This window comes from Lepidochelys kempii, chromosome 1 (assembly GCF_965140285.1).
Source record: "Lepidochelys kempii isolate rLepKem1 chromosome 1, rLepKem1.hap1, whole genome shotgun sequence".
NCBI lineage: Eukaryota > Metazoa > Chordata > Testudines > Cheloniidae > Lepidochelys > Lepidochelys kempii.
The window spans coordinates 309,582,053-309,726,231 of NC_136380.1; positions in this window are offsets into that span (position 1 = coordinate 309,582,053).

Here is a 144,179-nt window from a genome sequence, read left to right on the forward strand (position 1 = left end):
CAGTAAAATGTGGCTTTGTTTTTCTCACATAAGAAAAGGCATTGGTGGCTTGACCATAGCAACATGCTGGGACTTGAAATTAGTAGGTTGTTTAAAATAGAATTTTTCTTGTAGTGAGTTTAGTGCTTGTTACAAGAGCTGGCCTGTTTGACTCCCATGCAGGTGGGTAAAGTCCCCAGTGAATGAGCCTCATCTACAAAAATATGGGGGGGACTACATGAATAACCTTATTACAGGGGACAAAAAATGAGGGGTGGAAGGAGGAATTGAAAGTGAAGGAATTGAAGTGAAGCTATAAGGATAAAATTAACCAGTCAGAAAGGGCCACCAAGCAGAGAACCTCAGACAACCTGCACCACTCCAAGAAGATATGAAGGTACCCAAAGAAATTCTGCTTGGATGGGTGATCATAAAAGTGTGAGGAAATAGGCCCCACAGTCACAGGAAAAGCCAGCTCCCCTATCTTCCTAACTTCTCCCTCCTGATAGATGAATGACCATGTTAGCGAGTTCCAAGAGAAGGTTGACAAGGAGGTCTATGGGCTTTGGGGAGGCTCACATAGGATATGCAAAAAAATAAAAATAAAAAAAATAAAGTGTAGAGAGAAGAACAGCCACAAATATAATAATGAGTTATGGAGAAGCCAGAAAAGGGGCTGCAATTTGGGTATACCCAGGAGTCTCCCTCTTGCTAAATCTTGGTTGTATTAACAAACTGTGCCAACCCCACACCCATGCTCACACATCCATGTAAGAGCTGCCAGTTTACATGCTTGGGAAGCCTTGGAACCCTTGTCAAAGGAGTTGGATTGACATCCCTAGAATGGCCATTTACTCACAGGATGGATATCAGCACTGCAAGACTCTCCACACTGTGCTGTTATCATAGAATCATAGAAGATTAGGGTTGGAAGAGACCTCAGGAGATCATCTAGTCCAACCCCCTGTTCCAAGCAGGACCAACACCAACTAAATCATCTGAGCCAGGGCTTTGTCAAGCTAGGCCTTAAAAACCCCTAAGGATAGAGATTCCACCACCTCCCTAGGTAACCCATTCCAGAGTTTCACCACCCTCCTAGTGAAATAGTGTTTCCTAATATCCAACCTAGACCTCCCCCGCTGCAACTTGAGACCATTGCTCCTTGTTCTGTCATCTGCCATCACTGAGAACAGCTGAACTCCATCCTCTTTGGAACCCCCCTTCAGGTCATTGAAGGCTGCTATCAAATCCCCCCTCACTTCTGTTCTGCAGACTAAACAAGCCAGTTCCCTCAGCCTCTCCTCGTAAGTCATGTGCCGCAGCTCCCTGATCATTTTCGTTGCCCTCTGCTGGACTCTCTCTCCAATTTGTCCTCATCCTTTCTGTAGTGGGGGGTCCAAAACTGGGTGCAATACTCCAGATGTGGCTCACCAGTGCCGAATAGAGGGGAATAATCACTTCCCTCGATCTGCTGGCAATGCTCCTACTAATGCAGCCCAATATGCCGTTAGCCTTCTTGGCAACAAGGGCACACTGTTGACTCATATCCTGCTTCTCGTCCACTGTAATCCCCAGGTCCTTTTCTGCAGAACTGCTGCTTAGCCAGTCAGTCCCCAGCCTGTAGCGGTGCATGGGATTCTTCCATCCTAAGTGCAGGACTCTGAACTTTTCCTTGTTGAACCTCATCAGATTTCTTTTGGCCCAAACTTCCAATTTGTATAGGTCACTCTGGATCCTATCCCTACCTTCCAGCATATCTACCTCTCCCCCTAGTTTAGTGTCATCTGCAAACTTGCTGAGGGTGCAATCCATCCCATTATCTAGATCATTAATAAAGATGTTGAACATAACCAGCCCCAGGACCGACCCCTGGGGTACTCCGCTTGATACCGGCTGTGTCATAAATATAAAGGAAAGGGTAAACACCTTTAAAATTCCTCCTGGCCAGAGGAAAAATCCTTTCACCTGTAAAGGGTTAAGAAGCTAGGATAACCTCACTGGCACCTGACCAAAATGACCAATGAGGAGACGATACTTTCAAAAGCTGGGAGGAGGGAGAAAAACAAAGGGTCTGTGTGATGCTTTTGCCGGGGACAGAACAGGAATGGAGTCTTAGAATTTAGTAAGTAATCTAGCTAGATATGCGTTAGATTATGATTTCTTTAAATGGCTGAGAAATTAAGCTGTGCTGAATAGAATGGATATTTCTGTCTGTGTGTCTTTTTGTAACTTAAGGTTTTGCCTAGAGGGATTCTCTATGTTTTGAATCTAATTACCCTGTAAGGTATTTACCATCCTGATTTTACAGAGGTGATTCTTTTTGACTTTTTACTTCTATTAAAATCAGAAACTGAATGCTTTTTCATTGTTCTTAAGATCCAATGGTTTGGGTCTGTGGTCACCTATGCAAATTGGTGAGGATTTTTACCAAACCTTCCCCAGGAAGTGGGGTGCAGGAGTTGGGAGGATTTTGGGGGGAAAGATGTTTCCAAACAACGCTTTCCTAATAAATAAACCCAGATAAACGTTTGGTGGTGGCAGTGGAAGTCCGAGGGCAAAGGGTAAAATAATTTGTACCTTGGGGAAGTTTTAACCTAAGCTGATAAAAGTAAGCTTAGGAGGTTTTCATGCAGATCCCCACATCTGTACCCTAGAGTTCAGAGTGGGGAAGGTACCTTGACAGGCTGCCAACTAGAAATCAAACAGTTGATCACTACCCTACAATATAGCCAGCTTTCTATCCACCTTATAGTCCATTCATCCAATCCATACTTTTTTAACTTGCTGGCAAGAATACTGTGGGAGGCTGTATCAAAAGCTTTGCAAAAGTCAAGATACATCACATCCACTGCTTTCCCCATATCCACAGAGCCAGTTATCTCATCATCATAGAAGGCAATCGGGTTGGTCAGGCATGACCTGCCCTTGGTGAATCCATGTTGACTGTTCCTGATCACCTTCCTTTCCTCCAAGTGCTTCAGAATGGTTTTCTTGAGGACCTGCTCCATGATTTTAATGTGTTTCAATTGCTTGTGCGCTGGATGAGTTAAGATTGAAGATACTACTAGATCTGGAAGAAGTGTTGCTTCTTCTACGCTGCTTCTGAATTTGCCATTCATAAAGCTCTTTCCCTTCTTGTCAACTCCTGTGCCTCAATTGTACCACAACATGCTAGGAGTGAAAGGGTAATTCACTTTCCATTCCAATTCAACCTTTAGGCTTCTCTGTTAAAACTGCAAACAAGGGGGCATCTGTGATAGAAGTTTTGTGATGTCAACATCTTTCCTTTGGGAACTGAATGAGACTGCAAACTCATTTCATATAAACCATTAGCTAGCTTTCAGATTAACTTTTGGTCACTGCTAAACTGGGCTTTCTTTCAACAAAAAGATGGAGCCGAGAAGCTCCATATGCCACTAACTATCTCCATATCCCTTGAGCCATCCAGACCCCAGCAAAATTGTATTCACAAAGAGACAGCTTTGTAAAAACCTTCAGTACAGGGCAATATCAATTTTGTCTTCATGACTATTCACATGTGAAGAATGACATATTCATTAATCTAGTTAAAGATAATACCCCACACTTTCTTCTAGTTAAACTTTTTTTTGCAATAAATCTGTCAAAAACTACCTCTTTTTCCTGGAAAATTTGAGCTAAAAATGAAAAATGTATTCTGAAATATATATTATATTGTTTTGCATGTGTAGTGGGATAGCCCCTCCTTCCCACACAATTCTGTCAGGCCCAGAATAAAGAATTAATGGACTTAGCTTGCATTCATCTTTAATATACAGAGCTAAAGAAGCAATTTAAGTACCTCAAATACAGTTTGTGAACATCCATCTGGATTCTGAATACTGTTCAGTTCCACCATGTCTAATGTCCCCCTCTCCAACCCAATAAACATTTGGGAGATAGCCATATAAGGCAGCAGAAATGGTGTTATCACAGTGATGAGAGTCTAATCTTAAGAAAACTGGTTAAAAATGGTTTCCTAAGTCTGGGGGAATAGCCAGTACCTGAGGTTTTGAAAGAAGGTACAAGAGCCCATGGACAGTTATGGCGTAGTACACTTACAGGAGAAGTTTCTTCCTGACCTCCAGAAGTCAGTGCTTGGCTCATGTCCTAAATCATAGTGAGTGATATTCCTTACACATGCTTATTCTCTCTAGGAAAATTACAGACTCTCTTATTCATATAAATTAGGGGGAGGGGAGAAAGATAGACATGTCTGCAGTTCATGCTTTCAGGAGCAGAACTGGGTATTGCAGAATAGAAATAATTGTTTATAGCATTATAGCTAACATACATAGATATATAAATAAGTATTATACATCTGATCCAAAGCCCAAGTAAATAAGAATATTTTCAGTGGCTGCTGTGAGCTTCGTATTAGCTGTATATAATAAACATTCTTTCTCTCTCTTACCACACACACTAAAATAATACTTAAACTGTAGCCTTTTAGATAAATCTTTTTTTTAAGTGCAGTTTTAATAGCTATTAATCCTTAAAGTTATGTTAACTGGATTAGATTTAAAACAAGAATGAAATCGAACAATTACAACATGTATAATCAATATATAATATACAGATTCTAGACATTAGCTGAAATATTAGTGTCCTTTAGTAAAAGCAGCAAGAAAAATGTGATTATTAGTCTTCCATGATTAAACTGGGATATTCATATTTGTGGAGAATGAGATGACATAGCAAGTTTCTAACAGACATGATGAATTTTAAAGAGAATGAGTGGAAATGGAGGTAGAAGGTAATCCAGTTTGGGAAAACCTAAATGCTCAGACATTTTATGTTTTTGTTGTACTTTTAAAAAAAAAAATCCTTAATTTGGGCTTTGTTATGAAACTGATACTTTGAATTTTAGGACAAACTATTAATGATGTGAGAACGGTTCCCACAAAGAGAAAGGGTGTTGTGTGACAAAGCATTCCCAGTGGAAATTTTAAGAATCAACAAGATGTTCATATGGTCATATTTTCCACTCACGCCAGGCAGAGTTTATGTCGGCAAATATGTAATATAACAAAAAGCCTGGTGATGGAGCCCCCCAAGCCTTGTTCAAGAGTTGCACAATGTACGTTCCAGTTTGATTACATCAAATTATATGAGCATAAGCTTTCGTGAGCTACAGCTCACTTCATGCTCAGATAAATTGGTTAGTCTCTAAGGTGCCACAAGTACTCCTTTTCTTTTTGCGAATACAGATTAACACGGCTGCTACTCTGAAACCTATCAAATTATATATGGCCAAAGCTACTGTTTTAAAACTGCACCTACTTTGGGAGATAAGAAATGTATATGAAGGAATACAGTACTTATCTTCAGGGGTTACATTCACTGTTGATTATATCTATATGTGTAGATTAACAGGTTTACCAAGGATCCTATTCTGCAACCCGCTGACCACCTTTGCAAAATGCCGAATACCCTCAACTCCCACTGAAGTCACTGCTGTGGAGTTGACATGTTCCATGGTTACGGGGCAAGCTGTGTGTTGGACCCCTTTTTAGTCCCTCTTGAGTGCACCCCTCTAGTGATAGGTTTCTCTACCTTCACCCTGTCTCAAGTCCTACCACTCTGAGACTGGGGCATGGGAGCCCTTCCCAGTTTCTCAATCATGTTAACCTAACAGGCCCATCTCTGCTTGGCATCTGTTACTTGAGAGAGACTTGAGACAGGTATTAGTGCCTGGTGGTGTAGGCCCCTTTGTGAGGGCCTGAAGCACCAATTGCACCTCTGTCTCTCTCCACTGTGGAATGTCAGAGCTAATTTTGGGTCTATTAAGAGTTTTGTTACAGGTACTATGCTGAATTCACTTCAGCCTTATGGTGCACCAGCACTAAGGCTCCCACTACTATGAGCTGAAATCACTGAGCACTGTGTCAAGTAGTGGGGAGGCGGAAGATCTAGTATGCAGCGGAGCTATTTGTGAGATGGCGGGGTGAGCGGAGCCGGTCGCGAGACAGCGGTGTGTTCGCGAGACGGCGAGCTGAGCGGAGCCGGTCGCGAGACGGCGGTGTGTTCGCGAGACGGCGAGCTGAGCGGAGCCGGTCGCGAGACGGCGGTGTGTTCGCGAGACGGCGAGCTGAGCGGAGCCGGTCGCGAGACGGCGGTGTGTTCGCGAGACGGCGAGCTGAGCGGAGCCGGTCGCGAGACGGCGGTGTGTTCGTGAGACGGCGAGCTGAGCGGAGCCGGTCGCGAGACGGCGGTGTGTTCGTGAGACAGCGGTGTGTTCGTGAGACGGCGAGCTGAGCGGAGCCGGTCGTGAGACGGCGGTGTGTTCGCGAGACGGCGAGCTGAGCGGAGCCGGTCGTGAGACGGCGGTGTGTTCGCGAGACGGCGAGCTGAGCGGAGCCGGTCGCGAGACGGCGGTGTGTTCGTGAGACGGCGAGCTGAGCGGAGCCGGTCGCGAGACGGCGGTGTGTTCGTGAGACGGCGAGCTGAGCGGAGCCGGTCGTGAGACGGTGGTGTGTTCGTGAGACGGCGAGCTGAGCGGAGCCGGTCGCGAGACGGCGGTGTGTTCGTGAGACGGCGAGCTGAGCGGAGCCGGTCGTGAGATGGCGAGCTGTGCAGAGCGGAGCTGGTCGTGGTGGAGCGGAGCAGAGCCCTGTGGGGCAGTCAGCTTCAGGACACGTAAGGTGCCCCTTACCTCTTTCCCCCCACACCCAGGCACATTTTAGCCAGACTGGAGAGTAACACTCTGCAGATGAACTTTTGAACTCCGGGGCTGGACTATTTTTGGACTTTGGGTGATTTGTGGATTGCCGGACTCAAGAGCCTAAGGGAAAGGATGTGGCCCAATTTTTCTGGGGTGGGTTCATGGTTTGGTTAATGAACACTAGTTGTGGTGTTTCCCCAATTTAATGCTGATGTTGTTTACCTCATGTTATTAAAGATTCTCTACTACACCAAGACTCTGTGCTTGCGAGAGGGGAAGTATTGCCTCCTTGAGGCGCCCAGGGGGTGTGTAAGATTTTCCCAGGTCACTGGGTGGGGGCTCGAGCCAGTTTTGCATTTGCTTTAATGAGAGGGAACCCCTGTGTACTGAACCCGGCCCTTGCTGCTATCAACTTGGCCTGGCAGAAGGGTTATACTATAATAAAGATCTGCTGAGGTCCTCACATTAACAATCCCCCTGTGTAATTGTGATCGGGATGAGATTCAGATCTCAGTTACACCAATTTTACACTGGTGTAATCCTACTGTTTTCAATAGAGTTACTCCTGATTTAGAGCTGTCTAAGTGGGAGAAGAACAGAGCACCGTCCATTTTAGTGAGGGGTTCTAGCTGATGAAATGTTTACCTCCCCCAAGTTCATTCGAGTCCAGATCTGCTGACGATCTTGGGGGTCACATAGCAAGACTCGTTAGGTGCTTCCAATTAGAAGAGAGTTTTATGAAATTTGAGAGAGTTGTGCGTATTATATTGGTCCACACTGGTCCTAGGTGTTTCTGAAAATTTTACATTTACAGGCTTTACAAGGAACGAACACATGCCTGAGGCTTTGTTTTAACTTAGACAGACTTTAAAAAAAAAACCCAGTGACAGTTTGTAATAAAGGCAACCACTCCTTAGATAGAAATTACTTATACAAATCCTTAAAACATTATGCAGAACCTTGGGAGAAACGGAAAAAGCAAAATAAAACTCCAGAAACCTATTTTTACTGAAAACGTACAGTTAACATCTGTTAAAAGCTGTGGTCCAACTGAGTTTAGGTTCAGACCAAAAGGCACAAGTCTGTGGTCGGTACGAAACACAGCATGTTCCAGATTCCCTGGAAGAAATACTTTGCAAGATCAGTAAGCAAACAATCTAAAACCAAAATCCAAAGCTTCTACCCTTATGTGCTGTTCAGACTTGGGCACTGTAGGTATAGATCTCCACAGCATATTCCTCCCTCGAACCATGGATTCCTTTAACTCAAACATACTCTTTAAAACAATTAGTTCATTAATGAGCCCTCTCTGTCAGCCCCTCCCTCTAGCTCATCACTCTCTTCGAAGTGGGACAGGTATTTCCCCTCCCCTTTAGGGAAGCCCAGTAACCCCTTCCTTCCCTTGCTAGCATGTATACCCTGTCACAGTTTCTACATCATTGTCCATTCTCACCTTGTCAGAGCTGTCCGAAAAATTAAAGAAAAATGATTTTTAGCCTTTTTCTCTGAAGAGATCTAAAATGTTTCTGCTAACTTTGTCCCGTGTCGCTAGGATTTTGAAAATATTTAAAGTACGAATACAAAGACTTTGGAACTGGCTTCTGATCTGAATCAGTGTTCTGATGCAGGCTCATTATAGAAAAAGATGAGCTGTGATGTTTGGATCTGGATCCAGGTTTCCCCAAGCTTCTTGGAAGTGTGGGGGAGTTTTTGACCTTGAGTTCCAGTTTGAGCTCATTTCTGTGCTAAAATTCTTTGTTAATCATAGAAATGTAGGGCTGGAAGGGACTCCATGAGGTCATGAAGTCCAGCCCCCCTGCTCTGAGGCAGGACCAAGTAAATCTAGACCAGCGCTGACAGGTGTTTGTCCAACCTGTTCTTAAAAACATCCAGTGCTGGGGATTCTACAATTTTCCTTAAAAGCCTATTCCAGTGCTTAACTACCCTTTAGTTAGGTTAGTAGTAGGAAACAATTTCTAACGCTATGTCTGTGTCACAGTTTGGGTGATGGGGGTGTGAATTGCAGTGTGCACCAAAGTGCCATGCTGTAACTGTGCCATGTGGCTGCTGCAGGTGTGAACTAAAAACTTCCTAGTTCCTGTTAACAGTCTTCTTCAAACAAGCCCTAAAGCTCCCTTGCTTCAGATTTAGTCAACTGTTTGTTGTCCTACCTTCAGTGGCCACAGAGAATAATTGATCCCCCTCCTCTTTATAACAGCCTTTAACATATCTGAAGACTGTTATTATGTCCCCCGCTTAGTCTTGAGTAAACATGCCCAGCTTTTTTTAACTTTTCCTCAAAGGTCAGGTTTTCTACACCTTTTATCATTTTTGATGCTCTCCTCTGGAGACTCTCCAATTTAGCCACATCTTTTCCAAAGTGTGGCAACCAGAACTGAACACACGACTCCTGCTGAGGCCTCACCTGTGTCATAGAATCATAGAATATCAGGGTTGGAAGAGACCTCAGGAGGTCATCTAGTCCAACCCCCTGCTCAAAGCAGGACCAATCCCCAACTAAATCATCCCAGCCAGGGCTTTGTCAAGCCGGGCCTTAAAAACCTCTAAGGATGGAGATTCCACCACCTCCCTAGGTAACCCATTCCAGTGCTTCACCACCCTCCTAGTGAAATAGTGTTTCCTAATATCCAACCTAGAGCTCCCCCACTGCAACTTGAGACCCCCACACTGCTCCTTGTTCTGTCATCTGCCACCACTGAGAACAGCCTAGCTCCATCATAGGCGCCAACTCCGTGGGTGCTCCAGGGCCGGAGTACCCAGGGAGAAAAACTAGCGGGTGCTTAGCACCCACTGGCAGCCAAGCTCCCCCTCTCTTCCCTTGGCCCCCAGAGCCTCTCCCCTACTGGCAGCCCCACTGATCACTCCTCCCCCTCCCTCCCAGCACCTTCCGCTCTCCGCGAACAGCTGTTTCATGGCATGCAGGTTGGCTCCAGGAGGGAGGGAGAGGGGAGCAGGGATGGGGCGTGCTTGGGGGAAGGGGCAGAAAGAGGTGGGGAAGAGGTGGGGTGGGGGCAGAACAGGAGCAGGAAGAGGCGGGGTGAGGGCTTGGGGGAAGGGGTGGAGTGGGGGTGGAGCCTCGAGTGGAGGGGGTTTGAGCATCCCCCTGGATTGAGGGGAAGTTGGCACCTATAAGCTCCATCCTCTTTGGAACCCCGCTTCAGGTAGTTGAAGGCTGCTATCAAATCCCCCCTCACTCTTCTCTTCTGCAGACTAAATAACCCCAGTTCCCTCAGCCTCTCCTTGTAAATCAGGTGCCCCAGCCCTCTAATCATTTTCGTTGCCCTCTGCTGGACTCTCTCCAATTTGTCCACATCCCTTCTGTAGTGGGGGGACCAAAACCGGACACAATACTGCAGGCGTGGCCTCACCAGTGCCTAATAGAGGGGAATAATCACTTCCCTCGATCTGCTGGCAATGCTCCTACTAATGCAGCCCAATATGCCGTTGGCCTTCCTGGCAACGAGCAGAGTGAGACAATTACCTTCATGTCTTACATATCACATTTCTGTTAATATACCCTCGAAGGATATTAGCCTCTTTGGAAACTGCATCACATTGTTGACTCATTCATTTCATGACCCATTGTCCTTTTCAGCAGTACTACCACCAAGCCAGTTATTCCCCATTTTGTAGTTGTGGATTTGATTTTTCCTTCCTAAGTGAAGTCTTTACACTTGTCTTTGTTGAATTTCATCTTATTGATTTCAGAGCAATTCTCTAATTTGTCAAGGTCATTTTGAACTCTAATCCTGTCCTCCAAAGTGCTTGCAACCCTTCCCAGCTTGGAATCTTCTGCAAATTTTGTAAGCATACTCTCCACTTCATTATCCAAGTCATTAATAAAAATCTTGATTAATACCTGACCCAAGACTGAAGCCTACAGGACCCCACTAGATACGCCCTCCCACTTTGACAGAGAACCATAGATAACTGCTCCTTAGTCAACTTATCAGAATACTGTATACCAGCATTTCCACTGGAATACAGCCGTGAGCTACTCAGGAACAGAACCCAGAGAGAGGCTTTTGAAACCACCGCAGGTTTTTAATACTTGGAAAGATATTACATTTCCTTGGGATGTCAGCCTGATTTGTTTACGTTATTGATGTTTAAGTAAATTGGAGCCCAGTATCCATCAGAAATGCACATGTGACATAACATGAAAAATGAACGTTCAAAACTGCTTTACTTTCTGCAAAGAATTCTTATAAATCTTAATGAAATATTGACACAATGAAACCTCAGCCCTTTAGTTTAATTACAGTGCCATGAGGTATTGCTGGTGCTCTTAGTGCCATCTAGTGAGTTTTGTGGGAAACAGTAGTGATGGATTTGGCCTGCATAATTTATACAGTCTCTTCTTGAAGTGGTATTCTGTCAAAAACAGCCCTAACGGGTGAGCTACACTATCAGTTTGATTTGTTTTCATGGAAATATTCCCTTGTAAGGTCCTTGAAGTGCCTTTGCTTATGGAAAATATCAATAATACTGTACATTTATATGGCACCTTTAATTCCAGATTTTGCATTTACTGAGCTCTGAAATTCTGGCATAATGGGAAACAAGTCAGCTTTTCTGTACAAGCAGCACTACAGAAGTGTTTTCAGGAAACAGTGAGAAAAATATGTTCCGTTTAAATTAGAAGCAGAAGTCAGGTGATAACTGCCTGACCTGAACTACCAGGAATTTGATAAGGACCACAGCCCTAATCTTGCAAAAGTGCTATGGGATTTTATTAACGATCGGACTACCCTTATTTTGACATAGGAATCTATAGCATTTATGTAGTGCTTTACATTTGCAAAGAGCTGCATAAATATTAATTAATTAATATTACCCCCTCAGGAGGTAAGTAAATGTTATTTTGTAGAGTGAGAAGCTGTGACACAAAGTAGCGAGGTGATTTGCCTAAGGACACTCGGTGGTAGAGGCAGACCTAGAACTCAGGTGTTCTTGGTATCTAGACCTGTGCCCATGGTACCTCATGCGTGAAAGAAGTCGCAGCTCACCTGAAAGATGGCATCACCAGCAGCACAGTGGCCACAAGTGGCATGCTGAGCAGTGCAATACTAAAGAAGTAAAACATGGTCTGCTTGTGTTGTGCTCTGCACCATCTCTTAGAGCACTTGCATTTCCCTCAAAAGTCATCTAGCTCTCTGATGTACTAGCCAGACATTTATCTCCATGGTGTCTAATGCACATGTCCATTTCTACTGAAAAGTTCACAGCCCATGCTGAGATGATTGCAAAATGCTCTGTTAAGGTCTCTTCTTATCTGCATGGACCACGATTATATTGGTAACTCCCATTAGTAAAAGAAAGCTGAATTATCTTATTTTTCAGTAGATTTTATTGCTATCAGTGGGCTTTCAAACAAAAAACAGAGTTGAGAGACCTGCATCTGTTTGGTGTTGTTATTACATTAATTGTATTGCAGTAACATACACAGTCGCAATTAGATCTGTGCTGGGTTGTCAAGGTTCCTTCCCCACTCTGAACTCTAGGGTACAGATGTGGGGACCTGCATGAAAGACCCCCCCAAGCTTATTCTTACCAATTTAGGTTAAAACTTCCCCAAGGTACAAACTTTGCCTTGTCCTTGAACCGTATGCTGCCACCACCAAGCGTTTTAAACAAAGACCAGGGAAAGAGCCCACTTGGAAACGTCTTCCCCCAAAATATCCCCCCAAGCTCTACACCCCCTTTCCTGGGGAAGGCTTGATAAGAATCCTCACCAATTTGTACAGGTGAACACAGACCCAAACCCTTGGATCCTAAGAACAATGAAAAATCAATCAGGTTCTTAAAAGAAGAATTTTAATTAAAGAAAAGGTAAAAGAATCACCTCTGTAAAATCAGGATGGTAAATACCTTACAGGGTAATCAGATTCAAAACACAGAGAATCCCTCTAGGCAAAACCTTAAGTTACAAAAAGACACAAAAACAGGAATATACATTCCATCCAGCCATTCTTTTACCAGCCATTAAACAAAAGGAAATCTAACGCATTTCTAGCTAGATTACTTACTAACTTAACAGGAGTTGTAAGGCTGCATTCCTGATCTGATCCCGGCAAAAGCATCACACAGACAGACCAATCCTTTGTTCCACCCACTCCAGATTTGAAAGTATCTTGTCCTCTCATTGGTCATTTTGGGTCAGGTGCCAGCTGGGTTACCTTAGCTTCTTAACCCTTTTCTGGTGAAAGGGTTTTGCCTCTGGCCAGGAGGGATTTTATAGCACTGTATACAGAAAGGGGGTTACCCTTTCCTTTATATTTATGACATGGATATTGTACAAACACAGAGCAATTCCAGCTCCAAAGTGCTTACAATCAAAGGTAAAACATGATGGAGCAAGTGAGTGTAACAAACAAATGGAAGGAATGGTGTTGGATCATATTAAAGAAGTTCTGTATTCAAATCACAAATGAGTTTGATTCCCCATAGTTTAAATTCCAGGGTATTACTAATTAAGTGGTCTCTTGGTTTTAGGTACTGTTTCTCTCCCTCTATGTGTGAAACTTGCAAGCTGCTAATTGTGTTAGTACATTCTAAGACAGAGTCTGTTCTCAAAGCAATTCTTTGTAACAACAACTATTTACACAGAGAGAGACTCAAAGCAATACTCTGTAACAACAGAAACAGCACCCAGAGACTCCCCACCCTTTTGTTGTATTCATCTCGCTTTGTTAACAATTGTGATTAACATAGAGATAGAGGATGTATGTGGATGGATGCTTGGTGTGGATAATAACTGAATGATCAGGGAGGTGCCAGCCCAAGAATCCAGTGTCCATCAGCTGAAGAAGGCGTCAAGTGGAAATAACCAGAGGACCCCTGGAGGGCAGACTGGAATCCACCCAACAGCCTCAAGAATGGGAGAACCAAAGAACAAGATAACATCTGGCAGCATGGAGCCTTCAGGAATGTGCCATCTGCTGATTGATTCAGCAACAGCATGATGAAACAATTCTCATAGACTGGCATAGGAAGAAATTCCTATAAAAATGGACTCTAGAAAGTGAGAACTTTGGGGTCTGATTCTGCAAACCAACTTCCAGGAGCATCAGATGAGCATCTGACAAGGCCCTGCTCCCTCCTCATGTCCAGGCCACCTGGCAAGTGGCTTGGCATGAGCAACTCTAAGGCTGGTAACTATGATAACAACCTTGCAGAACCTGTGTGTGTGTGTATGAATGAATGTGTGAATAAATATGAAATTGAATGGAATGTTATAGCTATAACTAACTGCTTACTATGATTCTTTCTGTATTCACAATAAATGTGGCATTTTGCCTTTTCCCCTTTAATAAGATCCTGCTGGTTTTGATTTTATTGGTATAACAATGGGAGTAGGAGGACATGCGTACAGTGATAGTAAAACATGGCAATATAAATTTTGTCTGGGCAAACCTCAGGTCTGAAGTAGAACTGTTTGGAACAATTTTGACTAAAAGACATTTAATCAAAGCTGAAACATTTTGTTGGGAAGGTTTTTTTTTTTGTGAGCGAAAGCAAATTAGAGAGACCCTGCAAGCTGGTGATAAGGGCATGGGTTGGAAATGTGTAAGAAGCAAGTTCAAGTCCATACTCTAAATGAGGTAGAGCGATTTAGTATGAAGATCTCTATCTTAACTTAGGCTGAGTAGTAACTTCAATGTGTGTCTCCCATGTCCCAGACCAGTGCCCTAGCCCCCCTATTCAAAAAGCACAGGTTTTGGTCTGAATCCGGACATTCTGACACCATTCTGTTTTCACAAAACCATTGAAAAGGTTTTGGTTTTGTTCCAAATCGGAACAAAAACAAATGTCAAAACTGAATTGTCATCCTCAGTCCAGTTCTAGTTTGGATCTTTGAAAAAATAAAATTAAAATTAAAAACAAGCAGGGGATATTAATGATATCAATAATTCTTCTGGCCACCTCATGTTCAAAGCATTGAAGGGACTTGCTTCAAAAATGAGCAATATTTGGTTTTAAACATGAACTATTACTTCCGCTGCCCTCTTGAGACTATCTTTCAGCTAGCTGAGTAAGTGTAACGATGAGGAGGATGTTCACGTCATAAATTTTCCATGAGATTCTGTGCTGATTACACAAGAAAAAATGTGCTGGAAGTTTAGAAGACACCACCAATTCCCTCTGAGTTCAGTCAGATGGCAGTGATGGGTCAGGGTCACAGCACTAGTGATAGCAAGCTGTGGAATAGAAGGAAATTTCCTGATGCTCATGAATCTTCCACTTGCTTCCATCTACCAGATCAAGTTATGAGGGAAGTAGAGTCTTGACCTGAATTTATGTTGAACATTAGCAGAAAGTAAGCTTGGGGCATTTTTTTGTTTGTTAAAATGTGTGCCAAATGGTGAACACCATGATACCATTGATCACACCGTGTTTTTAGAAAGACCTCTTTTGGCAGTGATAATTTTTTTTTAAATTTGGAGCAACAGCTAGTCATATTGCAGATGTGATTTACATTCAGAGCATTTTCTGCATTGTGAATACTTGAATATTAGATATACTGGGGCTAGAATATGCTCTAAGAGTTCAGAAACAGATGGAAGTGGAGTTTCAGATAGCTTGGTAAATCTCTGTAAGGTTTAGTCAATAGAATTAAATACTGTAGGTCTATTATAATTTTCTAGTTAATAAACAAATGCAAACGCTAAGAGCAGAGGACTAGGTTTGTGCAGGCTTGGATTCATTGCTGCTGCTAGCCTTCCATCTAACAGCCATGACCAGAAATCGCTTCTTGTAGCTTCGGCATGCAGTAGATTGCACCTTTTTCCTCTCACATGTGGTCCTAATCATGTTGAAGTATGCTTTGATGACCTCCAGGCTGGATTACTGAAATATGTTGTGGCCTTTGGCTGATAATGAAGGTCATCAGGAAACTGAAATGAGAATTAGTGTCCCACCCCCTGAATGAGACAGCCTTGAGACAGCATATTATACCTGTACTTTGTGCTCTAGACTGGCTCCAATTCCAAATCTGTCTCAGGGGTGCTGGTCCTGATCTTTAAAGCCCTCAGAGGGTTACACCAAGCTGTCAGAGAGACTGCCTCCACGTCCCCGTGACGCAACTGCATGGTAAATGATTCTGGGGGAGTGCGATCCCCTCTTCCTCTGAAAACCAGCAAATGATCAGCAACAAGGGCTACTGCAAGTGCACTTTGTCTGTCGTCACGGGTGCAGCAAAGTGGGCTCTATAGTACATCCCCACCAGCTAGCTGGGAGGAATCTTGGCAGAATTCTTGTAGGATAGGATGCACCATGTAGTGTGTCTGCTGCCTCTCACTGTGACAGTCAGGCTATAATTTGTCTTTGTGAGAAAGTATGATATCTTTTACGTCAGCTGCCTGATGAAACAGAGTATACTTGGGTGACACATGGAAATTTTAGCAGCATTAACATCTGGTAGAATTCAGAAACCTATTAAAAGCCATTAAACTCTCTCATTGGCTGCAACAGGTTAAAAGTTAATCAAATCCGCAAAGGGGAACCCAATATCACTTGGGTGTTGTGGATTTTCTTGGATGGCTCACAAGAAAGACAACATTTAAGAAATCATTCCCTTGGTCAGCAAACTCATTAAGCTCAGCCATTTGGAGTTTGATCACTGAGAAATTATTTACTTGCCTATTATGCAACACCATTGTGATTTCTTGCTCTCTCATAAATTAAATTCTAAACTCCTTCTCTAATAATTTCTGACACACACCATAGACATCTGAGAGGTTTCCAATCTGCGTCTCCAAGCCACAAATATTAATAAATTAGGATCAAAACTACAATCTCTGGTGTTCATGGCAAGACTGGGAAGCCTTCTGTTCAAGGACAGCAGAACATTAGGAAGGAAGGAAGTAAATCAGCTGAGGTTCTTGGGATCCCTTCTTTATGACCTATATTCTGGGTCTGATTCTGCAAGTACTCTTGATGTAGACCTCTCACTTAATTCAAAGGGATTCCATATGTGGAGGGGTTGTGGGATCAGATGTTTCCCTATAGAAAAGCCGTATAGACATTAACAGAAAGTGATTACTTTCAATAGAGACAAGGTGGGAGAAGTAATATCTTTTATTGGACCAAAGTTTTGCTGGTGAAAGAGAAGCTTTCGAGCTACACAGCTTGTCTCTCTCACCAACAGAAGTTGGTCCAATAAAAGATATTACCTCACCCACCTTGTTTCTCTAATATCCTGAGACCAACATGGCTACCACAACATTGCAAACAACAATGGAAGATACATTTCTATAGGTTGTTTGAAGCATACTATAGAAATTAATAGAATTACTACTTATAATTTATAGAATTCTACCAGTCTCTTCCTGGTGGGGGGTCTGAGGTGGGCTAGACAGAAACGTGGGAGGGCTGTGCCATTCGGTCAGCAGCTGCCGCTCTCTGGCCACCCAGCTCTGAAGGCAGTGCTGCCGCCAGCAGCAGCACAGAACTAAGGGTGGCGATACTATACAATCCCACCCTTCTGTGCTGCCTACTGGCAATGGCGCTGCCTTCAGAGCTTGGTGCCCAGACAGCAGCAGCTGCTCTCCAGCCGCCCAGCTCTGAAGGCAGTGGCTGTAGTCCCCAACCCCAGGAGAACCCCAGTTCCATTCATACCCACCCACACCTCAGCATTCCTCAGAAGAATTCCAGTGCCCCTCACACCCCATATGCCTCCTTCAACCCATTCACTCCCTGACCCCTTCCCTCTGTTCCCTAAAAGAACACCACACATCTGCAGCCCATCATATAACTCAGAATCCTAGGCCCCCATAGGTGCCCAGCCTACAGCCCCTACACACGCATCCTGCCCATAGCCAGACCCCCCTGACTCACACAGCTTATACACCCCCTTGAGCCCTCCATAACTTACCCTCCCCCCCAGCACCTGTCAAGGTGGGTACCTTTAGCCATGCCCCTGAAAGCAGAGCCAAACCCAGGTCAAAGATGTCCTGGCAGGAAGTGGGGAACCCCTCCGACAACCTTCACAGAGACTCAGTGTAGCCATCTGCTCCAAAAAGATACACGGAGCCTTTCTCCGCCGCCTGATTGCACTCCCACTTGCCCATCACACTTCCCCGGTCTCTGACTGGTGCACAAGTGACTGTCCCACCTCCCTCTATTGCACTTGAGCCATCCAAGTCAGTGCATCTTCCTTCCAGGAAGAGAGTTTAAATGTGTGTCTCTTGGTCTCTGATTGGCCCAGGAGAAGAGCAACTGAGCTGAGATTGGAGGCCAGATCAGGAGCTCCCCCTCCTTTCCTAGGCTACACCACATGGGTGAGAGTACTGGATCTCTTGCCGTATCCTCATGTACTCCCCAACCACTGTGTATGAGGTTCAGGTAGGCTGTATGTACCAGCCCCTATAGACACCGCCAGCAGCAGCGAACAAGTAAGGATGGCAACCCTTACTTCTGCACTGCTGCTGGCCGTGGCACTGCCTTCAGAGCTGGGCACCCGGCCAGCAACCACCATTCTCCTGCTGCCCAGCTCTGAAGGCAGCGCTGCCGCCAGCAGCAGCTGAGAAATAAGGGTGGCGATACCATACCATGGCAAACTTACTCCTGCGTAACGTTTGACCTTTGCCCTGGGAGGGGGTGTTATGGGGAGGACTAAGGCAAATTTTGGAGTGGCTATCGCCCCTGCAAGCTCTTCCACCCCTCCCCCTCCCCCGGCATCATCACTGGAATTCTGTAGGATAGTTCTAAACACTCAGAAAATCGATCATTCTCTTATTTAGGAACACTTTCAACTTAAAATAAATCCATAAATCCTGTTTTTAAATGTTTTTAAAATATTTCCCATATCTTTTACTTCTGAAAGACCCACACAAACAGGGGAAACTGACTAGCCTACTATACAAGGAAACAGTGACAGTGACTATGCACAAAGTGCTTTCAAATACACAAAATAAACACATTGAAAAACAGAACTGTTTTCCTCTTAGGTATGGTAAACTCATGCGTTACTTAAAACAATAGCAGAGGTGAAAAATAAACAGAGGTATGATTTTCAAGTTGACAATGCTCCTTTCATTTTTTCGGTTAATTTCTATAAGAGTCCATTACAGGGATTATTTTGAGGAAGTTCCATGGCCTGTATTACGAAGGATGTCAGACTAGATGATCACAGTGGTTCCTTCTGGCTTTGGAATCTATGAATCTTATTAAATTCCTATACTAACTTATTGGCTTAATCCCTTTTACATTCAACAAAGCTTTCCCATAAGGATTTAGTGGAGAATTTAGAGATGATTTTGTGAGGTTTTTATGTGTTTCCCACTTTTAATCAATAGAAATCAACAAAAGTCTGCTGCAGAATAGTTCATTAATTACAACTGGCAATACGGACCAATTGGCCTTATGGATTGAATTACAAAATAAACTTCAGCTACTGTTCCTGAAACAGAATTCTGGCATTAACTCCACCTTGTGCACTGTAATGTAAACAGCACCAAAATCTATTCTGGGGTCACTGTCCTGCAAGCTGCACTGACTTCTCTGGGACACCACCCATTCACAAGGATCTATCTGCACAGGGCTGGCTCCAGCCGCCCCAAGCAGCAAAACCAAAACCAAAAAACCCAATTGAGCTGCTGCCGAAGTGCCACCGAAGTGGAAGGGAGGGAATGAAGGACTTGCCGCCGAATTGCCACCGAAGACCCGGATGTGCCGCCCCAATAACTGACGGAGTGCCGCCCCCTTCTATTGGCCGCCCCAGGCACCTGCTTCCTTTGCTGGTGCCTGGAGCCGGCCCTGCACCTTCATGGAACAGCTTGAAGGATAAAGGCCTACAATGTGCTTCCTTTGGCATCTGATATATGGATTATGCCAGGTGGATTCAGACACAGGAAAGCAGCCTTTTACATGTTGATCTCCTCCTCTCCATGTGTAAAGAGGGAGTACCAATTCTCTCATGTCATCTTCTGCCCTGACCTGGCACAGGTGCCCCTGTGATGGAGCAACTTGGACTTCAAGGGATTTGGGTATAAAGAGGTACTTTACATAAAAATCCAGGAGCTCAGATCTATCTAGCTTGGAGCTGTATTTCCTTCTTTCCAGAGGCCTCCTGAAGGACACCCACCCAGGGGTGGAAGAGATCCAGCCAGTGCCATGTTGCCAGAGGGGAGAGCAGCCAGCAGAGCAGCACTCTTCCATGCAATGGCTCCCATCTCAGCCCAGGAGATAGTTGTCTTTGCCTGGTCACTGAGAGCTGTGGAGTTAGCAGGGGGCATGGCCTCTAGAATCTGTAGCCCCTCCCACCTTCCTCCATCTCCTGTGTTTTTCCTGCAGGCTGGAGTGATTTGGCTTGTTTAGACTGTAAAGCCTGCTTAGACTGTGAATGCCTAGGGGCAGGCGCTGCCTTGTACATTACTGAGTACACTGCTAACATTTAACGAATAGATACTTTATTAACAATGTGGCTCTAGATAAGATTATATAATTTAATTAAGATGGAAAAAATATTAGATAATATTTTTAATGGAGGAAGCATTATCCATTTTTGTTTCTATGGCCTGATTATATCTGTGGGCACTAAAGAAGGAAATGGTTGAGAAATCTAAGATCTGTGAGAAGCAGCTTGGTAAAGTTATGCCTTTCAAAGACTACTAATTAATATGAGCAGTTTGGACAACCTCTCTGAAGGATGGCTTAATAAAATATAAGATCACGCAAAAGATGCATCTCATGCCAAATCTTTAGAAGAAAATAAATAGCTTATTCTTTGCAATTTTTCCTTCTGCGTTGCTTTTGCATACAAATTCATGGATTTTTGAGGTCAGAAAGGACCACTGTGATCATCTAGTCTGATCTGCATAACACAGGCCATGGACTCCCATCTTTTAATTTATGACTTGGGTAAATTCTGTTGTACAGCCCCAATTGAATTTAAGTGGCAGAAAGAGAAAGAGCCCTTTTGATTAAGATGTTCATATACTAGATTTTTTTTCGTGAATTGGACCCACTGATTCTATAGTCTCTGAAGGCCTGGAGCCTGATCCAATGCCCACTGGAGTCAATAGAAAGACTCCCATTGACTTTAATGACAGGTTTCAGAGTAACAGCCGTGTTAGTCTGTATTCGCAAAAAGAAAAGGAGTACTTGTGGCACCTTAGAGACTAACCAATTTATTTGAGCATGAGCTTTCGTGAGCTAGCTCACGAAAGCTCATGCTCAAATAAATTGGTTAGTCTCTAAGGTGCCACAAGTACTCATTGACTTTAATGTGCTTTGGATCAGGCCCTAGTGAGGACTTTGGGTTGCAGAGTCTCTTTTGAATGGTTTGATGTGCTGAGACTGTTGCCTATGCAACTATGGCTGGTTGTGTCTCTGGTTCCCCTGAAAATTTGTAGTATATATTACCCTTGACCCACAAGGTAGTCTCTAGGAATTGTTTTGCATCACCCAGAAGCCACCATACAAGCTGTAATCTCTGCTCAGAGAGATACAGCAGATACTACGTAGTTAGATAGATGTGATGAGTGAGATACATAGTTGAGCAGGTTATGCCCAGCTCTGGACAATGCAATCAGTTTTTTATGAGAAATAAAAGTTACTTATTATAGATGTAATCTTGCTTCTGCAGCTGGATGCACTGTGGAGAGAGCACCTGACATAGGGACTCACCCAAAGCCCATTAACATTAGTTGCAAGACTCCCATTGACTATGGGCGTTGATTTAGACCTGGAGTTCTTTAGCAACTCCTGTTGGCCAACACTCAAGGCAGCAATTTGCTATCTTGGGGCTGTTGCAGGTAGTGGCAAGCAAAAAAAGAAAGGATGCACCTTACCACCACCAGAAATTAATGTCTTCATAAATACTTGGTGGGCAGCAAGCAGTGTTTATGTTCTTATTTGCAAAAGAAAGTGTGGCAGGTATTCTCCTCCTGGCAAATCTGGTCATTAGTCAGAGCATATAGGTGAAGCAGCCCTTGCACTATACTTCAGCCAAGCTTATGACCCTGGGAACTGATTTAATAACATTTTCTTTGGCAACGTTCCTGCTGCAGAGCAATTCATTTTATATTTTAATAAAGAATAATACAAGCTACACAATAGAATATCAGAGTATAATTCAATCTAGGGAGTTCCTGCTGATCTATTTAAGCAGGGAATTCAGCTTGAGTAGTTTGTGAATGACAGCAAGCTCCTGGTATTAAATTACAGGATAGCATAAGTATTCAGTCATGCATCCTTTACTGTTACTTATAGCAAGGAAAGGAAATCTGTAACACAGACAGTATTATAAAATGTGAATCCTGCCACGTAGTAAATGGCAGTGGAAATATCAGAACAGACAAACCCACTGCAGTTTCATTAAAATGAAAATCAAGGCTAAACGGGATTTCATTTTAGTCCCTTGATCTGTCCCATTTGAAGGGTTTTTTGTAATGGATATCTATCACAGACACCGAAGATTTACTATACATTACATCTGAAAGAAGGTTTCTTCATCTCAGAGGAGATGGGGGCTGAGACTATGCCTTGGCAGCAGCTGTGTTTTGGTATCTGATGTGGAAGTAGGATTATATTTGATAGAGTAAAAAAGAAGGATTTACAGTGCATCTGACAGAGGAGGGGGTTTACAGGAAAATTATTTGCCAGGGATTACAGGGGACATAATCCTTTAATATGCACAGTAAATGTTGATTTTGGAGGAAAGATAAATAAAACATCTATTAACAAATTGCAACCTTTTAGGGTGCAACCTTTTGTGCATGTAAGTTTTCATAACAGCTTACATGATTTCTATTTAGTCTTTTTTTAAAAGAAACAATGTGCTGTTCAAAATACTCATTGTAGGGAGTGTGTGGCACAAGTATAAAAATCTCAGTTGCACTTAACAGACATGGAAACAATGGAGAATGTTAAAGCTCTGTATCTAGCATATTAGTGATATAGACTCCATGCCAGGAAGTCATAGTTGTAAAATCATTTCCTTCACTTCTGCCAGCAAAGAAGAGATTGTTCAGAGAGTTTGAATTCCAGATTCCACAATAATCAGATGCATGTGCTAGATTTTTGTATGAAATTACTTGACAATATGTCATTGATTAGATATTGATCTACTTCATGTCTTTTATTTATTAATTAAAAATTAATACAAAAGCTCATAAAAATAACAAACAATGTTGCCCTCTCCTGCTTCCCAATAACGTCTGGCCTTTAAAGCCTGTCAGAAGTTTGTGTAGTAGGAATACAAAATGTTACGGACCAAATTCAGTCTTGGAGTAAGAAATTGCAAATCCCACTGAAATCCTACAGCTTCCCTCCAACAAACCATGTTTCCCCCCATATACAGCAACTGCCGTGGTGCCTTGGCAGATATGATGTGGAAGTCTGTCTACTGTGGCAAATTGATGGCACTACTTCCATGGGTCTTGCACTTTCTCTTCTTGGGGAGGGTTCAGGGCACCATTTCTCGCCCCTGAACTGGGGTATTAACTGCCCCACTAGTGTCCTAGAGGAGGGGAGTGGAGAGGGAGGGACCCAGGCCTGCCCTCTACTCCGGGTCCCAGCCCAGGGGCCCTAGGGATAGCGGTAAACCTCTTGAACTACCGGTTCCTTCCCCTGGTCTACTTCTCTCTCCTGCCCTTCAGCTTGTGGGGCTTCCTGCCCTCCCTCTGCACAAACCAGGTGTCCCTTTACCTAGGGTCTTGGTCTTCTTAGCCCACCGCAGCACTTCTCCAAACTCTCCTCTGCTTCCCTCCAAACTGCTCTCTGCTCCAACACCAATCCACTCTGCTTCAACTCCTTCCCTTGTCTGATTGAAGCAGGGGGGTTTTATCAGGTGCTCTAATTGGCTTCAGGTGCTTTAATTGGCTTCAGGTGCTTTAATTAATCTATAGCAAACTTTCTTCCCTCTACAGGGAATAAAGCTCCCTTCTAACACTCTCCTGCTGCCCTGGGCTACTTGGGATGAGAGGCAGTGCTGTCGTGACAGGCCATCAGCGTTGCCGTGTTGGCTTCTGGCGCTATGCTGTACCCGGAAATGGAAGGGCTGCAGGGATAGGAACCACCTAGTCACTCTTGCGTTCTTCTCCTTGTTTCTGTGCATCCACTGGAGTGGGGCATGGTGTGTCACGAGGGTAAACTGCTGCCCCAGTAGGTAGTAGCGGAGAGTCTCCATAGCCCATTTTACCACCAGACATTCCTTTTCAACGACGGCATACTTTTGTTCCCTGGGGAGGAGTTTCCAGCTGAGGTACAAGATCGGGTGTTCCTCCTCCCCTACCATCTGCAAAAGGACAGCTCTGAGCCGTACCTCCGAGGCTTCTGTTTGTAGGATGAATTCCTTCTCCAAGTCTGGGGCTATGAGTACTGGATGGCAGCAAAGGGCTGTCCTTAAATCTGCAAATGCTCCTTCTGCCACATCAGTCTACTTTACTATCTAGGGGCCTTGAGCCTTTATCAAATCCGTCAATGGCCCTGCTCTTGTGGCGAAATGAGGGACGAATCTCCGATAGTATCCTACTATCCCTAGAAATGCTCTGACCTGCTTTTTGCGGACTGGTTGAGGCCAAATTGTATTGCCTCCACTTTGTTCCATTGGGGTTTCACCAAACCTCTCCCTACTACATACCCAAGGTATCTGGCCTCAGCTAGTCCTATCACGCATTTGAGAGGGTTGACAGTGAGGCCGGCCTTGTGCAGGGCGCCTAGCACCGCTTCTACTTTTCCGAGGGGCGTTTCCCAGTCAGGGCTATGGATGACTATGTCATCTACATAGGCGGTAGCATACTTGGCATGGGGTCGCAGCAATTTGTCCATAAGATGTTGGAATGTTGCAGGGGCCCCATGGAGTCCGAAAGGGAGGACTGTGTATTGGAACAGGCCATCAGGTGTACAGAAGACAGTCTTTTCCTTGGGATTCTCAGCCGGTGAATTTGCCAATATCCTTTGTTTGGTCAGGTCTAGAGTGGTTAGGTATCGGGCCGTGCCTAACTGATTAACTAGCTCATCAATGCGTGGTATCGGATAGGCATCGAATTGGGACACTTCATTCAACTTCCGGAAGTCGTTGCAAAACCTCAGGGTGCTGTCAGGCTTGGGGACTAGGATGATAGGGCTGGACCACTGGCTGTGAGATTCTTCAATAACCCCGAGTTCCAGCATCTTCTTCACTTCTGTCCTAATTTCTTCCCTTTTAGCTTCCGGTATTCGGTACAGTCTTATCATCACCCTCACTCCGGGACTAGTGACAATATGATGTTGGACCAGTGTCATATGGCCCAGCTGTGTACAGAACATGTCCTGGTTCTGTTGGATCATACCAATGACCTCTGTTCATTGTTCTGGAATTAACTCAGAAGATATCTTCACCTGCCCCTGTGGGTCGTCTGTCTGGGGTGGAGCTCCCCGAATGACCAGGCATATCTCTTGGTCACGCCAGGGCTTCAGTAAGTTGATGTGGTAGATTTGCTCTGGCCTTTGGCAGTCTGGTTGTCTGACCTTATAGTCCACCTCCTCAATGGCTTCCACTATCTCATATGGTCCATGCCAGCTAGCTAGGAGTTTGCTTTCTGCTGTTGGTACTAGCACCATTACCCTTTCCCCTGGCTGAAATCTCCGTACTTTCGCTCGACGGTTGTAATATGTCCGCTGGGCCTCTTGTGCTTTTTCCAAATGTTCCAAATGTAACTATAGGGGTTACTTGAGTTATTTGCTCTCTCATCTGTATCATGTGCTCAATGACATTCTTTCCTGAGTTGGGTTTTTTTCCTAATATTCCTTGGCAATATCTAATATTCTGTGTGGGTGGAGTCTGTATAGTAGTCCAAAGGGAGAGAAACCAGTGGACGCCTGGGGGACTTCCCGTATAGCAAACATTAGATACTGTAGAAGGGTATCCCGGTCTTTTCCGTCCTGTACTACCACCTTCCGGATCATATTTTAAGGGTACAGTTAAACCTCTTGACCAGTCCATCTGTTTGTGGATGGTAGACTGAGGTCCATATGGCCTGGATGTGGAGTAGGGTACATAAGTCTTTCATTAATTTTGACATGAACGGGGTTCCTTGGTCTGTCAGGATCTCCTTAGGGATGCCCACTCTGGCAAAAACCTGGAGTAGTTCTTTTGCTATTGCCTTGTATGTGGGATTTCTTAAAGGAATGGCTTCTGGATACCGCGTGGCATAGTCAAGGATGACTAGTACGTTTTGGTGGCCCTGTGCCAATCTTTCCAGTGGGCCCACTATGTCCATTGCTATCGTCTTGAAAGGGACTTCAATAATAGACAAAGGTACTAATGGGGCCCGCAAGTGAGGTCGGGGGCTATGCAACTGGCATTCAGGGCAGGAGGCACAATAGCGCTGGACCTCTGCATGTATTCCTCAGTTTGAAAAGCTACACTGGTGAAGAAATGGCAAATCAAGTACTGCATTATCTGTGCCAAGTTTGGAAAACTTGGTCAGTCTTATCACAACGTTGCCAACATTTCAGGGCGTTATCAAGGAATGCAGAAGCAGCTTTTAGAACAGAACAAATATGCCATATTCATACCATTTGCTGCACACCTCTCTCAATGTTGTTGGCCGCAGCGCTGTTGATTGTTGTCCGGTGGCAGTAAGTTTTTTCCTCAACAGTCCAGTTACTTTATACATTTTTCTCTGCCTCAACACACCGATGGGCAGTTCTTAAAACATATTTGGGCAATGATCGTGTGTTGAAATCTCTTTCTAATACTTGCTGGGAGGCACATGCCATGCAGTGGCAACAAGTGCAGTTCTGGAGTCCTACTCAAAGATTGTGGATGCATTAGAAAGTATAGCTGAAGACCAATCACAAAAGGGAGAAACTATATGAGAGGCAGAAAACATTGCAAACAAGATGCAAGAACTAGAGTTTGTATTCATGTTGACCATGTGGAATGAAATTTTACAACACTTTTACCACACAAGTCAAGCTCTCCAAGAAAAAGAATTGGATTTGAAAACATGTGCAGACCTCCGTCAATCATTAGCAGACACTTTGAGGAATGATTTTGAAAGATTTGAAGGCATATCAAAAGATATCTTGCCTGATACTAATCACAAAGAAGCCCAGTCCCGCAAGCGAATCAGGAAAAAACAAGCAAATGATAGCAGTGCAACAGAAACAGCATTGAATCCTAGAGACAAATTTCGCGTATCTACTTACTATGCTATAACTGATACACTGGAAGCTCATATGAAGAGGAGAGGTGAATTGTACAAAGAAGTATCAAGTAGATTTTCTTTTCTAAATGATATGGACTTATCTGATGAACAATATTCACAAGGTTCCCAAAAGCTAGTTGACTCAGACCCTGTTGACTTGTACATGAATCTCTGTGGAGAAGTACGGCAGTTCCACTGTTATATGCGCGCAAAGTTTAATGAAACAGGAAAAATGAAATTCAGTCACATTGATCTTCATGACACAATATTGAAAGACAGAATACAGTGTTCCAGAGGAACAGCCGTGTTAGTCTGTATTCGCAAAAAGAAAAGGAGGACTTGTGGCACCTTAGAGACTAACCAATTTATTTGAGCATGAGCTTTCGTGAGCTACAGCTCACTACATCTGATGAAGTGAGCTGTAGCTCACGAAAGCTCATGCTCAAATAAATTGGTTAGTCTCTAAGGTGCCACAAGTCCTCCTTTTCTTTTTGAGAATACAGTGTGTATTTCCAACTGTATTTCCAAATTTTCTATGTATTTTTCTAACACTGATGATGACTAATTGCTCCACAGAACGTTCTTTTTCTCAGCTGAAAAGAATAAAAAACCCTCAGAGAACAACGTGTCAGGACAGACTTGATTCACTTTCCCTATTGTGTATGGAAGCGGTCATGCTTCATTGAGTCAGCTTCAATGAATTTATCCAGAATTTTGCAATCAGATTTTGCAATCAGAAAATCTAGAAAGAAGCTATTTTAACTTCAGCATACATGTAAGTTTTGTGTCATTTCGAAAAATAAAATTTTATTTTACGGTATAGTACTGTTTTTATTTGAATTACATATGGGGGGGCACCATAATCTTTTCAGTGTTTAGGGCCTCTAAAGGTCTTAATCCAGCCCTGAATGGGGCCAAGATTTCACCCTGTCATTTCTGCTGTAAGAGAGTAATTATGCACAGTGGAATGCTAAGGAAAATGTTTGAGATTTGACTCTAGGGTGTATTATTACAACTCAAAAAATTACCAAAGAGAAGAAAGATCTCTACCGGAACTATGGCAGTTGTATCAGGAAACAAGAATGGAAAAGATCTTTTAGTCTATCAGATATAGCTGAGCTATAGCCTGTATTTACACAATACTGAAATCCCATAGTTTACCCAATAGAACAGTTTTCTCCTTTTATTTTTCAGGAGAAAGCACTGCTTATGAAAGGGAGGGACTAACAGTTCTGACTAGATACAGGCAGGGCATGGACAGGCCTGTGCAAGCTTCCACACAAGCCTGTTCAGTCTGGAACTGCAGTGTTCCCCAGGCTACTCCACTTGTTGGCCAGCATAAGCAGAAATTGTCAATCATGTTACATTTTCTGGGGGGTTCATTTTGTGGGAAAATGTCGCCTGCAGAATTGTATGAGACCTTTAAACGTATTATGGACCTGATCATGTGACGTCCTGAGTATTTCCTGTGAAGGGCATTGTGTCCTCAATTCCCAATGAAGTTAATGAAAGTTGAGGACATGCAGCCTCCTTCAGGATCTGACCTCTCCAGTTGAACCTTGGTCTCTGTGGGTATGTCTACACAGCAATTGAACACCTGGGGCTGGCCAGGTCAGCTGACTCAGGCTCACGGGGCTCAGGCTGCGGGGCTGTAAAATTGCCATGTAGATGTTCAGGCTTAGGCTGGAGCCTGAGCTCTGGGATCCTGCAAAGGCAGAGGATCACAGAGCCTGGGCTCCAGCCCAAGCTGAACATCTACATGGCAATTTTTAGCCCTGTGGCCTGAGTCAGCTTACCCAGGCCAGCCACGGGTCTTTTATTCCATTGTAAACCTACCCTGTGGGTATATCTACATGGGAAAAAACCCCAAACCCTGCAGCAGTGTTTCTGAGCCCAGGTCTATAGACCCAAGGTCATGTGATGGTGCTAAAAATAGCTGTGTGGACGTTCAAGCTTGGGCTGGAGCTCGGGCTCTGAAACCCACCCTCCTCCCTGCTTGGACATCTCCACAGCTATTTTTAGCACTTTTACTCGAGCCCAAATCCGTAGATCTGGGCTCTGAGACTCGCTGCCTTGGTTGAGTTTTTTTTTTTGCTCTGTAGACATACCCTATTGCTCTCTTTCACTTCCACCGCAGTCAGCAGCAAAATTCCTATCAGCTTCAATAGGAGCAGAACAGGATTAATTCATTTTGCCCTATTTAGCAGTGTTTAGTATTAGTTTTCAGTAGTGAACAGCCTAAGGGAAGCTACAGCACATGTGGGATTGGTTGTCAGTGCTACTATTTAAAGTTTTCCATCTGATCAATTTTAATTTTAGCTTTGACATACATTACCACAGTGAATTAATCTCACAAACAAAAAGGTCTTCAGATCAATACATTCACCTTAAAGGTGTTTCTGTGGATATTTAAAATGTATACAGACAAATAATTAAAAATGATCTTAAATTTTTAATGCAAAATTTCATCCCGGAGTGAATTTTTCCAACAGTGGTTAGAAGTTACAAGAATCTGAGTTTATAGTGGATCCAACTCTAACAATAGAAACACGAGTGGCATTGTGTTTCACTATGTTTGATAGTGTGAGTATAAATACATTTGATTTGTAAATAGAAGTTACATATTTGTTTTCCTCTAGCAAAAAATATCCCGGTGCTATTGCATAAGATGTAGTGGGGGGTCTGGACCAGGCTGGTAAAATGAAAAGTTCATGAAAAGTTTCAGCTTAATATATTACAGTGAAACAGTTTTTCTTGGTGAGCTAGACTCAGAGAACCTTTCTCCATGTGCACTGAGCCACATGTCTTCTGAAGTATGCAGAGTTTCCACTGTAATCAGGGGGAAACATCTTCATGTGTCCAAGGGCAGATTTTTGCCCTTGGCATGTAGCTAGCTGAAAGAATTTGTAAGTAGAAATTCATCTGAATTAATGAACTGTTGGAATAGCTAAAAAGTCAAGACACTGTGACTAACCTTATAGTCTAATGAGAATCTTGCACTATAATTTTGGTTCATGATTTAAACGTGTACTAAACCCTTTCTCCAGAGAATGAGGCCTGGTCTACACTACAAAGTTAGGCCAGTGTAAGCCCTCTTGTGCCAAGCTAGTGTGCATGTGGCTACACTTAAATTTGCATCCCACCCATGTAAGCTCTCCATTACACCAACATAGTAGCACTATCTCCCAAGCAGCGTTGAGCCATGGTTGATGTACTGAGGTTAATGCAGCCTGAGTGTAGGTATTGTGTTACTTATGTCAACTCGAATATCAGTCCTCCAGGAGCTGTCCCACAATGCCCAACACTCATCGCTATGGTTACAACTGTAATTATGAACTCAACTTCCCAGGAGTCATGGAGACTGCCCCTTTAAAGCCCTGCAAACATCTGAAATGCCTTTTCCTGACTGTCCAGCTTGGCAAGCACAAGCACCACTCCATTGTTGTGTCCAGCTGACCATGCCGGCTACACACTCTAGAGCAGTGGTTCTCAAAGCTGGTCCTCTGCTTGTTCAGGGAAAGCCCCTGGCGGGCCGGACCGATTTGTTTACCTGCCATGTCCGCAGGTTTGGCTGATCACAGCTCCCACTGGCTGTGGTTTGCCGCTCCAGACCAATGGGGACTGTGGGAAGCAGCGCGGGCCAAGGGACATGCTGGCCACCTTTCCCGCAGCCCCCATTGGCCTGGAGCGGCGAACCGCAGCCACTGGGAGCCGCGATCGGCCAAACCTGCGGACGTGGCAGGTAAACAAACCGGTCCAGCTCACCAGGGGCTTTCCCTGAACCAGCAGCAGACTGGCTTTGAGAACCACTGCTCTAGATGCACTCTGGCTCTGGCCTTTACTAGAAAGGAGATATTGGAACTCTTGAGTCTGTGGGGAGAAGAGGCTGGACAAGCACTGCTATGAACCAGTCACAGTAATGCGGACATCTATGAGTAGATTGCTTAGGGGATGCATGAGAAGGGGTATGGCAGGGATCAGCAGCAGTGCCAAGTGAAAGGCAAGGTAGTGCCGCAGGCATACCAGAAGGCCAGGGAGACCAGCAGTCAATCCGGTGCCGAGCTGCAGACCTGCCGCTTTTACAAAGAGCTGCATGCCATACTTGGCGGAGACCCCACCACCATCCCGCAGACCCTCATGGATACCTCCAAGGAGCCCAAGTCACAGGCCCCTGGTGTGAACAGTGAGGATGAGGAGGAGGTGGACAATAAAGAGCGGGAGGATGAGGGACATGTGACCAGGGGGTCCAGCTATGCTGAGCTAGGACCTTTTGAGACTCCACCACAGTCCAGTCAGTGCTGGTAGTTAAGCACGAACAAGCCCAATACAGGGGAAGGAACCTCAGGTAAGTGTATACGTTTATTTCCTATTACAGGGATGGCACCCCCAAATTAGCAGGACACCACTACTGACTTTTCATTAGTTTATTCTTACTAGAAGAGGTAGCGGTACAACAAAGAGAGGTAGAGTTATCTGCTTTTCAGTCCCCTGTAGAGTTAGCTGGGTGTGGTGGTGATGTGGAGCAGTTTGTTTACGTGCACAGGGATGTCCCTTGAATCCTCTTGAGAGAACGCGATGAAACTTTCATGGAGGTGCTCTGCTAGGTTTCTAGGAATGGCAGCCTTATTTCTTCTTTTGTGGTAGGACACTTTCCCATGCCAGTCCATGATACCTTCAACCAGCACCATTGCAGCAAGCAGGCTAGCAGCATACAGGCCTGAGTGCTTCAGGACACCAGCAGCAGCTGTGCTCTCTCTGCCTTTGTTACCCTCAACCATGAGATATCAGCTAAAATCACAACCGCCTGTGGCAAATGGTGCCAGTTTTCAGTGCCATAGCCCTATACTCATCGTTTCATTCAACTGAACAATTCCCTCCTCATTTCCCTCTCTGCTGGCAGGCCAAAGTCAGCATGGCTGGTGCTGTGAGTGGTGCCATGCACAGGCACTCCCAAGCAGAAGTGTCAATAAGCATGTCTTGTTTGAAACTGAAGGGGAGCCAGGAAGGGAGTCCTGAATCTTAACTTTTGCTTTCTGTTGTGACTACACTGAGAATGGTACCTCTGGGTGTTTTGTCTGTAGCTGTGGCCATTGCAGTCTTGAGGGGTTCCCCCATCTACAGAGAGCCTGAGCCAGTTAAGGAGGAGAAAGAAGAAGATTTGGGATGACATTTTCAGTGAGATTATGCAAGCCAGACAGCGTGGTGGGTGAACATTGCAGACTGTATGGAAAAGGACAAAGCAGACAGAAGCGAGGCATGGGAAAAGGAGAGGGAGATGCACCAGGACATAATGGGGCTTCTGTGTCACAAAGGCAGATGCTGCAGACTCTTGTGGGTCTACAGGTTCAACAGTCACAGGCTCGCCTCCCTTTGCAGTCCATGGAGAACTCTTTCAGAAGCTCTTTCAAAGCCTCCCTGAGCCATATAGCTCTGCGTTGAGCTCTTCTAATAGCCTTGTGTCTGGCTGTTCAAACTCAGCAGACAGCCACTTCACCTCCACCCCGGTGTCAACTTTTACCTCTTTGCTTCACAGATATTACATAAGCCAAAGCAGGAAGCTATAACCATTGGGATTTTTTTCACTAAGATCCAGTCTGGTGACTAAACAACACCATTGTCCCTTCAATCTCCCCAAAGCACATTCAACTATCATTCTGCATCTGTTGAGCCAGTAGCTGAATCTTTACTTGGTGCTGTTTTTGTGGTTGGTGTACAGCTTTGTGTAAGTCTACAATTTAGTCACAGAGGCCACGTCAGTCACAAATTCCATTATTTTACCGGACCTCCATGACTTCTTCGGCTTCAGCTGTCAGCGGCTGAAGCCAGGGCTGGAGGCAGGACTGTGCACCCCTGCCCCATGGCTTGTGGTTGGGGCTACAGCCGGGGCCATGCACTCCTGGCCAGGGCTGCAATGGGTGCTGTGCACCCCCCTCACAGCCTCAAGGCCGTGAGCCCCCCCGTTCTCCCACTGCAGCCGGCACTGAGCACCTGTGGCTGGGTTTGGAGCCAGGCCCTGTCCTGCAACTGCAGCCAGTTCTGGAGTGGGGGCTGTGTACCCCGGTTGTACCCCACTGTGGCTACGACTGCGGGAGCCGAGGCTGTGCCCTCTCCCCATGGCAGGGAGGCTCAGCCTGTCATCCCCCAGCCTGGGATTCCAGCTGTCATTCCTCCCCCTGACCTAGCCCTGCCCCCCGGTTAATTTTTAGTAAAGTCACAGACTCCCGTGAATTTTTGTTTATTGCCCATGACCTGTCCGTGACTTTTACTAAAAAATAATGTAACAAAATCTCAACCTTATTCATGAGCCAGAGGAGGGAGGGGTAGGCTGGGTGCTCTGGGATCACTTTTGGCATTTCAACAGCCCCAGTGGTAATCCACTAGTTGGGAAAGAAAGTCCCTGCTTGCAGCTTTCTGAACAATTCTGTGTTGTTAAAGATTCTAGCGTCATGCATCTTCCCTGACCATCCAACAATGACTTCAGTGAAGTGTCCCCAGTGATCCACCAACACTTGCATAACCATAGGAAAGTAGCCCTTTCTGTTGATGTACTCTGTAGCAAAGTGGCCTGGTGCTAAAATAGAGATGTGCATGCCATCTATCACTTCACTGCAGTTCGGAAAACCCATTGTTGCAAATCCATCCCCAATATCCTGCACATTGCCCAGAGGCACAGTCCTGCATGGCAGGAGATGATTAATGGTTCTGCACACTTGCATGGCAACGACCCCCTCTATGGATTTTCCAACTTCAAACTTATTTTCCACTGATCAGTAGCAATTTGATGTTGCAAGTTTCAATCACACTTTCTTCGCCACTGTCAGGGCAGCTCTCATTCTGGTGTCCTGCACTGAAGGGCTGGAGTGAGCTTGTCACACAGGTCCAGGAATGTGGCCTTGCACATCCAAAAGTTCTGCAACCGGTACTCATTACCCCCAACCTGCATTACGCTGTGATATCACCAGTCAGTGCTCCTTTCTCAGGCCCAGAAATGGCACTCCTCTGTTTGCAGCTGCGCCGTGAATGCTAACAACAACCTTAAATTCTTTCTTGCTAGGTCCCACAACAATCTGTCTTCCATGAAATTGTCATGTTCCCCGCCGATCTGGTTCTTCTTACTGCTGCAAATACCGGAGGATCATGCATCCTGTGCTTGCTACGCTTACAACAATAGTGCAGAGCGGTACAGGCTCCATGCTTCTGTCAGAGGTGGCAGACAGTGAGGAGAACTGCATGGGTTGGTGGGATTTTTAAAAAAAGTACAAAAAATTATGGGATATGGATGACATTATGGGATGGAGACAGTTGTACACTGGAAAACAGATCCCTTGCTCCAAGTCATCCCTGCACGACATGTTTCTGCCCCAGCATGCATTGCCAAAAACTTCTCAAAAGGCAGTGCGCTGGATTATGGCGGATTGCACACTGGAACATCTACCCAGGGTGCACTGCATTGTGCATTGACACAAGTACTCCTGGTGAATGCATGCAGTGCAGATGCAGGAAGCCAAGTATGAATGCGTACAAGTGATATACTAACTGTGGCAGCTTAGCTGAGGTTTTCCCTTTTGCACTGATATCCTCTGCATGGACACACATTGCTATTTGTGAAAAATCTGGGATCAATTTATGAGTACCATTAGTTTCCCCACAAGACGGGGATATCAGGCCCATAGTTCTTATTAACTTGGCTAATACAGGGAGCCTTTTGTTTACCCTGTTAAGTTACTAAGAACCACAAACATCCAGCTTTAAATCTCAGTCATAAGGATGTGTAGAATGTGTATCCACCAGCTGGAGCAGCTCTGCTAATTCAGCAAGGCATATTCACTCCGTTACTGTTTTGTCTCCTGTTCGAGGGACTTTGCTACGTTCAATATGAAAAAATGTAGTCAGTTCATTTGCTGATGTTTATCTAGTTTGCAGTGGACATGGGATTAAAGGAAATTGTGTGTGGGATTTCTATAAAGCTGGTTTTGATTCTAATTGCTGCTTATATGTAATTTTTAGCTCTAATGGTGTTTTACCGTTAGGAATCATGATACCCAGGAATCATTTGCACTGGTCGTTTTTGTAGATAAGGGGCCAAAAGAAGCCCTGGATTAATCAGGGGAACTCCATAGAGCCTGGGAGTTGCAGGTCAAGCCCCTGAGCTTATTAGGTAGGTCTGATCTATGTGCACTTGGCACTGCAGTAGAGAGGCTGGCTACCATAATATCAGCCTATGGCTTGGTGTCATTGGTGTCAGCAATTTTCCCGGCTATGAGTGTGACCGTGGTTCAGCAGCAATATCCAAACTATTGCTGTCTTTATTAGTGCAAACACAGAAGTGAGCAATTTGATCTCCCAGAGGAGAAGAAGCTGGTCTAATTTACCCCCTTCCTGTGTTCTGTAAAGTGTCTCCACCGCATGTGATGAAGAAACAGCGAGAGCTATCAGCCACCCCCAGTGTTTATGTGAGGGATGGAGTAAGCAAAGTGGCTCGAGTGATAAGATGGGAGAAAAAGCTGCCAGATGTCCTGACTGTGACGAGTTGAATGCATTCTGCATTCTAACGCACCATGCCTTTATTTTTAGTTAAATTAAATTGCAGGCTCAGTCTGCCTTTCACAGACTTGTGATTACCTGAAATTTTTACCACCCTACGTGGGATTCTAAATAGCCAGCTAAAACAAAAAGTTTACCGAGATCAGCACTGGAGGATATGCCTGAAATCAGATGGTCAGGGGAAAATGGCTACATTAGAAGCCATAAAGGATGGGAAGAGAAATGAAACCACACTTTGAAAAATAGAGAAATCACAGAGTAAGTGACATAAAATTGCTGCCTTATATTCTTATTTAAAGCTCCAGGCAAATCAAGATTAACATTATTGAGGTCAATAAACCAGCCTCCCTCTCAAAAAGAAATTACTTAATTTAGCTTTGCAGTGAGACAGAACCATCTGCAAGCCCACCCATTGCTAGAGAGTGGTGCTATAAATAAATGCCATGGCTACACTAAAACAGCAGAGGATTATAGCTTGTGGAAGGTTTCTTTGTGGAGACAGAATACGAAGGTGTTTGCTTATTCATTCCAGAAGTGTCACTAGTACGTTAATGCTATCTGAGCAAATGACCACCACACAAGCCTTTACAATGCTTGTGTCATAAATATAAAGGGAAGGGCAAACACCTTTAAATCCCTCCTGGCCAGAGGAAAAACCCTTTCACCTGTAAAGGGTTAAGAAGCTAGGATAACCTCGCTGGCACCTGACCAAAATGACCAATGAGGAGACAACATACTTTCAAAGCTGGAGAGGGGAGAAACAAAGGTTCTCTCTGTCTGTGTGGAGCAGGAATGCAGGTCAGAACTCCTGTAATGGGTTAATAAGCAATCTAGTTAGATATGCGTTAGATTCTGTTTTGTTTAAATGGCTGATAAAATAAGCGGTGCTGAATGGAATGTATATTCCAGTTTTTGTGTTTTTTTGTAACTTAAGGTTTTGCCTAGAGGGATTCTCTATGTTTTGAATCTGATTACCTTGTAAGGTATTTACCATCCTGATTTTACAGAGGTGATTCTTATACTTTTTCTTCAGTTAAAATTCTTCTTTTAAGAACCTGATTGCTTTTTCCTTGTTCTTAAGATCCAAGGGTTTGGGTCTGTGTTCACCTATGCAAATTGGTGAGGATTTTTATCAAGCCTTCCCCAGGAAAGGGGGTGTACGGTTTGCGAGGATTTTTGGGGGAAAGACGTTTACAAGCAGGCTACTTCCCTGCTATATATTTGTTAGACGCTTGGTGGTGGCAGCAATAAAGTCCAGGGGCAAAAGGTAAAATAGTTTGTACCTTGGGGAAGTTTTAACCTAAACTGGTAAAAATAAGCTTAGGGGGTTTTTCATGCAGGTCCCCACATCTGTACCCTAGAGTTCAGAGTGGGGAAGGAACCTTGACAGCTTACATGCAAGTAAACACATACACCCACACATCTACATGAACCTGATATTTTAAAATAGGGAATTCAGATGAAGTCTTCCTAGAAATATTACAGGAGAAATGGTGCATTTGGAAAGTAAATTAGTCACTGGACAAGATGCAGCTGGATTGCCAACAGGCAGATGGGACAGCTAGACTAACCATTTTTAGAAACCATCTCCACTTGCCCCTCATTTCTCTTCCATGCAAATGCTGATTGTATAGGTCCCTAATCACTTAATGAACACATTAAGTAAGTTCTGTTTCAGATATGGTTCATTCAATATGTATATATTTTATTTTGCATCCTAATGGTAACTTCATATGAAGCTCATTAATTTAACATACCTAAAGCACACACTCCTGCAGTAGTGGAGTTGGTTTTGAATCTTCGTGGATGATTTTCTCACCCTTTAATTGAAGGAACATTACAAATCACAAAGGATATGCAGCAAGGAATGTATTTTATATTCCAATGAGATCAATGAAGACCAAGAGAGAAACACAGAGAAAAGAGAACTAAGGACCAAATGAGTCCAACTGTTGGACACAGTTTTGTATTTGTTGCTGCCTACACATCTCACTCATATCAGGTTATGAGACAATTGCTGAAAACCAGAATTTTAATACAGTGTTTGAGAGTGGTATTAAAGTGAGCTTTGTGGCAGTTCTTCCTGGGATCTGTGAGTCAAAGGAATGGAAATAGTGAGCCACCTTTCTTTGTCATGGCTTGCCAGGGGCATCTCTCTAGCTATGCTTTCTGTTGCACTCATCTCCATTGTGTCTGAGTGCCTCTGTTAACTATTTTAGGTTTATGTGACAAATGTGGGTGCTCTCTAGGGATTAACATGGTGCCTGGATCTGTCACTACCATCCACTAAATGCCGTAGGAGTCTAACTGGGTAGGAGAGCCTGCCCACCTAGAGAAAGACAGAGGATGCCATTACCAATAGTCACTTAACACTTACACTAATGGGTCATTAAGGGACAATGCCAGAGCAAGTAGTCTTAATGGCTCCAGCCCTCTCTCCTAGGCAGCACCCAAAAATCAAGTTTGAATACAGTAGCTGAGAGAGAACCAGATTAAGATCAGGTCTACAACAGGAACTTTTCTTGGCATAACAGAGTTGGTTAGGGATGTGATTTTTTTTTTTGAAGCACTTCTATGTCAGCCAAAGTTCCAGTGTAAAAAGAGTTATCACAGAGTCACCGAAATGTAGGGCTGGAAGGGACCTTGAGAAGTCATCAAGTCCAGCCTCTTCACTGAGGCAAGACCAAGTAAACCTAGGTCATCCCTCGCTCTCGACTGGGAAGATGGACAAGAACACAACTTACAATACCCACCCCTTCAGTGTTGCTCCCAGAGCCCTGTAGCCACTGCTGATCTGCCCCTGTGGATGAGAAACATGGGGTAGTGGTCAGAGATAAGGATGAGCCTCGGCAACCTTTCTGTAATGTCTCGGGCCTGGGCTCCAGGCAGGCAGGACACCTTCTGGGACACCTCTGTCCCCCTCAGAAGGGAGTCCCCAACCACCAGCACCCTACATCTCCTCCTCTTGGGTGTGGCAGCCGTGAGCCTCCCAACTGTGCCTACACTAAGAAGGTTTTGCCGATATAACTATAATTTCAAAACTTCTAAGTATAAATTAGACTAGATTGACCCTTAGACACATGGGAGGATCTGGGGTTGTTAGGAGAATGTAAATTGGGTCTGTTTTGTTCTTGTAACTTAAGAGGAAAGTCAATCTACCATTAGCTTGTAGTGAAGCATAAGATTAGATGAGACTAAATGTGCCGGTAGGCTGTTGGTTGTTTTTTAAAATGTTTTTTCCCCCTAATGCTTTGTTCCAGATACTAAATAAAAAATAAGAATGCTAAAGGTCATTGTATCACTGGCTACAGGTTCCCAAAGGGAAGATGCCCAAAATGCAGGTGCCCAAAACCCAGTCAGGTCTGCAGGGTGTTAAGTGATTGGTATCCACAGGGTAGTGTACTGGGCTCACCGTCTAAGAGTGGAAGAATCACAAGATTTCATCCTGTGACGCACTGTACCTCAAAGTAGCACCCTGTAACTCCCGAATTCATCATTTGTTACATATGGTTGTGATATTTCATACAAAGCATGCCTTGTAAGGTACCATATGAAAGGCCATGATCTGCTGAAACTCATTGTTCTCTCAAAATATGTGTGTCATTGTATATGGAATTATGACATTCTGCTATATGGTTGTTATTGAAATATGTTGTGTGTCTGGGAGATGCCCACAGCTAGCTCTCTAGTGGCAACAAAGTAGGTGAAGTGCACCCAAATGGACATTAAGTGACCATCATGGACCATTGACCAGCAGGGGAATTGTAAATAAAAGATTTACAATTCAGTAAGAGACAGTTGTGCAAGCACTACACAATGGGGATTGCTTAACTCTGTGACTCAGCAAGGCCCACCAGGACATGTCTGGGCCAGTATTTTTCCTGGGACATGAATTGAGAGTATAAAATAAGGGACGGGGCATCATGAGACCACCTCTCTCCTCCCCCACCTACACTGAAGACAATGAGAAGCTATGAAGAAAAAGACTTTGAACTGAGGAGACTGGTCCCAGACAGAGAAGAGAATTCAGTCTGTGTATTAAGAACTGTAACCTGCCTGTGACATTCAGAGGGGTGAGAAAAGCTGTTTGATTCAAATCTTGCTTAGTCTGAAAGTTTAGGATTCAGATTCAGAATGTGTGTTTACTTTTTATTTACTTAGGTAACTATCTCTGACCTTTATGCCTACCACTCATAATCACTTAAAATCTATCTTTCTGTAGTTAATAAACTTATTTTAATGTTTTATCTTACCAGCGAGTTTGTCTAAAGTGCTTAGAGAACCTGCTCAGACTACAAAGGCTGGTGCATGTCCACTATCTTTTGACTAAGTGGCAAACCAATTAATGAGCTTGCATTGCTCAAGAGACGGTCTTGAGCAGTGTAAGACCATACATTTCTGGGGTGCAAGGCTGGTGCCGGGGGGATTTCCTGGTGTCTCTCTCTGAATACTTCATGTGTGGTTTGGAGAGCATTCATGCAATCTGACTGGATGTGTCTCTGTATGTTGGTGGCTGAGTGATCACAGCACCTGGAGGGGTTTGCTGCTTGTCACTAGTAAAGCGTCATGACAGACAGCCCAGGCTGGAAAGTTAAGGGGGCACAGTCATACCGCAGTTCCAGGTTGTACCCTGGGGATTCCGTCACACACCCCGAGACAGGTAAGTGTGTGAGATCTAACACCTGATGTGGTGCAGTTAGAGAGCCCAGAGCGGGCAATGGAGCAGCTATTTCCACAACCGTGGCCATCACTTTTACTGGTCCATCTGGCAATGAAAATGTCTATCTTGTTTTGTGGGAAGACTACACCAGCCTTTCACCTGGCAAAATAGGTATCTGTTTCCTTCCAGTGCCTTTACATAAGGACTTAGTGTGTATCTACACTGCAATTAAACAACTGTGGCTGGCCTTTGTCAGCTGACTAGGGTTCGGGCTGCAGGACTGTAAAATTACAGTGTAGACATTGGGGTTTAGGTTGGAACCTGGGCCTGGGGCCGTCCTCCCCCCATTCCTCTTACATGCCCATTTCTGGCTATATTCCTTCCCTCCTCCTTCCCTTATTCTGTTTCTCCTTCTGATATTTTCCCTCTCCTTTGCCATCTCCTTTCTCTCCCATCCCCCATCACTAAAATGTTTTCATTTATTTTTCAATCCTCTTACTGTAATGATTCCTCCTGCCTATTGCCCTCTGGCTTCTCAACATCGTACCACCCACTGCTACAGAACACTTTGGGAAGCTGCACTTCATGCCAATGATTGACAGAATGTGCTTCTGTCAGCAATAATTCAGCACAGTTGGGATCAAAGGATTTCTTTAAAAAATGTTATTGGGAGGCATTGAGATATCACATTAAAGAGGCTGGAAGGGTGTATTAAAAATGACTTCATTTAAAAAAAAAGAGAGCTTGAAAGTAGAAATGACTGGGAAAAACACAAAATACTCCTGTGGAAATTATGGAGTTCCTGTTGAGGTGAATCTCTACGGCACAGTTCTTACCATTCAGTTACTAGAACCAGGGTTCTGCCTAGCTCCTGGTCCTTCAGCAGGACCTGAGTTCTACCAAGAGCAGATCCCTCTGCTGTTAATCCAGCCTTTATTCTAAGAAATAACCCCCAAACCTCATTACACACCAAAGTGTTTAAACTGTTCCTGTTACTTATGGGTAATGCACATTGATTGCAACTTTGTCAACTTCAATGAAGTTGCACTTGCTTACATCAGGGCTGAATTTGGACCATAGCGATTCTAGATTACTGGTTGCACAGTTACATTAAATCAGTGGTTCTCAATCTGTTTATCATTGTGGGCCACATATGCAGCCCACAATGTGTTACCTGGGTCACAAGTTGAGAATCACAGCGCCTCTCCTCAAGACCACCCACAGTCCCCTATGCCCAGCAACCCCGCCCAGAACAGGACCCTGGCCGCAGGCTGGGTGGCCGGGTCCCGGACCCGCCACTCAGGGCCGGGCAGCAGCTGGATCCGGACTCCGAATGCTGCGATGCTGCGATGGGCAGCTGGGACCCGAGTGCCACAGTGCACGGATGGGCAGCCGGGACCCCCAGCACTGGGCGAGGAGCAGAGCGCCCGGCATGGGCTAACAGAAACCGAGAAGGGAGGCCAGAAACGGAGCTGCACCTAACACCTAGGGGTGCTGCAGCCCCCCAGCAAACCCCTAGTTCACGGTGCCCCCCACTCCCTCACTGCCCAGAGCTCCCCCCTACAAACCTACCCACAGACCAACTCTCCCACCCCCTGCTACCTGCAGCACTCACCCGCCCCCTGCTGGCAGCAGCACTGGTGCAGGCTGCAAAATGCTGTCTCCCCCTTAACCGGCCCCACGCCCTGCTAGACCAGAGCAGCAAATTTTGAATTTTTTTAGCACACAGCTGGACTGCAGATGTGTGCTAATTGGGATGCATGTGGCCCATGGGCCACGGGTTGAGAACCACTACATTAAATACAAAAGTAAACATTTAAATAATTTAACTAGCATATTTAGATTTTTATCTTTCGCCTCTCCAGAGTTTAAAGCACACACACAAATCAATTCAATGAAAAGCCAGAAGCACACATTTCTAATCAACCCAATGGCACAATTAACAGTCTTTCCTAATCTCTTCCTTCAATCCACCCATCCACACAGATACGTTCTCAGTGCTTCCTGGTTGTGCATTCTTGCTGTCTCATAAGAAAACCCGGGAAGACACACGGGCCTTTGCAGCATGGCTTGAAAGTTAACAAACTAGAACTCTTAGAGATACAGTGGGTGAGGTAATAACTTTTATTGGACCAACTTCTGTTGGCGAGAGAGACAAGCTTTTGAGCCACACAGAGCTCTTCCTTAGGTAGAACTAGGACTTTGTCAGGCCATTCAGGGAAGTCATTGATTGTAATCACCTCACTTTTAAAGCTTGAAGATGCAGCGGCCCTCAATTCCAGCAGGATCTCACAGTGAAAGAGGAGGCTTCTAAGGTAACTAGGACTCACACCCTTTAAGGCTTTACTGATCAAAACTAACACACTGAATTGCACATGGAAATTAATTGGAAATCTGGTGTAGATAATACCCAATCTGTGAAGTGTAGATGAGTTAAGATTGTTATAAAAACATTGAATTTTGTAATTCCTGACAACTGAGAGTATGTCTACACTGAAATAAAACACCCACGGCTGGCCTGGCTCAGCTGACTCAGGCTCACGGGGCTCAGGCTGAGGAGCTATAAAACTGCAGTGTAGATATTCAGGCTTGGGCTGGATCTTGGGATCTGGAACCTGGGATCCAGCCTGAGCATGAACATCTACACTGAATTTTATAGCCTCTCCGCCAAGGCCAATTGTGGGTATTTTATTGCAGTGTAAACGTACCCTGAGTGTTTAAAGCTGTAACCTGAAGACAAGTGTTTGCCATCTGATGGATGATTACAAGCAATGTGCCTGGAAGGCATTATAAATAAACTGTACTGTAGCATTAATGAAGTTGTCTGAGGACTTTTTGAAACAATTAACTTGATTTTTGACAGAGGTATTTAGCTGCTCTGCATTCACTGATTTTGCAAGTTGACATCAATTTATTTAGTCTCTGTCTAAAACCACTTGGTCATTGTTTACCATTTGCCATAGTACACGCAGAACACTGAAAATATCCTGTGCTTACTCAGTGCTGGATCCCATTCATATGGTGGTTAAGTTAGAAATGTTTGTTCCAGGAAATCTAGAACTCAAAATATTCTAGGTACCTGCCACCTCTTTCCTCCTAAGAGACTCTACTGAAAGTTGCAATATCAAAGGTAAAATGGGTTTCAGAGTAACAGCCGTGTTAGTCTGTATTCGCAAAAAAAGAAAAGGAGTACTTGTGGCACCTTAGAGACTAACCAATTTATTTGAGAGTTGCATCCGATGAAGTGAGCTGTAGCTCACGAAAGCTTATGCTCAAATAAATTCGTTAGTCTCTAAGGTGCCACAAGTACTCCTTTTCTTTTTTAAAGGTAAAATGCTATTTTAAAAAAGGGGGGATTTAAACTGAAAATAGATACTGTAATGTTAAGGAACTGCTATAGCATAGGAAGCTTTGACTGTTTGCTAACTATGAGTCAAAGCTTATAGCCCTGACTTCAATAGAAATTTGCTCTGAATAATGACCAAAGGCTTTGTTCCTGTTTAATATTCAATTCTGAGAATAGTTGCCTGCTGGAACTTAAACTCATGGGAGATGTACATTAAGTGTTTTTTCTATTTTTAAATGAATAGTTAATGCTATTGTGATTAATATAAAATTCTTGTTATCTTCAAATTATATAGGGGTCGACTTTGCTCCCAGACAAATCAATGGCAAAATGCTCATTGACGTCAGTGGGGAAAAAGAAGTTTTGCCGTTGATGTCAGCGGGACCTAGATTTTTCCCTTAGGTCCTTCAAATGTACGTACACACACACACACATCCCATTTTATTGAAAGGCCCTCACCTGTCAGGAGATCCTCTACAGGACAAATGGAATTTTAAGGCTCCAGAGCAGAAGTTTTGCATCATTACGCTCCAAATAAAAATGTCATTCTTGAATCAGAGAGTTAAAATAATCTCCGATCTCAGTTAGAAAACTGGGATAGTCTAGATAGTGTTACTATATTAACCAAGGCTAGAGGACTGAAGGGTTGAATTTTTTTCCTGTACAGTTTTGATATACTGAAGCCAGCTCAGCTTCTCCTTGTCTCTCTGTGTCAGCAACAAAATAAATATCAGAATTCTTAGGTGACTTATTTCACTTTCCATGCAGCAGTTGGCCTCTTGCAGCTTTGTACCATGTGCCAACAGCACACATTAATCAGGGGTTTTAAAGGAAAGTTCATGTTAAAGGTCCAGTCCAGGAGAGCAAACATATTCCTAGTCTCCTTCATGCTACAAACCAATTTAAAACAAGCCAATCTAAGTGGGATAGCAAAGCAAATTAACTGAGAAATGGAATTTTTTTCTTATTCAGAGCTGTACTCTGCTGCTATCAGTACTGGGATTCTACACTGGCACCAGGTTGTTTTTCATTATAGACAATAATATCAGCGTTGATACCTTCTTAATTTCCTTCTCCCACTATTGCTTTGTGTCTTCTTCCATGCTGCTCCCTATGTATGAAATACCTTCTGTGTTTAGCTAACTCCTTCTCTTCCCTGAGTGCTTGATCCAATACCCCCTGACATCAGTGGGAGACTTCGTATTGTCTTCAGGGGGCATTGGATCAGCACCTTAATTCCATCCCTAAAACTTACTTCTGCAATGTCATTGATTTGAAATACACACACACACAATTTACCAGAGTCATGAAGGTGTGCGCAAAACTCAGCTGAATAACTGAAAGACCTTGTTGCTGCAACCTGCTCTTTTTGTTTGTTACCCACAATTTGCACCACATCTAAAAATTAGATTTTTAAGTTCTTCAAGTGAGAAATGTGGCAGGTAAGTCTGCTGTGAAGCACCCCCTGTGGGGCCAGATGAGGCACTGCAGGCACTCCCTGCATTAGGCCATAAGTTTGGGATTCCTGCTCAGAGCAGGGCAGCCCATACATTAAGCTCAGTGTCAGTCTCTAAACAGATAACTAAGGATAACACACTCAGAATTTGATTGTGTGTGCCTTTAAATAAAAACAACTTTAAATAAAAACAATGCTTGATTGCATTGTTTGAAGGCATGGCCCTGACAAGGCCCTGGGATTCTGGGCTAGCACTAAGGAGCTCATCTAGCACTCCCATGAAAAGAAGCAGGGAAGTCTTCTTAGCTAGCCTGTTGGCTACTGATTGGTCAGGGTCTGCTTCTGGCCCTTCTAGGCCTCTGAAGGCTAAGACTTGATGGTCACCAACCCAGAGCAGGATGCTGTAAGGGTATTAATACCTCCAGCTGTAGGCAGAAAAGCCCTGAGAGAACCTCACAAGGAGCCTTATCTTTTTCTGTAAATTGCCAAGTACACCTTTGGGCAATGGTAAAACTAATAAATTGCAGATCTGGTGGGAAAATGCCAAATATTTTTTCACTGGAAATCTTTAAAAAATGTTTTTAATTTCCAATGAAAACTTCAGTTTCTGTGTTTTTATTTTTTGTCTTAAAATGATTTTGGGGTGGGTGAACCCACAAAATGTTTTCTAAAAACTTTTCATTTTTTATTTTTCATATTGGGGGGTGGGAGGGAGGGAAACATCCCTAGAAATTTTCAATTGAAAAGTTATTTGGGATGGGGGGAGGGAAGGAGGTGGATGTTTTGACAAAATAAATGTCAAGCAGCTACAACTAGTTATAAACTGGAAAAAGAAAAACAAACAGTTTTGCTCTTGGGTGTAAAGACATTGATATTTGAACATAATTCTGGGCAATTACTTGTAAAAACCCTCCTTCATCCTTGATTTTGTGTGACTGAATTAAATAATATGAAGGAGAAAGGGGGAGGGGATTTTATCTATCCAGTAAAGAGTATTAAAAGTCTCATTTGGTTTGTATAATTTGATATATAAAGCATGAAAGAATAATTCCATCATTGTGAAAAACCAGTTGGACCTTGTGGGATAAAAATGATAGGGCCTGATCATGAGAGGAAGTGAACATCCATAACTTCCATTGGGTCAAATCCTGTGAAGAGCTGAGCACCCTCTAACCATTCAGAGCTGCCATTCAGCACTCCTCAGGATAAGGCCTAAAATGAAGAAAAGAAATAGGATCAGATCTACATTCTTCTTCCTCTTGTAGTTTTTTAATTACAGCATGTTTAGACACATTAGTAAATAATATAATGTCTAGCAGCATAAAATAATAATATGTCTAGCAGCATAAAAGAAAACACAGATAACTTGGTGCAAAAGGAAATGAGTGGTTTGGTAGAAAAAGTCTGGATTAACTGCAAAATCCTAAAGTCAGTCTTAAAACAGATGTAGTAAAGAACAGAGTTATCAGACACACAGATAAACCCAATGTGTTGGGGATAAGTCAACACAGCTTTTGTAAAGGGAAATCACCAATCTATTAGAATTCTTAGTGGGTGTCAACAAGCATGTGGACAAGGGGGATCCAGTGGATACAGTGTACATGGACTTTCAGAAAACCTTTGACTAGGTCCCTGACCAAAAGCTCTTAAGTTAAGTTAGCAGTCATGGGAGAAGAGGAAAGGTCCTTTCATGGATCAGTAACTGTTTAAAAGATAGAAAAGAAAGGGTAGGAATAAATGGTCAGTTTTCACAATGGAGAGAGATAAACAGGAGTGTCCCCCAGGGGTCTGTACTGGGACCAGTACGGTTCAACATATTCATAAATGATCTGGAAAAGGGGGTGACCAATGAGGTGGCAAAATTTGCTGATGATACAAAATTACTTAAAATAGTTAAGTCCAAAGCTGACTCTGAAGAGTTACAAAGGGATCTCACAAAACTGAGTGACTGATCAACAAAATGGCAGATGAAATTCAATGCTGGTAAGTGCAAAGTAATGCACATTGGAAAAAATACTCCCAACTATACACACAAAATGATGAGGTCTAGATTAACTGTTACAGAGATCTTGGAGTCATTGTGGATAGTTCTCTGAAAACAATGTGCAGCAGCAATGAAAAAAGTTAGCAGAATGTTAGGAACCTTTAGGAAAAGGATAGATAATAAAACAAAAACATATGATAATGCCACTATATCTATCCATGGTATGCCCCCACCTTGAACACTACATGCAGTACAGGTCTGCCCTTCCCGGAAAAGGAATATTAGGATTGGAAAAGGTACAGAGAAGGGCAATGACAATGATTAGGTGTATGGAACAGCTTTCATATGGGAGAGAGTAAAAAACTGGGACTATTCATCTTAGAAAAGAGACAACTATATGGCAAAGGTCTATAAAATCATGAACAGTACAGAGGAAGAAAAAAGGGAAATGCTAAAAGGTATTGAGAGCATAATAAAAGAATTAGGGATCATCCAATGAAATAATAGGCAGCAGGTTTAAACAAAAGGAAGTATTTCTTCACACAATGTACTGTCAACCTGTGAAACTCATTGTTGTGGGATATTGTGAAGGCCAAAAGTATAACTGTGTTCAAAAAAAGAACTACCGGTTGGTAGGGGGCTTATTCCTTCACCCGCTTACTTCCCTGGTCCTTCTCGCATGAGCAGAGAGCAACAATACCCGAAGTCCAAAGGTGCAAACAATCGGATGTTTATTGGGGTGAACTTCCAGCAAGCATGATTCCAGTTTCCTTCCTTAGTGTCCCCCTTCCCAGCTCTGACACCACAGAGCCTTACACCTGTGTCCCTGTTCCCATTCCAGCCCTTAGCGAAACATGATTCCAATTTTCCCCACCCACACACTTCCTGATTGACTGCAGACTATATAGTAAAACTTGAGTTCTGCTTAGCTATACCTTAACCAATCATTTTCCTGAAATTTAACTAACCAATCCTAACATATTGTAACATGATTATGTAACCAATTATATCCCACCACCTTAATTAATTTACACCCAGCAAAATTAATTATACAGCAGACAGAAACAATCACAGAACCAGACAGAGATTATACAGACAAAGAATAGGGAAATGGGGACTACAGTGATAGAACAAACACAGAAATGAGGATTTCACATCCCACCTATTGATGTGAGTTCTTGCCAGACAGGATGCTATCAAACTAAGTTGCCTTCTACATTTTTTAGGCACTTCCCTTTCTCTGGATGTGATAGGCATTATCAGGACAGGATTGTATTCCTAACAGCCCAATAGCACCTTATTTCAATGTGACGAGTTTGGAATGTGAGGAGGTGACTGGTCGGTCCCAGCTTATGGCTGCCTCTGTTGCTTAGCCAAAGGCCTTAGCCTAAGAACAGGGCTTCAGACTGTCCCAGTAAGAGAAGGACCTTAGACTGGCAGACAGTGATTTTGATTCTTTCTTTTATACCTCTAACTAGCCAAGTGATAAGAATACACCTAAATTCTTAGAGTATAGGCCTTTACAGACAGGCCTGAATATCTATATCCTAACACCAGTAGATAAGTTCATGGAGGATAGGTCAATCAAAGGCTAGTAGCCAAGATGGTCACGGACCCAACCCCATGCTTCAGGTGCCTATAAACCTACAACTATCAGAAGCTGGGGCTGGATGAGAGAGGATGGATTACTCGAAATTGCCCTGTTCTGCTCATTCCCTCTGAAGCAGCTGGCACTAACCTCTGTCAGAGAAAGGATACTGGCTAGATGGATCTTTGTTTCAGTATGGCCATTCTTATGTAGTCTTGACAGGATAGGAAATCATTTATCCTATAGTAGCTTCTTGTTTGTTTTAAACCAGAATTTGGATTAATTCATGGAACAGATACACAAATAACTTTTGCAGTGCAGCCTCATTTCAAGTTGCATCAAAATTCAATACCTATCTAAACATTCCTAGCTGGATGTTGGGACAATGAGAGCTGAAATAAATTATTCGTGTGTGTAAGTGCAAAGCTTCACATAAAGGATTAATCTGGAGTGACTCATTCAAACTCTCTTCCTGATTTTAGGAGTTTCAATCATCTAATCAGGGTGGAGACATTAAGCTAAGAAGGGTAGTTCATGTACCCTGTAACTATCAAAGTCAGAAAATCCTGTCAAAGTAATTAACAGTAAAAGCAATCTATGTCTGAAATATGGTTATGATGGAAGGTTTTGATGTCTGCCATCAAGTGCTTCTGTAATTTATAGATGGTCACAGGTCTGGTTAAAATCGATGCAAGCACCCTAAGCACCCTTCTTTCAGACTCAATGGTAGGAGCAGTTAAACCATTTATGCAGTGAAGTATCTGGAGACAACAAAAGCCACTGCATGGCAAGGCCTGATCAGTAGATAAGGGCTTGTCTACACTTGACATTCTACAGTGGCACAAACACAATGCTGCAGCTGAAGCACTTCAGTGTAGACACTCCCTATGCCGCTGGGAGGAGTCATCCTGTCAGCATATGTAATTCACCTCCCTGAGAGGGGGTAACTAGGTTGATGGAAGAATTCTTCCATTGATATAGCACTGTCTATACTAGGAATTAGGTCGGCTTAACTATGTCTCTCAGAGGTGTGGATTTTTCACACCCCTGAGTGACATACTTAAACCGATTTAATTTTCTAGTGTAGACCAGGCCTAAAAAACAAGGGCTGAGGGTTTCCCTGATTGCACATGCAAGGGCTAGAGGTTATCATTTAGCCAACTGTGTGTTAGAGGCAGAAAGCCTGGAAAAAGCCAGCAAATAGTGAGAGAAGCAGTTTTAAGGGAACAGAGACAGCTAGCCTTGCAGGGCAGAAAGCAGACATGTAAGTTATGAGCAAGGAAATTGCTCACTGTTTGTTCCTCCTGTGTTCAGGGAAACAAGTCTTTGTGTCGATTCTCTGTAAATAAACAGGATTGCACCAAAGAAATACCTGACTCATATCATTCATTGCTCCTCTTAATGGCAATAACTCTGCAAGGCCCCAAATATTAGCTAACAACTCAGACTAAATGGGCACCAGTGTATTCAGACACAAAATGCATTAGAAGATGAGAGAGAAGTTCTACCTTATAGTGCTGAAAGGATTTTTAACATACATTTGTATGTATATGTCTATGAGAAGTTTCAAACAGAATCTTTTACTGAGGATGTAAATGTACTAATGTACTAATACTCATAGGCTTTGTGGAGATAGTGTTTTAAAGAGGAATTTGAATGATGAGGTGTTAGGCTGGCACACTGAGAGGACATTCCAAGAATGTAGATCAGTATACAAGAAAGCATGAAGAGGAAAGTAGGAGAAGGATGAGCAGGAGCGAAACATTTGGGTGGAATAAAACCACCAGTAAATATTTCTAATTTCTCATTCATTTTAAAGCACGGATCTTAAAGGAAGTTCTCACTAGCGCTGTCAAATCATTCACTGCGACACTGCAATCCGCATATGAGGTGACAAAGAAATTTCCATTTCCTCAAGACTATGATTGCTGCTCTCTGAACATGTCTGAGAGTAACTGACCCTCTGAAGGGCTCAGGGGCGCAGCCTACCTTAGGGTTGCCACCTTTCTAATGACTGGTAACCGGACCCCAGAGGCCCCACCCCTGCTCTGCTTCTCCTCTTCCCCCCCAGGCCCTGACCCTTCTTCGCCTCTTCCCCCAATGCCCTTTCCTTGCTCCATCTCTTCCCCCCATGGCCCTGCCTCTTCTCCACCTCTTCCCTCAAGGCCTCACTCCCTACTCCACCTCTTCCCCCCCAGATAAAAAAAATGGACATCAGGGCTTGTCAAAAGGCATCCAGACTCAGAAGCTGAAACCTGGACTGTCCAGGTGAAAACTGAATGGGTGGCAACCCTAGCCTACCTCTGACAGACTTCACGGGGGAATGAGGCAGCTCAGGTTCACCTAAGAGTAGTTACCCCACTGAATAACTGGGAGGTAGTTAATCAGGCAGGAAGACCTGGCATAATGAAAGATTAAGGACCTCAGTTAGAGGGAGACCTCCTGAGAAGAAAGGTGGCTGCCAGTGAGAGGATCCCTCCAGCAGCCTGGTGAGATGTTGCCAGACAAAACAAACTTTCTAAGAGGGAGAAACAGGACAGTAGGCTGGGAAAGACTGCAGAGATAGCAAGTAGCTCAGGCAACAGCAAGGGACTGAGAAGGACTGGTTCTGGCTGTCCCAAACCAGGGCCCTAAACTGGAACTCAGTGGAGTGGGCAGGCCTGGGTTCCCTTATATATCCTAGTCAGGGACTTTTAGAGTAGAAGCACCTAAACCCAGGAGGCCTAGGGTTGATTAACCCTGACTCGAGCCACACTCAGCTGAAAGGGAGTGCTCGGCAGCAACTGTGCCCCTTCTGGAGAACATTTAACCATATTTTGAATTCACATAAACTAAATGCAAGTAATTGACGGGTTCTGTTGAAACCTCACCCCAATTCCATTAAAGGCAGCATGTAAAGTACAAATAGTTGCATTTTTTCTGTTGCATTTTCAGCTTTGATTGTTCTTGCTCATTCCTGCTGGATATGATGCTGATACACCATCATGTTAGAGTAACATCACCATCTCTGGACCTGTGTCCTGTAAACTCTTTCAAATTCACTTTTCAATGGGTTGACAAGTTCAGAAAGGTTGGAGTACCAATCATCCTGTTTCCACATCTGAATTTCACTGTAAACAAGAATAGAGGATGAAACTAACCAGTAAATGCATTAAATTGAAGGAGTTGCAACAATATAAGGTCTAGTCCATGTACCCAGCATCTAGCCTGAAGGACTGGGTTGTGTCCTGGGACTCTTGCCAGGGGCATGTTGGAAAGGATCCTCCCTGTATGTTTTGGGCCTATCACTGCAGTTTCTGGGCTACAATAGCTTCCAAGGCCAGTATGTTCTTTCTTCATAGGAAAGAACAGAGAGTAGATCTGCATAGTCATGGATACACCAGTCTCCTTCCTATACCTCCCAAACTTCCCATTACTCCCAAAGTTCCTGGGAACAGAGCTCCACAGAGTGTAATGATTGTGGATACCTTGATGGGGTGTTAAACCCTGTCCCATCTCTTTCTACTGGGGCAGGGTTTGGTTGATTTTTATTTTTCCTTAAAGAGCTGTTTCAGCATGTTGTATCTGCACTTGTACATATTTGTGTTGAATACAAAAGTTGCGAACAGGTAAAAATTGTCCTTCCAATGAGGCTTGCTGAAACATGTTTAAATGAAATTCAGCTATTTCTGTAGATTTCCACTCAGGGCCTCACCATGCTACAACTGAAATGAGTGGCAAAGCTTCTGAAAAAAGAAAAGGAGTACTTGTGGCACCTTAGAGACTAACCAATTTATTTGAGCATAAGCATATGCTCAAATAAATTGGTTAGTCTCTAAGGTGCCACAAGTACTCCTTTTCTTTTTGCGAATACAGACTAACACGGCTGATACTCTGAAAGCTTCAGAAGTTCAACATCAGGTCTGCAATCAACCTTTTGCTGTTGCTTCATCAATAAGTCCTCTTAGTCTTAAGTCTATGCACTGCGAGTATAACTACAGTGTATTTATGATACAGTCCTATTTAATAAAAACTTGCAATGCTAAAATAGAGTTATGTGAATTGAATAGATATACTTTACACAAGATGGGCATGTTAGAAATATGATAGATGGATATCGCACTATTATTAGGGTTGTCATACTTAAATTGAGCAAAATTCTTTTCTCTGATCAGTTAATTTGATCTTTCCACCCCTTGTCTGCAGCCTTTCACACATGTGGCAAGCAGACTACTGGAGGCTAGATCCCTGTGTAGATTGGAGAATAGAAGTTTGCCAATCATTTGCAAGCAGCCCTCTGAAATTAATCTAAAAAAAGTGTACAGAATGGCAGAGGATTAGGGCACTTGATTGTCTTTTACAAGAGTCACATAAGGTCACCTTTACACAATAGCGGTTTGCTACAATTTTACCAGAAAAATGTTTTCAGCACTTGAAGAGCAGCAGTTTATCTCCCCAGCTTCACTGTTAGACTGCAACAATAACTATTTAATACTCCTGCCATTCAATGGGAGGGAAAAAACCCCTCACAGTCTGCATTTCACACCAAGTATTTGTTAAACAAGTGATTCTGCTGTGTTTGCAATTTAAGGTAACGAATCAAAAGCTGGCCTCCTGCCCATCCATGAAAGCTTCAATACCATCTTGATTAACGTCGTAGCTGCAAGTATAATCTAAAAGAAAACACTACATCTTTGAATTTTCAGATTCTTCTGGATGAGGGCCCAGTTCTAGAGAGTGCTTAACACCTGCCCCAAGGCATCATGCACCTTCAACTCCAACTGACCCACAGTACGCAGAGGATCAGGCTTACTATGACAGTGTTTCTAATTCAAATTCATACAGATGACTTAATGAAAAGACTATGGGCCAGATCTGTGTAAATCAGCATCGCGCTGTTGATGATGCCAACTGACACCAGCTGAGAGCCTAGCCTAGGATTTCATGAGTAAAGGTATTTCACCGGAATATATTTTTTCTCTTCTATTTTCTTGTTTAAAACTACATTGATCAAATACCAAAGAAAAAATAAGTTCCAGTTTATAAGATCAGATTTCTAGATTCAGAGGTTTGTATTGACGTGTGAACCTAGAGGTTTAGTTCAACGTGTATAAGCACAGGTAATTCAGATGCTGAACTAAACCTTTCAGCACTGCTGCACCAGACATTTTACGAAAAGTTGCTACTTCTGCTGTTCTTTCAGGTGCATCTCCTGTCTCTTTAAGTGTGTTATTACAGATGGTTCAAGTGATCCACGCTCCAAAACCCGTGTCTCCTGGGCGGGAAGACAAATCCTAGCTCTCTTGTTTGAGAAGCTGAAATACTGGAAAGAAGGGAAAGACAGCCGTGAAATATTCAGCTGATTTCGGTGCCACATGACTGACAGATACTAAGACAGAATCAGGATGAATAGAAGAGGCCTCTAATGTCATCCATGCTAAATAGGCTATTGCATGCATGTTGAGGGAGAGAAACTATAAATAGAAGGCCGCACATTATGCCCATTACATACTGATGTTCCGAGCAACTGTCTGTTTGTTTTCTATCTGCTCTGCCAAAACAGCAAACTGTAGAAGAGAGAGAGAACATATTCCAAGTGTCCATTTGTGAGTATTGTGTTTAATCACTTTGGGATGATGTATGTTCATGCTATGTGTAAGGGAGAGTGAAGGAACGCCTTCACTTGTCAGTGTCTCTGAACACTGTGTTCAGCTTTCCCCTGCCTACGCTACAGTAGAAGTGCACCCACACAAGAGATAATAACCTGTGCTCAGTCAACTGTCTCATTATTATTTATGCCTCAAGGATCTAAACAACATGGAGTTGTTTAGGCTTCATGTACAGTGAGAGGGAAGTGGAATTATGTTACCCACTTTACTCTATCAGAGTCACATGCCGACCGCAGTTACTCTGGTATAGATCCAGAGCAACTCAGTTGAAGTCAGTGGAGTTATTGGAGTTATACTGGTGTAACAGAGCAGAATGTGTCCCACACTGAAGGCTCTATCAGTTTATAAAAACACAATTAGGGCTTGTCATAAATATAAAGGAAGGGTAAACACCTTTAAATCCCTCCTGGCCAGAGGAAAAGCCCTTTTACCTGTAAAGGGTTAAGAAGCTAGGATAACCTTGGGCGTATGCAGCGACAGCAGATCAAGGAGCTGAGCACTAGCTATGCACCGACATTCTCAGCCACCCCAGGACTGACTGAACGGGCATACCACTCCATTGACACAGGTAATGCTCACCCAATTAAAGCCCAACCTTACCGGGTGTCTCCTCAAGCCAAAACTGCTATAGAACGGGAGATCCAGGATATGCTACAGATAGGTGTAATCCGCCCCTCTAGCAGTGCATGGGCATCTCCAGTGGTTCTAGTTCCCAAACCAATTGGGGAGATACAGCATTTAGCTTACGGTAGTCCACGCAAAAACGTAACTCGCCCAGACAACTATCCAATGCCACACACAGATGAACTATTAGAGAAACTGGGACGGGCCCAGTTCATCTCTACTTTGGACTTAACCTAGGGGTACTGGCAAGTATCGCTAGATGAATCCGCCAAAGAACGGTCAGCCTTCTCCACACGTCGGGCTGTATGAATTTAATGTACTCCCTTTTGGGCTGCGGAATGTACCCGCCACCTTCCAAAGACTTGTAGATGGTCTCCTAGCGAGATTAGGAGAATATGCAGTCGCCTACCTTGACGATGTGGCCATATTTTTGGATTCCTGGACAGAACACCTGGAACATCTACAAAAAGTCTTTGAGCGCATAAGGGAGGCAAGACTAACTGTTAAAGCTAAGAAGTGTCAAATGGGCCTAAACAGAGTGTCTTACCTTGGACACCAGGTGGGTCAAGGAACTATCAGCCCCCTGCAGGCCAAAGTGGATGCTATCCAAAAGTGGCCTGTCCCAAAGTCAAAGAAACAGGTCCAATCTTTCTTAGGTTTGGCTGGATATTACAGGTGATTTGTACCGCAATACAGCCAAATCACTGCCCCACTGACAGACCTAACCAAAAGGAAACAGCCAAATGCCGTTCAGTGGACCGAAGAGCGTCAGAAGGCCTATAACCAGCTTAAAGCGACACTCATGTCTGACCCTGTGCTAAGGGCCCCAGACTTTGACAAACCATTCCTAGTAATCACAGATGTGTCCGAGCGTGGTGTGGGAGCAGTTTTAATGCAGGAAGGACTGGATCAAGAATTCCATCCTGTAGTGTTTCTCAGCAAGAAGCTGTCTGAGAGGGAAAGCAACTGGTCAGTCAGTGAAAAAGAATGTTATGCCATTGTCTACGCTCTGGAAAAGCTACGCCCATATGAACCGACCATGCTGCACTACAGTGGCTTCATACTGCTTCGGGAAATAACAAAAAACTTATTCGGTGGAGTTTAGCTCTCCAAGATTTTGATTTCGACATCCAACACATCTCAGGAGCTTCTAACAAAGTGGCTGATGCACTCTACCGTGAAAGTTTCCCAGAATCAACTGGTTAAAATCGTCCTTGAGATGTGGAAAATATAGTTAGTCTTTATATACTTGGTAGTATATTTAGAGGTGCATGTGTCTTATTAACTCTGTTTTCCCCTAGAGCTCCAGGAAGAAATCACAGCCAGTGTTTCACCCTATCTGTGATTTGGGGGGCGTGTCTTAAATATAAAAGGGAAGGGTAAACACCTTTAAATCCCTCCTGGCCAGAGGAAAAACCCTTTTACCTGTAAAGGGTTAAGAAGCTAGGATAACCTCGCTGGCACCTGACCAAAATGACCAATGAGGAGACAAGATACTTTCAAAGCTGGAGGGGGGGAAAAACAAAGGGTTCTCTCTGTCTGTGCTTTTGCTGGGACCAGAGCAGGAATGCAGGTCAGAACACCTGTAAAGGGCTAATAAGCAATCTAGTTAGACATGCGTTAGATTCTGTTTTGTTTAAATGGCTGATAAAATAAGTTGTGCTGAATGGAATGGATATTCCGGTTTTTGTGTTTTTTTGTAACTTAAGATTTTGCCTAGAGGGATTCTCTATGTTTTGAATCTGATTACCCTGTAAGGTATTTACCATTCTGATTTTACAGAGGTGATTCTTTTACTTTTTCTTCAATTAAAATTCTTCTTTTAAGAACCTGATTGCTTTTTCCTTGGTCTTAAGATCCAGGGGTTTGGGTCTGTGTTCACCTATGCAAATTGGTGAGGATTTTTATCAAGCCTTCCCCAGGAAAGGGGGTGTAGGGTTTGGGAGGATTTGGGGGGGGGAAGAGACGTTTCCAAGCGGGCTCTTTCCATGTTATATATTTGTTAGACACCTGGTGGTGGCAGCAATAAAGTCCAGGGGCAAAAGGTAAAATAGTTTGTACCCTGGGGAAGTTTTAACCTAAACTGATAAAAATTAGGGGGTTTTTCATGCAGGTCCCCACATCTGTACCCTAGAGTTCAGAGTGAGGAAGAAACCTTGACAGGGCTCAACTCTGCCAGCAGTCCCATTGACAGCAGTACTGTACAGTAACAGGAATATCAAGTCTTTCATAGTTTTTTTTAAATTTTTTTACTGGAAAGCTCCCTCAAGTACTAGAGAACTGGAATGGGAGGTTTCTGAGCTGCCACTTGAAAGGGGGGGTTGTTGAATCTTTCACAAAACAGCTTTTCTTTCCTGTGTTCATCAGAAGTTTTAGTGAAATGTGTGTCATATTCTGGGAAAACTTTAAAAAATTAAGAGAACTAGTTAGGGAAGTCGACTGGACTGAAGGACTCAAGGATCTGAATGTGGAGGAGGTTTGGAATTACTATAAGTCCCCGTTGCAGAAACTACCTGAAGTCTGCATCCCAAGCAAGGGGAAAAATTCATAAAGAAGGATTGCAGACCAAGTTGGATGAGGAAGCATCTCAAACAGGTGATTAAGAGAAAGCAGAATGGCTACAAGGAATGGAAGATGGGAGAAATCAACAAGGAAAGCTACCTCTCACAGCTCAGAAAGCCTAGGGAAAAAGAAAGAACTGCCAAAGGCCAAGCAGAGTTAGACCTTGCAAAGGGAATTAAAACTAATAGTAAAGGGTTCTATAGCCATATAAATAAAAAGAAAACAAGGAAAGAAGTGGGACTGCTAAATCCTGAGCATAGGATGGAGATTGAAGAGATCTAGGTAAATATGTTGCATCAGTTTTTAATAAGGGTAATAAGGAGTTTAGGGATAGTGGCAGGGTGGACAATGGAAATGAGGATATGGAAGTAGAAACTACCACATCTGAGGTGGAAGTCAAACTCAAGCACCTTAATGGGACTAAATTGGGGGGCCCAGATAATCTCCATCCAAGAATAGTAAAGGAACTCTAACATTAAATTGAAAGCTCAATAGCAAGGATACTTAATGAATCTGTAAAGTTAAGGGTCATATCCTATGACTGGAGAATTGCTAATATAGTTCCTATTTTGAAGAAAGGGAAAAAAAGTGATCCAGGAAACTACAGGCCTGTTAGTTACACCTCAATTGTCTGCAATGTTCTGGAACAAATTTTGAAAGAGAACGTAGTTAAGGACATAGAGGTAAACAGTAATTGGAATAAAATACAACATGGTTTTACAACAGGTAGATCGAACCAGACCAACCTGATCTCCTTCTTTGAGAAGGTAACAGATTTTTTAGATAAAGGAAATGCAGTAGATCTAATCTACCTAGATTTTAGTAACCCATTTGATGTAGTTCCACAAAGGAAATATTACTAGTTAAATTGGAGAAGATGGGGAGTAATATGAGAATTGAAAGGTGGAAAGGGAATTGGTTAAAGGGCAGACTACAGCGAGTCAAACTGAAAGGTGAACTGTCAGGCTGGAGGGAGGTTACCAGTGGAGTTCTTCAGGGATCAGTCTTGGGACCTATCTTACATAACATTTTTATTAACCTCTGAGGATAGAACAAGATGCGATGGGCTTTAATTGCAGCAAGCGTGGTTTAGGTTGGACATTAGAAAAAACTTCCTGCCACAGTAGTTAAACGTTGGAATAAATTATCTAGGGAGGCTGTGAAATCTCTTTCATTGGAGATTTTAAAGAGCAGGTTAGACAAGTATGTGTCAGGGATGGTCTCGATAATACTTAGTTCTGTCTTGAGTACAGGAGACTGGACTAGATGACCTCTTCAGGTCCTTTCCAGTCCTATGATTCTGTGATCCTATGATTCTATTAATGACCTTTGCACAAAAAGTGGAAATGTTAATAAAATTTGTGGATGACACAAGATTTGGAGGTATTGCTAGTATGGAGGAGGAAAGGAATATCATACAAGATCTGGAAGATCTTGAAAACTGGAATAATAGAAATGGGATGAAATTTAATGGTGCAAAGTGCAAGTTCAAGCCCTTAGAAACTAACAACAAGAATTTCTGCTATAAGCTGGGGACTTATCAGTGGGAAGTGACAGAGGAGGAGAAAGACCTGGGTGTATTGGTTGATCATAGAATGACTATGAGCCGCCAATGTGACGCAGCCATGAAAAAAGGCTAATACAGTCCTAGGATTCATCAGGTGCGGTATTTCCAGTAGAGATAGGGAAGTGTTCTTACCATTATACAAGGCACTGGTGAGACCTCATCTGGAATACTATGTGCAATTCTGGTCTCCCATGTTTAAGAAAGATGAATTCAAACTGGAACAGGTGCAGAGAAGGGCTATTAGGGTAATCAGAGGAATGGAAAACGCACCTTATGAGAGGAGACTCAAAGCCTAACCAAATGAAGGCTGACAGGAGAAATGATTGCTCTCTATAAATACATGAGAGGGATAAATATGAGGGTGGGGAAGGAGTTATTTAAGTTAAGCACCATTGTTGACACAACAAATGGATATAAACTGGCCATCAGTAAGTTTAGGCTTGTCAGGGCCGGCCCTAGGGAAAATGGCACCCCGGGCAAACTTGTGTTTTGCACACACACCCATCACCCTGGCCTCCGCGAGCTCCCCACCCTCCCAGCACCTCTGGCTCCCATGGGCTCCGCACCCCGCATCACCTCTGGGCCACACTGCCTCCCCTCAATGCTTTAACTGTTATTCCAGAAACTACTTAGACACCTGAAAACTCTAGCATTTTTTGCAGATAACTTAGGAATTAGCTGACAGGAGCAGTAGTAGCTAATTCCTATATGTAAGTGGGGGAATAGTCCCGCTATTGTGGGGAACTTTCCTGGCTTCTGTACTACCCCGGTGAAGTGGGCTAGCGAAAGGATCTGAGTCCTCGCTCCCACTTCCTTTACCCAGTGGCCTCCCTGCCCTTGAGGACTCCCCTTCCACTCTCCTGTCTGGCAGAGTCCTCGTAACCCCAACAAGGCTGGGTCCAGGATTCCTGGGGGCTCGACCCCCAACCCTGCTGTGGTCACCTAGGACAGGGGCTAGGGTGTCCCCACTCCGGGGTACTCTCTCTGCACTGGGTACTTCTCTGACCCACTGACCATTACGTATAAATTAAAGCAAATGCAAGTAATTTAATCAACAATTAATTTTAAAAAGAATAAGGAATAATGGGAAAGGTTAAAGGAAACACATCACCCCGCTCTGTGGCAGGGAACATCACAAACAGTGTCTCTGGAACGTCAGGGCAGTTCACAGTCCGTTCTTTGTAAGTCCCAGGCCTTCTTCTCAGGCCCTGGCTTTGCTGCAGGGATGCTGTGGGTTGGACACTTGCTCTGGTGGTGGCCACACGCTCTCAGTCTCTAAGTGGTAGGACCCTTCTTCCCAGTGTCGCCCCCGCCCTGTTGGGGTTACGATCCAAGCCTGGCCTGCAGAGCCTCTTGGCTGAGGCGTCTCCCTGTGCTGGGCCCGCTGCCCAGGGTCCCCCTTGCTCTCCCCCACTGGTCACCGCACCCAGCTCCGGACTGCTCCAGCCCCAGCTGCACCACTCTGTCTCAGCACTGCTGCTGCTCTGCCTCCAGCTCCCTGGCTGCTTCTCTGGCCCCTCTGGCTCTGGTTGCTGCAGCTCTGCTCCCAGGACAGGTCTGCTCTGCAGGCTGCTTCTGTGACTCTGCTCCCAGCACTGACCTGCTTCCTGGGCTGCTTTTCTGGCCCCTCTGGCTCTGGTTGCTGCAGCTCTGCTCCCAGGGCAAGTCTGCTCTCTCTGGGCTGTGCCTCTGGCTTTGGGGCTGCAGCTCTGCTCCCAGGACAGGGTCTGCTCTCTCTGGGCTGCTTTTCTGGTCCCTCCGGATCTGGCCCAGGTCTGCTCCCGAGCTCAGCTCAGCTCGGGCCCCTGCTTTCTCCTTAGCTCAGCCCTACTCCGTCTGACCCAGGCAAATCCAGCTCACACGGAGGACGGGACCTCCCTGGCCTCCTGACTCTCTGATTAGTCTGCCCGCACTGTCATTCAGGCTGACTAACTGTTAGTTTAGGACTAGGAGCATTGGCCTCTCCCCATTGTTCCTGGGGACTATCAGTCTCAGGGTCCTGGTTTCCCATAGACCCTTCCCCTTTTAGTACTGGGAGCTAGCAACTAAAACACCCCCACTGAATGTTAGTAAGGGGATCACAGTCCCCTTACATATATAAAGAAAGAAAAATATATACAAACTGCAATTAAAGCCATATTTTAAGTTTATATGTAAATTTAGAATAATCAGGAGCTAATACAGCAAGATATTCCCAATCCCAAACCTTGAGGTATCAGTTCTGGAGATTTAACAGATATTAGAAACACACATTTGATACTTTGTATACTATTTTTAGAGATATATAAAAATAAATAAGATCTGCTTACTTTCACTAACAGACGCACTCTATGTTACTGCCATTATATACTCTATTTTAGTCAATTATTTTTCACTCCACTAAAAATTTATTTAGTTAATTTTAACATACATGATTAAGGTTTTTTCCTCTTTTATTAAGAACGGGAATTTATTTTTCTAATTATTTTGGCATTTATCTTTACCAATCACAATCATGTACGTGACTCACTAACATTGGACTCCATCATTGCTATTACTATCATACTTGGAACTGCATTTATTTTTGTACAAATTTTAACTAAAAATACAATTTGAAAATGAATGACCTTCATCTGCACAGTGTCTAAAGTTATGTGTTTAGCTAATGTTTTTAAAACTGGCACTGCTAAGGTGAGTACAAGTTAAATTTACATTCTAGAAGGATACTATTATTTGATTGTACCATTTTAAATAATGAATGACAAAGCACAATATGGTAGTTACTCCAGCAAGGACAGGTTACGCATTTTAGAACTCAATACTCAAAGAATTAAATTTAAGCATAAGTGAGCAATAAAATTATGAAATGCATAGACCAGTGAAAAAATTAAAATAACAGCATTGTAATCCTTAACGAATTTTGAAAGAAGAAAATCAGATAATACATATGCCTTATGAATTTTGATAGGAAGTACCAAGAAGTAATAATAACAACAAGTGTGTGTTGGGGGGAGAGGGAGTGTGTGTGTGTGTGTGAGAGAGAGAGAGAAGTGTGTGTCTGTGAGACACAGTGTGTGTGTGTGTGTGTGACTCTGTGTGTGTGTGAGTGAGAGAGAGAGACACAGTGTGTGTGACAGAGACAGAGTTTGTGTTGGGGGTATGTAAAAGAGACAGTGTGTGTTGGAGGAGTGTGTGAGAGAGTTTGTGTTTTGGGGGAGTGTGAGAGACAGTGCGCTGTCACTTTAAGCAGAGCAGAAGTCACGAGTCTGAAGGCTTGTTCAGACAGCAGCAGCTGCCAGCAGCTCCCACTTTTGACTCCTGTCCTCCCACCCCAGCTCAGCAGAGACTGGGTACAGAGGAGGCATGGGGATGAGAGAAGGGGGACACCTCCAACATCAGCCCCCCATCTCTGAACTGCAGACAGGAGGCTTCCAGGAGAAGCTTGGCCAGGGGTGGCTCCAAGATTGGTGGCAGAAGGGGGATAAAGTATTGAGCCTTCAAAGACCTGATCATTGACCTGTATTTGGGGATAGGGTACTTATACAGTCCTTGAAAAGCACCTGTGAGGTTAAATGCATCATCCCAGCAAACCCAAACGAATTGCCACAACAGCTGCAAATCAAGAAAGAACCCAGGCAGTTCTTTTTGCTGTGCCACTTTCTGAATGAGCATGAAGATGACAAAAATACCCTGAATAATTCTCATCAATTTCTTGCTATGTGTAACACTTCGAAATGCTCGCTCCAATTCTTCACAGTATTTCTCTTCAGTGGGGCTCCCCCTGCATATAAAGTCATTGACAAGATGTGCATGTGTCTAAATGGGTGGCCACAGGATAGTATTGCAATAACTACTGTCTTTCCTCACTCCATCTTCTCCTTCCTGTTTGTCACCTCCACTCATACGTCACATCTAAATTGCCTTTAGGCTCAGCCTAAAGTATGGGGCAGTGCACAGCCGTGCTGCCTCAAAGAAAAGCAGCACCATTCCTTCCTGGGCTCCTCCCTTGCACTGAGGCAGAGTCAGTGCTTAATTTGTAATGAAAGATGTGCCAGGGCTCAAGCAATTAGGTGCTGGGGCTCAAGCAATTTTTTTTACTTTCATAATGGATGCAGCAAGTCAAGAGGTATGGGGCTATGAACTGCCAAGCCTAAAGGTGCTGGCAAGTCCTGGCACAAACTAAGCACTGGACAGAGTCACTGATTATGCACCCTTTCGGGGGTGAAGGATACTGTTCCAGTTCACCAGGGGTGGAGGCAAAGCCACGAAACTGCCCGCTGTCTACCCATTTGTTTGCATGGAAAAGCGCTGGGTGCTTGAACTTATGATCAGAGCAGGTCCTCTGAGGCCATGCAGAGGGGTGAGAAAGAATTCATTCTCCTTTACTTCCTGCTGGGTGAGCAGAAAGACAACCGACTCCATGTGGTTAGCATGGAATGACTTCTTACCAGGAAGTTCTTTTGGTATCCCAGCTCTGTCCGAGAACTGGGTGAGCTAGAATTGAGTTCAGCTAACCCCTCTGACCACATAGGTGCAGTGCAGAGCATGGTCTCGATTCTAATGTACATCCCGTGGGGGCAGAGATTGTCTTTTTATGCCTTCTGTGAAACACCTTGCACTCAATGCAGAGACAAATACATTACTATTTCAGTTGTAAAGTTCTTGGTATTTGTTTCCCTGTCTTGCCATTGCCTGAGGAGGTTCATTTGCTTTTTCCCTCCCTCTGTTGCTGGCAAAACTTAGCTAGTTCATTAGCATGTAGGTGAAAAGTGGAAAATCTACTGTATTGACAAACTGTCCTAGTTTGCAAAAAGAAAAGGAGGACTTGTGGCACTGTCCTAGTTTGGCTTCAGGTGCCATAGGTTTGTAAACCCAATCCTGGAGGCCCTAAGTCCCAGCCAATAATCCGAATACAGATAGGGAGCCAAGTTAGGAAGGACACAGGGGGCAGAACAGAAGGGCTGCATAGAGTACAGAATAGGGGCCAGAATAGGGAGGTAAACAGAGAAAGGAGTTCAGAACGGGAGACACACACACACACACACACAGAGTTGCATGATACAATGCAGGGTTTTAATAGCAGGAGAAATGGGGGAACTTAGGGGAAATAGAGAAAGTGGAGACCATAAATAGAAACTCTGTGATCCTCTGAGAAAGAGAGAACTGAAGCTCCATGTCCTTTAAGAAAAAATCCCCTAAAAAAGGGAGAAACCCTACAACCCTCCCTGAGAAGAGAAGAGAGGGAACAGGCCGGCCATTCTCCCTTTGGGATGCCATCCTCCTTCCCAATGTGCCTTCTCACAAGAAGACCTACAAGCAGAGAGAGCCTTCTGTAGGTGATGGGGTTCCTGGGGATGGAGGGTTACGCAGTCTTCATAAGTGTGAATAAGCTTTCAAACTTCTGGGTGGTTATCCAGACCACACAGTGACTGAGGCCCTTAATGAGGTCTTCATATTCAAATTAGCCTAAAATGCACCAGAATTTACATGCAAACCCTCTGACAGTAGGGGGCCTAGCACCCCCACCCCTGCTTTCAGACCCCTGGCTTATTATATGGAGAGTTGTCCCTGCCAACATTTTTACAGTGTTGGCAACTCTGCATGCCCCCACACAGCAATCACCTTCTTAACACCCTTTTCTTGCCCCTGCTGTTGCTTTGTAGTTTCTCCAGTGCCTCAGAAGAGCCTTTACATTCACAGAGGGAGAGAGCGTTCACTGGAGGTGGTGCCCTTTGGCTTGATGCCACTCTTCACACTGTAGCCAATTTTTGCATTTCACTTCAGTGTTGTATAATGTTTGTCCTCTGGTGTCTGGAAAACCTAGAAAGTTTGGACCTAGACACAGAACACGATTGGGAAGGAGACAGCTAACAAAAACATTTTGGCAGCCACTATGCTGCTATCCCCAGGATTACACTGAAAAAGGAAGTGATAGACAGCTGTATTCACAGTCGGTTCAGGAAGGATGGGGAAATAGGAACAGACACACGGATGTAACATTTCTCATGCACTGGATGAGGCAGAATCTCTGGGGAAAAAGAAGGTTAAACTTGTATTTGTTCTCTGCTTATAATATACGCTAAAGGCTGGAGTTTTGAACACTGGCCTCTTTTTTTTGTGGTGCAAATTACAGGTGCAAAACTGTGACTGCAATTATTTGCGTTTCCAATTTTGTGGAAACAGAGAAAAAGCTGAGCTGAAAACTTGGCGACATAAGAGCTGAGTTGCCAAACGAGATGAAATGTATATTATATTTAAGTGTACAAGACACAGAGATCCTCTTCAACACATCAGTATGAGGAATGAGACTCGTTTAGCTCAATAGCATTAGCTATTTTTATACCAGTTGGAATTTTCTTGCTTTTATTACTTGCTTGGGCTTTTCTTTCTATTATATCCCCCTGTCAGAATAAAACAGTTGTTATAAAATCAGTTGTGTCAGTCTGCCATTTGAGTCTCTCCTTTTTTCTTTTAGATTCCTAATTCCTTGGACACAGCATAGAGGGAGGATGAGGGTACTGAAATAATCCCACAGTGCCCATATCTGATCCAACCTCCTTGACAGCAGCTGAAATGATATTGTGAATCCTTACAGCTCTGGTTTCTTACCAGCCAAATACAGCTTTAGTAAGATCACTTTCTCTGATGGCTGAAGAGGCTTAAAGTACTTCCCTGCCATATTGTCTCTTTGAACTTCATTTCTATGTATTATGGAAGTGAAATGTCCTGCCCAGAGCAATACTGGGAGAGCTCAGGAACCTATGTTAATGAGCAGGTAGTTGGAAGTACAGTATGGCAGGCACATTTATGGATTTGCAGGAGCCATACATCAAGAAAGCTAAAAACCAGTGAAAGGTGGCAGCTAATAAAGGTGCAGTTGAAGACATGGAAGTTAAGATGAGGAGCACTGTAGAAAACTTAGGCAGAGGAGTGGATCAGTTTCCCAAACTGCAAGCAACAACATCAGCAATTAATTTATTAGTTAATGTTTGTACAGTATTTTAAAAACAGATGCTAAAGTGCTAAGTATTATCTGTTATCAGAACTATGGCAAACATATGAAATCTATCTAGTGTTGATGCACCCAGGCTTTTCTTTTAGCATTTCCCATATGAATACTGGGGAAATTAGTTCTCAGAACTGGGGAAAGGGAATGCCTCAGTGGATGCAGTTATTGGCTTTTTCAGCACATCCTTTCAATGCTAATTATAACAAGGGAGATGAAGAACAAAGTGAATGGTATTAAAATGTGATTAGGGAATGAGAAATGCAAATGTCAATAGTTTAATTAGTGCTATTCTTTCCTGAGAGATGACAACTAAAGAGAACTAAAAGATTACAGTCTAACAACCAAATACTATGATTTTTAAATTCTGTCATTCAACCAGGATAGATTGGGTCTTAGTTTCCTAATAAAACCACTGAATATTCAAATGATTCAATTAGTACAGTAATTCATAATCTCAACTGGACAGTGATATTTTAATGTCTTATTTGATTACTAAAACTGGTCAAAACATTCACAAAAAAATTAAATGTTCACCATTTTTTGAAGTCAATTTTGTTCATTACAAAGACCTTGATCCCGCAAAGAGATTCCTGTGGGCATAAGAATCTGTCCATGTGGATCCCTTTGCAGGATTGGGGCCAGAAGTTGTGGTGAAAAGTCTGACCAGCAAGAGATCAAAATATATATCAACAGAGGTCCATGATCTATGTTCTTTTAAGTTTTATTTGATTCTCAAATCAGATAGCAATGACATTGGTCTCTGCCTTAGGATGTACCATTCTGTCAGTGTGTTCCCCTATTTCCCTGAAGTGCACACAAACAATTACCAATGCCACTGAAATCTGTGCAACTCTAGGGTAAGTGAAAGGGGAATTTACTCTACGGAGTTAGCTAGTGACACTGGATGTCAAATCTATTTGCACAGAGCACCGAATGGTAAGAATTAACCTGCACTGTGTGTCATAAGTAGGTCACCCTAATGACTGGGGGGGAGGGGAATTGTATTTCACCCTAGCAGGTGGTTGACCTTAGATATAATATGGCTGGGGAATATTGTTAGCTTCACTATCTAGTATTTACATAGTTTAATATGCTAAGCATACTGTGAATGTTTTTTTGTAGAATATTGTTGCATTCTGCAAACTGTGTTTTGAAGAGGTTTTACTTTGAGTAGTACTAGTAAAAACAGCTCCAGTAGCACAGAATAACTACAAGCATAAATAACCTTCCATACACATTGCTTACAAATCCTCTCTTGAATTTATTCTTCAATTGACTAATGATCAACACCACTGGCTATTATATTGGCCTGTTCCATGCATGCTTGGACTCCTCATCCCCACTAGAACTAACTAGATCTGTATTATCTGTGCCTGGACTCCTAGTTATCACTGGACTATGAATTGATTGGGTCTGCTCTGTCTATGCTTGATTGTTCAGCTGCAGCTTTTCTGTAGACTCAGGTTATGTCTACACTACAGAGGCACAGGTACAGCGCTGCTGCTGTAGTACTGTAATATAGACACTTACTACAGTGACAGGAGTTCTTACATTGACCTAGCAGTATCTGCACTGGGGCGTAGGTCTGCTTAACTAGAATGGTGAATTTTTCAAACCCCTGAGTGATGTAGCTAGGTCAACCTAAGGTTTAGATGTAGACGAGACCTGAATGAGGTTTCAGTTCACAAGAACCGTTCTCTTGAATAGGGCTCAACAGGCTTGGAAAAATAAAGGTTGGACAGGAAAAAGTTGATCCTTGTTGAATTTCACTTACATCATTTACTTTTTTTGATACATATCAGAGCAATTTGTAAATGATTTTCTGTGTTTTCCAGACTGGGTTACTGCAATGTGCTCTATGTGGGGCTACATTTGAAGACCATTCATAAATTTCATCTGTTTCAGAATACAGCTACCTGTTTTCTTGACAATATTATATATGCAGAGCATATTACATGGGAGGCCGATAGACTTCACTGGCTTCCAGGGTTTACTCTGGTTGTCACTCAATGTGTCAATTTTAATGTGTAAAGCCATATGTGTTTTTATTCTTTGTTATCTTAGGCCTGATCCTACTGAAGACAATGGCAGAGCTCATTTTGACTTCAGTGATGCAGCATGAAGTGTTCAGAGACTTTGAGTGAATTTTTCAAATGTGCCTGAGTGGCATAGGAGCATGTCTCACTGAAACGCAAGGGTCTTGTGCTTTTCTGAAAATCTCCTCCTTTCTCTTCATGCTCTTTCACAGCTGTTGAGATCATCTGGAATTCTTGAATTAACACATCCTAGATTGATAAACCTGCAGGCTAGTGGCATGGAATTCTCAGATAAGGGCTCTTGACTGGAACTTGCCTTTCCTGCTTATACAAAACAGCCTGAATTTGTTAGGTTTTTCAGCCTGCTCTGAGAGTTATCTCTTCACCTGGGCTTTAAGCTGATGGTGTGGATTAGCAGGAGCAGAGTTGTAGACTAAGTGGAGAAAGTTGTTTTCTTTTTTTTAAGTTTGACATCGTGTTACTCTGTGTGTGATTGATTGATTGATATTGTATGTGTTCTGTATTTTCTGGTTTGGGCCCAAGTGCTGTGAGGCATATTTTCATGAACTGGAAAATAAAATTAATAACTGTCAGCATGAATGATCAGAGTGTGGGATACACAATCAATCACAAATGAGCTATATTTTCAAAGAGGCGTTCGGGTTCAGATGCACAACTCCTATTAAAGTCAAAGCAAGGCAAGTGCCTTAGTGTATATCTCACTCACATGTAAGCCTGGGCTCAGGTTCGAGCCCACCTCCCCTTCCTTTCACACACAAATTGTACTAATCCAGGGCTCGGACACAGGGTCCCAGGACCTCTTGGCGCTGCAGAGTCTGAGTCCAAGTCAAGAGTTAATAGGGTTTCAGCCCTATTGGTTTGTGGTGTAGATGGAGCACCACTTGACTCAGGTCCTCCAAAAAGTATCCCACAATCCCATGGGCCAACTTCCTTTGTCCTCTCTATCCCAAGAATCTACTCTATTGAAAACAAAAGCAACCACCCAAAGCAGTTTAAACTTTCTGTGCAGGGTGAACAATCAAATTTTCCTACAATGTACCATGGTCAAAGGGCTACAGCAGCCAACTTTCAGGTGGGCACTAGGGAGTCTGGGATATGGTTGGCTTGACTCAGGTCTGCATGCTACAGTGTGGATGCCAGTGACCCAGGTTTGAGCCTGGGCTAGAAAATTCTTAATCTAGGGTTAACAATGAGTATAGATCTCAAGCCCGGGGTTCTCTAACCCAGGGTCAGCTGACTCAAGTCCCACTAACCCTGGTCTTACATTACAACTGTAAACATAAGATAAGGCTCCAAGCCTGCAACCAAATCTGTGCAGTGTCAGGGATCCCTCAATGAGGAATCCCTTGCAGTTTCAGGATTAAAAGCCCACACACCCATTTGAAAATGTAGCAAATAAGGAATTTTTTAAAAATAGCATGGATGTGCAGATGTACAATAAATGCCAGAAATTAAAAAAAAAACAACTTGTGATGGTCCAGGAAGGGAAACTGTTCAATATTAAGTAAAATTGGTTTATTTTAAAACACATCACATTAGCACATGAAAGTGATTCTAGTCAGGGTTTTGAGGAATTTGTACGCTATTTACTTCACCCAGAAGGTGAATATTTTTAATGATGGAACACCTGCTTTGTGTATCATATAACTCTATTTAACAAGTAAGAGATAAGAAGGACGTGTGGGAGATAGTTGTTTATGGCAAAGTTATATAGGCATCTTGTCTGTTGCTAGGTTTCAACAACAAGGTGATCAAGTTTGAAGATAAAATATATGTTGATAAGGAGAATATGTGGCTTCTTGCCTATTCTTTGGGGCTTCTAGGATATTCCTACAATAGGAGGTGCTGCAAAGTTCAGTTTTAAGATTAATATTAATGACTTGCTTTTCACATTCTTGTGCACTTAATTAGCTTCAGATCAAATGAAGTCACAGGTGCCTGGGGATAAAGAGAAAAATCTTATAGTGTAGTGTAATTGGCTCAGACAATTCATGCCTGTTAGGGGAGTTTTAAGCAGATGCAGTGATTAATTGGTTATTTTTAAACTTCCTGTGCAGAGTTTTCCAGCAGGACAGGTACTGTCATGCCAACTGGCTGACTCCATAGCAAAAACTATATGGTTGTATAAGACCAGTACAGCAGTGAAATGAAGAGATGACAATTTTACATATATATGGGGAGCATGTCATTAAAAGTGCCACATGGCAGCTTTGTTCTGAGTTTAGGATGAAGCTATAGTCAGTAGGGAGAGGCTAAGCCCTGGTCTACACTAGGACTTTAGGTTGAATTTAGCAGCGTTAAATCGATGTAAACCTGCACCCGTCCACACGATGAAGCCCTTTATTTCGACTTAAAGGGCTCTTAAAATCGATTTCCTTACTCCACCCCTGACAAGTGGATTAGCGCTTAAATCGGCCTTGCCGGGTTGAATTTGGGGTACTGTGGACACAATTTGACGGTATTGGCCTCCGGGAGCTATCCCAGAGTGTTCTATTGTGAATGTTCTGGACAGCACTCTCAACTCAGATGCACTATTGTCTGCTGTTGCTCTGAGCAGGGAGGGGCGACTGACGACATGGCTTACAGGGTTGGCTTACAGGGAGTTAAAATCAACAAAGGGGGTGGCTTTACATCAAGGAGTATTTCAGGCAGGACTTCACGGAGGGTTCCAATAAGAAATGGTGCATCTAAGTTATTGTTCTTATTGGAACAAGCAGGTTGGTCTGGCCTCTGATTGATACATAGCTAGATTTACCTCGCTGCACCTTCTCTGTGAGTGACTGCAGTGTGACCTAGAGGAATGAGTCCCCTAGACGGGGGGGGCAAAGGGGGGTTGCAAATGAGTACAAAACAAATCTGGTCTATTTCTTGTTTTGATACACTCCATCTATCTTTTACATCTTTGGCTGGCAGCAGACAGTGCAGAAGGACTGCATGCCATCCACATCTCATGGCTGCTCGGCAGAAGATGGTACAAGAGGACTGCTAGCAATCCATATCGCCTGCCTGCTCACCATAAGATGGTTCAATAGGACTGACTGCAGGACTAAAGAGAATGACCTGATCAAGTCACTCCAAATTTAGTCCCCGCGCCCGTGTCTGCCCAGGCGCTCCTGATCGACCTCACAGAGGCGACAAGGAGCACCTCAGACATGACGATGACGGCTACCAGTCCTATTGCACCGTCTGCTGCCACAAGGCAAGGGGTTGCTGCTACTGTGTAGCAATGCAGTACCGCGTCTGCCAGCACCCAGGAGACATACGGTGACAGTGAGCTGAGCGGGCTCCATGCTTGCCGTGGTATGGCGTCTGCATGGGTAACTCAGGAAAAAAGATGCAAAACGATTGTCTGCCCTTTCTTTCACAGAGGGAGGGAGGGAAGGAAGGCCTGACGACATGTACCCAGAACCACCCACAACAATGTTTTAGCCCCATCAGGCATTGGGATCTCAACCCAGAATTCCAATGCGCAGTGGAGACTGCGGGAACTGTGGGATAGCTACCCACAGTGCAACACTCCGGAAGTCGACTCTAGCCTCGGTACTGTGGAAGCACTCCACCAAGTTAATGCACTTAATGCACTTAGAGCATTTTCTGTGGGGACACACACACTCGAATATATAAAACCGATTTCTAAAAAAATGACTTCTATAAATTCGACCTAATTTCGTAGTGTAGACATACCCTAAGTGTACATTCCCAAGGGCTAGAGCATGCTGAATGTTGGCTCAAGGGGAGTTACCATGAACGATGTCACAAAGACTAAGGTTCAACTTAGAATGTTGATGTCAGTGATTTAAAGGAAACTATTAGCAATTTGGCACGCTGGGTTGTGGTGAGAATACTTGGGGAGAGCACATTGGACAATATATGGACTCAGGGTTTATAATCAGCAACATGGAGCAGGGCAGAGGCGACCCATACCTGGCAATAGTGGGGAGGCAGATTGAGGGCAGCAGCTTCAGCAGATGTTACTGAGAATGCTCAGTCTGTGCATGCATGATCAGTATAAGACAAGCTGTAACTCGGGGGTTCAGGGGACACATGATCCCACGTTCCCCAGCTCTCACGTGTCGCCTCTGGAGCAGGGGATGAATGTAGAGACTATCAGCCCCACCGAGGGCTGTGGGCCCAGTGGCCTTCCCTCTCCAAGATTCCCACTCCATGTGGGAACCAGCAACAAGTTGAATTTTAGGCCTGAAATTACATTTTCAAACATTCCTGTGTTAGAGTGTTTAAGGAGGCCATGAGGATGGCTGTAAAACAAGAACTCACTATGCATCAGGTGCTGATAGGCCTCTAGGGGCACTTGATGTGTTGGCTGAATGCCACTTAGAAATCTCCTTCTAAATAAGAGCATTCAGTTGTTCCTTTTGGAGCCTTCAGATTTCAAAAGTGAATCTCTATATAGGTATAAAACTAAGGTCCTGATCCTACAATGAGAGACATGCAGGTGAACCTCTGCAACCCCATTGAGCTCCATTGATGTCAATGAGTCTCCTTGCGGGCTTAGGGTTCCATTCATATGCACCTCATTGCATGATGAGGGCCTAAAACATTGCAAAGAACCAGTAATAAGGGTGATTGGAAAATAGCTATGAAAATCTTTGCACTATTTTGAAAAAATACATGGTTCCAGGCCATTCTCCACTCCACTTCCTCACACAGAGAAGGAGTCTGCACTCCTGGGCCTAGACTTAGGGATGTAGCAGGAAAACACTACTGCTGCTGAAGCCCCCTCACACATGGAAAAGCCTAACAATGTGTTGAGCACAACAGAGCTGTGCAGGGAAGAGGAGGCCAGCCAACTTCAGCCAGACTTTTCCCTCCCAGTAACTTGTGACCCACAGCACACTATGCTTTCAATCACTTATTCTATTTGCCTCCTCCATAGTTTGGAAGCTCCTCAAAAGGGGAGTCTTGAGGCATTCTGTGGTCTGAAGTGCCCCTGAAGGTGCCCAGGAGGTGCAGTGAGCTAAGGGATGCTAGGCAGCAGAAAGGAGGGACTGGGCATTTGGATCCGTGAGATCTGGGTGAGAATCCGGGTGTCACAGACCTAGAAGGCGAACCTCTGGCCTCTTCCTTGCTCTTACTCTGTCTGCAGAATTCCACAGAATCTCCACTAGTTCAAAATGTCCACTCCCCTACACGGGAGAATTTGCCGCTACACTAGTACAGAAATACATTCTTTGGGAATAGCTAATGCTGAAGTCCTGTCATGCAGTGGCATCTTGCTGTCTGCCCATCCTCTTCCTCTGTAGTGCTATTATAGCTATTTTGCCTTTTCCCTTTCACAGGGCAGGGGAGGATGGAGAGGGCTAGAGTTTTTTTTAAAAAAGCTGTTGAATATTGATTTTTACACCATCTACTTGTTCTAGCAGGGACAGTTCCCTGATTACTCAGTTTGTTCTCTTCACCCCAGGAAGAGAGGAGGACTCCTCTGATGCTCTTGGCTGCTTGAAGTCCCTCTCTTGACCGCAGAGTAGCAGCTGGTCTTTGGTAGCTGGGGCCAAGTTGAACTGCTCTGCTTGCAGCAGGCTCTGGTTCTTCTTTTTCCTGACTGGTAAATGACTCAGGAAGCGGGGTCCCCTCTTCTTCTGACATAAATTCGGGGTGCCTGGGTAAGGCTCACCTGTCTGTGCTTCTCCTACTCTTTTGACAGCAAGGCTGGCTGTTTCCCTCCTTCTCTTATAGAAGCTACAGATTCTTTTATTATCTCTCCATGCACAAGGACTTCTGATCCCCTCTCTGTAGGTCAGGGATCGGCAACCTTTGGCACGCGGCCTGCCAGAGAAAGTCCCTTGGTGGACCAGGCCAGTTTGTTTACCTGCCGTGTCCACAGGTTCAGCCAATCGCAGCTCCCACTGGTCGCGGTTTGCCACTCCAGGCCAATGGGGGCTGCGGGAAGTGGCGCAGGCCAGGGAAGATGAGATGAGACAAGTTGGGCTGCAATGTGGGGAAAAGTGGGCAGTCTAGCTCATCCCCCTCTTTATTTTATCTACCACTTAGGCCTAATATCTGTCACACCAGTTTTAGTCTATTAACTTCTGCTTCCACATCTTCTGTTTTTACCAAACATAATTTTACCAGTCCTCAAATTATATCAGTAGGTCCCATTTGTTTGGACTAAACCTGCTTCTTTATCTGTTTCCCTTGTATTTTGTTTATAATATTCATTTATTGAAAACGACTCAACCTAGTTTTCATGGTTAATTTCAAAGCAGAGAAAAATGACAGGTTATTGTAACATTTGTGAACTTTCACTCACTTTACACATTTGAGCTTACAACAGGGGTATACTTTGTAGGCCCAATAATCACAACAAGCCCCATCCATCCCCCAGGTTCAATGTGCTTTTTTCACAAAGGGTCGGGGAAGGCCTGATATCTAGGAACTGTCATATTTAGTTTGATGGAATATATGGGCGAAAGGTTTTAAAATACCCAGTCACTATCCAGCATTAAACAGTGTTTAAACATTAAATAAGGTTTGGGGTTTGCGGTACAGAGACCTCAGCTTGCTTAATACCATGGCAAACAACATTATAAATCCTTTTTACCTTTTATTAAAGATAAAGAAAAGAAGGAAAATCAGTGAAAGCAGTTGAAATGTAAAATAAAATGTAAGTCTTCCATTTTTACAACATCCCTTGTTCCCTTTATCTGGAGAGAGTTTTTAGAAGGAAAAACCTCCTTGTTTGATAGTCTCTTAGATAGTATCAAATAATGGTAATGGTAATAACTGTCCTCTGGGGAAAAGAGGAGAAGTTTGTTGAGATGGGCTGGAGCTGTTGTCTAATCCCGATTCATTCCAAGTGGTGTTTGGGATTCAGCTGGAGCCGATAGAAGCGGGACTGTCTCCTGAGTCCCTGTGTCTGGCATGATCTGGTCAGGACATTTCTCAGGATTCGGACAGAAGGTCCGGGTCACAGAAGGTGGTGAGGATGCAGCCATGGTGGTGTAGCTCACTCCAATAGCCAATTTTTCTCCCCCAAATCTCTTTCTTTAAGGACCTTTAAAGGGAGTCATGGGTGGAATAGCCCATCCTCTCATTATTTTGTCGACCAGTTAGATCTTGTTTCTGATACCCAATTTTGGTTCACTGATTTCTGGTTCCACACTTTTCTTGTGTACCAAGCTGGATCTCAGTGCAGTCCTTGAGCTATATTAGTAGGCCTTTTTGGTTTGGACTAATTCAGTCTTTCTGTCTCTTGCGTACCTTTTCCTGTCAGCATTTGTTATTGTGACATCTTATGAACTTTCACATACTTCTTACAGTGGAGCTCAAATTGGGGTAAATTTGTAGGCCCAATTATCACAACCGAGCCCATGATTCTTTGGCTGTCCTTTTGCAGCCTCTCACTCCAGTCCCAGCAGGCCTGGGGGGTCAAAGGGCCCACAGATGTTATCTTATTTTTAGTCTTTTCTGTGTCTGAGTCTCAGAGTGAGATTGAGGGGGTTCCTCAAGTAAAACACAATATCAATTGTTTTCCAGTGTAATCAACAGATCAGGTGTCTGCTATTCCCTTTCTCCATTCTGCCATATTCTAAACTGTTCTACAAAGAACACAGTAACTATGTAAAACCAAGAAGCCAGCTAAATGTTTCATTTTGCCACAGAACACTCTGTATGTGTTTTTAATTCTCCCATCCTAAGTGATTCTTACTAAGTGTGTAGTGACTGAGTGATGTTTTTACCTGGTGACCTAGACTCTGTTTAAAGGGTCTTCAATGCTAAGTGACTCTCTTTCTCTCCAGTGTTTCAAAACTGAGCGGACTCGACTCTGTTGAGTCCTTGTCTCTTGTCAGTGATCACTAGGGCGGAAATCACTGATGAACTGGTCTAAGGGCTGAGCCTTAGAGCTGGTGTGGGGACAATGCAGAAGAAGCAGTGAGGTTTCCCATTATGCAGTGAAATTACTGAGGTCTGGGAGAGGTGGTCGAACCTCGTAACATGGGATTGCAGCTGAAGGTGGACTAGGTTAGGTGGTGGAACCTCAGAACACAGCATTGCAGCTAAGGGCAGCAGCAGCAGAGGTGACACCAATGAGCAGCAATAGAGCACAGTTGCCAGCCTCCATGCGGTCAATAAGCACCCCGACTTTCACAATAAGCCAAAAATCAAGCGAATCCCGTTTCAAAACAAGGCCAAAACAAGCCAATCCCTAAGAACCCCAACACTCTATGTGACTAGATTCCCCCGGCGAGCAGTCTGAGACTGCGGTGGGCCTGCTGTGCACCCCTTACTCTCTCCCCCCCCTTGCCCCTGCTTGCCGGGAGCTGATCAAAACAAAGAAGCAACAAGCTACAAGCCAAACACTAGCCCACAAGCCAATTAAGCCAAAAACAAGCCCAATTTCTGCCTTTTTCCTGTGGGTTTGGCATGTCTGCAACAGAGGCAATAATAGTAAGCATTGGCAGAGGCAACAATGGCAAGCCACAGTAATCAGAGGTGAGGTACTGCTGAACCCCCCTCCTTCCCACACACACCGACAGGGAAGGAGGTGAACCCATCTGAAAACATCCCTGGACTCTGGGACTTTGCTGACCTTGGACAACAAGCCATAAGTGGGGGGCAATGGAGGGAAAAGGGAAGTGGTGTATGAAAGGGACATTTGTCCACTGCACTTTCATATGGCGAAGTGGGAAACTGAGGCGAAAGACTACTGTCCAAGATACTGTGGGGCAGGTGTTCTACTTATCGCTGAATAGGTTCAAGTCATTGTAGCTGTGTTTTCCCAGATTAATGCAGTGTTTCCTTCTCTTAAATAATGTTTTCTTTTGTTATACACAGACTCAGTGCTTGCAAATAGGAAAGTACTACCTCTTAGAGGCATCCAGGAATGGTGTTTAGTTTTCCCAGAGTTCTGAGTGGGGGCCCAAGTTCGTTCTGGTTTGTAATGTTCAGAGGAGCCCCCAGATACTGAACCCAGCTCTTGTTGCTGCCAACACTACCTGGCAGAAGAGTTACATATACCCAAGGAAAAACTGATGGCTTACAGCTTGCAGATGTTGCAGACTAATTCATTTCAAGGTCATTGTTTGGAATGCTTTCAGATTTTAAGTTGTCTTTTTGCTCCTGTTTAAAAAGTAATGCTTTAATGAGGAGTTTTGTACCATGACTAGTTTGTCCACGATTAATAAAGTGAGATAAATGAGATTCTGTTCCAAACTCAGCATCTCCTTTTTTATTAATGCAAGCCACCAGTTGTCTCTGTCCTCCTGTGTCTGTGCCGTGTCGTGGTGGGACAGCTTGCGGGCTCTAACAATCTCCAGAGTCTGTGCTGGCTGGGTTTTTTTTTTTTGCTCCTGTCAGATTCAGCCAGGCCAGATTGATCTGTGGGGGAGGGGCCAGACAAAACAGACACCCTGGTCCTCTAGGTCAGGGGTTAGGCAGAGGGCTAACAACCTTGTCCCATAAAAAACAAAATAGGTCATGGAAACAGTGGCAGAGAAATCAACCATTAGTGTGTGTGACGGCCTTCAGGAGTCAATGACCCTGCCAGTGGTGAAAGCCAAAAGGAAGCCACTGGCATGAAGACTGAAGTGCTCTCCACCAAGACAAAAACCAAGTTTGGTTTTTGGAATGTACGGACAATGTACAAAACAGGGAAGCTAGCTCAGGTTACAGCAGAGATGAGATGCTACAGCTTACACATTCTGGGCATCAGCGAGAGCAGATGGATGGGATCAGGGAGACTAACAACAGCCTCGGGAGAAACTTTGCTGTATTCTGGACAGCAAGCAAAAACAAGGCCACCCGAAAACAACATGGGAAAGAGCTGTGGAAGCTAAGCTGAAAAACCTGGGGCAAAGCTGAGGAACCATTGAAAGACTTGCCAGAAACAGACAGGAGTGGAGGAGCTTCGTCGCTGCCCTAAACGCCAGAGGTGTAATGAGTACTTACTAACTAACCAGTTGTCTGTGCCCAGGCCTCCACACACTGCTACACTACCTGTGACAGTTGGCAGGCTAGCCTATACAGCCCTATGGTTGCGTCTAGTCCCCTAAAAGGAAATCTTAAAACAAGTTAAACTAGTTATCAGATCAAAATTTTCCATATTGGTTCTGCTGCATCTTCACAAATATCTCAGTCCTGCCAAAGTTTATGTTACGAGCTCTTGTGAGTTTTATTGTGAGTTTTGTGATATATGAGACTTTACTTAAAGTCTCCGTTCCTGGCTTCATGTGATTATGTGAGAATATCCACTTTCCTTATTTTTAAATTAAAGTTTGTATCCTCAAAGTTGCATAGAAAAGGTTAATAACATGAACCCTAAAGGCTATGAAACCAGAATACACTACAAGAACCCCAAACTTACTATTTAAAATTAAAAATCTCATGATTTTCATGCAGGGTTTTGTGACCCAACCCATGATTTATGAATGGTTTTTGACAATACTGTTCATGTGTGAGCTTAAGTTGACATCAGTGGGACTATTTGCATGCTTAAAATTAAAAATGTGTATAAAAGTTTGCATGTTTGGGGTCAAAATGAGATTTAAATGAAAAGAAAGTTCTGCCAATAATGAAAACTTAGGTACCACTTTTGGATAAAGCAGATGATTTTTAAGGTCCTGATTCTGCAAACCCTTATCTACATGTATCACTTTATGCCCTTGAGTTAGAGACATTAATCAAGAGACCTACTCACATGTGCAAATATTTGCAACTTTGGGCCAACAGTTGCAGTGGTTATTGCACATTTATTCTTAAGTCTAGTTAAATTGGTTGATACACTGCAAATTCTGCTTTTAATCTCGACATTCTTCATCTTTATGGGTAACATTTCAGATGTCAGCTCTATTATCTGCTAGCTCAGTTGCTTTGGTTGGTTGTTTGGATTGGTTTGAAAATAGCAATTTTCTTTAATCTGTAGCTCATTAAATATACTTCCTATAATTACCTGCTGTACGATATGCCTCCCTGCAAAATCTGCTCTGTAATTTTGAAATGTTTTCTGAGCTGTTGTGGACTGAGCTGTAATATGAGTCCATCAAATACTTTAAAAATGAAAGTTTTCCTTCATGCTTGCCTGCTTTCAAAATCATAGTTTTCACAGGACAATTAACCTGAATCATTTGAATCCAGGCTCCTTCATATTAATATTGTTTTCATTTTATCCCCTAAAGGTCATTAGTATTTTGCAAAGGGTGCCTGTCCTATATTAGGTGCCTTGAGCTCCTCTACAGATCCTCTGAAGTCAGACAAACCTAAAGATCTTTGAAAGAAGTACGTTTTGTCAAAACATTTTACTAACTTTGAGAAGAACCCTTTAAATTTCAGACACCAACATAACTAGAATATATGACACACCCATTTTTTTAAACCCCAGAAAAGTCCTGAATATAAGACCAATGATATTGTGTTTTGCTTACTGCTTATACAAATCTCTTGCTGGTTAATTTGTCATTTTATAGTTATGGTTTTTCTATTTGCTTGAAAAGAAAGCAGCACCTACTTAATGACAAGTCCATGAGGGATGTCTATATGGAGAGTTACATGTGGCAGTTTCAAACAGCAGTAAGTCAGAATGCACCATGGAACCTTTAGTGTGCTGTAGCAAGGTCCACACATCCAGCTAGTGTGTACAGACTGGATTTACACTCCAGCTTGCCATGCACTAGCTCCCTGTGTAGACAAACCCCAAGAAATGAGAAGCTCATTTTCCATTAATATTGATTTAGACCTGGAAGAAGGGACAGGTTTCTCACTAGGCATGGAGTAGCCATCATTAATCAGTACAGGAGAGAAACAACTGTTCTGTAATAATGTAAGGGTCATGACCATAATAAGGGGCTTCGTGACAGAGAACGGTCTCAGTGGTCTCAGTGGGTCTGAGAAGTGGTCTCAGAACCACTGTGGCTTGGCCATTCTCCTCTGTGGCCATTCCCAGCAGCTTGCAACCTAGAGCTGATCACTACTACCTGTCAACATTACATTTACTGTTTTCACAAGTGTGAATAGTAGCAGTGAGACTTTCAAGTGTGGGGTGCAGCAGCAGACATGCAGGGTAATATTATTTGACATAGAAACAGCACTTTTCATCTTCAAAGCATTTCACAGGCAGTAACTCATTAATCTTCCAAAGATGCTTGTGAGGCAGGCAAGTGAGTGTTATCCCTTTTTACAGATAAGGGCAGAGAGAGAGAGTCTCTGTCAGAGCCAGATTTGTAACTCAGTCATGCTGAGCTTTCTGACTTGTGTTTGAGTCTCTAGACCAGTGGTTCTCAAACTAATGTGATTGTACTCCCTTTCTTTGTGCCTGTAGCAGTTTATGCTCCCGTCTGCACACACAAGTACATACACCAATTCGTTTTGCGGATACAGACTAACACGGCTGCTACTCTGAAACCTGTCGCTTGAATCAGTTTTCGGCTTCTTCGTTTTTCTCTTGAGTTGTGTTTTTTTCCTGTTGCACAAATGAGCCAACGATCCATTGTAATAAGAGCAAAAGCTGACAATTAAATGCCCACCCCTCATCATAGCAAACAAGTTTAACATACAGATGGCAACAACTTTGTATAATGCTATGCAAGCTTAACAGAAATCTGTCAAAATGCACAGTGCCATCTTGAGACAAATGCATAGCCTCATCTGAGGAACTGATATGTCTGGAGGAATCAGCATTGCTAGTTATTCATTGCTGTGGGTAAAATGCATGCAGTAAGTTTTTTTCCTGAAGCGTCTCACCCCCACCTCCAGAATACGTTCCATGCTCCCCCAGTTTGCGGCTAGACCAACATTTTTTCTTTTGCACCCCTCCATTCCTACCACAAAATTCCTATCCAGCAAAATCCTGTTTATTTTTCCTGTTCAGTCTATCTCTGGACGAACAAAACTCTTGTTTATACCTGAATGCTGTTACTTTGTTACTTTCACTACAGCAACACTCCCCTCCCCAAATCTCTGATTCACCTCGCTCCCATCCGGTCTTTCCAAAATGTGGCTGAAAAAAGTCACCTTCTCTCCCAGTGCTGCAAACTCCCCAATCTCAAGTCTCTGATGACTCCCTGCCTCCTTCCTGATCATGCACAGACTCCTTGTAGCAGAAACTTCTAGGTTCTTCAAAACTCTGCCTCTGCAGGACTCTGTTCTGTTAATGTCCCTTCATGCACACTTTCCTTTGCTAACTTGACCTGCTTTCTTGCTCGCTTTGCCTCTTCCCACTCATGACTCTTTACTTCATATTGCCCTCAATAGCTTCATTCCTCTAACACATCTAGAAATGTTGATTCCTTCCTCTTTAAACCTCACTACTTTTCTGTCACCGACCCTCTCTTCCCCCATGGTGTTGCTCATTGACACGCTCATTCCCAGTTGTACTAGGAGAACACCATCTAAGCACTTCCTCCCTCCCCTAAAAAGCAAAATACACCCAAGAAATTAATGGAATATAGTAACATGAATGATTGCAACAGAGCCAACATTCCCAGTTTCCCACAACTTTGCTCCCTCTCCTTTTTGTTTTGTAACTCATTAGCCCCTCCCTCTCTCCCTTCCCACACTCAACAATCATTGATGATTTCTATTTTTATTCATTGTATCTGTCACCTCTCTAGAAATCTGATTGTTGGCTGCTCAGGGCAGAGTTCTTGTCTTATTACCATTAATTACCTTGACACAGAAATAAATCACACAAAGAAAGTCTATCGTCAATTTACTATTATTTAATATTCATATCGTGGTAGTGCCCAGAAGCCTCAACCAAGTGGAGTCCAGTTTGTGCTGGGGGTGTGCAAACATGTAGTAAAGGACAGCCCATACCTCTAAAGAGCTAAGCGAGCGCACCTGGCTCTCTCAAAGAGCTAGCCAAGAAACACACTGCTGTGTGGTTATGCACAATCAGTTGTTCCAGTACAGAAGTGTTGAGTGTTGTATCAGCTACTTGCATGCCCTGATGACATGAATGTGCCTTCACTCTTATGGCACTGTAGAAATATGCATAATGCTCCTTATTTTGTCCATCTTTAATTAACTTACACCAGGTTGTCAGGCTGAAAAAAGATTGAGATCAAAGCACAAAATAAATTATTGAATTTCCTGGCCTTATGAGACAGTATTTTTTATCTTTTATTTTATCCCTTAGGAAATGAAGATCATTCTTGCTTGGAAAGTTAAACTTATCTCTGTTTTCAACAAACAATGGAGCTTTTCTGTGAGTGCAAAATGTGAGCCTTCAGGGGTACAGGATACATCCCATTCTGCCACTGGCCTGCTTTGTTCTCAGGCATTTCCTACACTAGATCAATTTACCCTCTAAGAACCATTCTAAGTCCTTTGAATACTTGTAAAACACTTTGCAGCCACACAAGTGCTCCAACCAGTTTAATGGACCAGCTCCTCAGCTGATGCAAATCAGCTTAGCACTATCAACTTCAATTGGACTATGCCAATTTACACCAGCTGAGGATCTGGTCCCTTGGGAGATCCAGATGCCATCTGTGTCCAAATTAGACTTGCTTTCAGCAGCTCTAAGAACTGCTTCCTTGTGAACCACTTTAGGGTGGACAAACCCTCCCACTACCATAAAACAGTGTGCTAATGACCACTTGAAATCTCCCAGAATCCACTGCTTTTTGGGAGCTCTGCCAGGAACTGTAAGCTAGGTATCCAGAAGGTTTTGCGATTGAAAAGGTTTAGAATAGTGCTAGAGGGGATGCAGGGCAAAAGGGCTCTTAAACTGAATCAGCATGACTAACAGGGACAGTTTGTTCTATCGAGTCAGTTCAACTACAAGGTCTTTAATTCTCTACTGTGCAGACAGCATCTCTGTCTCTCTCCATTCTGAACAGGAGAAAGGTTCTGCCATTATTGTAAGTGTCCAGGTTTGCATTATTACTTGTTTTATATTACAGACCAGGCAATTCCTCAAGTGCTGATTTTTACTAGTATGTTTAATGGGGACCTCTGGGTTTAAAAGAAACCTCACACTCTTTGTTTGTAGTTCCTTTATAGGATAAGCTCTGTGCTGTCTCTCTTTTATTGGGCTATAAAAAAGCCACAGTAGGTCCTGTATCCTTGGAGTTATGACTTTCTAGATGCGTACAGGGCTAGACTTGTTCAGAGTGATGCCCTACATTATTTGATTAGGGTTTTTTTTTCTTCTTCCCAAAAGGTGAAAAAAAATTTAAATGGTCATAAAATGATTTTATTGTATTTAATAGATAAAAACTTTGTCTTAATTATACCTATGCGTCTTTAGATCTTCCTTGTCCCCGCCAGCCATCTAGCTACAGGGTATGTCCTATGTACTGCCAGAATAATGCAACATTCTAAAGAATTCTCCCACTAACACCAGAAGAGTGCAAATAGGACCAGGACTGTCACATCTGATTCACCACAGTTTCTTACCTTTCCTTCTCCAGGAACAATCTAGGCAGGAAGATACCATTGTGTACAGTCAGTGAGACCTACATGCCATGTTGTCTAGTGGTTAGAACAAGGTGATATGGAACTAGGACTCCTGGATTGTCTTCCTGGCTCTGTGGCTGACTCACGTTGTGACCTAGGATAGGTTATTTAACCTCTCTGAGCCTCATTTGTAAAATGAGCATAATGGTGACTATCTCTCAAGAAGGTTGTGAGGCTTCAGATTTATAGAGTGCTTAGTGATCCTTGGAGAAAAGTGGTGTAGAAATATAAAGTATTTGCACAGAGGCTGAGCATTCAGGTTCCAGATTATCCAGAGATGGGGGAGCTGCAGAAACACATTCAGCAAAAATATGTTCATCCCTTCCCCACCCACCCCCGCCTTGAAAAGGGAGAGAATACCTTGCATTAGTCTCTGGAAAGCCCTTCAAGCGCCTTTAACATGCTCTACAGGGTAACTAGCCTGCCTTGGATGGTGGGGAAATGCCGGTAATGTAGGGCCTTTGGTGGATGGAAAATAGATGGGACCTTTAGAGGCTCCTACCAAAATCCTGGTGTGATACTTTCCTCAGGGAGCCCAGAACTGTAAGCCACTGTTGCCTCTCTGTCACAGCAGAGAGCTTTGCTGGAGCTTAAAGTGTGGCAGCGTCCTGCCACTCCAACCTGTCCGCCTCCTCGAGACGCTGACAGTCTAAACCTTGCCTTACGGGTAACATTCAGTGCGCCTCAGTTCCTGAGTTCACCAGAGATGTTTCTCTGCAGTGTCTAGCCCCTATCACTGAACACTTTCAGAAATTACCAAGTCTGCTGCCACCAAAGAGACCGTGCACACCCCAGCCCATTTGTTTAGCTGAGGATGAGCCTTTTACTTTACTACACAGCACGGTGATGATTTTATGGTAAAACCAAAAATAAGTTTATAAATAAAGAATAGAGACTTAGGTGACAGTAAGCAAAGATAATGGAAACAAAAGTGGGTACAAATAACTTTGAGACACTAGAAAATGTGTTTTAACAGATTACAATCCAGGTCTCAGGCAATTTCTCACTTACAGTCAATTCTCAGCATCTTCCACCCACATGGCTGGGGGATCCACCTTTCACAGATTCTAAGAGTGCTGGCCTCTTTGTCCCTTAAATGATGGATAACTAAGGAGTTCTCTCTCCTTCTTCTTATAGTCTGTAAACCTTCAAAATGTGTTCTTTTAAAGTGTATCCCCAGATAAAGTTTTTCTTCCCTGTGGCTTGTGCTCCAGAACGCTGATGCCATGCTGTCTTCTCATCCTGATAACTGGTGTTTACCTCAGATGCAAATGTTCATTGTCTCTGGTTTACAAAGCCAAGACCAAGCAGATTGGTTAATCCACATTCCTCTGTCAGGGACAAACCTGTTGATCTGCTCTACTTAGATTGCTTGGTCTGAACATATTTTAGGAACGTATTTCCAGCACATTTTATACCCTAACTATACAAATATTGCACAATGCTAATGACCAGAGGATCACCAGTTTTCATTTGATGCCTTACACGATACTTTTTGGATAAATATTATGACAACACTGTTAGGTGTGGTGAGTTTGTCAGGCCTAGTAAGAGTTGTAGTTACAGAACAGTAAAGTCTTCGCTGGGGGCACTGAGGGGCTCATAAGCTCACACTTGGACTTGATTTTCAGATCTGTTCCAGCTGGTTTGCACATAGAGGGATGGCTGTGAAAAGGAACAGTTCCCCAGTATTCTGGCAGCCCCTATATGATGGATCAGCCTGGTGGCGTCATGGCCAGCCAGGCATAAACTGTAGCAGGACAGAACTAGCAAGAGGCTGAAGGTGAAGAGGAAAGGTTACTTTAAGACACATTCATTCCCCTGACTTTGAGACCATTCAGGGTCCTGTCATAAGCCTTTCTCCAGGGTGCTTTAACTTATGACAGAGGCCTGACTAGTCTTTGGGTCAAGGAATGTATATGGCTTAAAGTAACCTTTGCTGTCCAATCTCAGCCCCCGATAGTCCTGGGCTGAGCACAGCTTGGCCATACCAGAAGATATGAGTCACTGTTACAAAATTCATGTTAAATTTTACGTAGTCAAGAACCTACATATTTATAAAATACCTATAAATATACAGAACAAAGGTCTGAGCCCTCCCCTGCAATGTTTACAACCTACTTTCAGACATGACACAAGGAGTAGGACAAATACAGAGTAAGGGAGGAGGAAGCACCAGGGATCTGTACTATGACCTCGTGGTTATTCAGTTATGGTGGCTGTATACGGCTGCTACTCTGAAACCTGTATATCTTGATGGTTCCATTAAAGATGCCTTTCTTTTAATGGTAAAATTAATTCACTTTCAGGCAAAGTGCAGGCAGCATTTGACATATGTTACCTTCCATTTTATTGCTAGATCTGTTTCACTCTGCAAGAAAATGAGACCACTCATGACTCATTAATGTGTCAAATCACATTAAGGCACACAGCAATTCAGAGTGTGGCGGCAGTCACAGCGAAACTCCAACAGATTATTTATCATTTTGATTTACAGAGATCCTTTGATGTTCTTGGCACCATACAAAACACAGAAAGAGACACAGTCCCATCCCCCATTGAGCCTACAGTCTAAGGGCTTTGTTTGTCACTTACAGACCGCACTGTGTTAAGAGCAGTGCAGGGCTGCATCATCTCAGAGAGAGCCCCCCAGTATGCAGAGGGAGCATGCAACCTGCTATACTCTTTCAGAGGGCAAAGTATACACACACTAGCATGCCAGGCCAGCTCTGCCTTGCCCCACCACCTGGGGAGCAATGTGCATCCTCTATGCTCAACAAGGAAATGCCAACAGGTCCTTGGGCAGGGTGAGTGAGGAGGCTCCTTGTGTGCTCTGTGCACCTGGGTGAGCACTGTCCCAATTGTTCGTTCAAGCAGTTGAGATACAAAATATACAGAGTAATGAGACAATGATCAGATCTCAAAGTGGTGCAGATGTCACTTTTATGAGTAAATGTTGTATTACAGAGATCATTTCTTCAGGGGATTATTACTGGTAGGCTATGTAGAAAAGTGTGTTCAATGGAGGGATTCAAGTTCTGGAAAACTTGCCTTACAGTGAAAGATTAAAGGAGCTCCATCTATTTAGTTTACCTAAGAGAGAGTCTAGCAGTGACTTGATCACAGTCTACAGACCTCTACAGGATGGGAAGATTTCTGATAATAAAGGGCTCTAATATAGCAGACAAACGCATAACAAGATCCAGTGGCTGGAAGCTGAAGCTAGACAAATTCAAGCTAGAAGTAAAGTGAATTTTTTTAACTGTAAGGATAATTAACCATTGGAACAATTCACCTAGGGTTGCAGTAGATTCTCTATCACTTAAAGTTTTCCAATGAAGATTGAGTGTATTTCTAAAATATATGTTCTAGCTCAGTCAGACCTTATGGGCTTGAAGCAGAAATTACTTGGTGAAATCTTACTGTTTTATGCAGCAGGTCAATGTTTCTCAACCTTTTTGATACCAGGGACTGGCTTGCTACCTTCTGAAACTGTCAGGGAGATCTCAGGAACCGGTACCTGTCCATGGACAGGTCATTGAGAAACACTGGACTAGATTATCATAATAGCCTCTTCTGGCCTTAAATTTAATTATTTATGAATACTTAAATGTGTAAACTGAAAACTCCTTTTTGGTGCGCATTTGAGCAAGAAAAATTCAATTGCTTTAATGTAAACCAGGCTTATTTTAAAAAATGAACTATTTATATTTTATTTGAATTTTTCATTATTTTTGGTTGGTTGGTTGTTTTTTGTTTACTCAACAAAAACTTCAAAATAGAATTTTGTAGGGAAAAATGAAAAAAATCATTTTGAATTTTTGTTCCCTCCTCTCCTCTCCCTTTTTAGCCTCCTCCCTGCTTTTCCAGTAAAGGGGAGGAGGAATGGGAGAAAAGTAAAAAAGAGTGTGAGGGAGAAAAAAAACATTTTCTCTCACTTTAAAATCTTTTTTTCATCTTTTTATACTGGGAAAAAGGTAAAATAATGTGGGCTTTCCCCCCCCCCCCCATCTCTTCAAACTAAAAATTAAAAAATATTTTAGATCTTTTTTGTTAAAAATGTCATAAATCCCCAAAATATTTCTACAACAATCATTTTTTCCCTGAAAAGTTGCATTGACATTGAAACTCTCTTTTGGGAGAAAAAGTTTTTTAGTCACTCTACTCTAATTTTCACATATCTTTGTTTCTGAATTTTCCCCTTCTTTCTTACTACCTACAGAAACATCAGGGAATACACATTCTAAATAATTATTAAACCTCATGATGATGAATGAGCACAAAATTATTAATGACACACAATTTGAAATGCAGGCATCCATCTGAGTGTCTCACGGGTCTTACAATATGCCTTATTTGCTTTGCTTTGATTTTTTTTTTAGATATTTGAAAAATATCCCATGAGAGATTCTTCTGTTGAGCAGTGTTCAAGCATGAACTATGCCACTCTTTCTCCTGTTTCAGTGTGCTTTTTGCCATAGAGCCATCCTCCATTTCCCCATAGCAATTTACTTCAAATGAGAATTTTGCCTTAACACAGATTTAATACACACCACACGATCCATTGTCTACAGCCAAGCTCTAAGATACAACCACATTTGCTCCAATCCCTCAGACAGAGACAAACACCTACAAGATCTCTATCAAGCATTCTTAAAACTACAATACCCACCTTCTGAAGTGAAAAAACAGATTGACAGAGCCAGAAGAGTACCCAGAAGTCACCTACTACAGGATAGGCCCAACAAAGAAAATAACAGAACGCCACTAGCAGTCACCTTTCAGCCCCCAACTAAGACCTCTCCAGAGCATCATCAAAGATTTACAACTTATCCTGAAAAATGATCTCTCACTCTCACAGATCTTGGGAGACAAACCAGTCCTCGCTTACAGTCAGCCCCCCCAACCTGAAGCAATACTCACCAGCAACCACACACCACACAACAAAAACACTAACCCAGGAACATATCCTTGCAACAAAGCCCGATGCCAACTCTATCCACATATTTATTCAAGTGACACCATCATAGGACCTAATCACATCAGCCACACCATCAGGGGCTCGTTCAGCTGCACATCTACCAATGTGATATATGCCATCATGTGCCAGCAATGCCCCTCTGCCATGTACATTGACAGTCTCTACGCAAAAGAATAAATGGACACAAATCTGACTTCAGGAATCATAACATTCAAAAATCAGTAGGAGAACACTTCAACCTCTATGGCCACTCAGTAAAAGATTTAAGGGTGGCAATTTTGCAACATAAAAGCTTCAAAAACAGACTCCAACGAGAAACTGCTGAGCTTGAATTAATATGCAAACTAGATACCATTAACTTGGGTTTGAATAGAGACTGGGAGTGGCTGGGTCATTACACATATTGAATCTATTTCCCTAAATTAAGTATCCTCCCACCTTCTTGTCAACTGTCTAAATGGGCCATCTTGATTATCAGTACAAAAGTTTTTTTCTCCTGCTGATAATAGCTCATCTTAACTAATTAGCCTCTCACAGTTTGTATGGTAACTTCCAATTTATCTGTATGTATATATCTATCTTACTATATGTTCCATTCTATGCATCCGATGAAGTGAGCTGTAGCTCACGAAAGCTTATGCTCTAATAAATTTGTTAGTCTCTAAGGTGCCACAAGTACTCCTCTTCTTTTTACAGATTTCAGGATATTTGAAGTTTAAAATTGTGTGCCATGCTGAAATATAATGTCATTCTTCTCAAATATTGGCACTCAAAAATTCACACTGTTCACAACTGGTTATACAGACTTGCTTCATTGTTTCAGAAATGTTCCAAGTATCCTGGTGATACACTCTAAGACAACCTCAACACTGCAGTAGTAGTTTAACGCCTACCCCAGCAACCTCTTACTCACTAAAGGCATGACTTCTAGCTTCCATTCGTAGGATTACTTTAGCTTCACTCTGCATGGTTCTCCATTAGGCCCCTGTACACTGAGCCATTAAAGAGGAATTTATGTATGTATTTGTTTTGGGTTACACAGCATTAAAAGCGCCTAGCCAAGGTTGCAGGCACTTTTTAGAAATATGTAAAACACAATCCAATAAGCCAGACAGCCTACCATCATTTGCACACGCAGAAAATAAAAATCAAAGCAATCTCCCCAACCTCCACTTGCATACCCATCCTCATTGCATTCCTCCCACCCCTAAGTCCAATAAAAGAGATGAGCTTTGCAGCATGCCTAAAAGCCAATAGATCTGAGCTATTCCAGTCCAAGCATGGGAGCAAATTCCAATCAACGACCTCTTAAAGGGAACAGCCTGGCAGTAGCCCTTTTAAGGTATAATCTCATGTAGACTGTACTGCGGGAGTCTAATTTTGAGGTGATAAGAGCAGGGAAACATGTCCACATCAGAAAGAAATGGTTGAAAGTTCTGGCCAGACACAGCTGGAAAACAGAGTTCTGTTGACCACTGCACCTACTTAATCATCCAACAGAAGCAAAGGATCTCAACCACTCCCGCAGATTGCAAACTTAATTGATAGACCGTGCACATGCAGCTTTCATCAGACAGATTTAATCTTCAGCATATCTTCTGGTTGCTTCCCCTAACCTGTTATAATTACTTCCACCTTATCTGGACTAAGCCCTAATTAGCTCAATCTCATCCATGCTCAAATCTCAGCCATCGGCAAGGCATTTGAATGTTATACTGGGGTGGATGAGGTACAGATATACAGCTCTGTGACTTCTTTACCCTATGCCTTCTCTAACTCTCCCAATGGCCCCACATACACACTGAATAAAGGGAAGATAAGATGGAACCCCATGGATCTCTATATAATAGCAACCTTGGGAAAGAAGAGCAATTGCCTCAAACCATGCTCTGGGAGTCTGGAGCCCTCTCTCTGGTGTAGAGATAGGATATAATGACATTATTTTGCATTTTTAAGGCACCTTCCATTTAAGGATCTCAAAGAGCTTCACAAACAGTTAAGTTTCACAGGACTCCTGTGAGCAGGAAAGTATTATCCCCTTTTACAGATGAGGAAACTGAGGCCCAGAAGGGCTGTGACTCACCTGTCTATCTAGGTATTTATCCTATTGCAGTGGAACCTGAGGCCATAGTCACAGAGTAAGGCAGTGGCAGAAACAGGAATAGATCTTCTGCCACCCAGTCTGTCTCTTTAGCCACAAGATTGTTCTTATTGTTTCTCTTTTCTTGCTATTGCTCATCTAGTGTTTTCTCTAAATACACTCGAACCGCATCTGTTATTTACTCCAGTCATCTCCTATGCATCCCTAACTTCCTATAGCATATTCAGAGGGCATCCACGGAGCATCTTAAGCATAGGACTTAACCCAAGGGCTCCTAAGGTGCTATTTAGTAGACAAGTATGCTGGGAATCCATTTTATCTGCCTTTTTGGCTCCTTGGATATGCATATCCTTTCCATTCTTGGTATGATTCTTCCAACCTTGCTGTTTTCAGTGAATTGTTATGCAATGAATTTACTTCATTTGCAGTGTGTTGAAGATTTCAGTGGTGAGACAGAATATGAAACTTGTGCCCTGATTCATTAAAATGTCCAGGGCGTTTCAGCTCTGAAAAGCCTTTCTATTAAGACTGGCACAGTATGCTAAGCATCCATTTATTTCAATGTTGTTGCCTCTGGATACCACATAGCATGGTCACAGAAAGACTAAGAGGTATAGAAACAGAAATGCACTAATTAGATCACTGACTATTCAGGAAAATAGATCTTTTATCTCTGGCAATGCAATGCAATTAGGTGAGGTCCCGCACAGTACTCCACAGGCGCAGTCAGCTGCTACTAATAGTTTTTGTGCAATAATTGAGTAAACTACTGACCATCATAGTCACATTAAAATTCTTCCATTTGCATGCTTTCTTGCCATATGCTGTGCTCTTAGTGTGGTGTTATGTGTACAGTTGTCACAGTTTGTAAGAGACCATACAGAGCATTCCTACTGCTTGTTCATTCTACTCTGTCCCAATCTTATTTGCTTTTCTTACAGTTTGGCACTGACTATTATCTTGTTTACTAAGGTTTTACAGTGGTATAATTCTACTCACATCAGTGGGGCTACTCCTGATTTCCCAGGCAGAAGTGAATGTGTAGGGTTAGTGTGTATGTCGTATCCTGACCACTTATGCCCAATCTACAAAAGATGCGAGCCTCTTACAGCTGGAAGCTACGCAGACTTATGCTTTCAGATCAGGGGGTCCTTGGCGTTGGCCAAGATGGTGGCTGTCACAAATGGAATTTATTTTTACAGCTCATTATACAGTAGAGTAAACCCTTCCTTGCTCTAATGGCACCTTCTACTCGATGGTCTCTAAGCACTTTGTAAATAATTAATTAAGCCCGTATCTTAACAGTAAAAAAAATCAATTTAAGTTAAATGGAAATAGAGCACGTTTATTTCAAAATAAGAGCAGCCACACACAATTTACACCTCAATAACTAAAGATGTGAATCTAAACCAATTCAGTTAGTTCATCTTTAATATAGACAAGGCCTAAAAGCATAAACTGAGGTAATTTGCACACTCAGGGCATAATACTGTGCTCAGATACACTAGTATAAGTCCAGTGTAACACAATACTTGTGTAAATGAGAGAATTGTGAAAGGAGGGGCTAAAAGAAGGCATAAATAAAACACGAGAACTGGCTGGAGAAAATTTGACAAAACCAAGTCAAAAATCAGACCATTTTGCTAGCCTCAAAATGATTATTTTTCTGGAATTTTCCTTTGTGGAGAATTTCAAATGTTTGGGATTTTGTTCCAGTTCAAAATGAAATCTTGAAATTCTTCACAAAACAGAATTTCTGTCCTCTGCATGGCTCTATTAAACAATCTTGGACTACCTCAGACTCTCAGGTAAGTTGGATCAGGGCTGGCCCATGGCTTTTCACATGGCAACTTCATGGAAGAATAAAAATCTAATGCATCTTTGAAAATCAATTGAATCTAATCTCAGACCACAGACATTAAAACAACCTAATTCTAATCCTACAGTTACTGCCCGGCATCACTACAGGGCAGAGTTCTGGTCGTTTGGATTCATTAACTATGCATTTCCATACCTTAACACATTTACATTTGTTTGTATCAAAATTAATTGTTTTCATATGCTTGTTTTCATGAAGGGCTTGTCTACATGTGAGTTATTCCAGAGTAATTTCACGTATGGAGGCTCTCGTTCTAGAATAAGAATATCTTTTTCCAAATTAGCTTAATCCACTTTGGAAGGCACTTTTGGTTTGGAATAAAGGTGTCTGTGCATGGGGTTATTCCAGAACAGCTGTTCTACTTTAAATTCACAACCTGCCTTATTCCAGAATAACTTTTAGACAAGAGTGTAAATTATTGCCACGTAGTTAAAACAAACAAACAAACAAACAAAATCTTTTCCTTGCCATTTTCTTTCCCAACCTTTTCTCCCTGGGTTAATCTACTCCTCTCTAAGCAGTGATCTGCCAAAACCAAGAAATTCAACTTTCTGAACAGGCGACACTGAACAGGTACGGGCACAAAATATGTATTAATGCTCTAGGAGTAAAGCCTGTTCCAAATAATTAAGCAGTAGAACCTGCCCTTTATACTTCCCCAGGTGGTGCCTCAAAAACACAGGAAGATTAAAGAAACAGGGCTGTAAAGATCCAGCCTGATTTAATGACCCCGTTTTTGGCACATCTGATAAGCTATTGTTTAATGTCAGTCTGTCCTGAAATTATTTAATACTTATGTTATTAAAGCATCACACAAAACAAAAGAGACCGCTTACATCTTAAACCACAAGTATCTTAAAATAAGATAAAATTACACCGAGGAAGGATGGCCCAGTAGTTAGGATGGCATGGTAGCCTAGGTCTCTGGAGACCTTGATTCAAGTCCTTGCCTCTCCATAGGCTTCCTGTGTGACTTTGGCTAAGTTACTTTGTTTCTCTAGGTGGAATCCATGAAGCTTCTTAGATGGTTTAGTCCCCTGCTGTGATCCAGAAAACTCCTGTTGAAACCTTTGTCAGGCTGCCTGCAGTGGCTCAGGATAAAGAATACCGACCTCAGGATAGACTGTTAGGAACCAGGGCACATACCCCAAATTGGATGGGGAGTTTTAGACTTAGATTTATCCAACCAATTATCACATGTAAACTCCTCAGGCACTATAATGGCCTAAACATGGAGTCACAGACAGTACCCTTAGATAGTCTGACTTATTTTGACATTCAGGCAAGCATACCTTTGTGATAGATGGTCCCTTACATCAAGAATCAGAGCAATATTCAGGTTACTCCCTGTCCCAAAGTACTGAGACATACCCCACCTCAGTTGCACCTTAGATCTCACACCAAAGGCAAGTCTTGTGGCCAATCCTATAATAAACTATCTAAAGAGTTATTAAGTAGGAAAAGAAAACAAGAGAATTATTTACAAGGTTAAAGCAGGTAAACATAGATACACAAATGAGTTACAATCTTAAGTTTCAAAAATAGAATTTTCTATAAAAAGCAAATTCTATATGACCTTTAAGACTAACCCAGGCTAAGCATTGGGGATCTCTTGCTTATGCCTCATAAACCTTACCCCCAAGGGTCCAAGCAGCATAGAGATCCAGTTCTGTTCTTTAGAGGTTTTTATTCCCCTCCTCGCTCGTGCTCTCAGCTGCAAACTCAGCTGACAAGAGGAATCCATTTGCAACAAACATCTTTTGTCCTCTTTATCATCCCACATTAGACTGTCTGGTGTTGATGGACCTTTCCTGTTGGGCAGGATCTAACACTTTCTGTTGGAGATCAGCACTTCACACTAGTTAATGTCTCTTTCCGGTCTGGTGATTTACAGAGTCACAGAAATTCAACAACTGCTCACATCTTACCTTACAAAATGGGATACAGATATTAGAAATGAGATTAATGCATGCAGCAACTCACAAGCATTCAATAAAGTCTAAACACATTCCTATAGTTTTAATACCTATTTTAACAGTACTAACACACAGGTGAGACAGACTGATTCCAGCTACGTACGTGTCAGTGTTCAGCTAAGGCATGGGGACCTGTTCTGCCAGTGCCACACCCTAAAGGTGCCTAAACTCACTCAGTGTATAAAGTCCTCCATTTAAAAATTCCCTAGGAGGCCTGTGTTCCTGCCTCTGTCACCTAAGCCACAGGGCAATTCATGAACTGGGGAAAGTCAGGCTGTCAGCTGCCTAACCTGCCCAAGAGGGCTGATCCACTAGGTGCTCTCTTCATGTGCCTGTTGATAGGGCACCACTGAAAAGCAGGCTGGAGAAGGAGGTGGTGCTCCCTTTATAATTATAAGGGAGTGAGCAAGAGAATGTGCTAGCAGGAATGACTGTAGCCTGGGGGTTAGGGCACACAGGTGGGGGGCAGGAGAACCTGGGTCCAGTCCCCCTGCTCCAGTCACTCTTTCATTATTTATCCTGAGTACAAAAACTTCAACATGAGAGAATGAGGGAGCATTGCATCAGAATATCTCATAGTGCAGTGGGCAAAGCCCTCTTCTGAGAGGTGGGGTGTTGCCTGTTCAAATCCATTTTTTCCCCCTCCCTGGCAGAGGGGAATTAAACCTGGGTCTCCAACATCCCTGGCAAGTGTTCTAACCACTGAGCTGGGCCGCGCCTTCTTCTGGACATTGTGTGTGGAGTGAGACAGGCACCTAACTCATTCCCCAAGAAACTGTGTAGGTCCCGAAGCCAGGAGAGGGCTTCCATGTGTGGATTGCTAGCAGAACTGAACAGTGCCCTGCAGCTTGGATTTTGGCATGTATCTGTGAGAAAGGGGTGGGGTTTAGCACACAGGAATCTTCCATTGGCTAGTTTAGACTGAGTCCCATCTAGCATATTGGCTTTTGCATATTGAATTCTTAGGCGCCTGTCTCTCCCTATTCATTGTACGGGTGCCTAACTTGGCTTTATGGCTCACAGTGCTGTTGCTTTAATTTTCTAGGTGCCCAAAAGTTAGGCACTGTGATGGTCAGCATTGCAACACCTAAATCCCTCCATGGATCCCACCCTCTGTGCCTCAGTTTCCTATCTGTAAAATGGGGATAATAGCACTTCCCTACTGCAGAACAAATACACTGAAGATTGTGAGGTGATCAGATACTATGGAAATGCAGGCCATATAAGTACCTTAAGTAGATAGGTTTTAAATACAGGTGCGAAGTTCATAATATGTCTTCAATGGATAAACTGAAATATTGGCAGAGGAAAATATTGATTAAGAATGTGATACAGAGCGTATATAAGTGTCTATTTGAGAGATATATATTAGTAAATTACTAATATAATTAATTACTATTGTGCATGTTGTTCACATATCTGTGACAGGGTGCTATCAGTAGCCCCCTGATCATGGACACTGCTGCAGCCTGGAGAAGGCTGCAGGCCCAGCTGAGGGCAATTATACACTTTCTGGTGGGGGATTCTGAGCGCCTGGATGACAATCACTGGGCTAACAGGGTAATTGGGGAGAATATAAGGAGAGGAAACAGGAAGCAAGGGGCAGCTCAGGTAGAAGCTCTGTAAGCCTGGGCCAGGGAGTGAGGGCTGCAGGGAAGCCTACCCGATGAAGTGAGCTGTAGCTCACAAAAGCTTATGCTCAAATAAATTGGTTAGTCTCTAAGGTGCCACAAGTCCTCCTTTTCTCTTTGCGAATACAGACTAACACGGTTGCTACTCTGAAACCTGAGTAGTGACGGAGGAGCCCTGTGGCAATCGCTTTTCACAAACAGCAAGGTGCTCTGCAGAGTTAGAAGCTGTCCAGAGGTTCTCGTTTTAAGAACTATATAAACACAAAGGCTGTGTGTCTACACTATGAGCTAGGGGTGTGATGCCCCTGCTCATGCACACACATTCCCGCTAGCACGCATGAAGCCAGCCTGAGTAGAAACAGCCGTGTAGCTGCAATAGCACAAGCAGGGGCAGCGGCGGCATGGCTGAGCCAGGCCACGTACATACCCACCAGTTTTGGGCGGGTTTCTACTTGACACATCTCAGCTGTTGCCCAGTGCTACTGGGACTACACTGCTATGTATACTCATGCTAGCTGAATGAAAGCTAGTACGAGAATGTGTGCACAAGCAGAGGATTCGCACCCCTACCTAGTAGTATAGACATAGCCAAAAACGCCTAATCTGCATGCAGAATTAACACCATTGCATGCACAAATCCTCAATTGCACACGTATGAACATTTTCACATGCATTTGTGGTAACCATGTATGTGAGTTCAATCCTTGAGGGGGCCATTTAGGGACCTGGGGCAAAAATTGGGGATTGGTCCTGCTTTGAGCAGAGGGTTGGACGAGATGACCTCCTGAGGTCCCTTCCAACCCTGATAGTCTATGAATTAGCTGCAGAGTTGCGCACTTATTCTTTTTTGCATGAGCAATTGTGCAAATACAATTCTAAAAAAGCATACCCCAAAATATCCAGATACCCGTTTACTTTATTTGCCTCTAAAATATGGCCATTTCTTGGGTGGGACACAAAATAAACAAATCCCAACTGTGGCTGGAACTGAAAGCTGTGGAGTTCCTCAGAAATGTCTACACGTGCAACCTTTCACTCTATGGGCTACCTTCTCTTGGTGGAATTACAGTCAATTAATGAGCTGTCAATCCAACCTGGGAAGTGTGTGCATTTATTCTCTCTTTGCCTCATTTATCCATCTGTACATAATTATCTTTAAGGTGTTGTGAGGATAAATTCATAAATGCCTGTAGGCACCCAGATACCACAGTGATGAGGGCCATCTTTAGTTAGATTTAACATACAAACAGATGGGAGTTATATACTATACAGGAAAAGAGATATTCATATGAGAGAGAGAGACAGAGAGAGATAGATTGATTTAATGCCATGGGTTTCATTTAGCTATTATGAGAATGAATCACTGGCTGTCATAAATATAAAGGGAAGGTTTCAGAGTAGCAGCCGTGTTAGTCTGTATTCGCAAAAAGAAAAGGAGGACTTGTAGCACCTTAGAGACTAACAAATTTATTTGAGCATAAGCTTTCGTGATCTACAACTCACTTCATCGGATGCATTCAGTGGAAAATACAGTGGGGAGATTTATATACATAGAGAACATGAAACAATGGGTGTTACCATACACACTGTAACGAGAGTGATCACTTAAGGTGAGATATTACCAGCAGGAGAGCGAGCGGCAGGGCGGGGGAACCTTTCGTAGTGATAATCAAGGTGGGCCATTTCCAGCAGTTGACAAGAACGTCTGAGGAATGGTGGGGGGGTGGAATAAACATGGGGAAATAGTTTTACTTTGTGTAATGACCCATCCACTCCCAGTCTCTATTCAAGCCTAAGTTAATTGTATCCAGTTTGCAAATTAATTCCAATTCAGCAGTCTCTCATTGGAGTCTGTTTTTGAAGTTTTTTGGTTGAAGAATTGTAACTTTTAGGTCTGTAATCGAGTGACCAAAGAGATTGAAGTGTTCTTCAACTGGTTTTTGAATGTTATAATTCTTGATGTCTGATTTGTGTCCATTTATTCTTTTACGTAGAGACTGTCCAGTTTGGCCAATGTACATGGCAGAGAGGCATTGCTGGCACATGATGGCATATATCACACTGGTAGATGTGCAGGTGAACGAGCCTCTGACAGTGTAGCTGATGTGATTAGGCCCTATGATGGTGTCCCCTGAATAGATATGTGGACACAGTTGGCAACGGGCTTTGTTGCAAGGATAGGTTCCTGGGTTAGTGGTTCTGTTGTGTGGTGTGTGGTTGCTGGTGAGTATTTGCTTCAGGTTGGGGGGCTGTCTGTAAGCAAGGACTGGCCTGTCTCCCAAGATCTGTGAGAGTGATGGGTCGTCCTTCAGGATAGGTTGTAGATCCTTGATGATGCGTTGGAGAGGTTTTAGTTGGGGGCTGAAGGTGATGGCTAGTGGTGTTCTGTTATTTTCTTTGTTGGGCCTGTCCTGTAGTAGGTGACTTCTGGGTATTCTTCTGGCTCTGTCAATCTGTTTCTTCACTTCAGCAGGTGGGTATTGTAGTTGTAAAAATGCTTGATAGAGATCTTGTAGGTGTTTGTCTCTGTCTGAGGGGTTGGAGCAAATGCGGTTTATCGTAGAGCTTGGCTGTAGACAATGGATCGTGTGGTGTGGTCTGGATGAAAGCTGGGGGCATGTAGGTGGGAATAGCGGTTAGTAGGTTTCCAGTATAGGGTGGTGTTTATGTGACCATCACTTATTAGCACCGTAGTGTCCAGGAAGTGGATCTCTTGTGTGGACTGGTCCAGGCTGAGCTTGATGGTGGGATGGAAATTGTTGAAATCATGGTGGAATTCCTCAAGAGCTTCTTTTCCATGCGTCCAGATGATGAAGATGTCATCAATGTAGCGCAAGTAGAGTAGGGGCATTAGGGGATGAGGAAGCATTGTTCTAAGTCAGCCATAAAAATGTTGGTATACTGTGGGGCCATGCTGGTACCCATAGCAGTGCCGCTGATTTGAAGGTATACATTGTCCCCAAATGTGAAATAGAACCACTAACCCAGGAACCTATCCTTGCAACAAAGCCCGTTGCCAACTGTGTCCACATATCTATTCAGGGGACACCATCATAGGGCCTAATCACATCAGCCACACTGTCAGAGGCTCGTTCACCTGCACATCTACCAGTGTGATATATGCCATCATGTGCCAGCAATGCCTCTCTGCCATGTACATTGGCCAAACTGGACAGTTTCCACGTAAAAGAATAAATGGACACAAATCAGATGTCAGACGTCTGTTTGGTCACTCGATTACAGTCCTAAAAGTTGCAATTCTTCAAGAAAAAAACTTCAAAAACAAACTCCAACGAGAGTCCCCATCATTTGGAACAGCCCCGTTCATCTGTGGAAAGAAGTTACACATCTTTTTTCAACATGTGGGAATTGCCTCCTATATAATATTTCCCCATGTTTATTCCGCCCCCCCACCCCCCCACTGTTCCTCAGACATTCTTGTCAACTTCTGGAAATGGCCTACCTTGATTATCACTACAAAAGCCCCCCCCCTCCCCCCCGCTCTCCTGCTGGTAATATCTCACCTTAAGTGTTCATGCTCGTTACAGTGTGTATGGTAACACCCATTGTTTCATGTTCTTTATGTATATAAATCTCCCCACTGATTTTTTCCACTGAATGCATCCGATGAAGTGAGCTCATGAAAGCTTATGCTCAAATAAATTTGTTAATCTCTAAGGTGCCACAAGTACTCCTTTTTTTTTTATAAAGGGAAGGGTAACCACCTTTAAATCCCTCCTGGCCAGGGGCAAGACCCTTTCACCTGTAAAGGGTTAAGAAGCTAAGATAACCCCACTGGCATCTGACCAAAATGACCAATGAGGAGACAAGATACTTTCAAAGCTGGATGGAGAGGGAACAAAGGGTCTGTCTGTGTGATGCTTTTGCCGGGAACAAATCAGGAATGCAGCTCAGAACTCCTGTAAAAAGTTAGTAAGTAATCTAGCTAGAAATGCGTTAGATTTCCTTTTGTTTAAATGGCTGGTAAAATAGCTGTGCTGAATGGAATGTATATTCCTGTTTTTGTGTCTTTTTGTAACTTAAGGTTTTGCCTAGAGGGATTCTCTGTGTTTTGAATCTGATTACCTTGTAAGGTATTTACCATCCTGATTTTTACAGAGGTGATTCTTTTACCTTTTCTTTGATTAAAATTCTTCTTTTCACATCTTTTCACATCTGAGGAAGTGAGCTGTAGCTCACGAAAGCTTATGCTCTAATAAATTGGTTAGTCTCTAAGGTGCCACAAGTCCTCCTTTTCTTCTTTTAAGAACCTGATTGATTTTTCATTGTTCTTAAGATCCAAGGGTTTGGGTCTGTGTTCACCTGTACAAATTGGTGAGGATTTTTATCAAGCCTTCTCCAGGAAATGGGGTTTAGGGCTTGGGGGTATATTTTTTGGGGAAAGACGTTTCCAAGTGGGCTCTTTCCCTGTTCTTTGTTTAACATGCTTGGTGGTGGCAGCATTGGTTTCAAGGACAAAAGGTAAAAGTTTGTACCTTGGGGAAGTTTTAACCTAAGCTGGTAAGAATAAGCTTAGGGGGTCTTTCATGCAGGTCCCCACATCTGTACCCTAGAGTTCAGAGTGGGGAAGGAACCTTGACACTGGCCTTCTGCTCTTTCTCTTCAGGTTATTTTTCTTTTGGTCAGTGGTTTAAAAATGTCACCTCGTTCTTCAAAAAGCAGGATCTTTATGTTCCAGTAATATTCATGTTTCATTTACTGTGCCCATTCTTCTAATGTAACCACTCACCTTTACCCCATGCGTTCTTTACTTTTTTATTTTAATGGCAGCATCAACTAACACTACGATACAGCCTCATGTATACATGGAACATGCTGGGGGGCATTTCTTGGAGACATTGAGATGTACTATATAACTTTACAGTGGCAAGAAAGATGCCCTTATCTGGGCTATCACAATAAATATATTTCAGCAGCGATACTTGGGCTCTTCAGCTGGCCTACAGGAAAATACAGATAGTTATCAAATTACACCTAAGACACTACTGTATTACAAAACCATTGCTTCCATAACTAAGGGCCTATTCATGTATCCAACAACAAAACTAAGTAGACTTTGTAGACTATATGGAATAGTACAGTACAATACAGAATACAATACAACACCACTGTGTTGGTGAAATAGAAAAAGATTAGCGACAGGGAGAATCTGAACATTTCACTGTAAATATTCTGTCTATAAACACTTTTTAAAAGTATCATGATGACTTGTGCTATAGTTAGGATTCCAAAATGGTTTCTTTTATTGCCCTGTTTTGATTTACTCAGAACTTTCAAAAAGATTCTCCTTTTGGATTAAAACTTTTGATATTTTTGTCTAATATAAATAATGTTTGACCTTTCCATGTATTGTTGCCTAATAGCAGTTGTCTTATCTTTCTCCTTTCTGACTTCTATTCAGGCAGGTCTGAGTACCATAACCTAAAACAGAGGTTCTCAACCAGGGGTACACTAACCCTTGGGGGTACCCAGAAATCTTCCAGTGGGTACATCCAGTCATCTAGATATCTTCCTAGTTTTACAACAGGCTACATAAAAAGCACTAGCGAATTCGGTAGAAACTAAAATTTCATACAGACAATGACTTGTTTATACTGCTCTATATGCTATACACTGAAATGTAAGTACAATATTAATATTCCAGTTGATTTATTTTATAATTATATGGTAAAAATGACAAAAGTTTTTTTTTTTCAGTAATAGTGTGCTGTGACACTTTTGTAGTTTTATGTCTGATTTTGAAAGCAAGTAGATTTTAAATGAGGTGAAACTTGGGGGTACACAAGACAAATCAGATTCCTGCAAGGGGTACAATAGTCTGAAAAGGTTGAGAACCGCTGAAATAACATTCAGTAACATACCTTTGTACAGAGAAATTGTAAATATGTGCACTGACCTTTTGGGATTATGCACACTGAATATTAAACAAATCTCTGAAGTTGTCCAGGCCAGGAATGAAGAATAACTTCTAAGAATATTTGTATGTACTTATGAGTATGGTCCTTGTGAAGACAAAAAACCCCATCTTCAGATGCTGCTACTTTTCCGCATGTTGCAGAATTACTAAAGTAACTGTAATATCAGGGGACAATAGCCTCTACACCTCTATGTCAATTTTTATACCACATCCATCACTGTGGAAAATGAATGACTTCAAGTCTTGTTCAGTTATAACATATTTCCATTTTGCCCAGTCACTTTTTCTTGCATTCACACTTTAAATCTTTGCTCCAAAATTAATTTGTAGTGAATTTTTTCAAGCATTTCAGCATATTTTCAATGGCATATATTACAGCGGTTTTAGACAGAAGCAAGTCATCTGGAGCTACTCCATTTCCTATTTTTATCTCTTGACACCCCCTTCCAAAGGCATATCTGTCATTTAGATGGATTTGGTTTTAGTGTAATTTCTGTTGCTGGTGGAGAGTGTCCATACAGAGCCACACTGGGACTGAGTATGCTTCTCATTCACCATTCAGATTGTCTGTAAACCTGGAAGATGAGGAACTCAATTCAGGAATGGAACTTGCAGCCCTGCGTAATTGCTCATTGCGCTTCCACTACCTATTTCAGTTAGCATATAAATCGTTCAGAGCAGGGACCTTGGGGCTGATTCTGCTCTTACACGACCTTTACACTTGTATAAATCCACTGACTTCAGCGGGGAGTCTCCTGATTCACATCACTGTGAATCAGATTAGACTCATGCCTATTGTCTTTTACTACTTTTGTAAAGTGCCTTGAGTATTAACAACTTTTACAGCATCCAGAATTAATCTTCAATGAACAGCTGGGAAAGCCCAGAGGCATTTTAATATGACGAAGCCATGAAAGAATTGGCACCGATGTCTGTGTTTTCGTGGCAGTAATTTGAAAGAGTCCTACCTTTTTTGTATCATATAACCTGGGGTCTGATTCTGGAATCTTTTCGTTGACTTCAGTGAGATTTGCATCAGGCCCCATTGCACTATGTTGCAACAATGTTTTGTTGCAGGACACTTTGATCCAGACTTTGGTCCGTTAGACAGATGTTCATTTTCATGAAATTGCTGCAGTTTAATTTTGGTGTAACTGAGAGTAGAATTTGGCACTCAATTTTTGCGTGCACTGTAGAAGCCAGTCAGAATGTTTTCATAATAAAATGTTGTGTAATGCTATTGCATGGAGGAATAATTAAATAATGTGATAACATCTATAAGATCCCGTTCTATATAACTGAGTAAGCATGCAGATTTCACTCAGTAATATATGAAGGAAGCTTATGTAACTAAAAAGGGTGTTTTCTCAGACTATATATGCACGCAGTAATTGCTCATTTATCACAGGACTTACTGTAAAACCTTTTGATAACTCTATTCAATGGGAAATTAGTGTTACATGTAATCCCAAAAGTTCTCACAATACAACATATATTATCTTGCACAATAATAAGCATGCCATTATTGTGGGCCACCAGTATGCTTTATCATGTACTTTCATGATCTATTTCTGATCTTACAAAATATATCCCGCGTGATATTTTCCCTGTGAAGAGCATACACCATACATAGGGGAAAATAAAATCTGCACTTCATATACAAACAGATTATTAAGGAGTCTAGAGAATGTATCCTGTTTCATTAGTACTTGACAGAGTGGTTTTCTAGGTCAATATGATTTTTGAAAGAAAAACTAATTGAGAAGAGCATTACATCTGGCTCTGAGTTTAGTAACTCCTATGAGTTAGTAAGTACACATTATATAGCGCATACATAATTAATGTGAATAGACCTTTCGTAAAGCCAGTTTAGGCACCATGATCATTGAATCTCAGTTAAGAATTGATTCTATTCAAATGTACCAACAATATGAATCAGTCCTTCAGTATGTAGTTAGCAGCAAACATACCTGAAAGAAAATATCTTTTTTGGAACACTAGCATTGTCTTTATACCTTTCAGCATATATTACAGGAGTTTTAGACAGTTTCAGCGTAATCCTGTGCTTTTTCAAACTGGATAGACATTTGCCTGTTAAAACTGGTGCCGGGTATGAGTGTTAAGATCCTTGTGTTAAATATTATTAATTCCCCTGGTCTTTGTTGTTGTGGGGTGAAATCCTGCTCCGGAAGTCAATAGGAGAGATCCCTTTGCCTTAATAAGGCCAGGACTTTACCCTTGTTCTTTGTTCTCACAAATTTCAAATGGGCTTTTTGGGCAAGATTTTTAAAGGTATTTAGGTGGCTAACTGCCATTGAGTTAGGCACCTAAATACCTCTAAAAACCTGGCCCTTTGTGTATAATTCCTTATATTTTCATTTTCCAAGATTTGGCATTGGGGGGGAATTCTCAGTTTGACTTATCCCAGTTAAAAAAATGGAATGGAACCATCATATTTTTGAAAACACCAAAATTAAGTAACCACATACTTAATAACTATAACCCTGTTCTTCAATTCATTCTCCCTTCACTTCCATTGTTTGTTACTCTCAATTATTGCAACATGTTGAAAATTAGATGGCAAGTTCTTTGAGGCAGGGACAATGTTATGCATATTGAATTGTTCTGTAAAGAAGGTATCTCATTTTGGGGCACTGTAAAATAATAATAAAAATAATGTTTCATTTCAAATACTTTACCATAGTGTGAAAGAAAGCAATATTCCTTTTTCAGAAAGATTGTATTTATTGCTTATCTGTGGCTTTTGTCTAGTTTTTAAAAATTGTTTTTCTTTAGTAAGGGATATTAAAGTTCTTTTTATGTTTCTACAGACAACTTAGTCTTCCACTTCAAAACTGAGTAAGAATGGAAGGCGAGGCCTATATAAAAACTACAAGAGTACAGGTTTTCTGTCATGAAGGACTTAAAGCGTCATCTCTTGCCACTCTATATAAGGAAGCAATTCCCACATGTTGAAAAACGATGTGTAACTTCTGTCACACAGATGAACAGGGCTGTTCCAAATGATGAGAGGAAGTCTGGCTTTCAGAATCACATTCTAGAGAAATGGTTCAGATCTGGCTCACAGAGCATGATTTTGTGTATCCGTGTGTGCAGGAGTGAGGAGTCCCTTTGAGGTGAAAAGCATGCTAAAGAACCACTTCATTCATACAACCTTGATACACAAACGAGTTCAATTTACACTTCTTGTCAATCAAAACCAATCGGCACAGCTCAAGTTTTAAATACCTTCAATAAGATGCTCTTGAATAATATACAGATGAAGAATTATTCATATAGACATTAGGTCAATAATTTTGAAATTATTCACAAAAATATATTTTAAAGAAAATAATATACAACTTTCAGGCAATTTGACCAGAAAAAAATTCTAAATTAGTCAGATTATTCACTGGGAATTCATTGCTCAGCTCTACTAAACATATTCTTGATAGGTACGCTTAAATAAGGCTGTAAATCTTCCTTTGTAAATATGAAATGAACTAGCAGGGGAAGAATTAGTTGTATTGGATGGCAAAATTATGAGGCATCCATTGATTGTCTAAAGGAGTGTTATTCTGTTAAGAAATGTCAAAGGCCTATGGAGTTGCTTTATTATTATGTATTAATTGATTATAAGGACGCTTTGTAAGGAAATTAAAGTTCATTTTAAACATAAAATACTTACTTATAAAATAACTTTCTAAGAGGTAACTCCCCAGTTAAATTACCCATTAGTAACTCCTTTGCATTTTTGCCTCAGGCTGTTACACTCATAGATATCACACCCTAAATCTACCCAAGCAACTGTCTCCTCTTGTTTTAAAAAGGGAAGTCAGCAGATATTCTTGGGTTGGGTTCTGAGAGATGGTGTCATTGTCACATGCAAAGAGCCTGCATTACGTCTTATGGAATTATAATGCTGACAGACCCCCGGTCATTGGGATCAAACCCGGGAGCTCTGAAACTTAGTGTATGAGCTTCTACTGCCTGAGCTAAAAGCCATGTGGCTCTTAGCCAAGGCTGTAGCAGATTCATCAATCTCTAGCTAGGCTAGGTGCCACTAGAGGGGGACAGAGTGCCACACTAAGCAGGTGTGGGTTACACAGTGCATTTGGAGACAGGTTTCAGAGTAGCAGCCGCGCTAGTCTGTATCAACCAAAACACCCTTTGGCACTTTAGAGACTAAAACGTTTATTTGTGTTAATGTATTAGTCTCTAAGGTGCCACAAGGACTCATCGTTGTTTTTACAATGCATTTGGATTCACCAACTGAGTGAGGAAAATGCTTGTATTCCATCCTCTTCTAACATGCGGATCCAGTGATACAGTGCAACATACTCATTGTTATCCAGCTGGATGTTTACGATAAAATCTCTCTGTTTCATAGCTAATCTTAAATCATACTACAAGTTAAAATCGTGGGACGTTTATCATGTCCTGAGGTAGAGGAAATTTGAAATGGATCACCTCAATATTGCTATGAGTAAAAAATTACTACTTCTTCGAAAGGTCTGAATATCTCAGTTGTGGGACTTATTTTCCCAAACAGTGATGGCTTTCAGCCAGGTCCACCCAAGGACTTAGGCACCTAAAGGCCAGATTTGGGCACCTAGGTCCCATTTTTAGACACCACTGCAATGCACAAAACCCCCTCTCGGCTGCCACTTAACCCTGTTGGTGCCTAAACTCACTCGGGACCTAATTTTTGGCTATAAAAGTCCTCTAGGTGCCTATGTTTCTGCCTCTGGACATGCACACTGCTACCTCTGGCAGATGCCTGGATACCTATCTTGCATCTAAGCCCCAATATGATCCTCAAACCAGGGGAAGATAGATGTTTCCTTGCCTGTAAGGCCCAATCTGGTAGGTGTGCTCAGAGCATACCATACAAAATAGCAAGAAGAAGTCCCTTTGTGGACCTGGGCCTTCCTGTCATTTTGAATATGAGTGCTTCTTAAACTTTTCCATATTGTTGGCCACATTTCAATAGGATGATTGTCTTGTGTGCCATCTGCCTTCCATTCATGATCATATAGCATCTCTGTGGTAATGGCTTTCATTGAAAAGTAATATTAGGAAAACATTTAATTGTATTAGCTGCTTTTTAATGCAGTTTATCATGTGGAAGCCAGGAGGCTGAGAGACCACTATGGCCCAACTCAGGATAGCATGTAAACATGTGCTTAACCCCTCCTTATTTTGGAAATCCTTCAGGAACTGCAAATTACTTCACTTAGGAAGGAAAAATCAAATGCACAACTATAGAATGGGGAATAACTGGCTAGGCAATAGTACTTCTGAAAAGGATCTGGGGGTTATAGTGGATCACAGATTGAATATGAGTCAATTTTATATGGCAGTTGTGAAAAGGCATTTTGGGATGAATTAACAGGGTTGTCATATGTAAGATACAGAAGGTAATTGTCCTGCTCTACTCAGCACTGCTGAGGCCTCAGCTGGAGTACTGTGTCCAGTTCTGAGTGCCAAACTTCGGGAAAGATTTGGACAAACGGGAGAGAGTCCGGAGAAGAGCAGCAAGTATTATCAAAAGGTTAGAAAACCTGACTTATGAGGAAAGGTTAAAAAATCTGGGCATGCTCAGTCTTGAGAAATGAAGACAGGGGGAAGACCTGACAACAATTTTCAAATATGTTAAGGGCTGTTATAAAAAGGAAGGTGATCAATTGTTCTCCATGTCCTCTGAAGGGAGAACAAGAAGTAATGGGCTTAATCTGCAGCAAGAGAGATTTAAGTTAGATATTAGGAAAAGCTTTCTAACTATAAGGGCAGTTAAGATCTGGAATAGGCTTCCAAGGGAGATTGTAGAATCCCCATTATTAGAGGTTTTTAAGAACAGATTGGACAAACACCTGTCAGGGTCTAGGTTTACTTGGTCCTGTCACAGCGCTGGGGGCTGGATTCGACAACCTCTCAAGGTCCCTTCTAGCCATATAGGCTCATGATTCTATGTGCTTAACTTTAAGGATATATTTAAGTATCATTAAGCCATAAGCAATTTGCCTAAAGCCATGGAGGGAGTTAGTGTCTGAGAGAACAGAATTCAGCAGATCTTTGACAGGCTCATGTGCTTACAGTTAGGCTCTCAGAGCCAGAGCCTCAGCTGTGGAGAAGAGCCTGGTTCTACCCAAGAGTATGTGTACACTGCAATTATGGGGTGTGAGTGAGTGTGTAGACATACCCAAATTAGCTTTAATCTAGCTAGTTTGGGTACCAGAGCCGCAAAGCCACAGCAACATAGCTAGTCGTTTGGGTACCAAGTAGGGGTGTACAGCCCATGCTACCACAGCTTCATTGCTCCAGTACCTGAGCCAGCTAAATTAAAGCTAGCCCGATTATGTCTAGTCACACCCCATGATTAAGGTCCAGACATACCCTGTGTCAGCAGAGCCATGCTGATTTACACCGGCAGAAGAGCTGGCTTTCTCAGACTCATTTTAGGCACCCACGTATGAAATTTTGGCCTGTGTGGCTTATAAAAAATCCACCGAGGCGGTTAGTGTCAGACCCTTGCTTAATCCATTATTTCATGCTGTTGAGCTACGCCTCTTGTGGGCCAAGCTACCAGCTCAGTTGGTAGGAAATTGTTATAGCCTTGTGCGATCAGCAGTAGCCAGAGCAACACTGCACTTTATTGCTTTGAACTGCTCTGTGGTCTTCTCCAAAACCAAGGTATCAATGGCTATAGTTTTACAGGGGCCCACAGCCCTCTCCTGGGTGACTAGGAAGTTGCTATGAATAACTAGTGTCCTTTAGGGAAAACTGGTGAAACTTGCACTCCTAGCGATCAGTTTGCATCAGTTACAGCTCAAGGCTCTCATTATGAGGAAAAGACTTAGAAACATACTAAAAAAAAAAAAAGCTGAGGGGTTCTCCTATACATTTCTAGGTTCCTGAAATTGGGAGATAGAAGAAGGGGAAAAGGGCACGAGCTCCATGGGCCTGCAAAGGCCAGTTCTGACCTAATTCCCACAATGTATGAAACACACAAGAAAAAGAAACAGTTTATTTCAAGCTTATGAATCTGTGTGAGGCATGTTTGAATGAAATGCTGGATATGACAAAGGGAAACATCTGCTTTGAATCATAATACACAAGAATGATTCACCAGGTCAGAACAGGAGATTTCCATAAAGGAATTGTTCAGTGGAGTGTTACGCTGCTTGTCATGCCTTCCCCAAGGAATAAAACAAAATGGTTAGTATAGCTAATAACATCCACATAAAACATGTGCTCTGTGTAGCCTGGCATGTGCCCTTTCCCAATTACCTCCCTTTACCGCATTTAACACCTCCAAGCCCACTCTTATAAGATTTTTAACAGTGAAAAGAAAAAGGACAAACGTATGAACTGGTTAGAGGAATTCGGAAATGTTATCAATTTGCATCAGAAAAAAATGTATTTTCCCTGTCTGCAATACATATTTAATTATTCTCAAGAACAGAGAAGAGCAGAGAGACATGACATGTTGGAGTCTGTTTCTTTTGGAAAGTACTTTCAAGTAGGTTAAATCTCATATGATTTGGCAGAAGCATTTACTTTTTTCTTTACTTAGTGGGGAAGGGAAGGATTTAAACACTCTAGCTCTATAAGACTCACAATAGGCTACAGAAAGTAGGTTAGAGCAACACTGGGATTGCAGGATTTCATCCACCTTCTTTTTCCAATTAATTTTCAAAGCTTTTCAATACCAGTTGCTGCCTTGTAAATTCTTGTTTTAGCTCTTTTTAGTTCCTCATGCCCTTTGCATTATATAACTTTCTCACCTACTCCTATATACTGGGCTTGAGCTTCTGATTTCATTTAAATTAATTTTATGTCAAGGTAACTGCGGCATATTGCAATATTAATAGTTTGCAATTATATAGCACTTTCCATTCCATGCAAGGATCTCAACGTGCTATACAATTACTAGTGTATTAAAACTCCCCAAACTCCTGTATTGTATTATCACCCCCATTTTACAGATGGGGAAACTGAGGCACAAAGGTTAAGAACCAACTATTTCCACGTTGGTGCTTTACTATAGTCACCCAAGTTTGAACACTTTGGCCTAAGTGACTTGCCCACGGTGACAGAGGAAATCTGACGCAGAGCTGAGATTACAGTCCAGATCTCCTGAGTCCCAAGTCTGTGCTTTAGCCACAAGCTCATCTTTAAAGAAAAACAAACAGGAAATTCTATCATAGTGTTCTTTATTGGAACAGCAGCTAGATATATATAATTTTTCTCTTTATCCTCAAACTTTTTTCACTGTAGTTTTAAAGCTTTCACGAACAGTACAACTGTGAATAATACTTGGCACTTTCATCTACAAAACAGTTTACTGACATAAGGACCAAGCGTTTCAAATACGACTAGTGATTTGGGGAGGAGTGGGGGGTAAATTTGGGATACTTGAAGCACAGGCACTGGCTTCCTCCAGGCCCTGGGGGTGCTCAACTCCACTCTCCAGTTCTGCCCCCTCACCTGAGTGCGCCACATCCCCACTCCTCCATCTCCCCTCCAGCAACTTCTGCAAGCTGCAGAACAGCTGATCGCAGCAGGCGGGAGGCACTCGGGGGGAGGGGGAGGAGTTGATCAGCAGGGCCGCTGGCAGATGGGAGGTGCTGGGAGGGAGGAGGGGAGCTAGCTGCCAGTGGATGCTAAGCACCCACTAATTTTTTTCCATGGGTGCTCCAGCCCTAGAGCACCCATAGAGTCAGCACCTATCACTTGAAGGGTGACCATAGGGGTCGGTACTCAGCACTTTCTGAAAATTAAGCGCCTTTAAGGAGTCTCAAGTTGGCACCCAAACAATGAGGCATCCAAAAACATTAGAAAACCTTGGCCTAAAACACTAAAAGTAAGTCATATCTAAATTGTAGACGGGGTGTACGGGATAAAGCATCCGAATGACTTTTCTACAGTCACGGAGGGAAGTTAATGTCAGATCTGAGAGTAGAATGTAGTTTACTGCCTTCCAGGCCTGTGCTTAGATCACTCTTATTTTCAATACTTAAACAATATGGTTGTTCAAAACAAAGTAACCATGAAGGGCTGCATTCCATAGACATTCAGGTCCTCAGGTGATAAGATGCAGAACTTTATCTGATTTCCACAGCTTTGTACCTGAATAGATGTAAGAAACTATTATTATTATTAATTGACTGCTGACTGTGCTCTTGGCATGTGCAGACATAAATATGATCCCTGCCTCAAGGATCAGTTCACACACATACAAACAGTTCAGACATGTATCGAATGGGGGGATGAATGTAAGAGGGACTAGGAGATATTGTTTATAAGGTTTTCTGGAAGAAGTGTGTTCTGAGGGGTTACCTAAAGGAGGAAAAGGAAGCCATTTGGTGCATAAGAAAGGGGAGGCTCCAGTGTATAAAAGCCAGGAGGGAAGCAGGAGTCAAGATGAGTACACGGCAAATAACACTAATGGAGTAGGATATAAAACTGAAGTCCTGACTGATTATGGTAATTAAAGAGCTCATTGCACTTTTCAAAAGGCAGAGTTAGGATGTTAATCTTGTTGTCCTGCCCTGTTCTGATTTGGCTAGTCACAGTTTCCTGTAATTTCAGTTACTACACATTGAAATGAACCGGGCAGCTCATTACTGGGCACTCCGCACTGGGCACTGATTCCCATGGCAACATCCAGCCAACCGAGGGGTCCAGAATCCCTTCAGCTCAGGAAAGGGACTTACCACCGTAGGTCAGAGGGCGCGAAAGGCCATGTGGTTGGTGCAGCAGGCAGGAGTGGTAGCCTGGTGGGGAGCTGGCTGCGGAGAGAAAGCTGAGTAGCTGGAGCGCCAGGACTGAAAGGCTGAGAACCAGATTAAGAAATGGCTCATTGCTGGCAATCACAACAGGTGGCTACATGGGAACAGCCTGCAAACAGGGCAGTTCGGTCTGAGCTAGCCAGGCAAGAGGGCTGGGCTCTGGCTGGAGGATCTGCGTGTGACTGCCTGCAGGACAGCAGTGGCCTGGGGTGAGTAATTTTGGCACCAGGCTGTAGAGGCCCCACCTCCTTACCTTACCCAAAGGTATCAGGGGCTGGGTTAGGGACTGTTTGTTTATCTTGTCTACACATAAGAGCTGTACTGCTGTAACTATACCAGTATAGTTAAAATCAGTACAACCCCCTTTGGGTGAACGCAGTTATGCTGGTATAAATGTGCATATAGCTATCCCCCTATATCCTTTATACTGGTACAAGTGCATCTACACTAGGGCTTATGCCGGGATAAATATAGCAGTAGAAAATCCACTCCCCTAACTGACATAGTTATACTGGTGTGGACACTAGTCCTTAAAGCAATCATTAATTGCACTGTTTATTGCTGGCAGCCCTAGTAAAGCATTAGTCACTCTTTGTCAGGTTCTGTATTTATGGGAAAACACCAAGGGCTAGAGACTGAAGGGCCTACTGCTTGGAACTCCTGCAGCACTTGCCTCTCAGCGTGTAGTTCACCCAGCCCACTGCCAGCCATCTACGGGAATGGTGTACCATACCACAAACAGAGACTCCCTGCAGCAGGGTCGGTTACAATACATCGTCATTTCCTGTCCTGAACTCCTGTGTATTGTTGTACAGTGTTAAACAGCTGGCACATTCCATCCTAGAGGTGGCTGTATTTCTGCAATGGGTGAAATAATTCCTATATTTAGTGTAAAGTGCCTTGGGATCTGGGGGGATGAAAGGTGTAAGGTATTAATATTGTTCTCTTTTGCCTTTGCCATCCACACTCATGTAATGTAGCTCTTGTTATGATAGTTAACCCTTTTTGACCCAAGCAGTTAGCCAAAATTCAGGGTCCTACAGGTTGCTTCAATTAGGAGGAGAAATTGATGATGGAGCCACGCATCTTTGAACAATTCTGTGTATTTACAAAGAACGTACAAAATACTGTTTCCCGGAACACAGGAGAAATCAAACAGGAGACGACCAATTCTTTGCTCACAGTTCCAAGCCACTTTCCTGCCAGCACTTAGTCCAAAAGCTCTCTTTCCCTAGCCTTTTCTCAGAGCCTCATTCCAGACCCTGTGCTGCTTTTGGGTATGTCCTTGATTCTCTGCTGCTTTTCTCTCTCCTTCTCTGATGCTTCTCCTGCTTCTCTCTCTGTCTCTGTCACTCTTACACACACACACTTACATGCACCCCTCTCCTAAAACAATACCCAGTGAACCCCTTCACCCACCCATGCCTTTCATGTGCCTTTGTTTTGAGTGGTGACATGTGCCTGTGTTATGAGTGGAGGCTTTCTGGTTCCATAAAAGAGCTTAATTGCTTCTTACATTTTTCCCAAATGAGGGGTGGCTGTTATACCCAGCAGTTTCAATGAGGTTTAATCCAACCAATAACAAAACCAAGGGGGCTCTAAGGAGCAGGAAATTCTCATGATATAACAAGGATGAGAGCTCTCTTGAGCAGAACAGTAGAAAGCTAGTTGCCATAGCAGCTGTGAATCACCTTAAGCCATAGTCACTTTGAAAAGTTAAAAATGAGAAAAAGTGTCCTTCATTGTAACTCAGGTACTTATAGAAATAGGACAGCTGCAATGAACTCTGTTGACCATCTGTGGATGTCCACTAGGGAATTACTTTTGCGTTTAGTTGAAGTAACATACTACAGAGTGAATTGGTTTTTGGCTCTTCTCTGTTGAGAGGAAATTCACATGTGGGAAGGAGAGTTCAGTGGCATAGCCAAGATTTACAGTCTCTTTTGTATCTTCCTGAGCCTTGTGCAGCACAGAAGGCCTGAGGCCTTTTCTGGCACAAAGAGTCTAAAATATGTAAAGACCGTGTATGTGACGGTAGCTTCTGGGAATGGTTTCAGCACTTTGTATTTTCTACTTTTTTTGTGCTTGTTCATCAAAGGGTAAACATTTCAAGCTAAATTATTCAGAAGGGATTTAGGAGGTGTTTTCCTGAAGTTCTGCTGAATGCAAATGCGAAGAGAGAGAAAAATATATCAAGTATCCTGCTTTGTTTGTGTGTTTGTGTTCACTGGTTAAATTGGGATTTTTGAGGAAGGGGATTGTGTAGCTGCATGGTGTAGCCCACCGCCCCCTCAGCCAGAACAGGATCTTCCCAGGAGGCCACTGCTGCTTTGGTTTGGGAGAGGCTACCTCATAGATGGAAAAGAAAATGATGGGCAGGATCTGGGGCCACATTAAAAATCACTGGTGGCTCCACTACTAAGCCTGATACATTGGGGGGTTTTCATCAACAAAGGTGGGGCAAAAAGTAATGTTTACACTACGGTAGTAAGAAAAAAAAGTGGTGTAGCTGGGAAGTAACTTACCAGCATCACAATACAGAATACAGACTGAACTGTTAGTAGTAAACACTCCTTTCAGAGAAATCTTCCGGAGAAGGGACTCCAAGGGAAATGGCTCCTGGAAATTTAAATCTAAATGGATACCGCCAGGTGCTAGAATTCTCTATGATTCTGTGTGCACAGTCTCCCTCCCCCGCCCCAAACAAACACATACAGACACAATTAGAAAAACATCTGTACTTCCCGGCACTGGAGAAACCCCAGAAAAGTAGGCGAAACCCCAGGAAAGACTCCTGAATCCATGGGAGTAGACAGCAGATCCAATGCAGCAGCCCTGCTAAGCCCCACTAATGAGATGCTGGGAGTTCCATGTTGCTGATAGGTTACCTCTTGCTTCAGAGATGGGCTCCTGGAGGGTGAAGCCTTCCCTGGTTTCTTCCAGGGGACCAGCCATCTCTTCCTGCCTGTTTCACAGCATTATAAAGGTTCCGAATTTAAAATATACAAGGTCTGCAAGGCTGCTTATTACTAAGGGAGGTGAATAGGAAAGATGTAGAGTCTCCTCTCTATAGCTCAGAAAGGGATCAAGAAAAATATGGGCTTCTTGTGACTCTGCACAGGAGCATAAAGGAGAATAAGTTTCCTGGGTCTGGGCATGCAGGGCTAAGTGAATGCTATATACCACTTACTCCTCCCTTAAAGCAGGTGGGCAGGGAAAGAGCAGAGCCTGGGGTTCCATTTCCCCTTTGTGTGCTAACCTAACTGAGCCAGGGCAGGGGTCTATAAGCCAGCAGCAAATTATGAACTCTCTGGGATGTTCCGGGGATACCATCCTTAATAATAGACTGTGTCCTAAATAGTGACACAATCTGTCTTTAGGGGTTTATCGGAAGAGCTGGATCAGATTGCTTCACCATTCTGACACAGTTTAACCTCTAATTTTAATTTTAACCTCTAATTAACTGTTGGCTTAGTTTAGGCCCTAATTTGGCAAGACACTTGAGAACGTGCCTAACTTTAAGCAGATGAGGAGCCCTATTGACTTCAGTGGAGCTACTCATTAGAGCTGACTGGACGATGACAATTCTGTTTTGTGGCAGCTGTCGAGGGTTTGAAATTTATTTTCGTTCCGCACTGGAACAAAACCAAAACCTTTAGAACATTTTCATGAAAATGGAATTGTGTCAGAATGTCTGGTTTTGGATCAAAAGTGATGGCAAGTGGCTCTATTCATATATCCTGCTGGTTAGGGCACACTCCTAGGATGGGGGAAACCCTGGTTCAAATCCCTCTTCTGCAATGAAAATCTCTGCATTGAGTCAGGCATTTGAACTACTATCTTCTACATCTGGGGCTAGTGTGCTAACCACCAGGCTACAGAGCATAGGTGCTAGAGCTAGGGGTGCTGCAGTGCCCCCTGGCATGAAGTGGATTCCATTATATTCAGGGTTTACAGTTTGGTTCAATGGCTCTCAGCATCGCCACTACACAAACTGTTGCAGCACCCCTGAAACAGAGGGCATCTCTCTAAAGCTTCTTGACAAAAACTTTGTTGAAACTGATACGTCTCCGCGAAATGCTTCAGCAAAATCCCTTTTAGTCAAAAAAGTTCTGACCAGCTGTACTGCTTGTGCTTAAAGTTAGGCACATGCTTAAATATCTTGCTAAATCGGGACCTATACAATTAAAATGTCATAACTTTCTCTCAGTGTATGACTAAGTGAAAAATTGTAATTACACATTAACACTTTTCATCTGTGAGACAAAGTGGGTGAGGTAATATCTTTTATTAGTCCGACTGCTGTTGGTGAGAGACAAACTTTTGAGATTACTTAGAGATCTTCTTTGGGAAGGTTGAAAGCTTGTCTCTCTGACCAACAGAAGTTGGGCCAATAACAGATATTACCTCATCCACCTTGTCTCGAATATCCAGAGACCAAACACAGCTACAAGAAGATTGCAAACAACTTTTCACCAGTGACAATCAATCTTAAATCCTTGAGTGGTGTCTCAGGTCTACTCCGAAACCATTCTAGTAGCTATTCCCTCAAGTATGTGCTACCTCCCGGTGGGTGTTTTAGCATGTCCATATGTAGAGCCATGTTCTGCTCCCATTTATACCTCATTGAAATCACCCATTGAACCCAGTTGATAATTCAGGTGTGTACAGATCTGGGGTTTTAGTTTAGGCATTAATAGAGAGAAACAGCCTAACAAGAGGCAATGTTCCCCACAAGATTCCTCGTTGAAGTCAATGGGGTTCCAAACTACAAGAGCAGACAATAGGCCATTTACTGTAAATAGATATATTAATTGTAATAAGCAGAGCTTGGATAATCTCAGAGCCTTGGGCCTGGATACTACAGTGCCTGGCACTATGTACATACAAGATATAGACCAGGGGTAGGCAATTTATGGCACGCGTGCCAAAGGCGGCATGCAAGCTGATTTTCAGTGGCATTCACACTGCCCGGGTCCTGGCCACCGGTCTGGGGGACTCTGCATTTTAATTTAATTTTAAATGAAGCTTCTTAAACATTTTAAAAACCTTATTTACTTTACATACAACAATAGCTTAGTTATATATTATAGACTTATAGAAAAAGACCTTCTAAAAACGTTAAAATGTATTACTGGCCCGCGAAACCTTAAATTAGAGTGAATAAATGAAGACTCAGCACACCACTTCTGAAAGGTTGCTGCCCCCTGATATGGACAATGGATAGACCTCTTTTTACTTTGGATTTATTGTTTATTCACTACTTTTTCCTCCAGCTAACAGTCATTCAAAAGTGGATGTTGCAAAGAAATGTGCTCTTGTGAAAACAGGTTTCTTTTCATAACTATAGAAAAAGCACTATTTTTCATCTCAGATTTTTAACTTGTAATCACAGAACACTGGTTTCTCCTACACTGTTTCTTGTAATGTAAACAGATGTGTCCAAATCAAACCCAACATACAGTGCAACATGCAGTAGGTAACATGATAAACAATATTTTAACATTTTGTGATCGCTGGTGTTATAAAAGCAAGAAACTAATTTTTTTTAAGTAAAGGGGCCGGTTTTGAGAATTTCTTTTAACATTTGGGTTAAGTAATTTGTACTTTTATTTCGCTCTTCTGTTGCCAATTCTGTAAATTATTTAAGCAAAACATTTTAAAAGAGGGAGTAATATAATTTGTACTTGTATTTCTCTATGAAATATGAGCAGATCTTATAATAAATTACAGTCCCAAATGCCTGCAAGAAAGAACTGTTCACTCCTACCTAACATGAGATGTTCTTATGTCCACCATTCAAATTGAGATGAAAAGATATTTACATGATTTAGAAATCTATTTTTGCTACAAACTAGACAGTTACATGTCTTTATTATGATTGCTAGGTTTTTTCAAAAGCTGACAATACTACAGCAGAAGCAGAAGGGGACAATTTATGGGAAGGGAGCCAATATAATACTTAATAGCTCTTGGCATTCCCAAATCCTTTATAAAGCTTATATCACACTCTAATAGGAAACATAAAACAAAATGTATAAGAGAAGAGCACATTTCATTACAAAGAACAGAGTGGGGCTGTGCTAGGTATTCAGTGCCTTGTTACGATGATGTTAAAATAGAAACATCAACAGTAAATTTTCTTTACGTCAGTAATATCAAACATTTCCATTTGGGATGAACTGAGACCAGATGTCACAGAACTATCAAAATGAGAATTCCCTGAAGTGCTTTTCTGATATTTTGGGTTTGTACTCATGCACTCTTCTGTTGCCAGCTCTCTACATTATTTAAGAAGAACATTTTAAAAAAGGAGGTGCTATAGGAAACCGGGTACACTGTGTAGTGAAATAAAGAGCCACTATTGCCACTCTAGATCACTCAGTCAATATGTATTCTGTAGTGCCGTTGATGGAAGTGTCTCATGTATTGTCAATAATGATAACAAACGAAAACTAGATTTCGAACAGAATAAAAGTAAGTAAAAAGAAAACTAATGAATGAAACCACAGTTTTGTTTTTAAGAGAGTTCAAGGACACTTCTAAGACACAAGAGTAAGTAATTCCATAGATGGGAAATACAGCAAGTGAAAAGACTCAGCTTGAAATAAGAGACCAAGTGTAAGGTACTTGTAAAGGTCCTGTTTAGGAATAAGAGATTTCTCAAGGACAAATATTACCAGCAAATTACTCAAATAACCTGGATAATGACAATGCAATTGATAAAATGTTAAATCAATATGTTGTCAAACCAGTAGTAAGTCAGGTTAGTTCCTAAACTTAAAGGATATTTTTTTCAAACAGAATCTAAATTGCATTCATAATATATGTGCATGCCAGTAGGTAATTGTACACAGAATAAGTGTGTACTCACTGAAACTAGGTAATTGTGCATACGAAAAAAATCACCTCTTTGTATCTGTGCATTGCATGGGAGCTAGTTAGGCCCCTTCTATTTAAAAATGTGGCCCAAAGGAAAGAGCTTGGATACTGTGTATGGCTAATAACTGAAAAAGGTGCATTGAAGCTTGCATAACTAACTGTAGCAGAAGGAGTCACACAGATGCCTGCAAGCAACTGACAACAAAAAATGAGAACACTGAACTGTGAAAAATAGTTCAAAGTTCTCGTTCTCAATGCCTGATTCTTGCTGTCCTGATGCAAGTATAGCTGCAGTGACTAGGAAAACAGGATTGTTCTACTAATGCAAAATTACAAGGCCAAATTCTGTCCTTCCTTAAACTGAGCAACAAGGTTTCATGAGTACAGGACTCTGATTCAGTGACGCACTTAAGCATGTGCTTAAGTTAAGTACATTTTAAGTGCCTTGCTGAATCAGGGCCTAAATAAGGGCAGAATTTGTATTTTATTTCTGGAAACCTTGTCTATTTTTTAACTGAGTTAATGTAGTTTCAAATACTTACCCCTGTACCTGAGTCCATATGCCAATATTTGTGCTTTAAAAGCCACATGTATTTATTTATTTTTCAAAATCTGTTCCTCTATTCTGTTGCTGGGAGAAAAGACATTCCAACCACATAGAAAAAGACTGACTGACGGCCAGATTGAGAACCTCTTATTTCCAGTGATGAGCAGTTACTCATCCAAGTAGTCCCAGTGGAGAGCTGGAGCCAGTTCACACCGGTTCGCACGAACCAGTTGTTAAATTTTGAAGCAGTTTTAGAACCGGTTGTTAACCTGCTTCCCTTCAGGGGGCGCGGAGGCTTTGATGGGCTCCGGCCCGGAAGTGATGTAATTCCTCCTCCGGCTGCCGGGGGCGCTGCGCTGTGGGAGCCATGTGGGCTGCCGCCTGGCCCTGGACACAAGCCCTGTTGCTGCTGCTGCTCCCCTGACCCCTGGCCCTGGGGCTCCCGCTGCCGCCTGGTGGCTCCCCGGCTGCTCTGCTGGGCCTGGGCTGCGTCCTGCTGCTTGGGCTGCTCTGAGCCGCTCTCCCCGTGAGCATCCACCACCCTGCCCGCAGCCAGCCCCTGCCTCCAGCCACCCCCGCACCTCCTGCCCACAGCCAGTTCCTGCCTCCAGCCACCCCCGCACCTCCTGCCCGCAGCCAGCCCCTGCCTGCAGCCAACCCCGCATCCCCTGCCCGCAGCGAGCCCCTGCCGCACCCCCTGCCCTGCGTCCAGCCACCCCCTGCCCGCACCAGCCCCTGCCTCCAGCCACCCCTGCACCCCCTGCCCGCAGCCAGCCCCTGCCTCCAGCCATCCCCGCAACCCGTGCCTGCAGCCAGTCCCTGCCGCACCCCCTGCCCTGTCTCCAGAGAACCCCTGCCGCACGCACCCCCTGCCCTGTCTCCAGCCAGCCCCTGCCGCACCCCCCTGCCCGAAGGTAGCCAGCCCCACACCCCCCATCTCCAGCCACCCCCTGCCGCACCCCCCTGCAGCCCTGCCCAAAGCCGGCCAGCCAGCCCCAAACCCCCTGTCTCCAGCCAGCCCCACACCACCTGCCCGGCCCACAGCCAGCTCCGCACCCTCTGCCTCCAGCTAGCCCTGGCCCACGCCCCTGTCTGCAGCTGGCCCCACGTCCACTGGTGTCCTGCAGTTCCCAGAGCAGTAACCCTGCACACCTGCTTCAATGAGGGGGGCAGGGAGCAGCTGGGACCCACACATGTGCACACTCTAGGGTGACCAGACAGCAAGTGTGAAAAATCAGGACAGGGAGTGGGGGGTAATAGGAAACTATATAAGAAAAGGACCCCAAAATCAGGACTGTCCCTATAAAATCGGGACATCTGGTCACCCTAGCACACCCCCAGGGAGTGGCGGGGACCCACACATGTGAAACGGAGCTCATTTCTAGTTCAAGCCCATCTTTTTAAAGAAGAACTTTAGGCAGGGTTAACATACATCTGTATTTTCCCGGACATGTCATACTTTTTGGTTCTTAAATCGCTGTCCAAGAAAATATGGACGTATGGTAACCCTACTGGTACAAAAAATACATACTGGGGCACATCCCTTAAACCGGAACTTTTTATAGGGAACCAGTTGTTAAGATTTTGGCAGCTCATCACTGGGAATAACCCCAGTGAAAGGAATTCACAATCAGGCCGTAACTGGTTAGATGGGGATACAGTGAAACTGACTATGCACAAAGTGCCATCAACTGCACAAGTAAATAAACCGAAACATAGAGAAAAGTCTGAGCTCTCAAAAAGTTTCCATTAAGGTAATCTTAGGTAATACTTCAAATGATAAGACATACAATCAGTTTAGGATTCACTTATGTCTGAAAATCCATATGACTTTAACCAAATATATATCTTTTTCAGTTTAACCTTGTTTAAATTGATTTTCTTATTGCAGTTACTCATACATTGTAGCCAGAGTCAAGGGTACATATAATGCCTGGTTTTCAAACCTAACTGAAATTTAGACTTTGCTCCTTACCCAGTTATTTATCTATCACCAACAGTGTGTTGTTAGCCCAAAATTTGATGGGCATAATAGAGCCACAGGCATTAAAATCCCCAGGATTATACATCATTCAAATTCAATTCATTCAAATATGAATTTGATTGATGTTTTTGTGTGGCAGTAAAATAAACAGAGCTACAACGTTTGTCTCTATTTGAACTTTCCCAAAGTTCGAAGGTATTCAGATGAGATGCGAGTTGGTTTGCCCTCATAGGCAGTGGTGAGCTGGAGCTGGTTCGCTGGAACCAGTTGTTAAATTTAGAAGCCCTTTTAGAACCAGTTGTCCTGCAAGGGACAACCGGTTCTAAAAGGGCTTCTAAATTTAACAACTGGCCAAAAGTGGTGCCTTGGTGCAGAGCACCCACCAGCAGCTCTCCTCCCGACCCCAGCTCACCTCCGCTCTGCCTCCACTCCTGAGTTACGCTCCGCCCTGCTCTGCTTCTCCGCCCCGCCCCCCAGCTTCCTGCGAATCAGCTGTTTGTGCGGGAAGCCTGGGAGAGCTGAGAAGCAGTCGGCAGCTTCGCGCTCAGGCCCAAGGAGGCGGAGGTGGAGCGGAGGTGAGCTGGGGCAGGGGGGCACGAGGAGGGCCACCTGCGCCACAGCAGGTAACCCGGGGGGGGGCGCACAGGGGAACCGTTCCTCTTCCCAGCTCACCTCCGCCTCCCTGGGCCTGAGCGCAAAGCTGCCGCCTGATTCTCACCCCCCCAGGCTTCCCGTGTGAACAGCTGATTCGTGGGGAGGGGGAGGCAGGGGGTGGAGAAGCAGAGCGGGGCGGCGCATTCAGGGGTGGAGGCGGAGCGAAGGTGAGCTGCGGCAAGGTATGGGGCAGGGAGCTGCTGGTGGGTGCTCTGCACCCACCAAATTCTCCCCATGGGGGTTCCACGTTTGATGTGATCAGTGGGGGGAGCGGCTGCTCCCCCTACTTCCCCCCTAGCTATGCTACCCCACCCCTAGGAGCCAGAGAGACCTGCTGGATACTTCCCGGGAGCCGCTCCAGGTAAGCACTGCCATGACTCCCCACTTCACCCCCCAGCAGGTCCCTCTTTCTCTTAGGGGTGGGGCAGGGTGGGCACCCACTACGGTGGCCCACGAGACCCTCCTGCCCAGATCCAGGGGCAGTCAGGGGACAGGGGAGGGGGGTGGACGGGGCCAGGGTCCGGGGGGCGGGCCATGAGCCCCTCGTGGGGTGAGGAGGGAACCGAATCTTAAGATTTTGGTAGCTCATCACTGCTCATAGGGTATACTGCAATTAGCACCCATGGCTGGCCTGTGCCAACTGATTTGGGCTAAGGGGCTGTTGAATTGTGGTGTAGCTCAAGCACTGTGAACCCAAGTCGGCTGGCTCGTGCCAGCTGTGGATTTGTAATTGCAGTGTAGACATACATACTTCGAAAGATGAGACGTAACTTGGCTGAGTCCAATGGACATATTGTTAAGTGTACTTTAATGGCTCTGTCACATGACAGGAGTTAGGTTTAAAAGGCCTTTGTCTATGTTACGTGACAGAAGTCAGTTTTCATTAACTTCAGTGTTACTTTTACAAGGGCCAGCTACCATGTTTGGACCTGGACTTCCCAAAGTATGAGATGTTGGAGTCTATACTTCATTTTATGCCCAGTTCTACAGACAAGATAGGCATGGGTTGGTGACTGCTGCTTCTCATTTGAGAAATCTGGGACTATTGCTGGTCCACCCCCTCCTCCACTGTGGTGGGGGGGTACACACATTTTTGCCCTCTAAAGTAAACATTTATGGCATTGATTCAAGATTTTAATTCTAAACACATTCATATGGCACCAGGAAGTCAAGACAAGGCTCTTGGCCAACAGATCTTCAGGGCAAATAATCACAGAGTAAACCTGGAAGCAAGAGGGTATAACCATATGACCACCAGTTCTCACACACAAAATTCACTACATATATATGATACGAGGCTGGGGTATTATGGGGGGAAGTAAGTGATATATTCTTTGTTTCTGCAAAGGTCTACAACAATTTATTACGTTAACAGTGAAGATGGTAGAATATACCTACGACAAAGCCGATCTATACTAAAAACAAGAGATTTGAGAACAAAGCCTTTTGGGATACTTGCAACAGTGGATTGAGTGCAAAAATTGGCACCTCACTGAACACAAATTCCTTGCAACTGGATAAGTCAAGAGATACACTTTAACCTCAAAGCCATTTATTCAAATCCAGGTCAGCATAAAAAATATTGCCACCTGATGGCTGTTTGATGGCGTTTGTGATTCATGGTATCAGTCCAGTTGCCAGTGCATAAGTAAATTTGGCAAAATCCAACATCACAATGGGCGCTAGTTAGCTCCCTTGTTTGTAGTCTTGGAGGAGATGCCAAGTAATGAATGAGTGTAGAGACTGGTCACTAAACTAGTTGCTCATTCTGGCAGATGGATTGTGGGCCAGGCATGAAGCACATTAACTGTGCAATGTGGAGAAGTGTCCACAGACACTGCCACGCTGTATCTGCTCAGTAGATAAATACATGCCTTCAGTGTCAAGGGTTGTCAGTCTGGTACCATTCACCAGCAATCAATTCACATAAATCTCAGTAAATGAGTTGAGTAGGAGCTGTACCAAGAGAGAACAGTGTCAAGAGACTCAAGGAGGAGAAGGAGACAGAAGGAGGAGAAAGGGTGGGAAGCCCCATTAATTTGCATGATGCTTTTCAGAAATAAGAAGGCATTGCCCCTGCAATGAACGCTTAGTAAACTAAGAGCTGATCTTGTTTTCAGGGCTTAAAAGGAGACAAACATCAAAATGCAGCTAGCCCTCAAAGAAAGCGTTTGAGAAGGGAGAGACAAGGACTAAAACAATAAATAAAAAGCTGTGAGTCAGAGCACATTGTTCTTGAAGCGCTGATATTTTTTTGGAGTCAGCCATGACTTCAGGCAGGTTTTGCATCTAGTGCTGAACTTGCACCTCTGCTACACTGGCTTGTGGGCCCTTGCAGTAGTGATGGCACATGCCCACCCCTTTGCAGAACATCCCAAAGCTGGCTCAGTGGCTCCGGCCAAGGGCCTTTAGTACCTGCACTATCCCCTGCTGGGGGGGATATTCAGCCCTTTTCTGCAGCAGCAGGAAGAAACAGAAGGACAAGCACCCTCAGGGACTAGGAGGAAATTGATAGAAAGATACTAAAATCTTCTGGGGAAAAAAATCTTTTTATGTCAGTACAAATCTGAGACAAGGATACAGTGATGTAAGAGAGTTAGCAGGAGGATTCATAATGAAAAAGGCAAGAAAAAGAACAGACAACTTAACTGGGAAATGCTCAACGATAAATTCCTCAGGGGAAGAACTAGAGGAGAAAGATGTTTTGAAAAGGACAGCAACCTTCCCCATACTGACTAGTCAGGTCTGGGGAAAAAGGGAGATATTCTTGTTCTAAAACATGTTGTCTAATAGTAAGAGCGTCTTCATTTCATAACAGTGGGAAATAATTGGAAACGTATGAAGTAATTGTTGCTGTGCCCCCGCTCTCTCAGAGGCTCCAGTTCAGCAAAGCAGATGCCTAAGTCCATCGCTATTCAGCAAAGTGCCTAAGCCAGCAGTTCTCAAACTGTGGGTCAGGACCCCAAAGTGGGTTGTGACCTCATTTTAATGGGGTTACCAAGGCTGGCTTAGACTTGCTGTGGCCCAGGGCTGAAGCCCGAGCCCCAGGGCAGAAGCTGAAGCCCCAGGGCTTCAGCCCTGGGCAACGGGGCTCAGGTTACAGGCCTCCTGCCAGGGACTGAAGCCCTTGGGCTTTGGCACCCCCTGCCTGGGGTGGTGGGCTTGGGTGGGCTCAGGCTTTGGTCCTCCCTCCTGGGGGTTGTATAATAATTTTTGTTGTCGGAAAGGGGTCATGGTGCAATGAAGGTTGAGAACCACCGGCCTTACATTTAAGGACAAGCAACCTAACCCAACCCTCCTGCTCCCTTTCCCTCCCAGCCTCTTTACCTCAGCTTCATTGCACACTTGCCCCTCTTACCCTGTTCTCCTCTGCCTTCTTCCACTCTCCCCCTTTTCTTTCCATTTAGCAAAGCCTCTCTTAAGCAAACCCACCCACCCCCCAAAAATAAAAAGTGGAAACAAGGTGTGATTTGCTGCCATCATATTGTTCACTCTGTTTGTATGTTCTACCCCTTTCCGCACCCTGTGGTCTGTCTTGTCTGTTCAGATTATAAGCTTTTCCAGGTAGGGACTAAACTCTGCGTTTAGACAGCGCTTAACACAACAAGGCCCTGTTCTTGGTTGGCCTTTCAGCACAACCGTAATAAATATGTTAAATAATAAAAGTAATAACATGCTTAAGTCCCACTGAAGTCAATAGGACTTAAGCTCATGACTAAAAGTTAAGCATGTGTTTAAGTGGTTTGCTGGACAGGGATGGACTGCTGAATTGGAACCTAGCGGGCCTCATGCTGGCTCCACTGAAGTCAGTGAAAAGGTTCCCATTGATCTAAATAGGAGATGCATCTGTAGTCCACCTCAGCTCTGGCTATTGCCTGTTCTAGGGAGCTTTTTCAAACCCAACTCTGCCCCCAGTACAGGTTGGGTCTGAATCTGATGTTGCTAGTTTTGTGTAAGATATTACATGGGGTAATATATTTTATACATCTCTCTCTCTGTTCTGTCACTGGAATTAATCCATGTTTGTAAAGGAAGTTAGTTTGATCAGTTTGCTGAGTTCTTCCTCTAATATTTGTGCGAATTTAAAGGGAGGTGGAGTGTGAGCCGGAGACATTCCCATATGCTGTAAAACAATCCATACACCACATTCACCTTCTGCCTGAGGTTTAATATTATTAACTGATGAATGAACAATAGGAAATCATAGTCCAGTCCAACCCTCCTCCCAGCCTTGACTGCTCCCAGCTTTTCCACCTACCCACTAGGTCCTGTCTGCCTAAGAATCCGTCAGCCACATCAGCAGCTGGCATAAATCAACATAGCTCCATGGATTTCAATAGAGTTACACTCGCACTGACTAAAGATCTGACCCATTATTTCTCTTTCAGGGCAGCCCAGCTGTGAAGCCTTCCTGGAGGGCCTGCCCCCAAGTTCAATATTGTTGACAGTGGCTGTGGGGCAGCTGTATCTCCTGTCTCTAGGACAGGGCATTAACCCCCTCTTGCCCTTGTCTATTATAGGATGGTCACCCTTGTGACATGGGGCATATGAAAAGTAAGATTCCATGTCTCCATCTTCGGTGTGGCCATTTAGCTCAGGACAGATAACAGAGATTTGAATAGACTACGTTTCCACAAGGAAGGCTTGGGACCTTCTCTAGCAATCTGTTACAACATTATTTTGCATAAAAATGCAGGGGGGAGGCACTGACATTATTGTTCCTCAATTGAATGTGACTGAAAATTGATACCCAGTGTTAGGCAACAGTTTAACTTTGTTGCCTAATGTTACACTGCTGCCTAATGCTTATAAAAAAATGAGGGGATAATAGAAAGTGTTAGAAAACTCACAGCAGCCTTAACTGAGCATAGTACTTTTTTCACAGGAAAATAAAAATACTATGAAATTATTTAAATAACTCTAATCTGTGACTTTTGTGTTTCATGTCAGGGCAAAAGTGATACTCATCTGGCATATTGATCCCCCCTCAAAACATTATCTTGGCTATCATCCCCCCTACCCTGCGTCAGTTCTGGTCACCTGAGCCATTACTCTCTCTTCATTCAACTCCTTCCTTCAGATTCACTTCTTCCACACACAACTGAACCCGCCAATCATATACATGTACAAGGCTACTTTTAATCAAACTATCTAGGAGTACATATGCGTGAATGAAGGAACCTTGGAATCTCATTACTTTAACACTTGCCCTTCCTTTCCCCCTATACTCACTGCCGTTTGTTATCCCGTCTAATCCTGAACAGTTAAAATGAGGTTGTGAGCCTTTTGGGACAGAGACCTAGCATTTTTATTTGTCCTCTCAAATTCCTAGGAAAGTTTTGCTCACTGTTATAACAATAATAGTTCTGCTTCAATGGTGGTTTCAGCTGTTTTTCAGTTGCTTGCATGCAGTTTTGTTAGGTCAGGATCCACTGGAGAAATCTGTTCCACCTCCTAGAGTCACTCTTATTTGGAAACCTATTTTAAAAATTTCCCCCAACATCTTTGCTGACATATTTAGTACAATTCTCTGCCACCTTCGTTCAGCAATGATTTTAGGTAGTCCTTTGAGAGGTTCAAGACCCTGCTCTACAAGCTCGAGTTGAGACAAGTTCTCAGCAGAACAGTTTCCATCAGAAAATGCTGATTTGATGAAGCTGAAACATTTTGCAGGAATGTATCAGTTTCTTCAAAATAATTGAAATGTTTAATCTCAATAAGGTTGAAATATTTCATTTCAGCTTTATCCTTTCAATTTACATAACATTTTATAATATAATATAAAATTAGAAGTGTTTTGACTTTCATATTATATTACAAAATATAAAGTAATATAACAAAAGTTGAAATGAAACATTTTGACCCTGAAATACTTTGATAAGGTCAGAGTGAAATATTTCAGAATATTTTGTGTCGCAAAAGATTCTGAGATTGACTTTTCGTCTTGCCTCCGGACAAAACCATATTTCAAAATCTTGGAATTTCAAGAGGGATGAAAAATTCCATTTTCCATCCAGCTCTAGTCTCAACACATAGATTATGGGAAGTTTGAAGAAGAAAGTAATGTTATCCTACTCTAACTAAAAAGTGCACATTTCCCAGATTTAGTGATAGCCATTTATATTCCTGAAGAGCTATTTACTCTAAAATGTTAGTTATTTTTGTTCTGACATGAAAAAATTACACAACAGTCAATCTTTTAATGATTATTACTGAGATCAAATGAAACATTTTGTGGTTCACACATAGCCATGTAAGTCAAGAGTTGCAGATTTTACATTTAACCTTGCTATTGATCTGTCTGTGTGATATGGGGCAAGTTACTAAATCAGCACCCCCTAAGGATCAGGCCCCTAACTGGTATTTCTATTAATTTTAGCAAATGGTAACAAAAAATGAATTAAACTGAAGGACTAAGGACAAAGGTCTTAATCTTGTCTCAGACTCCAATTACAAGAGACAGAAGAGCATTCCGTTCCAGCAATGAGTAGCATAGCAGATACCCTTTCACTAATATCATCTGAAACCAGGATATGCACCTAAACCCCTTGCTAGAGAAGACAGCTTACTTCTTTCCAAGAGTTCTCAGCAGTGTAAAAGCACTGATGTACGAACAGGAAAAACAATTATAAGAAAGATTAAAAGAAATTTAATAATTCCTTTAGAACTGCTCTCATTGATGTTCCTTAGTGCCCCTCCTGACTTGTTTCAACAGATTTTGTCTTATTCTAGTATCAATCTCAGCCACAGAGTCTCCCTGCAGAGTGCCACATCCATTCTCAATTAAAAGAACAGCAGACAGCTGTAGAACCTGTTATAAAGCAAACCCACAAATCTTGCTAGCTACTCATGCTTTTTGTTTTCAGACTTTTGTAGTTTTCCTCAGATGTAGGCGAGCACACTTTGGGGCAAAGGGATACATAGCATGAAGAGAAAAAACATTACAAGAGGAATACACATTGGAGGAGGCTGTGCAGCTCATGGTGAAAGGCCCACAGTAGTAAATAATGGATAAAGCTGGGCAGAGCATTTTTGACTAAATGCAATTTCTTCAAAAGATGCTATTTTGCCAAAGCTGAAATGTTCCACGGAGATGTATCAGTTTTAATTACATTTTCTCTGGGTAGGAGAGAGGGAAGGAGACTCTGTAGCCTGCTGGTTCAGGTACTGGCATGGCAGATCCTGATTTAGGTTCCTGCACTGCCTGATTTGGAGTATCAGGATCAAAAACCACTCTGCTCTGACTCAGGCAGAGCCAGGACTTGAACATCTCAGGCCAGTGCTATAAACTGCCCCCACTCCATTTCCTGAATTGAACAGCTCAGGTTTTTATCCACAAACACAATTCCATTTTCACAAAATCATTCCAAACCCTTTTGGTTTCATTCCCATTTGGAAAATTTCAAAACTTGGAAGTTCCTGTGAAATGGACTTGTCAGTCCTCTGATCAGCTCTAATGGGCACTCACATTTATGAAACTATGGAAGTTATTTTTTAAACAAGGAATTTAGTCTTTTACATTCTTAACACTCAAAAGGACTTGGTAACAATAGCCTTGCAGCTGGAGTGTTCACAAACTCTTAGCAGGGACAGGTAAAAGGAGCAGGAACTTGAAAGTAGGCCCTATTTGCACAGAGGGCCAGGTTTATTCACCTGAGAGTATAGGGCTTAAAACCTTGTGCAAGAGAGACCTTAGTCATTTTGCTGGCTGGGGCAGAATTTTTTTTTGGCAGGCTGCCCCCACCCGCAATAGTTGAGGCAAAAAAGAAAACAAGATGCCAGCCAATTGAGAGCAGGGGGGGATAAAAACCAAGCTGCCCTCCTCACCCACCACTAGAACTAGCCCTGACTTTGTGATACAAAACAACAAACACCTGGATTATCTCTCTTTCTTGGGTTACATGATGTATGTAAGGAATCCATCCTTTCTCTGTCTTGAACAGATCTTACTTGGTGATGGCTCTTAAAGCTTTTTACCTTCGGCTGCTATTTGGGTTACAGGAAATTCTTCTACTGCTGAAACAATTTAAGCAATATGATCTTTCAGATTGTCTCCTATACAAGTAGACATCACACCTGACTCTTCTTAGCTTTCAGAAAAAAGGTTAGAGGTAACACGTTAAGGATGTTGCAGTCAAAACAGCTGTTTGCCAACTGGACCGCTTGAGCATATCCAGCTAGCAACTGTAATGAGAGATACCTTCTTCCAACTTCTGACTCTCAGATGAAGACCTAGTCACGATGATCCATGTGCAGCTAAGCTTGTTTGGGGCTGCAGGTGGAAGCAACACAAAATCTCCAGCTTGCGTAGTATACACAGCCCATTTCCTTAACAGGAATAATGCAGAGAACTCATCATACCAGTGCTCTGCACCCACAATTGGCTCCCAGTTCATTTCATTGTCAATCTACAGTTCTAGGATGCCAAACATCCTCATTAGATTGTGATCAGCTGCCTCTCCATTAATGATCCATTTAGCTGCATTCCTCTGTGACAGTTTATCCAATAGGGTCCAAGGAGGAGCTCTGAAAAGGAGCTAGAACATCCTTGGTGTAGGGCCCCAAGCATGAAACAACCTAACCAGGGAGAGTAAAACATGCCTGTTGCACGTCACGCCTGCCCTGTAGTGTCTCCTCTTGATCTAGCATGGCACTGCAAGCATGCGCTGTCTTGAATTTCCTCCTCTCAGGGACCCTTAAGAAACACACACAGCCCAAAAGGGTGTCAGACAAAATTCCCCTGTTGGGTTCTGCTTTATTAAATACAAATAAACCAGAGGCATAGCCATGGGTGGGCCTTGGTGGGCCCACCCCATTAGCACCCAAGCTCACCCAAAATTCACCTGCTCCTGCTCCACATCCCCTGTCTTGTGCCCACCACCCTGCTCAAAGTATCTGCTGTCAGTCAGAGAGGGAGGAGATGCACCTGGTCCCCTCCTGTCCCAACCCAGAACCAGGTTCTCTCCTTGACAGACACACCTGGCCAGGCTTGGGACACCTCCCGAGTGTGGCTAGTGAGGAAGATGCAGAGCAAGGACAGGAAGGAGAGTCTGACTCCAGAGACCTGGATAGTTCCTTCAGTCAGCTCACTGGTGAGTCCTGCCTAGGGGAATGGGGGGAACAGGTGCAGCACTGAGTTATCAATAAAGTGTGGGGCACAGCCTGGCCAGGGCTTCACTCTCTAACCTTGCCCCACTCTGAGACTTGCCCTGGGGGCAGGGCAGAGATTCATTGCAGGGCAGGTACTTCCCAACTACCTCCAGAGACAGCAACACAGCTCAGGACTCTTCCCTTTCCTGACACCATCCCCTCTCTGCCCTCACCTCCTCAGGACCATCTGTGGCTACCGCCCTGGAAATTTGGACAAACACAAAGATTCCCCTCCTCCCCCACCATGCAGGAGTAAGGAAGTTTGGTTTCCAAGTCTCTGGATTTGCCCTGGTGACATTGGGTAGGCCCCAACTTATGGTGGATGGCTAAATTTCTACTTTGAGCTACCTCACTGGAATAAGTTTGAAATAAAAGCTCTCCCTTTAGGCTTGGGTTGAAAACCCCTCCTCCTTGGGGCTTGTGATTCTCTTGGAACTCCTCTCCCTGACAAGGCTTCTATATGAGTATCTCCCTGCAACTGAGCCCCAGCGGCCTTTGATCAGGGTCAGGTGCTCATTATTCAATTTATTGCCTAGATAGGCTAGTTTTCCTTAAATTAGCTCTTATAGGTAGCCTGCACCTGGACTCTCCTTAAAGGGGCTAGCAACTCTGTGACAGTGCCCAAACCTGAGCATTTTCAGAGCAGCCTGTTTCATGTTTTCCAAAGACTCCTCTCAGTAAGTCGCATTAACAAGAGGAAAATGAAGCAAAAAACAAAAGATGCCAAATCTGGAAGAAGCAAAAAGCAATTTTCATTATGGTGTCCCCAGTTGCCGGGTGTCCACCTGAAGAGTGGACAACCCTCCAAGCCCTGTACCTGATGAGGATGACTCAAACTGCCTACTGGGGGCTTCCAAACGACAAGGCCTGGGACTTATGGACAGGTGCAGGCCACCATCATCAATGCTTTGGACATTATTTTGGAGATATTCCAACAACGGTTTCAAGGAAAAGTCTACTCGGCGGGTGCCTGACCCTGGGTCGTAGCCCAGGAACTGAAGGACACCTGCTGGTGATGCCTGCAACCCAAGAGGCGTTCCAGGAGTGACGTTGCTGAACAGATCACCATGGAGCAGTTCATGCATATCCTCCCACCCCGAGGGACAGCCTGGGTCCCTTGACACCGGCCTGCTATGCTCAGTGTGGCTGTTGGTTTGATGGAGGACTTCCTGGCTACTGAAGTTCCTGTTGAGCTGAGAGTCTGGACCCTGGCAACAGGACTGACCACCCCGGGTCCAGAGAAGAAGTCCAGGCCCAAGGCTGATGTACGACCTGGACCCTGGAGACATGATGGTTGGGTGAGCGACGCTCCTTGCCGACCTTATCCTGCATTCCAGGGAGCCCCACGCTGCCCCAACTAGGGGCAGCAGGTTGTCTAACCCAAGTCAGCCCAACCTCCTGGCTGAGGTGGCTACCCACTTGGCATGCCCAGAATTCGGGCCCTGCTTTGCTTGTGGCCGGTTTGGACACCTGCAACGAGATTGCCCAGACATGGATTGTAGCTGTGGCCAGGTCTACATGGGAGAATCCCATGCCTGCTGGCAACCCGCTCCAAAATTCATGACCCCTGTGGAGGTAGGATGGATACAGGTCACTGGCCTCATAGACTTGGGCTCTGGACAGACCCTCATCCGCCAGAAGCTCACCCCTGACCCCGAGCAGGTGCTTGGAAAAATAAGACTGCAGTGTACTCACTGGGATGTGCGACTGTATCCCAGTGCCTGGAACCCCTGACCAGAAATGGAGTGACCTGGGTGATGACGGTGGAGTTGGTCCCCACGCTCGCCTATCCCATCATCCTCAGCCACAACTGGGTGGGGTTTGCAGAACTGCTTAGGGGCTCAAACCTCAGGGCTTTCCCTACTCAGGAAGGCCTCAAGTGGGATCTGCCTGAGGAAGACAATGAGTAACCCAGGAGGCAGGACACCTCAGTTGAGCCTATGAAAAGTTGGCCTGCGTCAACAAAGAGATGACTGAGCCAGTTGGGTGGGCCAGTGGCCCTGCTTTGACCTGAGAAGCAACCGCTGTAGCACATTGACCAAGACCCATGGACCCGTGAAGTCTGGACCCAGCCACTGGTGGGCTGTTCTGAAACGTACCTATGACATCCCAGCAGTCAGTCATCTGGAGCACAAGAAGATCCTGGCTTGGGTCCTGGCCCATTTTTTCTGGCCAGGGTCCACCACAAGGTGAAGGATTACTGTAACTTGTGTCCCAAGGGTCAGCTCATGGCTCCCCTGGGAGTGTGGAAGGTCCCCTTGGTGCCCTTACCCATGGTCAGGGTCCCCTTCCAGCAGTTCACTAAGGATCTGGTGGGACCTCTCCCAAAGAGTAGTGCCAGCTACCGATACATTCTCGTCTTGACGGATTATGCCATCCATTTCCCCGAGGCCATCCCCTTACAAAATGCAAATGCCCGCACCATTGCAGCTGAACTCACAAAGTTTTTCACCTGGGTGGGACTCCCCTCCTCACCGACCACCAGCTTCACCTGCAGGCTGGTCTTCCAGGTGTATACATTGTTGGGTATCAAGCTACAGACCTCAGTGTATCACCCCCAGATGGATGGGTTGGTCAAGTGTTTCAACTGGACCTTAAAAGAGATGCTCTGTAAGTTTCCCCTGCAGGAGCTCCACCCATAGGAACAACTGATCCCACCTTTGCTGTTAGCTATTATGAAAGTGCCCCAAGCATCCACAAAGTTCTTGCCCTTCAAATTATTGTATGGCTGAAATTCCTGTGGGCTGTTGGACCTAATGAGGATGGCTTTGGAGCACACCCTGTCAAAGAGTCAGGGACTCTTGCAGTATGTCATTCAGTTATAGGAGTGCATGGTCCAAGTGGGGGACCTTGCAAAGGAGAATCTGCAGGCGGCCCAAGAGGTGCAAGAATATACCTACTACCGGGGAGCCCGGGTTTGCACCTTTGAGCCCAGCGACTGGGTACTCCTTCTACTCCCCTCGAAGGAATCGAAGCTCCTAGCCTGCTGGCAGGGCCCCTACAAAGTAATTTGCCAGAAGAAGAAACAAATCTACCATGTGAACCTCCTGAAACCCTGGTGGGAATGCAAGGGGCTGCTGATCATTCCGTATCCCCCCGAACTAGCTCTAGGGCTACAGGTCTCTGAGGCCACCGACTCTGAGGAGCCACAGTTGGGTGACACCCTAATCACAAAGCAGTGGAAACAAATCCACAGAGTGTTATAAGCCTTCTCCAAGACCTTAACTGTGGTGCCCAGCCAGACATCCCTGGTCCAGCATGCTGTGCTGGAAAACACAGCCTCTCCCGCAGCAGATATAGGAAGCCATGGAGAAGGAAGTCCGGGCAATTGTAGAACTAGGGGTTGTAGAATGGTCACAGAGCAAGTGGCACAGCACCATTGCGCTGGTCCTGAAGCCTGGAGCCCTCTGGTTCTGCATCGAGTTCTGGAGGGTGAATGTAATCTCAAAGTTTGATGCCTACCAAATTACCTGGATTGATGAACTCCTTGACCATCTCAGGGAATCTTGGTACATCACAACCCTTGATCTCACGAAGGGCTACTGGCAAATCACCTGGGCCTGAGGTCCAGGGAGAAGACAGTGTTTGCCACCCCGACAGGACTCTATCACTTCACTCAAATGCCCTTCAACCTTCACTGAGCCCCAGCGACCTTCCAGCTGATGATGGACTGCCTCCTATGGCGTACACTGCAGCCTACTTGGATGATGTAGTACTGTACAGCCAGTGCTAGTAGGACCTTTTAAACCAGGTGGTGGCCATCTTTTGGGCCCTATGAGCCACTGGGCTAACAGCGAACCCCCAAAATACCAAATCAGGTGGCAAGAAACCACCTACCTGGGACACACCCTGCAGGGGGTGGGGGCAAGTACACCCTCTCGTGGGGAAGGTCCAAGTCCTGCAGGCCTTTCCTGCCCCGACCATGAAGAGGCAGGTGCGGCAGTTCCTGTGGCTGGATGGGTATTACCAATGATTCATGCCCCTGTTTGCTTCAATTGCAGCCCCCCTGACTGAGCTCCTCACCAAGGGCAGCCCCAGTCAAGTATGCTGGACAGTGGAGTGTGAAGACTTCCAGACCCTCAAGATCACCTCTACTGATATAGTATAAATGGGTGGCATCTCATTTGAGCATCTTTGCTTTGAACCTCTTGCTGTCATAACACTTATGAGAGAACTCCACTGTACCATAATGCAGATATTGATGACAGTTATTGATTTAGAAAAAAAATTAGGTCAGTTAACATCAATCTATTAGGCTCTGAGTATACTTTCATAGGCAGTTTCAGTATTACAGCTACTCACCTCATGACGGGCTGTAGTATGCCGTTTAGAATTACGCCTAAATAAATACTTCTTACAGCATTCACATATTTATTCTGATCTCCACAGCTCAAATTCCATGTTCTTTACCTGACAATAAAATAACCACTGCAATTATGATTGGATTATGCTGTAACACAATAGAAACTACTGTGCATTTATGCATGCTCAGGCTAATTACATCTATAATAAATAACCAGCCACTGTGAATTACAGGGGTCTAATCCTATCAAGGAGTCTCAATAATGTCAGAAGCCAGGAGACCAAAGCTCAAGTGGTTTGTGCAGTTACCTGAGCTCCTAAATGGAATTACAGTTTCATAATTCAAAATAAGTTTTTTTTATATGTTTCATACAGTGCATGAATCTGAGCCCGGATCCATGCTCTGCACCATCTGCCTGTCTTCCAGCCTCCACAGAGCATTTCCATAGCTCCTCTCCCACCAAGCTCCTTGGGATGTCTCTTGGATCCCTCCCCTGCATCAACTCCCAGGGCTTCTCTATTCCTCTGTGCCTTCACAAAGTATTACTGCCTCACCCCCACCCACTGCTGCTTCTTCTCTACAAGCTCCTGCTACACCGTCTTCCCTAGCTCCTTCTCAGCCTGTCTTCTTCCCCCACAGCTGCTTCTCCATATCTAGAATAGCTCCACCTTCTGCTCTAGGGGTTCTCTATGTTCTCCTGCTCTATCACTCACTATTGCTAGTTCAGCAGACAGCTTCTGAATATACTACTGCCGTCCATGTCAAAGTAACCCCACCTTTTCAATGGGACTATTTTATTCAAGGATTTAAATGCCTTGGGTCAGATCCTCCACAGTTATACCAGTGCAAACTCATTGAAAAAAATAAGGTTGTACTGGTACAATGAGGAGAATAGAGCTAGTGTGTTGAATTTATGTATCCTCTGCATTTTAAGGATGGGCAACATGTGCACTTGCCTAGACAGATCTGAAGGGCTAGTCATCGTTGAACATGTCAAAAGACAGAAGTCACACTACATATTTGATCTTAAATATTTAATGCCATGAACCATGACTCACCATTAAAGTTTCATCACAGTGGGAAGCTTGAATCAGGAACTGTTTGTTCTTTCACTGCAGATCTTGATGTATCACAGGTGTTCCCAATAAACCAAGAGGAGGTGGCAAAGAAAGAACACTATTTTGCTACGCATTTATATAGTGGATTCTGTATCAGAGAGCTAAGGGCAGATATTCAGAGGTGCTGATCACCCATATTTAAATCAATAGCTGCTGTGAGTGCTAAGCACCTTTGAAAATCAGACCCTATTGGCTTGTTCAGGCTCCCATTGTTGTTAATGACAAAAACTCCCATGGACTTCAATGGAGCAGGATCAAAATCTTTATAGGTGACCTTTATAGTTTCAAGTTCATGAATGTAAAGCTGTTTGAAGTTACAGATAAAACAAATGACAGTGTTTGGAACTTTGCCACTAAGAGCTCCATTTATTAATCACATTATTCCCTCTTCAAGAAAACAAACATGTTATAACATCTTTGGTTTACTAATTGTGGTTGCTCAATGAGTCTTTTTTAGGAATTTTATGCAACACGCCCTGTTTGTTTCCATTAAAGGACCCACACTTTCAAAACCAAACTAAATGTGGGTTATAGATACACTAGATATTTGAATGCATTGACAAGTGGGATCTATGGAATGGCTGCACAGGACCGTTTGTGACTCATAGATTCACACATTTTAAGGCTAGAGGGGACTATTATGATCAGCTAGTCTGACCTCCTGCATAGCTCATAACTAGTCTTGGGAGATGATACAAGTAATTTATCAGGGCAGAACAGCCATGTCACCTGCAGTGTGAGGCAGCAGAGAAAGTCTGAGAGAACTGAGCACAGGCACAGCAACAGGAGGAAACCGAGGCGGTACTAGTGTGTGGAAGGAAGGTGGCAGTATTAGAATCTGGGAAGAAGAGTGGAGAAACAGAAGTAGAAAAAGCTCACTCTGGGTATGTCTACACTGCACACTTAGGCCAGGCTTTGATTTAGGTTTGAGCCCAAGTCCCCACACAAATCAGTCTGACTCAGTCAGCAAGCACTAGGAACACTAGGAACTAGGACCCTGCTAGAGGGGCTGGGTCAGAGCCTGAGTCCTGCTGTGACTCAGGTGTGAGGCCTGTCATTTTGCAATGTGAATGCAGGTATTGAAGCTAAAAGAGGCAGCTGCTGCATGGCGTGGATGTAATATTTTTGGAATAGGTAGAATTTAAATTATAGGGCTAGAATTCCATTAAAGAGCTTTAGTGTCTAGATTCCAAGACATGGCTAGACAGTTGGTGTGCTGTTACAATTTATTATTGCTTCACTATTTACCTTGTCCTCCCTCCATTTATTTGTTTTATCTGTTGTGCCTCATCATATTTGTAGTCTATAAACTCTTCCTCTTATTACTGTATGTATGCACAGTGTCCAGCACAGTGGGGCCCATTCCCAATCAGGGTCCCTAGCTGTATCTGTAATATAAATAATCAATAATACTAATAATAATGATATGTGTTCTTGGAGTAGAATGCAAGGAGTGACATGTAAAAGTCAACGACAGGCAAACCTTCCAAAGTTCAGTTCAGCACCCAGAAATTTGGAAGCTTATCAAATGGAACTGTAGATACAGAAACAGAATTGAATGAATTCATAGATTTTAAAGCTAGAGGAGACCATTAGATTGTCTAGGCTGACCTCCTGTATAATATAAGCCATAGAATTCTATCCAGTTACTCCTGTAGTGAGCCCAATAACTTGAGTTTGACTAAACCATATCACTCAGAAAGGCAATCAATCTTGATTTGAAGAGATGGAGAATCCACAACTTCCCTTGCTAGTTAGTTCCATTGGTTAATCACCCTTGCTGTTCAGAATGTGTGCCTTATTTCTAAATTTAATTTGTCTGGATTTAGTTTCCAGCCATTGGTTCTTGTTATGCCTTTTTCTGCAAAAGAGCCCCTTAGTACCCAGTATTTTCTCTTTGTGAAGGTACTTATAGGCCATAATCATATCACCTCTTGATCTTCTTTTGGATAAGTTATATAGGTTGAACTGGTTATGTCTCTCAGTGTGAAGTATGAACATATAAGAATTTCTGTTGCCTTCTAGGGAATTTTCTGATATGTGGCAACACATGCTATCTGCTTTGGTGTGTCCTCAGTAAATGAGGCTATCAGATGCTGTTAGTTACAGGGTAAGGACTACATTCTAGTACTCTATTTCATTTTCAGTAAAAACATTTCAGCAACAAACTACCATTGCAACGTATATCATGAACATAATGTGACTGCAGAAATGCCATAGCAACAGACAAAGCCAGAGAAAAAATAACCAGCTAGCATTTGAAATACAGATAACCAAAAGGTTTCTCACAGCCATGGGATCTGTAAATGCAAACAAATCTCACAGCCAAAGTTCTAATAAATGCTGTGCAAAACAGCTTTTTGCAGCCTTATTTCTGGGAGGAGAGCCTGGACCTTAGTTCAGACCTGTCCAGAGTGAGAGACTCTCTAAAGCCTCACTTCTACTGGGAGGCTGTCATGCACCCTGCTTGAATCCAGCAACATTCCCTTTTGCAGCTGGGCTCCTAGACTATCCCAGCACTACGGACAAGCAGTTGTGCTGGTTTCTGAGAGAGTGTTAGTTAGTCCTGTGTTTGCCAACCACTGGATAGACTGGATGGGATCTATGCATGTCAGTTCAAATGAGCTTCCTTATGGGATCTGTAGATTTGTACAATCACTTAGGAAGAAAAAAAATGCAGATTTTATTCCTAAGAAACAACCAAACAGTAATGTGTACTGCCTTTGTCAGACTGTTTCTGTTCCTATGGAGTTTGAAGGAATGTTTAGGAAGGATATTTCTGCTGTCTTCCATGCTTTTTCCTAGAATTCAGAATTTCTGCCACATCCCTTGGTATTAAAAGAACAAAGGTAAATTACGTTGTATGTCAAGTTTGAATTGGTTGAGCATCCTTCTCTTGTATTGTTGTCCTTATTTTGATGCATCACCTTTACTTCCCTCCCTGCTTTCCACAAGATTCTATAGTGCATTTATACCTGTCATTTAAGCTTTTCATTATAGAAAATACCACGTAGTTACACATATCTCAAAAGAAACCTAAACCTGGCATCAACTAACAAGTGCCTCGCCTACTCTTGTTGACTCATCCAGCTTTGTCCTTGCAGATTGTTTACTAAGTATTCCTTGTGATTGCAAATTTCAGAGTTTGTATTTATTTGAACTTAGAAAATGAGCAACCAGTATGGGGTTCTCACAAATATCCAGATTTTATCTGTGTTTCTTACAGGTGAAAAACAAGTGATTAGTCGGGTACGGTAATCGCCTCTGAGTTGGTTTCAGATTGAAAAAACCCTTCTGCCCAAATCTGGTCATTGACTAGAGTAAGGAAAAGAATGAGCAGAACTGGCTTCTGTGTCCCCAGCCAAAGAGATTCTGGCTATCACTGATTATATGGAATTTGCTCATTCCAGTTATTTTTTTCTTAGGGGCCCCTGCAGAAGTGACTTGCACACTATGCCAGTGGAACCCACTGGTCTCCAGCTACCTTCTGTATGAAGCATTTTGGGTTCCTTCAATTTTATAGCTTTTATGTTGGCTGCATCATCTATTAAAGAGTTTAGATGGTTGCCACAATTTATTCACAGCATATAGCTCTTCCACACAAAAAAGCAGTCATAGACCTCCACTAGCTCATTGACTGGCACAGTATAAGAACCTAGGACAGATTAATAGATTTAAGACCAGAAAGGACCATTATGATTATCTCATTGACTTAGGCACCTAAGTCCCATTTTCAGAAGTGACTTAGGAACTTATAAACATAAGTCACATTGAGAGTCAATGGCTCCTAAGGCTCCTAAATGCCCAAGGCATTTGGGCCCCTAAGTCACTTAGACACTTTTAAAAATGTTAGCCCAGTCCAATCTCCTGCATGAAGTAGTCCATTGAATTTCACCCAGTAATTCCTGCATCAAGGCCATAACTTCTCATTGGATGGATGGACCTTCTATATGCACAAACCCAAAAGTGTCTGTTTTCCCACGTCTAGAAAATTTCCCTGCTATTCTCCTGGTTGCTTCTTTTCTTTTCAACTTATGTCAAGGTGCCTAGGTGCTTGAAGAGGCAGATGCCCTCTTTTTGTGTCTGTGTGTATAAATCCAGAGAAATAAATTTTAAAAAATTCAGTTTTGAAATGTCTGTATTCCTTGGAACTCCAGGCTTAAATCCCAGTCCTTCATTATCTAAGACAGGTAGACTGAAGACCATGCATTTTATTCTTTTCAACAAAACTTTTGAAAATCTAGGATTCAGTATGGTCATTAAAGATGATGGTGGTAGTTTGTTCTCTCATCCCCTCCTCCCCCCTGCATTCTTGTGCAATATACTGTATCTTGGCTGGTTTCTATCTCTATAGCCAAGATGTGGCTACAGTTATGGTGCTCTGTCTAAATAATTATAAAGTGCTTTGGGATCCTTTCCGATCTTAATTGTAAATGTAAGACAGCAATAATAGTAAAGTAGGCTTAAAATATAGGATAGAAAGGTAGAGAAATAGTTACAATTTATCACAATGTCTTTTTGAGTGGATCATATTCTAGACTAGAGCTCTCTTGACAAGCACACCAATCATGAATCAAACCTTAGCAGTGAATCACCGTTAGTCTCTGAAGTTCATAAATAAATTGAAGTAAAGAAAGATTCAGTTCACAGAGCAGATCCATATACCCCGAACAAACATTTCTTCCCAAACCAAGCTGTCATCAGAATACGACTACACCCAAGTTAAATCTACAAATTATAGCCAACATCCTAGGGAAAGACACATTAGCTGGATGATCATCCTTACAAATCAACACATGGGCTATTAAATCATTCATTTGGGATACAGATCACTTCTCACCCACATGTTGTGGTATTACTGAATACACAGAGTTGCTTTCATGTTTGGAAACAAAACAAAGACTATGTCTAGGCATTTACTAGGTATTATAAACACAATGGGAGAAATTCTGTCCACAAACACATGCTCAAAGCTCACACCATGTTTTTACAGTGCCTAGTACAATGAGATCCTAGTCCATGACAAGGCCTCCTAGGTGCTATGGTAATATGTATAAATAATAACGATCCTAGTGATATCTAGGGGAGCAAAGTCTCTTAGGGCAGAATTTGGCTCAAAGTGCTCTGGAAAGGCACAGAGAGCACAGTAATCTATTTTAAGCAGCCATTGGCATCATGTGTAGTGACTTAGCTCAATATTCTACAGCGTTACATATTTGTTCTAAATATGTAACTGTTAACTTAGGAGTGAATGATATGGTTGTTACTGATCAAAGAGAAAGTACAGCAGAATTATTACTTTGATTGTAGGAATACTATATAGGTCAGGGTATAATGGATATAAAGACAAAGTTTTCACAAACAGGGTGAACTTTCCTATGGCATTAACTGCAAGAGGATACTCTGCATTAATAAAGAGTGTACACTACTCTCATTACAGTACTTAATTGTTTTCAAACCACAGGTCTTGGATAACAAAAGCTTATGAATTCTTTATAGACATGTATTAAAGTTCTCTGTCAAATATGCTTGAAAGACATTGTGAGTTGTTACCCTTCAGGTAAATAAACATCACACAATCTATGAAAAATAAGGGTCTGTAGAATCCCATTTTCTCACTCCTCCAAACATTTCCATCCCACACTGCTTGCACTTCATTTTAATGTAACACAGTAGCTGTTGTTAATGACTTTTTCAATTAAGAAAAATTAAATTCAATACGTTAGGCCAACATTCTGCTCTTGGACGCAAATCCTAACCCTAGTGTCTAGTCTGCGGTGCTGGGCTGGATGTAGAAAAATGTGCAGGGAGAGCTAGGGAAGGCATGCTTTCATCCCAAATCCGAGGAATGGCTTCACAGTGGTACGTTGGGCCATTGGCTAAAAAAGTCTGGCCATGCTTAAGATGGCTATAGTGTGTAGAGGGTGTACTGTCTGTGCAGCAGTGGGCCCACTGGCCTTGCCCATCCCCCAATCTGTCCATGCTCCTATGTCATTCTTGCCTCCAAGGACTAATGTGCAGGGAGTTCCTGTGAACCTGAACTCCGCAGCGTACAGTGAGAGCCACTTAAATCCAGCACCCTCCTTTGTGCAGCGAGTTGCACCACAGACCTGTTTCAAAGCCCACAGATTCACTGGGAGTCTTTCCATTGACTTCACAGGGCTTTGGAGGCAACTCTACAGTCACTGAGGGTATGTCTACATGGGGATAAAAGCCCCATGGCACAACCACCACTGGGCCAGGACAGCTGACTTGGGCTTTTGGGTCCCGGGCTGCGTGGCTAAATATTGCTGTGTAGATTCAGGCTCAGGCTAGAGCCCGAGCTATGGGACCCTCCACCCTCACAGTGTCCCAGAGCTCCAGCTCCAGCATGAACTCAAATGTCTACTTTAGCCCCACAGTCTGAGCCCCAGGAGCCCGAGTCAGCTGACCTGCGCGCCATCTGTGGGTTAGATAAGGGCTGGATTTGCTCCTGAGTTGCTTTGGTAAAAGCCCATTTTGGTAAATGAAGTTGCATTGATATAAATGAGAAGCACTGTGACCCATTACAATAGATAAAAGATTGCACATGTAAGCGGGGGAATAGTCCTGCTATTGTGGGGAACTTTTCTGGCTTCTGCACTACCCCGGTGAAGTGGGCTAGCGAAAGTATCTGAGTCCTCGCTCCCACTTCCTTTACCCAGTGGCCTCTCTGCCCTTGAGGACTCCCCTTCCACTCTCCTGTCTGGCAGAGTCCTCGTAATCCCAACAAGGCTGGGCCCAGGATTCCTGGGGGGCTCGACCCCCAGCCCTGCTGTGGTCACCTAAGACAGGGGCTAGGGTGTCCCCACTCCGAGGTACTCTCTCTGCACTGCGCACTTCTCTGACCCTCTGACCATTACATACAATTTAAAGCAAATGCAAGTTATTTAATCAACAATTAATTTTAAAAAGAATAAGGAATAATGGGAAAGTTAAAGGAAACACATCACCCCGCTCTGTGGCAGGGAACATCACAGTGTCTCTGGAATGTCAGGGCAGTTCACAGTCTGTTCCTTGTAAGTCCCAGGCCTTCTTCTCACGCCGTGGCTGTGCTGCTGGGATGCTGCGGGTTGGACACTCGCTCTGGTGGTGGCCACACGCTTTCAGGCCCCAGGTGGCAGGGCCCTTCTTCCCAGCGTTGCCCCTGCCCTGTCGGGGTTACCAATCCCCCTCCGAGCTTGGCCTGCAGAGCCTCCTGGCTGAGGCGTCTCCCTGTGTTGGGCCCACTGCCCAGCGTCCCCCCCTCGTCCTCCCCAGCTGCTCACGACACCTGGCTCTGGACTGCTCCCGCCCCAGCCCCAGCTCCAGCTCCAGCTCCACTCTGCCTCAGCACGGCTGCTGCTCTGCCTCCAGCTTCCTGGGCCCTCTGGTCCCTCTGGATCTGGCACTGTTCTTCCTCCCAGCTTAGCTTGGGCCCCTGCTTTCTCCTTAGCTTGGCCCCACTCTGTCTGATCCAGGCAATTCCAGCTCACATGGAGGATGGGACCTCCCTGGCCTCCTGACTCCCTGATTAGCCTTCCCGCCCTGTCATTCAGGCTGACCTGGAGTATTGGCCTCTCCCCATTGTTCCTGGGGGCTGTCAGTCTCAGGGTCCTGATTCCCCATCGACCCTTCCCCCTTTTAGTACTGGGAGCTAGCAATTAAAACACCTCCACTGAATGTTAGTAAGGGGCAACAGTCCCCTTATACACAGTTGCACTCACTGTAAATATTGCACAATGCAGTTCAAATTAAAAGCATATGATAATTGAGATCTTATGCTCTCTCTCTCACTCGCTCAACTCTTTTGATAGCGTCATGATTAGTTATGAGCTGAATATTTTTTAAAATTCTAAAAACCCTCCCAATCCCATCCAAGCCCCCTCCCTTCTTGTTCTTCTATAAAGAGTAAGTCTGACTTTGTGAAATGTTCTCATTTTTCTCATCCTGTGGAATTACAGTATGCTCTCTTTATAATGA